The sequence below is a fragment of the Brienomyrus brachyistius genome, chromosome 25, assembly GCF_023856365.1.
Source record: "Brienomyrus brachyistius isolate T26 chromosome 25, BBRACH_0.4, whole genome shotgun sequence".
NCBI classification, from domain to species: domain Eukaryota; kingdom Metazoa; phylum Chordata; class Actinopteri; order Osteoglossiformes; family Mormyridae; genus Brienomyrus; species Brienomyrus brachyistius.
The window spans coordinates 12,600,209-12,714,196 of NC_064557.1; the positions used below are offsets into that span (position 1 = coordinate 12,600,209).

A 113,988-nucleotide genomic window follows, 5' to 3' on the forward strand; every position below is an offset into this window, starting at 1 on the left:
ACCAGAAACTTCAGGGCCAATAACAGAATTGAGTAATCCAACATCTGCAGTCACAATTGTTTCCACAGTAGTTCCACCTTCAGCAGGAACATCTTCAGTACTTTTGGCATCATCTCCATTCTCAGCTAAAAGTCTGACATTCGAAGCAAGTGCTGCTGCATCTATAATCTCAACTGAAGCACCAGTTTCAGCAGTAGGAACTGAAGTTCAAACCACACTACCCAGCAATCCAACCTCGATGGCTACAGGAGCTACTTCAGCAACTGCCACCTCAGTGACATTCTCTCCTGAACCTCTGTTTCCAACTTCGGAACTGCCACTAAATCCGTCAACACCATCCACTATGCCATACTCACCAGAAGAAAGTCCGTCTTCATCAGCAATACCAACTGTAGCATTAATCTCACCAGAAACTTCAGGGCCAATAACAGAATTAAGTAATCCAACATCTGCAGCCACAGTTGTTTCCAAAGTAATTCCACCTTCAGCAGGAACATCTGCAGTTCTCCTGGCATCATCTCCATTCTCAACTAAAAGTCTGTCATCCGAAGCAAGTGCTCCTGCATCTATAATCTCAACTGAAGCACCAGTTTCAGCAGTAGGAACTCAATATCAAACCACACTACCCAGCAATCCAACCTGGATAGACACAGAAGTAACTTCAAGAACTGCCTCTTCAGTGACATTCTCTCCTGAACCCCCGTTCCCAACTTCAGAACTGCCCCTAAGTCCGTCAACAGCACCTAATATGCCATACTCACCAGAAGAAAGTCCCTCGTCATCAGCAATAGCAACTGTAGCATTAAACTCACCAGAAACTTCAGGGTCAATAACAGAATTGAGTAATCCAACATCTGCAGTCACAGTTGTTTCCACAGTAGTTCCACCTTCAGCAGGAACATCTTCAGTACTTCTGGCATCATCTCCATTCTCAACAAAAAGTCTGTCATCTGAAGCAAGCGCTCCTGCATCTATAATCTCAACTGAAGCACCAGTTTCACCAGTAGGAACTCAACATCAAACCACACTACCCAGCAATCCAATCTCGATGGTCACAGAAGCTAATTCAGCAACTTCCACCTCAGTGACATTCTCTCCTGAACCCCTGTTTCCAACTTCGGAACTGCCACTAAGTCCGTCAACACCATCCACTATGCCATACTCACCAGAAGAAAGTCCGTCTTCATCAGCAATAGCAACTGTAGCATTAAACTCACCAGAAACTTCAGGGCCAATAACAGAATTGAGTAATCCAACATCTGCTGTCACAGTTGTTTCCACAGTAGTTCCACCTTCAGCAGGAACATCTGCAGTCCTTCTGGCATCATCTCCATTCTCAACTAAAAGTCTGTCATCCAAAGCAAGTGCTCCTGCATCTATAATCTCAACTGAAGCACCAGTTTCAGCAGTAGGAACTGAATTTCAAACCACACTACCCAACAAACCAACCTCGATGGTCACAGAAGCTAATTCAGCAACTGCCACTTCAGTGACATTCTCTCCTGAACCCCTGTTTCCAACTTCGGAACTGCCACTAAGTCCGTCAACACCATCCAATATGCCATACTCACCAGAAGAAAGTCCCTCGTCATCAGCAATAGCAACTGTAGCATTAAACTCACCAGAAACTTCAGGGCCAATAACAGAATTAAGTAATCCAACATCTGCAGCCACAGTTGTTTCCAAAGTAATTCCACCTTCAGCAGGAACATCTGCAGTTCTCCTGGCATCATCTCCATTCTCAACTAAAAGTCTGTCATCCGAAGCAAGTGCTCCTGCATCTATAATCTCAACTGAAGCACCAGTTTCAGCAGTAGGAACTCAATATCAAACCACACTACCCAGCAATCCAACCTGGATAGACACAGAAGTAACTTCAAGAACTGCCTCTTCAGTGACATTCTCTCCTGAACCCCCGTTCCCAACTTCAGAACTGCCCCTAAGTCCGTCAACAGCACCTAATATGCCATACTCACCAGAAGAAAGTCCCTCGTCATCAGCAATAGCAACTGTAGCATTAAACTCACCAGAAACTTCAGGGTCAATAACAGAATTGAGTAATCCAACATCTGCAGTCACAGTTGTTTCCACAGTAGTTCCACCTTCAGCAGGAACATCTTCAGTACTTCTGGCATCATCTCCATTCTCAACAAAAAGTCTGTCATCTGAAGCAAGCGCTCCTGCATCTATAATCTCAACTGAAGCACCAGTTTCACCAGTAGGAACTCAACATCAAACCACACTACCCAGCAATCCAATCTCGATGGTCACAGAAGCTAATTCAGCAACTTCCACCTCAGTGACATTCTCTCCTGAACCCCTGTTTCCAACTTCGGAACTGCCACTAAGTCCGTCAACACCATCCACTATGCCATACTCACCAGAAGAAAGTCCGTCTTCATCAGCAATAGCAACTGTAGCATTAAACTCACCAGAAACTTCAGGGCCAATAACAGAATTGAGTAATCCAACATCTGCTGTCACAGTTGTTTCCACAGTAGTTCCACCTTCAGCAGGAACATCTGCAGTCCTTCTGGCATCATCTCCATTCTCAACTAAAAGTCTGTCATCCAAAGCAAGTGCTCCTGCATCTATAATCTCAACTGAAGCACCAGTTTCAGCAGTAGGAACTGAATTTCAAACCACACTACCCAACAAACCAACCTCGATGGTCACAGAAGCTAATTCAGCAACTGCCACTTCAGTGACATTCTCTCCTGAACCCCTGTTTCCAACTTCGGAACTGCCACTAAGTCCGTCAACACCATCCAATATGCCATACTCACCAGAAGAAAGTCCCTCGTCATCAGCAATAGCAACTGTAGCATTAAACTCACCAGAAACTTCAGGGCCAATAACAGAATTAAGTAATCCAACATCTGCAGCCACAGTTGTTTCCAAAGTAATTCCACCTTCAGCAGGAACATCTGCAGTTCTCCTGGCATCATCTCCATTCTCAACTAAAAGTCTGTCATCCGAAGCAAGTGCTCCTGCATCTATAATCTCAACTGAAGCACCAGTTTCAGCAGTAGGAACTCAATATCAAACCACACTACCCAGCAATCCAACCTGGATAGACACAGAAGTAACTTCAAGAACTGCCTCTTCAGTGACATTCTCTCCTGAACCCCCGTTCCCAACTTCAGAACTGCCCCTAAGTCCGTCAACAGCACCTAATATGCCATACTCACCAGAAGAAAGTCCCTCGTCATCAGCAATAGCAACTGTAGCATTAAACTCACCAGAAACTTCAGGGTCAATAACAGAATTGAGTAATCCAACATCTGCAGTCACAGTTGTTTCCACAGTAGTTCCACCTTCAGCAGGAACATCTTCAGTACTTCTGGCATCATCTCCATTCTCAACAAAAAGTCTGTCATCTGAAGCAAGCGCTCCTGCATCTATAATCTCAACTGAAGCACCAGTTTCACCAGTAGGAACTCAACATCAAACCACACTACCCAGCAATCCAATCTCGATGGTCACAGAAGTTAATTCAGCAACTTCCACCTCAGTGACATTCTCTCCTGAACCCCTGTTTCCAACTTCGGAACTGCCACTAAGTCCGTCAACACCATCCACTATGCCATACTCACCAGAAGAAAGTCTGTCTTCATCAGCAATAGCAACTGTAGCATTAAACTCACCAGAAACTTCAGGGCCAATAATAGAATTGAGTAATCCAACATCTGCAGTGACAGTTGTTTCCACAGTAGTTCCACCTTCAGCAGGAACATCTACAGTTCTTCTGGCATCATCTCCATTCTTAACTAAAAGTCTTTCATCCGAAGCAAGTGCTCCTGCATCTATAATCTCAACTGAAGGACCAGTTTCACCAGTAGGAACTCAACATCAAACCACACTACCCAGCAATCCAACCAGGATAGACACAGAAGTAACTTCAAGAACTGCCTCTTCAGTGACATTCTCTCCTGAACCCCCGTTCCCAACTTCAGAACTGCCCCTAAGTCCGTCAACACCATCCAATATGCCATACTCACCAGAAGAAAGTCCGTCTTCATCACCAATAGCAACTGTAGCATTAAACTCACCAGAAACTTCAGGGCCAATAACAGAATTGAGTAATCCAACATCTGCAGTCACAATTGTTTCCACAGTAGTTCCACCTTCAGCAGGAACATCTTCAGTACTTCTGGCATCATCTCCATTCTCAGCTAAAAGTCTGACATTCGAAGCAAGTGCTGCTGCATCTATAATCTCAACTGAAGCACCAGTTTCAGCAGTAGGAACTGAAGTTCAAACCACACTACCCAGCAATCCAACCTCGATGGCTACAGGAGCTACTTCAGCAACTGCCACCTCAGTGACATTCTCTCCTGAACCTCTGTTTCCAACTTCGGAACTGCCACTAAGTCCGTCAACACCATCCACTATGCCATACTCACCAGAAGAAAGTCCGTCTTCATCAGCAATACCAACTGTAGCATTAAACTCACCAGAAACTTCAGGGCCAATAACAGAATTGAGTAATCCAACATCTGCTGTCACAGTTGTTTCCACAGTAGTTCCACCTTCAGCAGGAACATCTGCAGTCCTTCTGGCATCATCTCCATTCTCAACTAAAAGTCTGTCATCCGAAGCAAGTGCTCCTGCATCTATAATCTCAACTGAAGCACCAGTTTCAGCAGTAGGAACTGAATTTCAAACCACACTACCCAACAAACCAACCTCGATGGTCACAGAAGCTAATTCAGCAACTGCCACTTCAGTGACATTCTCTCCTGAACCCCTGTTTCCAACTTCGGAACTGCCACTAAGTCCGTCAACACCATCCAATATGCCATACTCACCAGAAGAAAGTCCCTCGTCATCAGCAATAGCAACTGTAGCATTAAACTCACCAGAAACTTCAGCGCCAATAACAGAATTAAGTAATCCAACATCTGCAGCCACAGTTGTTTCCAAAGTAGTTCCACCTTCAGCAGGAACATCTGCAGTTCTCCTGGCATCATCTCCATTCTCAACTAAAAGTCTGTCATCCGAAGCAAGTGCTCCTGCATCTATAATCTCAACTGAAGCACCAGTTTCAGCAGTAGGAACTCAATATCAAACCACACTACCCAGCAATCCAACCTGGATAGACACAGAAGTAACTTCAAGAACTGCCTCTTCAGTGACATTCTCTCCTGAACCCCCGTTCCCAACTTCAGAACTGCCCCTAAGTCCATCAACAACACCTAATATGCCATACTCACCAGAAGAAAGTCCCTCGTCATCAGCAATAGCAACTGTAGCATTAAACTCACCAGAAACTTCAGGGTCAATAACAGAATTGAGTAATCCAACATCTGCAGTCACAGTTGTTTCCACAGTAGTTCCACCTTCAGCAGGAACATCTACAGTTCTTCTGGCATCATCTCCATTCTCAACTAAAAGTCTTTCATCCGAAGCAAGTGCTCCTGCATCTATAATCTCAACTGAAGGACCAGTTTCACCAGTAGGAACTCAACATCAAACCACACTACCCAGCAATCCAACCTGGATAGACACAGAAGTAACTTCAAGAACTGCCTCTTCAGTGACATTCTCTCCTGAACCCCCGTTCCCAACTTCAGAACTGCCCCTAAGTCCGTCAACACCATCCAATATGCCATACTCACCAGAAGAAAGTCCGTCTTCATCAGCAATAGCAACTGTAGCATTAAACTCACCAGAAACTTCAGGGCCAATAACAGAATTGAGTAATCCAACATCTGCAGTCACAATTGTTTCCACAGTAGTTCCACCTTCAGCAGGAACATCTTCAGTACTTCTGGCATCATCTCCATTCTCAGCTAAAAGTCTGACATTCGAAGCAAGTGCTGCTGCATCTATAATCTCAACTGAAGCACCAGTTTCAGCAGTAGGAACTGAAGTTCAAACCGCACTACCCAGCAATCCAACCTCGATGGCTACAGGAGCTACTTCAGCAACTGCCACCTCAGTGACATTCTCTCCTGAACCTCTGTTTCCAACTTCGGAACTGCCACTAAGTCCGTCAACACCATCCCCTATGCCATACTCACCAGAAGAAAGTCCGTCTTCATCAGCAATAGCAACTGTAGCATTAAACTCACCAGAAACTTCAGGGCCAATAACAGAATTGAATAATCCAACATCTGCTGTCACAGTTGTTTCCACAGTAGTTCCACCTTCAGCAGGAACATCTGCAGTCCTTCTGGCATCATCTCCATTCTCAACTAAAAGTCTGTCATCCGAAGCAAGTGCTCCTGCATCTATAATCTCAACTGAAGCACCAGTTTCAGCAGTAGGAACTGAATTTCAAACCACACTACCCAACAAACCAACCTCGATGGTCACAGAAGCTAATTCAGCAACTGCCACTTCAGTGACATTCTCTCCTGAACCCCTGTTTCCAACTTCGGAACTGCCACTAAGTCCGTCAACACCATCCAATATGCCATACTCACCAGAAGAAAATCCCTCGTCATCAGCAATAGCAACTGTAGCATTAAACTCACCAGAAACTTCAGGGCCAATAACAGAATTAAGTAATCCAACATCTGCAGCCACAGTTGTTTCCAAAGTAGTTCCACCTTCAGCAGGAACATCTGCAGTTCTCCTGGCATCATCTCCATTCTCAACTAAAAGTCTGTCATCCGAAGCAAGTGCTCCTGCATCTATAATCTCAACTGAAGCACCAGTTTCAGCAGTAGGAACTCAATATCAAACCACACTACCCAGCAATCCAACCTGGATAGACACAGAAGAAACTTCAAGAACTGCCTCTTCAGTGACATTCTCTCCTGAACCCCCGTTCCCAGCTTCAGAACTGCCCCTAAGTCCGTCAACACCATCCAATATGCCATACTCACCAGAAGAAAGTCCGTCTTCATCAGCAATAGCAACTGTAGCATTAAACTCACCAGAAACTTCAGGGTCAATAACAGAATTGAGTAATCCAACATCTGCAGTCACAGTTGTTTCCACAGTAGTTCCACCTTCAGGAGGAACATCTTCAGTACTTCTGGCATCATCTCCATTCTCAACAAAAAGTCTGTCATCTGAAGCAAACGCTCATGCATCTATAATCTCAACTGAAGCACCAGTTTCACCAGTAGGAACTCAACATCAAACCACAATACCCAGCAATCCAATCTCGATGGTCACAGAAGCTAATTCAGCAACTGCCACTTCAGTGACATTCTCTCCGGAACCCCTGTTTTCACCTTCGGAACTGCCACTAAGTCTGTCAACACCATCCAATATGCCATACTCACCAGAAGAAAGTGCGTCTTCATCAGCAATAGCAACTGTAGCATTAAACTCACCAGGAATTTCAGTGCCAATAACAGAATTGAGTAATCCAACATCTGCAGCCACAGTTGTTTCCACTGTAGTTCCATCTTCAGGCGGAGCATCTGCAGTTCTTCTGGCATCATCTCCATTCTCAACTAAAGGTCTGTCATCTGAAGCAAGCGCTCCTGCATCTATAATCTCAACTGAAGCACCAGTTTCACCAGTAGGAACTCAACATCAAACCACACTACCCAGAAATCCAACCTGGATAGACACAAAAGTAACTTCAAGAACTGCCTCTTCAGTGACATTCTCTCCTGAACCCCCGTTCCCAACTTCAGAACTGCCCCTAAGTCCGTCAACACCATCCAATATGCCATACTCACCAGAAGAAAGTCCGTCTTCATCAGCAATAGCAACTGTAGCATTAAACTCACCAGAAACTTCAGGGCCAATAACAGAATTGAGTAATCCAACATCTGCAGCCACAGTTGTTTCCACAGTAGTTCCATCTTCAGGCGGAACATCTGCAGTTCTTCTGGCATCATCTCCATTCTCAACTAAAGGTCTGTCATCTGAAGCAAGCGCTCCTGCATCTATAATCTCAACTGAAGCACCAGTTTCACCAGTAGGAACTCAACATCAAACCACACTACCCAGCAATCCAATCTCGATGGTCACAGAAGCTAATTCAGCAACTGCCACTTCAGTGACATTCTCTCCGGAACCCCTGTTTTCACCTTCGGAACTGCCACTAAGTCCGTCAACACCATCCAATATGCCATACTCACCAGAAGAAAGTCCGTCTTCATCAGCAATAGCAACTGTAGCATTAAACTCACCAGGAATTTCAGTGCCAATAACAGAATTGAGTAATCCAACATCTGCAGCCACAGTTGTTTCCACAGTAGTTCCATCTTCAGGCGGAACATCTGCAGTTCTTCTGGCATCATCTCCATTCTCAACTAAAGGTCTGTCATCTGAAGCAAGCGCTCCTGCATCTATAATCTCAACTGAAGCACCAGTTTCACCAGTAGGAACTCAACATCAAACCACACTACCCAGCAATCCAACCTGGATAGACACAAAAGTAACTTCAAGAACTGCCTCTTCAGTGACATTCTCTCCTGAACCCCCGTTCCCAACTTCAGAACTGCCCCTAAGTCCGTCAACACCATCCAATATGCCATACTCACCAGAAGAAAGTCCGTCTTCATCAGCAATAGCAACTGTAGCATTAAACTCACCAGAAACTTCAGGGCCAATAACAGAATTGAGTAATCCAACATCTGCAGTCACAATTGTTTCCACAGTAGTTCCACCTTCAGCAGGAACATCTTCAGTACTTCTGGCATCATCTCCATTCTCAAGTAAAAGTCTGTCATCCGAAGCAAGTGCTCCTGCATCTATAATCTCAGCTGAAGCACCAGTTTCAGCAGTAGGAACTGAATTTCAAACCACACTACCCAGCAAACCAACCTCGATGGTCACAGAAGCTAATTCAGCAACTGCCACTTCAGTGACATTCTCTCCGGAACCCCTGTTTTCACCTTCGGAACTGCCACTAAGTCCGTCAACACCATCCACTATGCCATACTCACCAGAAGAAAGTCCGTCTTCATCAGCAATAGCAACTGTAGCATTAAACTCACCAGGAATTTCAGTGCCAATAACAGAATTGAGTAATCCAACATCTGCAGCCACAGTTGTTTCCACAGTAGTTCCACCTTCAGCAGAAACATCTGCAGTTCTTCTGGCATCAACTCTATTCTCTGCTAAAAGTCTGTCATCCGAAGCAAGTGCTCCTGCATCTATAATCTCAACTGAAGCACTAGTTTCAGCTGTTGGAACTCAACATCAAACCACACTACCCAGCAATCCAACCTGGATAGACACACAAGCAACTTCAAAAACTGCCTCTTCAGTAGCATTCTCTCCGGAACCCTTGTTCCCAACTTCAGAACTGCCTCTAAGTCCGTCAACACCATCTAATACGCCATACTCACCAGAAGAAAGTTCCTCTTCATCAGGAATAGCAACTGTAACATTAAATTCAACAGAAATATTTGTGCCAATAACAGAATTGAGTAATCCAACATCTACAGCCACTGTAATTTCCACAGTCGCTTCACATTCAGCAACAATAGCTCCAGTACTTCTGGCATCGTCTCCATTGTTAACTACAAGTCTGTTATCCAATGTAAATTCTGCTTCATTGTCAGTCACATCTGAATTATCACCCTTATTAAAAGCAACAGTAATTCCAACAAGAGCAATCCCCGACAATCCAATTTCGATCATTACAGGAGCTACCACAACTATAGCTTCAGTAGCAATGTCCCGCATTATCCTGATGACATCTGCATTATCGAGTGTAAGTCAAGCACCAAAAGTAAGTTCTGTTACCTCTACTATCTCAGCAAAAGTACCAACGGCCACAAGAATCATTTCATCAACATCCACTAATAATCCAACAAATATGATATCAGGACTTACCACAAAAACTCACTCTTCAATGCCATTTTCCCCCGTATCCCTTTCAACAACCTCCGAAGTTCCACTAACTACATCTACAGTTTCCACTGCAAGCTACTCAGCAGGAGCAAGTTCTGCTTCATTGAAAACCATAGCAGAAGGATCCGCCACAACAAAAGTTATTAACTATAATCCAGTATCTACAATGACACGACCAAGAACAATACCTCAAGCTTCAGGAGAAAAATTCCCATTACCCCTGACATCAACAATATCGACTACAAGTGAAATATCCAAACAAAATACTGCAGCATTTCTGATCTCAAGTAAAGAGCCCACCTCAACAAAAAGAACAGTAGCTCGCACAGCAATGACCAGGAATCCAACAAGAACAATTACAAGAGCTATCACATCAACTGTAGCTTCAGCAAAAATATTGCCATTAACACCAGCATCTACAATATTCACTATTACTGAAGCAGGTAGACAAATTGCTGCTTCATCTATGATTTCAGCAGAACCACCAAAACCAAGGACAACAACAACAACAACAACAACAGTATCTCCAATAAGAAGTCCACTTAGAACGACAATGGGATCATATTTCATGTAAGATGTATTTTTAATTTTCACTCAAGTACTTCAGCCTCTATTGTTTGGCATTGTCAATAACATGAACATATGGAAACAGTCATTTTCTTTATTGTAATGTTATTTCTTTATTTTTTTCAGTGTGGGATCAGTAGTTATCCAGATCAAGCTCATTTTCAAAGCACCACATTGCCCCAGTGAAAGTCAGGTACTTAAAGCAGTCAAGACTTTCCTAGTTCCACGAATAGTTTCAAGAGCTTTGAGCCAGCAACCACAGTTTCAGAATGTCACTTATGAAAGTAAGTCACATTTGAACCTCTAAACTTTTCTTCCTGAACAATTTACGTTTATTACGTATTATGAATCAATTAAATGCCATAGAAGAATTCATTTTCTCTGGCCCAACATTATATTCTTGCTTTAGTCAATGCTTTTGTATTTTTGAATGACCTACAGTATATTTAATTTGGATAGATACAGGTAAATTGCTCCAGTTGTTAATAACGACATATAATGAAAAACATTTTGATGACGCTCAAAAAAGAAAAAAATATATTATTTGATGCATTACTTGATGCAATATTTTAACATGTTAGTTTGGCATAATTTTGTTTCAGCATTGTCTAGCACATCCTTTGCCATCAACTTGGCTTATCAGATCAGCAATGTGATCATGTCAGAAATTTTTGATCTCCGGACTAACACAGTCCAATACATCCAGGACTCTATCAACAATCTGGTAAGAACACTAGTCATTTTCTAGAATTTTATTGAGCATTTTTTGTTTACTATACACTACATATGGCATGTCTGGTTTATTGATCTGTATTTTCTTATCTTTCTCTTCATGGATGTTCAAACCACAGTTGCATGAAATACTGCAGAAACCAGTTTCTAATCCTTTTGCCTTTCCGGCGGCAAATTACACGTACGTTTCCTTTAAAAAAATAAATATATATCTGCCATTAAATTTGCTACATAATTTTTCACACAAATTTTTCCGTTTCTGTTACAAATGTACACTAATTTCGTATATTTGTCTCCTTTTAGGAATCTTCGTGACATGATAGAGGCTAACGTGGAATATATCATTACAGACAAAGATTTCAATGGACCAAGTGACTTTCTTCTTGACATCTTCAAAGACAGCGGTACATTTCACACCTCCACTTTCTCATACATACCAGGATTTCTTAACCACTGGTCCATGGCCCAGTGGCAGGCCACAGGAACAGTGGCAGTGAAACGCCATTGCGCAAACAGGGAAAAAAAAAATTATAGCTGTATCTGTTATTTTGTCCTACCTTGGTAGAATATCCTACCAACACCTGCTTTCAGAATAAAATATTGCTGTATTAAAGGTAAAATCATACCATTCATATTTTTTCCTACTTCCTGTAGTTAAGTAACAGTATATTATAGATGAGTATAAATATGTACTCCCCACAGTTATTATAGTTAGAAACAACCCGTAAATATCTGAAATATCTGCTTTTAAAAGTATTTTCCTTCAGTTCATTAGATGCCAGCATATATTTATGGGTGTGTATGAAATAGCAAGTAGCTTGGGTAGGACATTTTCACAGACAGAATAACATTTCAAAACACCAGCATGAAAAATGAATTGCTGGTCCTTGAGGTTAGTAGGACTGACAAACCTCGACCTAGACTCTTTCACTTAATAAACATTACCAGTTTTTCCATACTACAATATTATTGTTATGATGGGGTGCAGTGAATTCTGCACACTGATAAATGTTATCCTGGGAGACTAACATGACTTAAAGCTTTCATAAATTAAGATTTGATTCTACAGTCTAGAATCCTTTTTGGAATTTAAGGATCATTAAAAGTCAGGTTTTAAACAACGCATCCATATTGCACCCCCAGGTCTGGTCAGCACTGCTCCCCCCCCAGTCACTATCACTCTACCGCTCACCACTCCTGGGGCAAACATCACGCATGTGGGAGGTGGCTTCCCTGGCTGGGCTTTGGCTATTATCATCCCATGTGGAATCCTCCTCCTTCTCATCCCCTGCTGGATTCTCCTTTGTGTAAGTATGAGAACATTTTTGTGGGGACAGTTTTATGAGCTCCTTTGCGTGTGACGGCTGTCATTGCTGACTGACATCCCTCTCCTCCAATCGCTCGCAGTGCCTGCTGTGTGGCTGCTGTGCAGCCATTAAGAGGCGTTGGCGCAGAAGGCAATCTTACAACATTCAGTACAGGATACACAACAACCTCTTGTAATGAGGTAAGAGTTATTATATAACAAACAATGAATGTTATGCTGAAATTCAGGTTTGTAATTTAAAGGTTATAAAAATGTGAGCAGCATTATATGATGGTATGTTGGCTCAGTGGGTAGCATTGTGAACTCATACCTGCAGGTTTAAGGATTTTAACCCATCCAGTCCCATTTTAGGAGCTTGTGTTGTTTCCATGTGCGGGTTCGCAGTGGTCAGCACTGCTGCCTCACACCTCTGGGACCAAGGTTTGAGTTTCTGTCACGGCTTCTTTTGTGTGGACTTTGAATGTTCTTCCCATGTCATCATGGGGTTTCCCCAGGGTACTCCGGTTTCCCCCCAAAGTCAAGTCCAAAAACACGCTGAGGCTAATTGTAGTTACTAGATTGCCTGTAGGTATGCTTGTGTGAGTGAATGGTGTGTGAGTGTGCTCATTGATGGGTTGGTGCCCCATCCTGGGTTGCTCCCTGCCTTGTGCCTATAGGAAAGAGATCTCCAACTCTGATCCTGGAAAGCTACTGCCCATTGGGTTCTCTTTTCTACCTGGCTTCTGATGAGCCACACCTGTTCCTGGCATTTACCTGAGAGCAGGTGTGGCTCATCAGAAGGAGCGAAGGATAGAAAACCTACTGGATAGTAGCTCTCAGGACCAGAGTTGGAGACCCCTGCTATAGGACAAGTGGGTACAGAAAATGGATGGATGGATTTAGTCTTTTCCCTGAGTTCCTTGGATTTCCTCCTCATACTGTGTTCAGTGAAATGGTCTCTGGAAGGATGCCATAGTATCTGTGCCCTGTGACGTGATAAGGGGCTGTGCACTAGAACCATGCTTAGCTGATGGATGGACTAACAATTCATTTTAACTTGGTGAAGGTTAATGTATTTAATTTCTTACTGTTTACGCCATTTGTGGTTTTAATCTTTCAGGCAGTACCAGCAAATGCAAATATAAGCCTGATGTTGTCCAGCCAACAACGGTAACCAGTCATGGAAACGGAGCCTGTGCAGCCTGTGCAGCTTCATCCTGCAGTCAAAGTGGATGTTCATCTAAACTGCTTCATTATATCTTATTGTTATACACCATCATTCTTGGAAGAGTGTGATTTCAGGAAACAAGAATGTTTAAGATTGAAAAAATAATGACTTTTATCTCTATTTTTTAAATTGAAGTTTTCCTACTATAATTTAAACAGCTTGTATTTTCTCAGAGCTCCTTTGAATATTTATAAACATATTTGTTAAATTGATAATCATTATGTATCTGAAAGTTTATTTATATTGAAAGCAGGCTTTCATTCAAATAAAAAATGCTATCTGGTCAATGGTAATTCATTTATGCATGCTAACTTTAATAGTACTGTTTTGTGCATATAAGTAAGTATCAATTTAAAAATAGCAACAAATTATATTATTTTCAATGTTTACATTGCTTCAGAAAATCATTGAATGTATTATCATTTGAATTCTTTATTAACGTAAATGTGTCCTTCGACTTTTTTTTCCTTTCAAAATAAACCTCAAGTAGCATGAACTCATTTTGGCTGTTTTTATATAAAAAGGGTGAAAGTAAAAGTTGGTGGCGCAGTAGCTGGCCTATATATCACGTCAGAAGGGAAAGCCTGGTATCTTGCCGGGGGTGGCACAGGGCGCCTGCACAAAAAAAAAATCGGAATGCTGATATTTGTATGGATGCCGAGAATGGCCGTGCTTGCTGTTATTTAAGTAACAGTTACAGTACATATACGAGTATTGCTGCATATGACAGGGTAGTCGGGTGGTGCCACATTATGTTTATCTTTGTAATTAGTCAGTGAACTCTCATTATCTTCAGATACATAATTTCAGGCATGGCCGTTCTCAGATTACATACATTTGGACCAATTAACCTTGTTGGAGTTTTGATTTCAGTCAGTGAACTAGGTAGGCTACCACTGAAAAGTATGAGATGTACATGTAATGTATTCTTACTCGAGTGCTAAACTAACAGATATGGGTAAGGAATGATCTAGGCCATCAGGTGCCCAATTCAGAAAACAGAAAAGCATATAGGCAAGCAGGTATTTCGTATTTTTATGAGTGCCTTAGTAAGGCCAGCGATAAAAGTTTATCATGGGCAGTTAACAAAGAATAATATTTACTTCCTTCAACACACTTATTTCTCTGGAAACTAATAGGTATTGTGGCGTGGCATGGTGCAGGTTGGAAAAGAATGTGACAATACACGAGGTGGCTCCAAGACAATGAGGGTTTATTAAAACAAAACAGATCACACAAAAAAAAACAAAAGGTAAAGAAAGGGGACAGCACACAACTTGGTAACTCACTAAAGAACTGAACACAGGCATGCACTTAAATACAGACGAACACCAGAGCAAACATACAATTACAATGAACCATCAAAGAACAGAACCAGAATTGGCCCTTAAATACACACAGAAATTCATGGCAGACAAAGGACAGGTGTAATACGCAATCAAAAAACCAATCACAAAAGGAGAAGGACAATGAGCAACAGGTGTAAACAATAAACAAGCACAGAACCAGGAACAGGAAAGAAGCAGGGCAAATCTATAACCAGTAAAACAGAACAGAAAACAAGAAACACTGGGGAACAAAACACAGAATAGAAAACACTGGGGAACAAAAATAATAAATACAAATAAACAGGTGAGACTAGTCCCTGACCAGCCTTGAACCTTGTTCAGAGGGTTACAGTCCAAATACCACACACTCAGCCCAGTGAGCTAAGCAGCAGGTAAGGAAACTGGAAAAACACACTAGGGATTACACACAATGGGGCTGAAAGTCAAGAGACGGAGGAGAACTGGATGGCCAGCAACACCTGCTGGCCAAAAAGGAAGGAGACACAAAGTGCAGGCTTGGATGGACAGGGGCTTCCCTCCCTCGTCCCTTTAGTACCTAGTGCCATCCCGATGGCCACTGCCCTACTTTACCCGGTGCCCACAGCCCAGAATCCCCCGGGACACATGCAAATAAAGCAGGGGGAACGACTGATGCGTTGCAATGTGATTGTAATGAAATAGGCTAGTATAAGACAAGTATGTTTTTTAACCATAGGGTAACAGTTTAGTAATTCATCCATCCATTTTCCAAACCACTTATCCTACTGGGTCGCGGGGGGTCCAGAGCCTATCCCAGAATCAATGGGCACGAGGCAGGGAACAACCCAGGATGGGGGGCCAGCCCATCGCAGGGCACACTCACACACCATTCACTCACACATGCACACCTACGGGCAATTTAGCAACTCCAATTAGCCTCAGCATGTTTTTGGACTGTGGGAGGAAACCGGAGTACCTGGAGGAAACCCCACGATGACATGGGGGGAACATGCAAACTCCACACACATGTGACCCAGGCGGAGACTCGAACCCGGGACCCAGAGGTGTGAGGCAACAGTGCTAACCACTGCACCACCATGCCGCCCCTCAGTTTAGTAATTCGATTTTTTTAAAATTATATGCTGCAACTTGTTTCTATATCTATTTGTTACTTCTCATTAATATTCATACATGTTATATATATATACAGCAACGGTCCTAGCCGATGACGCGCCCTAGGCGAGTGTCAGCGCCGGCGCCCCCCGTCCTAGGCATAGGGAAATTGGCAGGTAAGTCGACGTCCCCTAAGAAGTTGGCGCCCTAGGCGGCCGCCAATATATCTCCTGTAAGATCGACCGCCCCTGAGTTTAATTATAGTATAGTATAGTATAATTTAAACATAACTAAAATCGCAGCATTATTTGATTTAAATGAAAAATTTGGTAATTAACATAATTAAAAGCTTACGTTTGTAAGGATCTTTCTAGTATTTCTATAGCGGAACTAATCTTGCGTTTGGGTTGGGGTCTGGTCGCTTTTGTTGGTAACATTTTCGTTTTGCTCAGTTAAGTGGGCGTGGCTAATTTGCATACATTCTCAACATTTAGAGTCTACATTTAACATTTATATTTAACATTTAACATTTTAGATTTAACATTTAACATTTATATTTATATTTAAGTTTTATATTTAACATTTATATTTACATTTACATTTAACATTTATATTTAACATTTACATTTAATATTTATATATAGACAAACCATTTATATTTACATATGAGAAACAATTTTGAACATAATTTACACAGCAAAAAAACCTGATGATCCACAACACCATTGACTTCTAGCTAAGTGTCAGAAAATTGCACTAAATGTTGAATAAGTGGCAAGTACAAAAATGTTTGCTACCTTTACAAACGGCGCCCCATACACTTGTTATACGGCTGAGAATGTGTTTTAAGTTATAGTGTCAATATTTATGGAGATTGGAGTTATTGTATGAGCTGCAGTCATAAGTTTTCTTTCTTTAACTCCTCTTGAATTAACGCGGCCAATGAGGTACGAGATTTTATGTCCATTTCGTAATTTGCAAGTTAATGTGAGCGAGCTGTATTTATGTTTGTGTTTGGTTATTTTTAGGAAAATGCCTGTTTTTACTGATTCCCCATACACTTGGGGAAACGGCGCCCCATACACTTGTTATACGGCTGAGAATGTGTTTTAAGTTATAGTGTCAATATTTATGGAGATTGGAGTTATTGTATGAGCTGCAGTCATAAGTTTTCTTTCTTTAACTCCTCTTGAATTAACGCGGCCAATGAGGTACGAGATTTTATGTACATTTCGTAATTTGCAAGTTAATGTGAGCGAGCTGTATTTATGTTTGTGTTTGGTTATTTTTAGGAAAATGCCTGTTTTTACTGATTCATTTTATGATTTATGTGCTTTATTTTATCTAAATAAAATATACAAAAATAAGTTTATCTAAATCTAGTTCTCACGGCATGCTCGATCGGATGGATATGTGAATAAATGCCTGTGATCAGAGATCAACTTTTGTTCGTGTTCGTTATTTAAGGGGGGCGGCGGTGGCCTCATAGGAAAGTTACGTATTATTATTATTATTATTATTATTATTATTATTATTACTACTACTTAATAGGCTTTGCTAAGCAGGTAAATTCATGTGGGCTTGTTCTTTTCATATAAAGATGCATTAATATCCAACTAGTTTTAAGAATAGTAGAATTTCACACTTTTTTTATTTCCTCCGTTTGTGGCGCCCCCTGGGTGGATGACGCCCTTAGCACATTTGCCTATATTGCCTATGCCACGGGCCCCGGCCCTGTGTGTGTGTGTGTGTGTGTGTGTATATAAAATTTAATTTTATCATTACTTGTTGTAATCATTAGACGTCTTACTATACATATCCGTCACTACATTGTTTGTCCGTTTGTGCTTCCGTCACTGAAAGTTGTCCACCAGTGCGTTCTTGAATGTTTGTATATTTCAATTTGACACTGATAAGAGATATATTTAATAGATAATTGCGATTTGGAGCGCAATATACACGTCTGGGTCATATTTTTTCATTGTTTAAAATCGGTCTTGTTCCCACCGCAAGTTATTTTGAGGTTGTTGCTACATATTTGACGTCAGTTACGGACGTAATTGTCTACATACTTCGCTCAATGCGCACACAGGTGTGTTCGGTCTGAAGTAATATGCAAAGTGCCCTTTTTTAGCATTTCTCCCCGGCAGTGACGACAACCAAAGCAATGATGTTATTTGCAGTAAGTAAGATTAGATGGTTTTTATAGTCGTAATCCACAATTTTATTGGTTATGTTTATAATGCACTACCAATTAGTAAAAGGGAGCATTTGGAGCTCATGAAATGTTTCTTTCAAATTTTTACGTAAACGTGGGTTTGTGGAAGATTAACACCAGTAGAACATAAAAAGTCATGAGCAGCATTCTCCTGATTGCAGCAGACTTAGAAAATTTGTTTTACTTCGAAATTCTGGGTTATACTTGAAAAGATGGTAATGTGCACTGATTATTCTAAACCATGCGCGTCGTCAGGATCGGGGCTATAGCCCTTAGTATTTTAAATTCAACCCGGAGTATTTAACGAGTCCTCCTTGAAGCCCCAGTTACACTTAGCCCCTGTTTTTTTCTTTTCTCAGTAGCCGTTTTAAACCTAAATACGCGTATTTAATGAAGATTCTCTGTATCACTTAAAGCAGTGATATAATTGCATTATAAAGCATTTATGAAGTATTATAAACATGGATATAAATCTATCTATAAAAAGTCATAGCACATTATACCCATGTGTATTGTGCCTTATGAGTGTTCTGTTATAATGCACTATACATACCTTCATAATACGTAATACAGACCATTGTGTTATGAAGGTATTTATAATGCACAATAGCTGAGAGCATTCATAATGAATAATAGAAATGGCTTTAACGTTATGCATTTTTAAAAATAAATATTATAGTCATGTTTATAATGCTTCTTGAAAGTATCATACTGTATTATGAAGGTATATCTATAATGCATTTTTATGACTGCTTTAAGTAAACTGTTGCCAAATTCTTTTTTGGTATTAATCTTTCAGGCAGTTCCAGCCAATGCAAATGGTTTGTCCAACCACGCACCAGTAACCAGTCTGTCTGCAGCTTCATTCTGCAATCAGAGTGGATGTTCGTCTAAACCCCATTATCCTCTTTTCCTTCATGGTTCACTGGTATCAGAGCTCCATCCATCCATCCATCCATCCATCCATCCATTTTCTGAAATTACTTGTCCTTTTCGGGATCATGGGGGGTCCAGAGCCTACCCTAGAGGCTTACAGGCGCAAGGTGGGGAACAATCCAGGATGGAACACCAAGCCCAAACACTCACACACCATTTGCTGTCACATGCACACCTATGACCAATTTGGTAACTCCAGTTAACCTCAGCATGTTTTTGGACCGGAGGAACCCAGGGGAATTCCAGATACTGGTTTCAGTTCAAATGTGAACAGCACCCAATCCTAATGACAGGATGTTGCGCAGCCAAGACTCATTAATGTACGACGTGAGTGAAGGCTATAGCAGGCGAATATGTCGCGATACGTAGAGCATTGAACCCAGTTTTGTATGGGGCTACATAGCTCCAGGCCATTCATAGTGCCCAAGCCGACCCATCTACGATGGGCATGCAAGACTCACAACTGTACCTTAGAGCAACAGAAGGTCACCTGGTTTGATGAATCCCTTCTTCTGTTGTATTATGTGGACAGTCATATACATGTCGAGTAACTATAGGATGTGTTTGATCAACAAGTCTAATCCCTGGCTATGTAGTCCTTACGCAGCAGGGTTTCATGCATTGTGCGTTATGATCATTATCCAAACTACCTGCCATTTGTGCCATAGTTATCCTTGGTTTGTATCAGCTGTCCCTGGTGAGCTGAAAGCCTAACAGAAAATCCCGCAGACACAGTGGAGAGGGCGATGTGGTGCCAGGTCATCCCAGTGTATGACCACAGCATTTCACTGCTCAGGCAGCTGCAGGGAATAAACAATATAAGAGAGATGCTCAAGGATCTGTCTTGATCCCCTCCAGTGACTGTTCAGCATGAGCGACCACCCTTTCTTGCAGATGGGACAGTACATACAAAGTGGGTCCCCGGCACTACAGTCCTGCCCTTGACTCTGTACATCATAGGCATTCTTTTGTTGGGCAGTCAGTGTACCTTGCTGCTGCTGGGCCAGTTCATGCATGCTCCGTGAGGCACCACAAGTTTTCTATACCTGGCTCCTTCGGTGCTGCCTGTTTCAAGGGCGGCCAAAACACAAAGTCCACTGGCATTCACAGCTCCCATGCAAGCATTAGCTTGGCTGGCATGCACTGGGTGCTTTCCTACACTGCCACTTAATGTGCCCACAGGACCAGTGGCCGGTGGTAACCCCAGTCACACTGGTGGTGGGCAACAAGCTGCAGGTGAGCTGCAGGACAAGCGTGTGGTCAAACTGCTCCACCAGCCCAGTTTGAGGGTGAAGGAGGTGTTTGCAGGTCTTCACAACGTCCAGCTGTATGTGACGTCAGCTGATGCGCTTAGCCACAGGTTTCTTGCTCTCAACAGTGCGTTTGCCAAAGCGGAAAAGCTGCTCGACATTGGAGTCTTGACAGTTAAATGGTTTCTGTAAAATGCCTCACTGGGGCCAGAGTTTCTGACATTGAGGTGAAATTGGACTCCCTTAACGGTAATAAAATCTCCACCTTGGTTGTTCACACTAGAACTAATGTTATAGAGTCCAGACAATAGAAGGTATTAAAGAAAAACTTCATTTCTATGTGTGCAGAAGCTAAAACAAAATGCCAGAATCTAATTGTCTCTGGTCCCTTACCAATTCACTATAGAGGGAATATAACTCTCTCTAAACCACTGGTTAAGACTTGGTGTGCATCTAAACACATAGCCTTTATTGATATTTGGGATCTTTTTGGGAATGGCCTGGCATTTAAAAAGAAAACTGGATATAGTAACTATTATTAGACAAAGACTTACATCTAAATACTCCACTCGGGGCAGATAATCTAATATCAATTCCACTGATAAGATTAAATGAGCCACAACATAAACCCGCCATAAAAATTATCACTTACATGGTGCTTGATAATGGTGCAGACCCGTGTTTTTAACAGAAACTTGGCTCAGACCTACACACAATTGTTGGTCTCTTGTTGATGCCTCACCTTATGGATTTAGATTCTTGCAGAAAATATGTGGCTCTGGGTGTGGAGGCTGTCTGGCATCTATTTTTAACTCACTTAACAATTGAACCAGAAATCATAAAAGATTTAACAACCTTTGAAGCAATGCTACTTCAAATGGCATCTGACCTGCCCATCTACATTCTTATAGTATACAGACCACTTACACCAAACATTCATTTCTGTCTGAATTTGGCGAACCTCTGACTTAGTCATTAACTTCGAGAATATTACACTACTTGGAGATTTCACTATACATGTGGACATAGAGAGTAATGCCTTCAGCAAAAGTTTCCTGTCTCTCTTGGACTCTGTTTAATGTCACCAGCATATGTAATAGGACCAATCATACAACAGACTTGATTATCAACCACAGAATTTATGTTCATTATGTGTCTGTCCATTAAATAAATCCTTCTCTGATCATGTTCTAATCACTTTTGTGATTCAGCCACCCTCTTTGACTATGGAGCAGATTATATTGACATGTCACCTAAATGATAGAAATTCACTGCCATTTATTAATGCAGTAAATAATGTCACCTTCATCTCTAGTACAAATGTCAATGAAATCACACATTAATATAATGTCAAGTCGGGTTTTGAGGAAACGGTGCCTTTGAAAAGTACAGTTCTCAAAACCACCAGACAGGTGGTGTGTATGCCATTTTGATCTATTGTGCTTGTCCATTAATGTGGACAGACAAGACCAAACACACCTGTGTGTGCACTATGGAGCTGCCTCTTCCTACATACACATCAGGTATTGCGAGCCAGCAAGCGACAGAGAGAGAGAGAGAGAGAGAGAGAGAGAGAGAGAGAGAGAGAGAGAGAAAGCTTCAAGCCCACAGCAGTTAGGAGGACAGAAGAGAAAACAACGAAAGCATGAAGCTCTGTTTAGAAGATTTATCTAATTTCCATTAAGCTAGCTAACATTACATGTGTTTTCACTTACCGTTGCTACTAGTTCCTTATTTCATGGTACTATGAGTTTGACCGTATTTAAATAAACTATATTACAATCAACTGTACTTAGTGTTTCCCTTAAAAAACAGGGAATGGTATTATCCAAATAAATAAATCGATGACCAAAATGAGCTCTGTCCCTGTCCCTGTTTCACTTGTGTCATGTTTGTTGCAGGATGTGCAGGTGCAATTGTGCAAACCAGGTAGTTAGCGCTATTGTGAAAGAGAATTTGTTCTGCTTCTAATGTGACTCTGAGCATTATCGTCACAAATAGGAATGTTGGTATCTATGGCTCAAATCTATGTGTGTATTGACTTTTCTGTTGCACATGGCAGTGTATCGTGAGGCTAAGTAACACGCCCTGGAGAGGTATTCTGTTAATAAGAGGGAACATCCAGAGTATTGTACAATATCTCATGCCTCACGCATCACCCGAGGCAGTCATAGTAATGAATGTTGCATTGTTGATATTCTGAATATTCTAATTTGATTAATACTAAACACATAGAATTGTAATTCAGGCAGAACTATGTATACACAAAATAATGGCTAGCGTAGGGGCCATGAGATAATCATAGCTAATAAGAGAAATATCTGATATTTCATAAAAATATTTTTTTGTTTGACATTAAAAAGTTGTAAAGTTTGTGATGTGTACTTCTTCTTTGTTTATTATATATTGTTTGAATGAAAGTTTTCAGATAAATAATAAGGTAGTGGAATCAGGGAGAGGCATACCGAGCGGGTTTGGGGAGGTGGGGGAGAGAAGATAATCACACTTTGAGCTCCAGTTTGGCAAAGGGTGGCCCTGCATGGGCAGAAATTTAGTTAAATGTGGCAGTGATAAGACAATTTACACTCTGGATCCCATGAACGGCAAAATAATTGCATATAGTGTAACTCTTTTATCTTTGACTCCTATTGACATTATATCTAATTGCACTTATTTCATGTAATTTTAATGAAATGCATAATTTTTACTGTATAATTTATTTTCATTTAGTGAATAGTTCCTGTACCACCTATGTATTTATTTTCTGCAGCACTTACCAAGCAGAGGGTCACAATGGACCCAGAGCCCATACACAGACAGAGGGCCTCCCAGGAGGAGGCTCCAGCAAACTGCGGGGTGTGATGCCCGGCTCGTACGCTCCTCGTGTGTGCCACGCCCCCTGATTACCCACATGTACTTCCTGGATTTTGCACAAAACAGAAAAAAATGCAACAATGTGTCTGTGAAACTTTATAGGCTATTATGAAATAATTGTGGTTTATTTGATGTAACATTTCATAATGTGACTGATTTGACTAATTCTAATAGTACTGTATAAAACTACAGGTGTGCTGTTTGATGGGTTCTCCCACTTTCTCTACCTTCAGCTTCCAGTGGGGCGACCTGAGGTCAACCCAGCCCCGCCCCCCCTCCCCATCTCATACTCCTGGGTGGTAGTTTGCGTAACTCACAAAATAAAATCTAAATGCTCATCCAGCATGGGTAGTTGACGCACAAGGTGACACTGTTGACATGACGTGCAGATGAGCAACAGAAAACAGATTGCGCAAATCTCACACCTGGCAAGATACCCATGCTGGCTGCCTGTCGCCCGTACCTACAGTACTGTGCAAAAGTCTTAGGCAGTCCAAAGAAATGTCTAAAGCTGTTGATCTGGGTAGGAAGTGTACTTTGGTTTAGAACAAAAAACACAATATAACATTAGAACATGTGCAAATTAAGAGTAGCACAATAAAAACTAGTAATAATTTCTTCTGTCTTCTAAAAAGTTACTGATATCTAGTTGGATGGCTAGATGAACACCGCTTCAGTTCAACTTCTCCTCAGGGGCACCTCAGCCGTTCCATGATTTTGCTAAATTTCACCAACAGCTCAATTAAATAATAAAATATATCGGTTTAAAAAGTCAGTGACAGATTGACTAGCTGTATGAGGTGTGCTAGTGGCCAAGTCAAAAAATACATGGCTGCACTGGACGACCGCTGCAAATACTAGGATGATTTTAGCAGAGGTTCTGAAGTGGCTAAGCTGACACACTTTGACAGGCATAATATCATAGTTTTACACCAACACGAGGATAATCTGAACATCATTTTCATTGCCTGCCTAAGACTTTTGTACAGTACCGTAAATCCATAAGTAAGGTCAATTGCAAGTTTTTCATTTGCTGTCAGAATACATCAATTACAGAAAAAAACATAAGTAGCTGAAACTTGATTCCATGCATCTTTTCCTCCAATCAAGATTATTTCCTGCTATGTGGCCAATAGGAGACACAGGCACAGAAGCCTCTCCTGCAACATTCAGTAAAGGGTGGTCCTGTTTTTGGAATTCATTATTGTTCATTGACCTGTCTTCTGTAACACCAAACAAAGCTGGAAGGTGGATTTATGGATATAATTGTCTCTCATAATTCTTCTTGGGTACTGACTCATAGTAAAATAAATAAATAAAATAAAAAGCAATAATACTCTGCTATTGAATTATTATTTTATTGCAGTTTTTTTTATTATCTGATAGCTTATACATAACACAAAAGTATATTACATTGTCTAAAAGATGTAGGCTAAGAAAAAGAAATACTGAGTAAAATTATACAGGAGAGTGGATTGAATCCAGCCCTGTGAACTGACAATATAAAAGGGGGAGGAACATAGATGATGCATTTTTCTCAGCTTGGTTCAGCTTTTTCCCATTACCAGGCAAAATGCAGAAATGCTGTTTTAATTAAAAGAAGAAAAAGGGATGTAAACATTACAGGGAGGGATGGAGTCAGGTGAGGAGCAATCACCTTAACGTCACTACAGCGATGCTCACTTCCTCTACCAGAAGCCCTTTGCAATTTAGTGTACCTGCGGCTCTGCAACGTTTGTATCACAGTTTGGTTTCCGAACCACGCCTGTATCTGCAATTGAGGACAACGGAGTCAAGTCTACAGTATTTTTTCTGCAACTCCAACAAACACGATCTATTACGGAGCACACCTAGAAATGTTAACATTGTTACCTGAGTATTTTAAAAATCCTGCCTACGGCCCTCTTCAGAGCCATTACACACTTGAAATATACTCAGTGTTTCCCACAGAATTCCTGACGGTGGCTGACAGGGGTGCCAATGTGTGCGTGAGCACGTGAAAGGATCCGCACCAACACTTTCTTAGGTTAATTATCATTACGCTTGCGTCTGTCTAAAAGTAGGATGCAGTGGACGCGCAAACTCAAAGAATAAACTGTTCTTTTTTTTGCTTAAAAAAACCGAACCATCGGTTGTGACGCATATAATATGCAACGTCAAGTTCATCAGTATATTCTTACTTTTACACAGCAACAGTGGTAATTAAAAAACCCGCGTTTACCTGATATAAATTAATTGTGACCTTAAGAAAAAAGGTAGCTAGCCTGATTTATCGCTAATAAAGTCTTCAATATAAGACAAATATTAAGAAGGCTGTAAGCCTGTTGATAAAGGTTCTTAAAATGACAGAAAATAAAAAATAGGCCTATTTTATTATCTTAAATATTTTAAATACAAAAAATACACTCTCTCAAAGCATGTTATTATAAATCACGTCTTTTTTCCGTTCAGTAAAAAAACTAATTACAAACAAAGTAATTAAATACGTATTTTAAATACATTTAACTGAAATACTGCCCATCTCTGATGCTGACGACTTGTAAAACAGAAGACAAAACAGTCAAAAAACAAATACACTCAAGCCAATTTTTTGACGAAATGACAATGACATATTTAGCTATCAATGCTGATGAACATCAGCATTACGCAGTGAAAATGTCCATTCGACATAACCGGTAATGAAAACCTTATTGTTTCTTGATGCCGTGTAATTACTAGCATAGGCTACACTACAACGTCATTACGGTACAGTTTACCGATCGGCTGCACGGGGAAATCACCCAAAACGGGGGCGGATGGGTTGCTCCCCAACGATTAATTTTTAAACTGTCGCTAATTGTGAAATTTTTAGGAAGTAGAAATATTGGTATTATTAATACAATTAGAATAAATTATCATAATCTAGTGGGTTTCATCAAGTAATTTTCGCACACAATTATCGAGATGCATTGCTCCAGTCAGGAAAATCTAATGACATTCTGTATTTCAAATATTATACGTATGCCTCAGTCACTTTTTCCGGTAATTATGGAATTATAAGCATGTAGCCCATAAAAAGAAGCACAGGGCATATAACAAGAGACATCATCGATGGGATGAAGTCTATTGCAGGGAGACACACACTCGCGCGCGCACACACTACCAGACTTTCAAGACTAAGACCAAATGATTATCCACTTCAGCATAGGACAATTAGACATATATCGAAAGGAATATGATTGTTGTATATAACACAAATATATAGAATAGAATCTTCTGTCGAAAATATTTGGCAAGATATGAACACGACGTCAAGTTGTGGTTTGGTTGGGTACATCTTAATAATATGCGTTTTATTAATATGCTCTCTAATATTGAAACTGCCGTTACTGACGTTAATCTACATCTAGCCCTGCAAGGACGTCCTCCGATTTACAGGAAAAACTTGAGGGTTGGTGGCAGGATTGGCACTCCAGCCATCGGAAAAATCTCACACTGGTCCATTTGGATTAGTGTGGTGCTGAGGTATCACTCACTGCCCAGCAGCACTCAGGTTCTCATCCCTGAGGTGGTTCATTCTGTGGTGGGTGCAGCAACGCGCTGTATGTAATCAGCATGCGCATTTACCTCTTACTTGTGTTGTCTTATTCGTGCTGAAAGTTCATTTGATGTTGTAGGCACGTCTTTAGCGTCAGATACTGGCGTAACTCACATTCTTCACTCAGTGCGCATATAGGTGTGTTCGCTGGTATTTGATAGGCAAGATGGGTTTAAAAACCACCCGAGAAGTTAGAATACCAGTATGATGAGAGAGATTAAGACACTGCACAGCAAAACTAATGTGACATGATCAAAAAGGTACTTCAAGGGATTTTACAAACTGAATAAACAAACGGAGAGTGAGGTAGCTTTCAACTTTTCAAAGTGAGTGTGAAAATGAGGAAAACCACAGCAAGGATTTTATTTTTTTGCATGGGTAAGTTCATATTGTCGTTTTTAATCACAATATTTCTCATGTTATTATTATGTATGAAATTGTGCGCTATATATATATATATATATATATATATATATATATATATATATATATATATATATATATATATATATATATATATTGCATAGGTATGTTATAAACATGCACACACATAAATAGACAGTGTGTATGTGTATGTGTGGCGTGGGAGTCATATATATATATCACAAGGTGGGAAATGAAGACTCACAATGTGATGAAAACTAGTGATTTTAACACTGTGAAGACTTTTTGCTTCCCATAAGGGGAAAATAAATTTTATAAAAATCTGCAACTCCGATCAAAAATGCCAAAAGTCTGTTCTTTGGTTACTTCTAATTAAGGCTAGGGTTGGGTTAAGGTTAATGCTTCGGTTATTTAAAAAAAAAATAGCTTTTCTCTGAGCAGATTACCTTGAAAGTAAATAATTAGTTATTTATTAATTATTTTGTGAAGTGAATTTCAATTTCTCTTTAATATATATATATATATATATATATATATATATGAAACTGAATAATTTTCATTCCATCTCAAAAACAGCTTTCATTTGCTGGCAGAATGCTTCAGCAGCAATAACAGAAGCCCAGACATCTTCGACATCAGCTTCCACAGTGACAAGCAGCAGCGCAACCAGCACACCTGCAGCAACCACGAAAGAAATGTCGACAAGTACCACTTCAAATCCAACAACAGAAGCCCAGACATCTACGACATCAACCTCCACAGTGACAACCAGTAGCGCGACCACCACAGCTGCAGCCCCCACAACAGAAACTTCGACAAGTACCACTTCAAATCCAACAACAGAAGTCCAGACATCTTCGACATCAGCTTCCACAGTGACAAGCAGCAGCGCAACCAGCACACCTGCAGCCACCACAACAGAAACTTCAACAAGTACCACTTCAAATCCAACGACAGAAGCCCAGACATCTACGACATCAACCTCCACAGTGACAACCAGCAGCGCAACCACCACACCTGCAGCCCCCACAACAGAAACTTCAACAAGTACTACTTCAAATCCTACAACAGAAGCCCAGACGTCTTCGACATCAGCTTCAACAGTGACAAGCAGCAGCGCAACAAGCACACCTGCAGCAACCACGACAGAAATGTCGACAAGTACCACTTCAAATCCAACGACAGAAGCCCAGACATCTACGACATCAACCTCCACAGTGACAACCAGTAGCGCGACCACCACAGCTGCAGCCCCCACAACAGAAACTTCGACAAGTACCACTTCAAATCCAACAACAGAAGCCCAGACATCTACGACATCAACCTCCACAGTGACAACCAGCAGCGCAACCACCACACCTGCAGCCCCCACAACAGAAACTTCAACAAGTACTACTTCAAATCCTACAACAGAAGCCCAGACGTCTTCGACATCAGCTTCAACAGTGACAAGCAGCAGCGCAACAAGCACACCTGCAGCAACCACGACAGAAATGTCGACAAGTACCACTTCAAATCCAACGACAGAAGCCCAGACATCTACGACATCAACCTCCACAATGAGAACCAGTAGCGCGACCACCACAGCTGCAGCCCCCACAACAGAAACTTCGACAAGTACCACTTCAAATCCAACAACAGAAGTCCAGACATCTTCGACATCAGCTTCCACAGTGACAAGCAGCAGCGCAACCAGCACACCTGCAGCCACCACAACAGAAACTTCAACAAGTACCACTTCAAATCCAACAACAGAAGCCCAGACATCTACGACATCAACCTCCACAGTGACAACCAGCAGCGCAACCACCACACCTGCAGCCCCCACAACAGAAACTTCAACAAGTACTACTTCAAATCCTACAACAGAAGCCCAGACGTCTTCGACATCAGCTTCAACAGTGACAAGCAGCAGCGCAACAAGCACACCTTCAGCAACCACGACAGAAATGTCGACAAGTACCACTTCAAATCCAACGACAGAAGCCCAGACATCTACGACATCAACCTCCACAGTGACAACCAGTAGCGCGACCACGACAGCTGCAGCCCCCACAACAGAAACTTCGACAAGTACCACTTCAAATCCAACAACAGAAGCCCAGACATCTACGACATCAACCTCCACAGTGACAACCAGTAGCGCGACCACCACAGCTGCAGCCCCCACAACAGAAACTTCGACAAGTACCACTTCAAATCCAACAACAGAAGTCCAGACATCTTCGACATCAGCTTCCACAGTGACAAGCAGCAACGCAACCAGCACACCTGCAGCCACCACAACAGAAACTTCAACAAGTACCACTTCAAATCCAACGACAGAAGCCCAGACATCTACGACATCAACCTCCACAGTGACAACCAGCAGCGCAACCACCACACCTGCAGCCCCCACAACAGAAACTTCAACAAGTACTACTTCAAATCCTACAACAGAAGCCCAGACGTCTTCGACATCAGCTTCAACAGTGACAAGCAGCAGCGCAACAAGCACACCTGCAGCAACCACGACAGAAATGTCGACAACTACCACTTCAAATCCAACGACAGAAGCCCAGACATCTACGACATCAACCTCCACAGTGACAACCAGTAGCGCGACCACCACAGCTGCAGCCCCCACAACAGAAACTTCGACAAGTACCACTTCAAATCCAACAACAGAAGCCCAGACATCTACGACATCAACCTCCACAGTGACAACCAGCAGCGCAACCACCACACCTGCAGCCCCCACAACAGAAACTTCAACAAGTACTACTTCAAATCCTACAACAGAAGCCCAGACGTCTTCGACATCAGCTTCAACAGTGACAAGCAGCAGCGCAACAAGCACACCTGCAGCAACCACGACAGAAATGTCGACAAGTACCACTTCAAATCCAACGACAGAAGCCCAGACATCTACGACATCAACCTCCACAGTGACAACCAGTAGCGCGACCACCACACCTGCAGCCCCCACAACAGAAACTTCAACAAGTACTACTTCAAATCCTACAACAGAAGCCCAGACGTCTTCGACATCAGCTTCAACAGTGACAAGCAGCAGCGCAACAAGCACACCTTCAGCAACCACGACAGAAATGTCGACAAGTACCACTTCAAATCCAACGACAGAAGCCCAGACATCTACGACATCAACCTCCACAGTGACAACCAGTAGCGCGACCACGACAGCTGCAGCCCCCACAACAGAAACTTCGACAAGTACCACTTCAAATCCAACAACAGAAGCCCAGACATCTACGACATCAACCTCCACAGTGACAACCAGTAGCGCGACCACCACAGCTGCAGCCCCCACAACAGAAACTTCGACAAGTACCACTTCAAATCCAACAACAGAAGTCCAAACATCTTCGACATCAGCTTCCACAGTGACAAGCAGCAGCGCAACCAGCACACCTGCAGCCACCACAACAGAAACTTCAACAAGTACCACTTCAAATCCAACGACAGAAGCCCAGACATCTACGACATCAACCTCCACAGTGACAACCAGCAGCGCAACCACCACACCTGCAGCCCCCACAACAGAAACTTCAACAAGTACTACTTCAAATCCTACAACAGAAGCCCAGACGTCTTCGACATCAGTTTCAACAGTGACAAGCAGCAGCGCAACAAGCACACCTGCAGCAACCACGACAGAAATGTCGACAAGTACCACTTCAAATCCAACGACAGAAGCCCAGACATCTACGACATCAACCTCCACAGTGACAACCAGTAGCGCGACCACCACAGCTGCAGCCCCCACAACAGAAACTTCGACAAGTACCACTTCAAATCCAACAACAGAAGTCCAGACATCTTCGACATCAGCTTCCATAGTGACAAGCAGCAGCGCAACCAGCACACCTGCAGCCACCACAACAGAAACTTCAATAAGTACCACTTCAAATCCAACGACAGAAGCCCAGACATCTACGACATCAACCTCCACAGTGACAACCAGCAGCGCAACCACCACACCTGCAGCCCCCACAACAGAAACTTCAACAAGTACTACTTCAAATCCTACAACAGAAGCCCAGACGTCTTCGACATCAGCTTCAACAGTGACAACCAGCAGCGCAACCACCACACCTGCAGCCCCCACAACAGAAACTTCAACAAGTACTACTTCAAATCCTACAACAGAAGCACAGACGTCTTCGACATCAGCTTCAACAGTGACAAGCAGCAGCGCAACAAGCACACCTGCAGCAACCACGACAGAAATGTCGACAAGTACTACTTCAAATCCTACAACAGAAGCCCAGACGTCTTCGACATCAGCTTCAACAGTGACAAGCAGCAGCGCAACAAGCACACCTGCAGCAACCACGACAGAAATGTCGACAAGTACCACTTCAAATCCAACGACAGAAGCCCAGACATCTACGACATCAACCTCCACAGTGACAACCAGTAGCGCGACCACCACAGCTGCAGCCCCCACAACAGAAACTTCGACAAGTACCACTTCAAATCCAACAACAGAAGTCCAGACATCTTCGACATCAGCTTCCACAGTGACAAGCAGCAGCGCAACCAGCACACCTGCAGCCACCACAACAGAAACTTCAACAAGTACCACTTCAAATCCAACGACAGAAGCCCAGACATCTACGACATCAACCTCCACAGTGACAACCAGCAGCGCAACCACCACACCTGCAGCCCCCACAACAGAAACTTCAACAAGTACTACTTCAAATCCTACAACAGAAGCCCAGACGTCTTCGACATCAGCTTCAACAGTGACAAGCAGCAGCGCAACAAGCACACCTGCAGCAACCACGACAGAAATGTCGACAAGTACCACTTCAAATCCAACGACAGAAGCCCAGACATCTACGACATCAACCTCCACAGTGACAACCAGTAGCGCGACCACCACAGCTGCAGCCCCCACAACAGAAACTTCGACAAGTACCACTTCAAATCCAACAACAGAAGTCCAGACATCTTCGACATCAGCTTCCACAGTGACAAGCAGCAGCGCAACCAGCACACCTGCAGCCACCACAACAGAAACTTCAACAAGTACCACTTCAAATCCAACGACAGAAGCCCAGACATCTACGACATCAACCTCCACAGTGACAACCAGCAGCGCAACCACCACACCTGCAGTCCTTACAACAGAAACTTCAACAAGTACTACTTCAAATCCTACAACAGAAGCCCAGACGTCTTCGACATCAGCTTCAACAGTGACAACCAGCAGCGCAACCACCACACCTGCAGCCCCCACAACAGAAACTTCAACAAGTACTACTTCAAATCCTACAACAGAAGCACAGACGTCTTCGACATCAGCTTCAACAGTGACAAGCAGCAGCGCAACAAGCACACCTGCAGCAACCACGACAGAAATGTCGACAAGTACCACTTCAAATCCAACGACAGAAGCCCAGACATCTACGACATCAACCTCCACAGTGACAACCAGTAGCGCAACCACCACAGCTGCAGCCCCCACAACAGAAACTTCGACAAGTACCACTTCAAATCCAACAACAGAAGTCCAGACATCTTCGACATCAGCTTCCACAGTGACAAGCAGCAGCGCAACCAGCACACCTGCAGCAACCACGACAGAAATGTCGACAAGTACCACTTCAAATCCAACGACAGAAGCCCAGACATCTACGACATCAACCTCCACAGTGACAACCAGTAGCGCGACCACCACAGCTGCAGCCCCCACAACAGAAACTTCGACAAGTACCACTTCAAATCCAACAACAGAAGCCCAGACATCTACGACATCAACCTCCACAGTGACAACCAGTAGCGCGACCACCACAGCTGCAGCCCCCACAACAGAAACTTCGACAAGTACCACTTCAAATCCAACAACAGAAGTCCAGACATCTTCGACATCAGCTTCCACAGTGACAAGCAGCAGCGCAACCAGCACACCTGCAGCCACCACAACAGAAACTTCAACAAGTACCACTTCAAATCCAACGACAGAAGCCCAGACATCTACGACATCAACCTCCACAGTGACAACCAGCAGCGCAACCACCACACCTGCAGCCCCCACAACAGAAACTTCGACAAGTACCACTTCAAATCCAACAACAGAAGTCCAGACATCTTCGACATCAGCTTCAACAGTGACAACCAGCAGCGCAACCACCACACCTGCAGCCCCCACAACAGAAACTTCAACAAGTACTACTTCAAATCCTACAACAGAAGCACAGACGTCTTCGACATCAGCTTCAACAGTGACAAGCAGCAGCGCAACAAGCACACCTGCAGCAACCACGACAGAAATGTCGACAAGTACCACTTCAAATCCAACGACAGAAGCCCAGACATCTACGACATCAACCTCCACAGTGACAACCAGTAGCGCGACCACCACAGCTGCAGCCCCCACAACAGAAACTTCGACAAGTACCACTTCAAATCCAACAACAGAAGTCCAGACATCTTCGACATCAGCTTCCACAGTGACAAGCAGCAGCGCAACCAGCACACCTGCAGCCACCACAACAGAAACTTCAACAAGTACCACTTCAAATCCAACGACAGAAGCCCAGACATCTACGACATCAACCTCCACAGTGACAACCAGCAGCGCAACCACCACACCTGCAGCCCCCACAACAGAAACTTCAACAAGTACTACTTCAAATCCTACAACAGAAGCCCAGACGTCTTCGACATCAGCTTCAACAGTGACAACCAGCAGCGCAACCACCACACCTGCAGCCCCCACAACAGAAACTTCAACAAGTACTACTTCAAATCCTACAACAGAAGCACAGACGTCTTCGACATCAGCTTCAACAGTGACAAGCAGCAGCGCAACAAGCACACCTGCAGCAACCACGACAGAAATGTCGACAAGTACTACTTCAAATCCTACAACAGAAGCCCAGACGTCTTCGACATCAGCTTCAACAGTGACAAGCAGCAGCGCAACAAGCACACCTGCAGCAACCACGACAGAAATGTCGACAAGTACCACTTCAAATCCAACGACAGAAGCCCAGACATCTACGACATCAACCTCCACAGTGACAACCAGTAGCGCGACCACCACAGCTGCAGCCCCCACAACAGAAACTTCGACAAGTACCACTTCAAATCCAACAACAGAAGTCCAGACATCTTCGACATCAGCTTCCACAGTGACAAGCAGCAGCGCAACCAGCACACCTGCAGCCACCACAACAGAAACTTCAACAAGTACCACTTCAAATCCAACGACAGAAGCCCAGACATCTACGACATCAACCTCCACAGTGACAACCAGCAGCGCAACCACCACACCTGCAGCCCCCACAACAGAAACTTCAACAAGTACTACTTCAAATCCTACAACAGAAGCCCAGACGTCTTCGACATCAGCTTCAACAGTGACAAGCAGCAGCGCAACAAGCACACCTGCAGCAACCACGACAGAAATGTCGACAAGTACCACTTCAAATCCAACGACAGAAGCCCAGACATCTACGACATCAACCTCCACAGTGACAACCAGTAGCGCGACCACCACAGCTGCAGCCCCCACAACAGAAACTTCGACAAGTACCACTTCAAATCCAACAACAGAAGTCCAGACAGCTTCGACATCAGCTTCCACAGTGACAAGCAGCAGCACAACCAGCACACCTGCAGCCACCACAACAGAAACTTCAACAAGTACCACTTCAAATCCAACGACAGAAGCCCAGACATCTACGACATCAACCTCCACAGTGACAACCAGCAGCGCAACCACCACACCTGCAGTCCCCACAACAGAAACTTCAACAAGTACTACTTCAAATCCTACAACAGAAGCCCAGACGTCTTCGACATCAGCTTCAACAGTGACAACCAGCAGCGCAACCACCACACCTGCAGCCCCCACAACAGAAACTTCAACAAGTACTACTTCAAATCCTACAACAGAAGCACAGACGTCTTCGACATCAGCTTCAACAGTGACAAGCAGCAGCGCAACAAGCACACCTGCAGCAACTACGACAGAAATGTCGACAAGTACTACTTCAAATACTACAACAGAAGCCCAGACGTCTTCGACATCAGCTTCAACAGTGACAAGCAGCAGCGCAACAAGCACACCTGCAGCAACCACGACAGAAATGTCGACAAGTACCACTTCAAATCCAACGACAGAAGCCCAGACATCTACGACATCAACCTCCACAGTGACAACCAGTAGCGCGACCACCACAGCTGCAGCCCCCACAACAGAAACTTCGACAAGTACCACTTCAAATCCAACAACAGAAGTCCAGACATCTTCGACATCAGCTTCCACAGTGACAAGCAGCAGCGCAACCAGCACACCTGCAGCAACCACGACAGAAATGTCGACAAGTACCACTTCAAATCCAACGACAGAAGCCCAGACATCTACGACATCAACCTCCACAGTGACAACCAGTAGCGCGACCACCACAGCTGCAGCCCCCACAACAGAAACTTCGACAAGTACCACTTCAAATCCAACAACAGAAGCCCAGACATCTACGACATCAACCTCCACAGTGACAACCAGTAGCGCGACCACCACAGCTGCAGCCCCCACAACAGAAACTTCGACAAGTACCACTTCAAATCCAACAACAGAAGTCCAGACATCTTCGACATCAGCTTCAACAGTGACAACCAGCAGCGCAACCACCACACCTGCAGCCCCCACAACAGAAACTTCAACAAGTACTACTTCAAATCCTACAACAGAAGCCCAGACGTCTTCGACATCAGCTTCAACAGTGACAAGCAGCAGCGCAACAAGCACACCTGCAGCAACCACGACAGAAATGTCGACAAGTACCACTTCAAATCCAACGACAGAAGCCCAGACATCTACGACATCAACCTCCACAGTGACAACCAGTAGCGCGACCACCACAGCTGCAGCCCCCACAACAGAAACTTCGACAAGTACCACTTCAAATCCAACAACAGAAGTCCAGACATCTTCGACATCAGCTTCCACAGTGACAAGCAGCAGCGCAACCAGCACACCTGCAGCCACCACAACAGAAACTTCAACAAGTACCACTTCAAATCCAACGACAGAAGCCCAGACATCTACGACATCAACCTCCACAGTGACAACCAGCAGCGCAACCACCACACCTGCAGCCCCCACAACAGAAACTTCAACAAGTACTACTTCAAATCCTACAACAGAAGCACAGACGTCTTCGACATCAGCTTCAACAGTGACAAGCAGCAGCGCAACAAGCACACCTGCAGCAACCACGACAGAAATGTCGACAAGTACTACTTCAAATCCTACAACAGAAGCCCAGACGTCTTCGACATCAGCTTCAACAGTGACAAGCAGCAGCGCAACAAGCACACCTGCAGCAACCACGACAGAAATGTCGACAAGTACTACTTCAAATCCTACAACAGAAGCCCAGACGTCTTCGACATCAGCTTCAACAGTGACAAGCAGCAGCGCAACAAGCACACCTGCAGCAACCACGACAGAAATGTCGACAAGTACCACTTCAAATCCAACGACAGAAGCCCAGACATCTACGACATCAACCTCCACAGTGACAACCAGTAGCGCGACCACCACAGCTGCAGCCCCCACAACAGAAACTTCGACAAGTACCACTTCAAATCCAACAACAGAAGTCCAGACATCTTCGACATCAGCTTCCACAGTGACAAGCAGCAGCGCAACCAGCACACCTGCAGCCACCACAACAGAAACTTCAACAAGTACCACTTCAAATCCAACGACAGAAGCCCAGACATCTACAACATCAACCTCCACAGTGACAACCAGCAGCGCAACCACCACACCTGCAGCCCCCACAACAGAAACTTCAACAAGTACTACTTCAAATCCTACAACAGAAGCCCAGACGTCTTCGACATCAGCTTCAACAGTGACAACCAGCAGCGCAACCACCACACCTGCAGCCCCCACAACAGAAACTTCAACAAGTACTACTTCAAATCCTACAACAGAAGCCCAGACGTCTTCGACATCAGCTTCAACAGTGACAAGCAGCAGCGCAACAAGCACACCTGCAGCCACCACAACAGAAACTTCAACAAGTACCACTTCAAATCCAACGACAGAAGCCCAGACATCTACGACATCAACCTCCACAGTGACAACCAGCAGCGCAAGCACCACACCTGCAGTCCCCACAACAGAAACTTCAACAAGTACTACTTCAAATCCTACAACAGAAGCCCAGACGTCTTCGACATCAGCTTCAACAGTGACAACCAGCAGCGCAACCACCACAACTGCAGCCCCCACAACAGAAACTTCAACAAGTACTACTTCAAATCCTACAACAGAAGCACAGACGTCTTCGACATCAGCTTCAACAGTGACAAGCAGCAGCGCAACAAGCACACCTGCAGCAACTACGACAGAAATGTCGACAAGTACTACTTCAAATCCTACAACAGAAGCCCAGGCGTCTTCGACATCAGCTTCAACAGTGACAAGCAGCAGCGCAACAAGCACACCTGCAGCAACCACGACAGAAATGTCGACAAGTACCACTTCAAATCCAACGACAGAAGCCCAGACATCTACGACATCAACCTCCACAGTGACAACCAGTAGCGCGACCACCACAGCTGCAGCCCCCACAACAGAAACTTCGACAAGTACCACTTCAAATCCAACAACAGAAGCCCAGACATCTACGACATCAACCTCCACAGTGACAACCAGCAGCGCAACCACCACACCTGCAGCCCCCACAACAGAAACTTCGACAAGTACCACTTCAAATCCAACAACAGAAGTCCAGACATCTTCGACATCAGCTTCAACAGTGACAACCAGCAGCGCAACCACCACACCTGCAGCCCCCACAACAGAAACTTCAACAAGTACTACTTCAAATCCTACAACAGAAGCCCAGACGTCTTCAACATCAGCTTCAACAGTGACAAGCAGCAGCGCAACAAGCACACCTGCAGCAACCACGACAGAAATGTCGACAAGTACCACTTCAAATCCAATGACAGAAGCCCAGACATCTACGACATCAACCTCCACAGTGACAACCAGTAGCGCGACCACCACAGCTGCAGCCCCCACAACAGAAACTTCGACAAGTACCACTTCAAATCCAACAACAGAAGTCCAGACATCTTCGACATCAGCTTCCACAGTGACAAGCAGCAGCGCAACCAGCACACCTGCAGCCACCACAACAGAAACTTCAACAAGTACCACTTCAAATCCAACGACAGAAGCCCAGACATCTACGACATCAACCTCCACAGTGACAACCAGCAGCGCAACCACCACACCTGCAGCCCCCACAACAGAAACTTCAACAAGTACTACTTCAAATCCTACAACAGAAGCCCAGACGTCTTCGACATCAGCTTCAACAGTGACAAGCAGCAGCGCAACAAGCACACCTGCAGCCACCACAACAGAAACTTCAACAAGTACCACTTCAAATCCAACGACAGAAGCCCAGACATCTACGACATCAACCTCCACAGTGACAACCAGCAGCGCAAGCACCACACCTGCAGTCCCCACAACAGAAACTTCAACAAGTACTACTTCAAATCCTACAACAGAAGCCCAGACGTCTTCGACATCAGCTTCAACAGTGACAACCAGCAGCGCAACCACCACAACTGCAGCCCCCACAACAGAAACTTCAACAAGTACTACTTCAAATCCTACAACAGAAGCACAGACGTCTTCGACATCAGCTTCAACAGTGACAAGCAGCAGCGCAACAAGCACACCTGCAGCAACTACGACAGAAATGTCGACAAGTACTACTTCAAATCCTACAACAGAAGCCCAGGCGTCTTCGACATCAGCTTCAACAGTGACAAGCAGCAGCGCAACAAGCACACCTGCAGCAACCACGACAGAAATGTCGACAAGTACCACTTCAAATCCAACGACAGAAGCCCAGACATCTACGACATCAACCTCCACAGTGACAACCAGTAGCGCGACCACCACAGCTGCAGCCCCCACAACAGAAACTTCGACAAGTACCACTTCAAATCCAACAACAGAAGCCCAGACATCTACGACATCAACCTCCACAGTGACAACCAGCAGCGCAACCACCACACCTGCAGCCCCCACAACAGAAACTTCGACAAGTACCACTTCAAATCCAACAACAGAAGTCCAGACATCTTCGACATCAGCTTCAACAGTGACAACCAGCAGCGCAACCACCACACCTGCAGCCCCCACAACAGAAACTTCAACAAGTACTACTTCAAATCCTACAACAGAAGCCCAGACGTCTTCAACATCAGCTTCAACAGTGACAAGCAGCAGCGCAACAAGCACACCTGCAGCAACCACGACAGAAATGTCGACAAGTACCACTTCAAATCCAATGACAGAAGCCCAGACATCTACGACATCAACCTCCACAGTGACAACCAGTAGCGCGACCACCACAGCTGCAGCCCCCACAACAGAAACTTCGACAAGTACCACTTCAAATCCAACAACAGAAGTCCAGACATCTTCGACATCAGCTTCCACAGTGACAAGCAGCAGCGCAACCAGCACACCTGCAGCCACCACAACAGAAACTTCAACAAGTACCACTTCAAATCCAACGACAGAAGCCCAGACATCTACGACATCAACCTCCACAGTGACAACCAGCAGCGCAACCACCACACCTGCAGCCCCCACAACAGAAACTTCAACAAGTACTACTTCAAATCCTACAACAGAAGCCCAGACGTCTTCAACATCAGCTTCAACAGTGACAACCAGCAGCGCAACCACCACACCTGCAGCCCCCACAACAGAAACTTCAACAAGTACTACTTCAAATCCTACAACAGAAGCACAGACGTCTTCGACATCAGCTTCAACAGTGACAAGCAGCAGCGCAACAAGCACACCTGCAGCAACTACGACAGAAATGTCGACAAGTACTACTTCAAATCCTACAACAGAAGCCCAGACGTCTTCGACATCAGCTTCAACAGTGACAAGCAGCAGCGCAACAAGCACACCTGCAGCAACCACGACAGAAATGTCGACAAGTACCACTTCAAATCCAACGACAGAAGCCCAGACATCTACGACATCAACCTCCACAGTGACAACCAGTAGCGCGACCACCACAGCTGCAGCCCCCACAACAGAAACTTCGACAAGTACCACTTCAAATCCAACAACAGAAGTCCAGACATCTTCGACATCAGCTTCCACAGTGACAAGCAGCAGCGCAACCAGCACACCTGCAGCAACCACGACAGAAATGTCGACAAGTACCACTTCAAATCGAACGACAGAAGCCCAGACATCTACGACATCAACCTCCACAGTGACAACCAGTAGCGCGACCACCACAGCTGCAGCCCCCACAACAGAAACTTCGACAAGTACCACTTCAAATCCAACAACAGAAGCCCAGACATCTACGACATCAACCTCCACAGTGACAACCAGTGGCGCGACCACCACAGCTGCAGCCCCCACAACAGAAACTTCGACAAGTACCACTTCAAATCCAACAACAGAAGCCCAGACATCTACGACATCAACCTCCACAGTGACAACCAGTAGCGCGACCACCACAGCTGCAGCCCCCACAACAGAAACTTCGACAAGTACCACTTCAAATCCAACGACAGAAGCCCAGACATCTACGACATCAACCTCCACAGTGACAACCAGTAGCGCGACCACCACAGCTGCAGCCCCCACAACAGAAACTTCGACAAGTACCACTTCAAATCCAACAACAGAAGTCCAGACATCTTCGACATCAGCTTCCACAGTGACAAGCAGCAGCGCAACCAGCACACCTGCAGCAACCACGACAGAAATGTCGACAAGTACCACTTCAAATCCAACGACAGAAGCCCAGACATCTACGACATCAACCTCCACAGTGACAACCAGTAGCGCGACCACCACAGGTGCAGCCCCCACAACAGAAACTTCGACAAGTACCACTTCAAATCCAACAACAGAAGCCCAGACATCTACGACATCAACCTCCACAGTGACAACCAGCAGCGCAACCACCACACCTGCAGCCCCCACAACAGAAACTTCAACAAGTACTACTTCAAATCCTACAACAGAAGCCCAGACGTCTTCAACATCAGCTTCAACAGTGACAAGCAGCAGCGCAACAAGCACACCTGCAGCAACCACGACAGAAATGTCGACAAGTACCACTTCAAATCCAACGACAGAAGCCCAGACATCTACGACATCAACCTCCACAGTGACAACCAGTAGCGCGACCACCACAGCTGCAGCCCCCACAACAGAAACTTCGACAAGTACCACTTCAAATCCAACAACAGAAGTCCAGACATCTTCGACATCAGCTTCAACAGTGACAACCAGCAGCGCAACCACCACACCTGCAGCCCCCACAACAGAAACTTCAACAAGTACTACTTCAAATCCTACAACAGAAGCCCAGACGTCTTCAACATCAGCTTCAACAGTGACAAGCAGCAGCGCAACAAGCACACCTGCAGCAACCACGACAGAAATGTCGACAAGTACCACTTCAAATCCAACGACAGAAGCCCAGACATCTACGACATCAACCTCCACAGTGACAACCAGTAGCGCGACCACCACAGCTGCAGCCCCCACAACAGAAACTTCGACAAGTACCACTTCAAATCCAACAACAGAAGTCCAGACATCTTCGACATCAGCTTCCACAGTGACAAGCAGCAGCGCAACCAGCACACCTGCAGCCACCACAACAGAAACTTCAACAAGTACCACTTCAAATCCAACGACAGAAGCCCAGACATCTACGACATCAACCTCCACAGTGACAACCAGCAGCGCAACCACCACACCTGCAGCCCCCACAACAGAAACTTCAACAAGTACTACTTCAAATCCTACAACAGAAGCCCAGACGTCTTCGACATCAGCTTCAACAGTGACAACCAGCAGCGCAACCACCACACCTGCAGCCCCCACAACAGAAACTTCAACAAGTACTACTTCAAATCCTACAACAGAAGCACAGACGTCTTCGACATCAGCTTCAACAGTGACAAGCAGCAGCGCAACAAGCACACCTGCAGCAACTACGACAGAAATGTCGACAAGTACTACTTCAAATCCTACAACAGAAGCCCAGACGTCTTCGACATCAGCTTCAACAGTGACAAGCAGCAGCGCAACAAGCACACCTGCAGCAACCACGACAGAAATGTCGACAAGTACCACTTCAAATCCAACGACAGAAGCCCAGACATCTACGACATCAACCTCCACAGTGACAACCAGTAGCGCGACCACCACAGCTGCAGCCCCCACAACAGAAACTTCGACAAGTACCACTTCAAATCCAACAACAGAAGTCCAGACATCTTCGACATCAGCTTCCACAGTGACAAGCAGCAGCGCAACCAGCACACCTGCAGCAACCACGACAGAAATGTCGACAAGTACCACTTCAAATCGAACGACAGAAGCCCAGACATCTACGACATCAACCTCCACAGTGACAACCAGTAGCGCGACCACCACAGCTGCAGCCCCCACAACAGAAACTTCGACAAGTACCACTTCAAATCCAACAACAGAAGCCCAGACATCTACGACATCAACCTCCACAGTGACAACCAGTGGCGCGACCACCACAGCTGCAGCCCCCACAACAGAAACTTCGACAAGTACCACTTCAAATCCAACAACAGAAGCCCAGACATCTACGACATCAACCTCCACAGTGACAACCAGTAGCGCGACCACCACAGCTGCAGCCCCCACAACAGAAACTTCGACAAGTACCACTTCAAATCCAACGACAGAAGCCCAGACATCTACGACATCAACCTCCACAGTGACAACCAGTAGCGCGACCACCACAGCTGCAGCCCCCACAACAGAAACTTCGACAAGTACCACTTCAAATCCAACAACAGAAGTCCAGACATCTTCGACATCAGCTTCCACAGTGACAAGCAGCAGCGCAACCAGCACACCTGCAGCAACCACGACAGAAATGTCGACAAGTACCACTTCAAATCCAACGACAGAAGCCCAGACATCTACGACATCAACCTCCACAGTGACAACCAGTAGCGCGACCACCACAGGTGCAGCCCCCACAACAGAAACTTCGACAAGTACCACTTCAAATCCAACAACAGAAGCCCAGACATCTACGACATCAACCTCCACAGTGACAACCAGCAGCGCAACCACCACACCTGCAGCCCCCACAACAGAAACTTCGACAAGTACCACTTCAAATCCAACAACAGAAGTCCAGACATCTTCGACATCAGCTTCAACAGTGACAACCAGCAGCGCAACCACCACACCTGCAGCCCCCACAACAGAAACTTCAACAAGTACTACTTCAAATCCTACAACAGAAGCCCAGACGTCTTCGACATCAGCTTCAACAGTGACAAGCAGCAGCGCAACAAGCACACCTGCAGCAACCACGACAGAAATGTCGACAAGTACCACTTCAAATCCAACGACAGAAGCCCAGACATCTACGACATCAACCTCCACAGTGACAACCAGTAGCGCGACCACCACAGCTGCAGCCCCCACAACAGAAACTTCGACAAGTACCACTTCAAATCCAACAACAGAAGTCCAGACATCTTCGACATCAGCTTCCACAGTGACAAGCAGCAGCGCAACCAGCACACCTGCAGCCACCACAACAGAAACTTCAACAAGTACCACTTCAAATCCAACGACAGAAGCCCAGACATCTACGACATCAACCTCCACAGTGACAACCAGCAGCGCAACCACCACACCTGCAGCCCCCACAACAGAAACTTCAACAAGTACTACTTCAAATCCTACAACAGAAGCCCAGACGTCTTCGACATCAGCTTCAACAGTGACAACCAGCAGCGCAACCACCACACCTGCAGCCCCCACAACAGAAACTTCAACAAGTACTACTTCAAATCCAACAACAGAAGCACAGACGTCTTCGACATCAGCTTCAACAGTGACAAGCAGCAGCGCAACAAGCACACCTGCAGCAACTACGACAGAAATGTCGACAAGTACTACTTCAAATCCTACAACAGAAGCCCAGACGTCTTCGACATCAGCTTCAACAGTGACAAGCAGCAGCGCAACAAGCACACCTGCAGCAACCACGACAGAAATGTCGACAAGTACCACTTCAAATCCAACGACAGAAGCCCAGACATCTACGACATCAACCTCCACAGTGACAACCAGTAGCGCGACCACCACAGTTGCAGCCCCCACAACAGAAACTTCGACAAGTACCACTTCAAATCCAACAACAGAAGTCCAGACATCTTCGACATCAGCTTCCACAGTGACAAGCAGCAGCGCAACCAGCACACCTGCAGCAACCACGACAGAAATGTCGACAAGTACCACTTCAAATCGAACGACAGAAGCCCAGACATCTACGACATCAACCTCCACAGTGACAACCAGTAGCGCGACCACCACAGCTGCAGCCCCCACAACAGAAACTTCGACAAGTACCACTTCAAATCCAACAACAGAAGCCCAGACATCTACGACATCAACCTCCACAGTGACAACCAGTAGCGCGACCACCACAGCTGCAGCCCCCACAACAGAAACTTCGACAAGTACCACTTCAAATCCAACAACAGAAGTCCAGACATCTTCGACATCAGCTTCCACAGTGACAAGCAGCAGCGCAACCAGCACACCTGCAGCCACCACAACAGAAACTTCAACAAGTACCACTTCAAATCCAACGACAGAAGCCCAGACATCTACGACATCAACCTCCACAGTGACAACCAGCAGCGCAACCAGCACACCTGCAGCCCCCACAACAGAAACTTCGACAAGTACCACTTCAAATCCAACAACAGAAGTCCAGACATCTTCGACATCAGCTTCCACAGTGACAAGCAGCAGCGCAACCAGCACACCTGCAGCCACCACAACAGAAACTTCAACAAGTACCACTTCAAATCCAACGACAGAAGCCCAGACATCTACGACATTAACCTCCACAGTGACAACCAGCAGCGCAACCACCACACCTGCAGCCCCCACAACAGAAACTTCAACAAGTACTACTTCAAATCCTACAACAGAAGCCCAGACGTCTTCGACATCAGCTTCAACAGTGACAACCAGCAGCGCAACCACCACACCTGCAGCCCCCACAACAGAAACTTCAACAAGTACTACTTCAAATCCTACAACAGAAGCACAGACGTCTTCGACATCAGCTTCAACAGTGACAAGCAGCAGCGCAACAAGCACACCTGCAGCAACTACGACAGAAATGTCGACAAGTACTACTTCAAATCCTACAACAGAAGCCCAGACGTCTTCGACATCAGCTTCAACAGTGACAAGCAGCAGCGCAACAAGCACACCTGCAGCAACCACGACAGAAATGTCGACAAGTACCACTTCAAATCCAACGACAGAAGCCCAGACATCTACGACATCAACCTCCACAGTGACAACCAGTAGCGCGACCACCACAGCTGCAGCCCCCACAACAGAAACTTCGACAAGTACCACTTCAAATCCAACAACAGAAGTCCAGACATCTTCGACATCAGCTTCCACAGTGACAAGCAGCAGCGCAACCAGCACACCTGCAGCAACCACGACAGAAATGTCGACAAGTACCACTTCAAATCCAACGACAGAAGCCGAGACATCTACGACATCAACCTCCACAGTGACAACCAGTAGCGCGACCACCACAGCTGCAGCCCCCACAACAGAAACTTCGACAAGTACCACTTCAAATCCAACAACAGAAGCCCAGACATCTACGACATCAACCTCCACAGTGACAACCAGTAGCGCGACCACCACAGCTGCAGCCCCCACAACAGAAACTTCGACAAGTACCACTTCAAATCCAACAACAGAAGTCCAGACATCTTCGACATCAGCTTCCACAGTGACAAGCAGCAGCGCAACCAGCACACCTGCAGCCACCACAACAGAAACTTCAACAAGTACCACTTCAAATCCAACGACAGAAGCCCAGACATCTACGACATCAACCTCCACAGTGACAACCAGCAGCGCAACCACCACACCTGCAGCCCCCACAACAGAAACTTCAACAAGTACTACTTCAAATCCTACAACAGAAGCCCAGACGTCTTCGACATCAGCTTCAACAGTGACAAGCAGCAGCGCAACAAGCACACCTGCAGCAACCACGACAGAAATGTCGACAAGTACCACTTCAAATCCAACGACAGAAGCCCAGACATCTACGACATCAACCTCCACAGTGACAACCAGTAGCGCGACCACCACAGCTGCAGCCCCCACAACAGAAACTTCGACAAGTACCACTTCAAATCCAACAACAGAAGTCCAGACATCTTCGACATCAGCTTCCACAGTGACAAGCAGCAGCGCAACCAGCACACCTGCAGCCACCACAACAGAAACTTCAACAAGTACCACTTCAAATCCAAAGACAGAAGCCCAGACATCTACGACATCAACCTCCACAGTGACAACCAGCAGCGCAACCACCACACCTGCAGCCCCCACAACAGAAACTTCAACAAGTACTACTTCAAATCCTACAACAGAAGCCCAGACGTCTTCGACATCAGCTTCAACAGTGACAAGCAGCAGCGCAACAAGCACACCTGCAGCAACCACGACAGAAATGTCGACAAGTACCACTTCAAATCCAACGACAGAAGCCCAGACATCTACGACATCAACCTCCACAGTGACAACCAGTAGCGCGACCACCACAGCTGCAGCCCCCACAACAGAAACTTCGACAAGTACCACTTCAAATCCAACAACAGAAGTCCAGACATCTTCGACATCAGCTTCCACAGTGACAAGCAGCAGCGCAACCAGCACACCTGCAGCCACCACAACAGAAACTTCAACAAGTACCACTTCAAATCCAAAGACAGAAGCCCAGACATCTACGACATCAACCTCCACAGTGACAACCAGCAGCGCAACCACCACACCTGCAGCCCCCACAACAGAAACTTCAACAAGTACTACTTCAAATCCTACAACAGAAGCCCAGACGTCTTCGACATCAGCTTCAACAGTGACAACCAGCAGCGCAACCACCACACCTGCAGCCCCCACAACAGAAACTTCAACAAGTACTACTTCAAATCCTACAACAGAAGCACAGACGTCTTCGACATCAGCTTCAACAGTGACAAGCAGCAGCGCAACAAGCACACCTGCAGCAACCACGACAGAAATGTCGACAAGTACTACTTCAAATCCTACAACAGAAGCCCAGACGTCTTCGACATCAGCTTCAACAGTGACAAGCAGCAGCGCAACAAGCACACCTGCAGCAACCACGACAGAAATGTCGACAAGTACCACTTCAAATCCAACGACAGAAGCCCAGACATCTACGACATCAACCTCCACAGTGACAACCAGTAGCGCGACCACCACAGCTGCAGCCCCCACAACAGAAACTTTGACAAGTACCACTTCAAATCCAACAACAGAACTCCAGACATCTTCGACATCAGCTTCCACAGTTACAAGCAGCAGCGCAACCAGCACACCTGCAGCAACCACGACAGAAATGTCGACAAGTACCACTTCAAATCCAGCAACAGAAGCCCAGACATCTACGACATCAACTTCCACAGTGACAATCATCAGCGCAACAAGCACACCTGCAGCAACCACGACAGAAATGTCGACAAGTACCACTTCAAATCCAACAACAGAAGCCCAGACATCTACGACATCAGCTTCCACAGTGACAAGCAGCAGCGCAACCAGCACTCCTGCAGCAACCACGACAGAAATTTTGACAAGTACCACTTCAAATCCAACAACAGAAGTCCAGACATCTTCGATATCAGCTTCCACAGTGACAAGCAGCAGCGCAACAAGCACACCTACTGCCACCACAACAGAAACTTCAACAAGTACCACTTCAAATCCAACGACAGAAGTCCAGACATCTACGACATCAACCTCCACAGTGACATCCAGCAGCGCAACCACCACAGCTGCAGCCCCCACAACAGAAACTTCAACAAGTACCACTTCAAATCCAACAACAGAAGTCCAGACATCTTCGACATCAGCTTCAACAGTGACAAGCAGCAGCGCAACCAGCACACCTGCAGCAACCATGACAGAAATGTCGACAAGTACCACTTCAAATCCAGCAACAGAAGCCCAGACATCTACGACATCAACTTCCACAGTGACAAGCATCAGCGCAACCAGCACACCTGCAGAAACCACGACAGAAATGTCGACAAGTACTACTTCAAATCCTACAACAGAAGCCCAGACGTCTTCGACATCAGCTTCAACAGTGACAAGCAGCAGCGCAACAAGCACACCTGCAGCAACCACGACAGAAATGTCGACAAGTACCACTTCAAATCCAACGACAGAAGCCCAGACATCTACGACATCAACCTCCACAGTGACAACCAGTAGCGCGACCACCACAGCTGCAGCCCCCACAACAGAAACTTCGACAAGTACCACTTCAAATCCAACAACAGAACTCCAGACATCTTCGACATCAGCTTCCACAGTCACAAGCAGCAGCGCAACCAGCACACCTACAGCAACCACGACAGAAATGTCGACAAGTACCACTTCAAATCCAACAACAGAAGTCCAGACATCTTCGACAACAGCTTCCACAGTGACAAGCATGAGGGCAACCACAACAGCTGCAGCCCCCACAACAGGAACTTCAACAAGTACCACTTCAAATCCAACAACAGAAGTCCAGACATCTACGACATCAGCTTCCACAGTGACTAGCAGCAGTGCAACCAGCACTCCTGCAGCAACCACGACAGAAATTTTGACAAGTACCACTTCAAATCCAACAACAGAAGTCCAGACATCTTCGATATCAGCTTCCACAGTGACAAGCAGCAGCGCAACCACCACAGCTGCAGCCCCCACAACAGAAACTTCAACAAGTACCACTTCAAATCCAACAACAGAAGTCCAGACATCTTCGACATCAGCTTCCACAGTGACAAGCAGCAGCGCAACCAGCACACCTGCAGCAACCACGACAGAAATGTCGACAAGTACCACTTCAAATCCAACAACAGAAGTCCAGACATCTTCGACATCAGCTTCCACAGTGACAAGCAGCAGCGCAACCACCACACCTACTGCCACCACAACAGAAACTTCAACAAGTACCACTTCAAATCCAACAACAGAAGCCCAGACATCTACGACATCAGCTTCCACAGTGACAACCAGCAGCGCAACCAGCACTCCTGCAGCAACCACGACAGAAATTTTGACAAGTACCACTTCAAATCCAACGACAGAAGCCCAGACATCTACGACATCAACCTCCACAGTGACATCCAGCAGCGCAACCACCACAGCTGCAGCCCCCACAACAGAAACTTCAACAAGTACCACTTCAAATCCAACAACAGAAGTCCAGACATCTTCGACATCAGCTTCCACATTGACTACCAGCAGCGCAACCACCACAGCTGCAGCCCCCACGACAGAATTGTCGACAAGTACCACTTCAAATCCAACGACAGAAGCCCAGACATCTACGAAATCAACCTCCCCAGTGACATCCAGCAGCGCAACCACCTCAGCTGCAGCCCCCACAACAGAAAGTTCAACAAGTACCACTTCAAATCCAACAACAGAAACGCAGACATCTTCGACATCAGCTTCCAGAGTGACAAGCAGCGCTGTAAGCAGCACATCTAAAGCCACAACAGTAATGCCTGAAAGTACCACTTCATCAGCTCCAGCAATTTCAGAGTTGCAGACATCTTCAACAACAGCTTCCACAGTGAGAAGCAGCAGCGCAACCAGCAGACCTGCAGCAACCACAACAGATATTTTGACAAGTACCACTTCAAATCCAACAACAGAAGCCCAGACATCTTCAACATCAGCTTCCACAGTGACCAGCAGCAGTGCAACCAGCACACCTGCAGCCACAACAGTAACGTATGGAAGTACCACTTCATTAGCTCCAACTTCTTCCTTAACTAAAGAAACCACAAAATCCCTGACAACTTTGACATCAGCTTCTACAGCAATAAGCAGTAGCCCCACGAACACAAATGCAGCAGATACAACAGAATCTTCTGCAAGTATCACATCTTCAATTCTAAAACCCACTGAAGCCCAGAAATTGTCGACATCAGCTTCCAGTGGGCCAAGCAGTAGCCACACCAGCGTAATTGCAGCAGTCGTCACAAATATTTCTGCAAGTCCAAAAACCACCATATTTTTCACATCAGCTTCCACACAGAGAACTAATAGCTCAGTTGGTACTACTGTTGCAGCCATATCAGAAACTTCTACCACTTTTTCAACACCATTAAGCACAGGAATTCTGACATCTTCCACATCAGTTTCCACAGTGACAAGCCATAGTACAACTAGCACAACTGCAACAGCCACCTCAGAAATTTCTGCAAGTACTACGTTGTCAGTTCTAAAAACCACTGAAGCCCAGAAGTCTCCGATATCAGTTTCCACAATGACAAGCAGAAGGTCAACTAATTCAAGTCCTGCAGCCTCAACAACAAAACTGTCTGCAAGTACCACTTCATCTACAACAACTGCTAAAGTTATTACATCTTCAACATCACCTTCCACAGCAACAAGCAGTATCCCAACCAACACAAGTTCTAGAGCCCTAACAACGCGAACGTCTGCAATTACTATTTCTGCATTCGCAAAACCTATGGGCATCTCAAGAATCATAACAACTTCTTCAACCACGGTGTCAAAGACTATGTAAGATTTTTTTTTCCAGACTTTTTTTCAGTGTTTTAGCCTTCAGATTTAGGAATCTAATTGTTTTATTTTAATAAATTACATTGCCAATATTTATTTTTTACATATTTAAATTAACCTGTATGTTTTTTTCTTTTTTTAGCAAGGGAACGGTAGTAATAACTATCCGACTCATTTTCGAAATGCGCAGCATTAATGAATCCATGATAGTTAATGTGATCAGCCATTTCCTACACCCACAAACCAAAGATCTGAGTCAACCTAAGATCTTGCAGACTGCAACTTATGAAAGTAAGGGTCTCTCCATGAACAGACTTTGCTTTTTTGCAAATGTGAAATTCCCGTGAATGTTTACTTCACTTTATATTAAAAGCGTTTCCTCTTCTTATTTTACCTGTATAGTTTTATATCTAAGTATTTTTATTTAATGTAGCAAATATTTAAATATTTGGTGACAAATTGGCAGGACATGGTTGTAATTAAGATTCATTAGACTTTTCTTATTTCTTATTGTTTCAGAATTGCCAAATGGAGGCTTTGCCATTCTGTTGTCTTATCTGATGGACAATGTGACCATGTCTGATAATACTCAGAACAGGAATGACACTTATAAGTTGATCCAGGACTCCATCAACAAACTGGTGAGAACACTAATCATTTTGAAAGTAAATTGGTGTTTAAAATTCCATGTGGTTTTCCCTTGTTATTGAGCTTTTGATACTCCTATATACTACTTATTCTGCTTTGACGTAGGGTTGTTTAATCTAAATGTTTTTGCATTTTTCTTTTTGAATCTTCAAACCACAGTTGAACTCAATATTGCAGAAACAAGGTGCTATTTCATTTACATTTCCATGGGCTAACTACACGTAAGTGTGACAAAAAAAAAAAAAAAAACACATCATGTTAATATATTTGTTATTTCACTTTAAACTAAAAAATAAATTTGTTATTCCATTACAAGAGTAAAATACCACTGTTTGTTCTTTTAGGAGTCAGAACAATGAGATAAAGGCTGACGTAGCCTACATTTATAAAGAAGGAGATTTCAGTGGTCCAAGTGACTTCCTTAATGCAGTATTGAAAGCCGCTGGTATGTTTTACGCAACAACATTGTCATTTAGACTCAATCAATAACTGCCACCAGTACTAACATGGGTTTAAACTACATATTCATTAGACATGCTGGATGAGGTCCAAATGAAAAGTAACACAAATGTGACACTACATTCCAAAATACACTTGATAATTCATGGATCGTAAAAGTCATTCCATAAATAATGTGTCAGTATTGCACTTCCAGGTCTGCTGAGTACCACCACAACTGTACCGCTCACCACTCCTGGGGCAAACATCACGCATGTGGGAGGTGGCTTCCCTGGCTGGGCTTTGGCTATTATCATCCCATGTGGAATCCTCCTCCTTCTCATCCCCTGCTGGATTCTCCTTTGTGTAAGTATGAGAACATTTTTGTGGGGACAGTTTTGTGAGCTCCTTTGTGCGTGACGGCTGTCATTGCTGACTGACATCCCTCTCCTCCAATCGCTCGCAGTGCCTGCTGTGTGGCTGCTGTGCAGCCATTAAGAGGCGCTGGCGCAGAAGGCAATCCTACAACATTCAGTACAGGATACACAACAACCTCTTGTAATGAGGTAAGAGTTATTATATAACAAACAATGAGTGTTATGCTGAAATTCAGGTTTGTCATTTAAAGGTTATAAAAATGTGAGCAGCATTATATGATGGTATGTTGGCTCAGTGGGTAGCATTGTGGACTCATACCTGCCGGTTTGAGGATTTTAACCCATCCAGTCCCATTTTAGGAGCTTTTGTTGTTTTGGTGGCTCACTGCTGCCTCACACCTCTGGGACCCCCTGGCTCCATGTGTGTGGAGTTTGCATGTTCTCCCCATGTCGTCGTGGGGTTTCCTCCGGGTACTCCGGTTTCCCCCTACAGTCCAAAAACATGCTGAGGCTAATTGGACTTGCTAAATTGCCCGTAGGAATGCGTGTGAGAGTGAATGGTGTGTGAGTGTGCCCTGCGATGGGCTGGCCCCCCATCCTGGGTTGTTCCCAGCCTCGTGCCCATTGCTTCCGGGATAGGCTCCGGACCCCCCGCGACCCAATAGGATAAGCGGTTTGGAAAATGGATGGATGGATGGATGGATGTTGGCTCAGTGGGTAGCATTGTGGACTCATACCTGCCGGTTTGAGGATTTTAACCCATCCAGTCCCATTTTAGGAGCTTTTGTTGTTTTGGTGGCTCACTGCTGCCTCACACCTCTGGGACCCCCTGGCTCCATGTGTGTGGAGTTTGCATGTTCACCCTGTGTCATCATGGGATTTCCTCCGGCTACTCTAGTTTCCCCCCACAGTCCCAAATAATGCTGAAGTTAACTGAAGTCACCAGATTACCTGTAGGTGTGAGTGATTGGTGTTTGAGTGTGCCCTGCATTGTGTCCATAGAACAAGCGGGCACAGATAATGGATGGATGGATTGTGTCTTTTCCCTGAGCTCCCTGTATTTCCTCCAGATGCCCCGTTCAGTGAAATGGTTTCTGGAAGTATCCAGTTGTATCTGTGCCCTGTGACGTGATAAGGGGCTGTGCACTGGAACCATGCTTAGCTGATGGATGGACTAACAATTCATTTTAACTTGGTGAAGGTTAACGTATTTAATGTCTTACTGTTTACTCCATTTGTGATTTTAATCTTTCAGGCAGTACCAGCAAATGCAAATATAAGACTGATGTTCTCCAGCCAACAACGGTAACCAGTCATGGAAACGGAGCCTGTGCAGCTTCATCCTGCAGTCAGAGTGGATGTTCATCTAAACACCGTCTTCCTGCAGTCAGAGTGGATGTTCATCTAAACACCATCATCCTCTTTCCCTCATGGTTCAGTATTATAGAGACTTCTGGTAATAGGGGTCTGCAAGGAATAACAACATTCACTTTATATATTCTGAAATGGAATTACATAATTTGTGTCCAGGAAAAGTTTTCAGATTTGTCATTTAAACACAAAGTAATAATTTGTTCCTTTTACTCTTTATTTATGATGATCATCTGTTTTAAAAGTATACTGAAAAATTGTAACTGCATTGCATCCATTATTATTTATTATTATCGTAAAAATGATTGCTGCATTGAAAAAGTGCAACTGTAACAGTAACGTCTTATTTAATTTTATTGTTGTTGATGGTGTCATTTGCATTAGAATTTAAATTTTTCTATGATTTTTTATTTTATTTTTAATTATTTGTGTTTATAACACAAACTCGAATCATTTCAAACGCCGTATTAGTAATATTGTCGGAAAATATGTTAATCTGAGTTCATGAAATAAAAACAGAATAGTGAATTGAGATGATGAATTTTTGTTTCATTTAAATTAGACTTTTTGCGGACTCAGTGTCTGGGTTTGTAAGTAAAAACTGAGATCCAGGTCTTTAATGACCTCTTGTGCTCAATGTACTGTGGTACTATGTCTCTTCAGAGAATCCATGTCTCCTGCTGGTTTGTCTTACTGTCGAACGAGAAGTTGCTTAGGTAGAGCGTCAGTTGTAGCACTAAGGCCCTGTGGTGCATTTCCCTGAGGGTCATCTGGCTCGCAGGATCCCCATTGCTGTGAACTTGAGCAGCTGGATCAGACCAAGGAGACACTCACGAGACCCCTTGCTATGGCAGATAGATGGAAATTTCCAGAGGGTGGGACTGGGTCGCGTGTTGGCCTGGTTACCAATCGGGATCTCAATTTGTTTCTTGTGTTGGCCGTGGTAATACACTGTACCATTGCCTGATGCCCGACCGGACCTGATCTGCACCATATTGTGGCATGATTAGATGCATCATAAGTTTACCTACAGTCATTCACACTCGTAAGGAATTTATACTCTGCAGCTATAACAGCCTCCACTGTTCTGGGAAGTCAGTCCACAAGGTTTAGGAGTGTGTTTATGGGAATTTTTGACCATTCTACTGGCAGAGCATTTCTGAAGTTAGGCACTGATGCTGGATGAGAAGGCCTCGCTTGCAGTCAGCTATAATTCATCCCAAAGGTGTTGTCAGGTTGAGGTCAGGGCTCTGTGCAGGCCAGTCAAGTTCCTCCACACCAAACTCACTCATCCATGTCCTTATGGACCTTGCTTTGTGCACTATTGTACAGTCAGGCTGGAACAGGAAGGGGCCATCCCCAAACTCTTACCACAGAGTTAGGAGCATGAAGTTGTCCAAAATGACTTCAAATGCTGCAGCATTAAGAGTTCCTTTCACAGGAACTAAGGGGCCCATGCCCAACCCCTGAAAAACAACCCCACACCATAATCCCCCCTCCACCAAACTTTACACGATACAGTCTGGCAAGTACCATCCTTCTGGCAACCACTAAACTCAGACTCGTCCATCAGATTGTCAGACAGAGAAGTGTGATTCGTCACTTCTGAGAACATGTCTCCACTGCTCTAATGTCCAGTGGTGGCATGCTTTACACCACTGCTTCCAGTACTTAAGCGGTATTTAAGGCTTGGATACAGCTGCTCGTTCATGGAAACCCATTACATAAAGTTCTCTATGCACTGTTCTTCGGGTAATCTGAAGGCCACATGAAGTTTGGAGGTCTGTAGCTATTCACTCTGCAGACAGTTGGAGACTTCCTAACACTGTGTTTTACGTGGCCTATCACTAAGGACTTATTGCACAGGTGGCATCCTATTACGGTACCAACGTTGAATTCACTGAATTCCTGAGCGCAACCCATTCTTTCACAAATGTTTGTAGAAGCAGTCTGCATGTGTAGATGCTTGAAGAGGCAGAAGAGATCTCATAGTGCAGAGGGTCTGGGAGGCAGCAGAAGAAGAACGCCATGTGAAAACGGCAGGTCTTGCGCCCCAAGGACAGTGGATGCAGTGGGACAATGCATTGGAGCAATCGATGTCCTGGAAGGAAGTGTGGGGTACTGACCAGGGCAAGCTGTCTTTTCTCCTGCGAACGGTGGCTGACCTCTCACCAACTCCTAACAACCTTAGGATCTGGGGCAAAGAAGATGATCCATCCTGCAAGCAGTCTGGAGCATCATCGTGCACCTTGAACCACATCTTGACAAGATGTCCCAAAGCACTTGGAGAGGGCCAATATAGGTGGAGACACGATAAGGTCCCTATGGTGATTATCAAGTGGATGGAGTGGCAGAGGGTCAAGGCCAATAAACATCAGGCTTCACCACCCAAGGCTGTCAAGTTCTGCAGGGAAGGAGACAAGGTGCCAAAGGCAAGAATAGCTACCAGAAATGTGTTTTCCATCTTACTGCAGGCCTCTGACAGGGAGATGCACGTGGACCTGCAAAAGAAACTCATCTTCCCAGAAAAGGCAGCTATAACATCACTCAGGCCAGACATGATCCTGCTATCCAGGAGTAAGAAGACCATCCTGATGGCTGAACTTACTGTACCATGGGAGGATAGGCTCACTGTCTCTCACCAGCTGAAAAAAGCCAAGTAGCAAGACGTGGTTGACGAGGCTCTTGCCAAGGGTTGGTACGCAGTTCTATTTCCTATAGAAGTTGGTTTCCCAGCAATTTCAGTACGATACTTCCTACAGAAGATTGGCATGCAACCCAAACAATTAAAGAAGGCCATTGGGGAGCAGAGACCCCCTCAAGATGGCTATGGCTGATGAGAGACCACAAGTGGAGCCCTTCAAATAAGTAACATTAACTATTCCGCTCCACCTAACCAGGGTCCACAAGGTATGCTGCCAGGTTTAGTCTTGGGCTGCTTCATACAGCAAATACAGATAATTCTGGTTTCAAGTTCATTATCAAAGAATATTACCAAACTGCATTTTGCAGAATAATTTGGAACAATCAGTCACTGTCACTGTCAGTGGCTTCTAAAAACATTCATATTATAAGACAACTGTAATACAAATAAAGACACTTCAAACTGACTGTTTAGGAAAAACACAAGATAATGACATTTGCATAATAATTTGGAACACAATGTGTTTACTTGATGTTCGTGTCGCTGTCTGAAAGAAAAAAAACCCCCAAAGACAATGTTTGCTATTGCTCCCAATTCAAAAACATATATTCAACTTTGGTTCCGCGCAGAGCACGTCAGCAGAGCACGTCAGCAGAGCACGTCAGCAGAGCACGTCAGGTAAAGTCAGCAGAGCCGTGTGGTAGCAAGCATGGAAGGATTTTGGCCGGGGCAGGAGCATGAGCGGAGAGGCATATTATTTTAATAACTGGAGTGTCACGTTATCTGTTGCTCCGTCTTGCTCCACTTGTGCAGGGTTGCCAACTCTCACATATCTGGCATGACGCACAAGAAATCTTATGACAAATTTATATTATTCCATTACAAACCTAAAATTAGCTACATCAAAATCGTTGGGGTAGTTTGCCAATCTTACAGTCTATTCACATGGTAATAAAACTGTTAAGTTAAAAGCTAAAATTGCTAAGCTAAAATTAAAGCATAAATATACAAATTTATAAGATACAGTGCAGATTGTTTTCTATTTTGGAGCGAGATTTCATTGGAGCGGTTTGAAAATTGATGAGAAGAGCGGTCTGTAGTCGATGTGAGTGGGGGAACGGGGGGAGCGTTCCACTACACGTGTGATGGGTGGAAATTCTCATTGCTCTGCTCCGCTCACATGCTCTGGTTCTTCTGCACACTCTCAACCTGGGATTTGTTGAGCTCTGTACCCCCCCTGCAGTGTCATGGCACCTTATCTCCCCAATGCGGGGTCACCACACAAATTGCAAATCACTACTTTAGCCCAGTGTAGTATACTGTAGGTTAAATATAATATTTATCCATAGTATCCAGTATCCAGAAGTGGACAGTAATGAAGCACATTTACTTGAGTACAGTACATGTGCTGAGCAAAACTGCCACACTGTAACTGAAAGCAAACCGCAGACCATGTGCATGAGCTCACACTCATAGTTCAGCCTGAGTGTCGTTCTCGTAGCAGCAGCAGCATTGATGTCTCTCAGGCTTAGGGACACGTCCACACACTGCAGTCACAACACTCACTGCACGAAGCCACAACTCAGCTCATTATCGGACTTGTTAGTACAGTCTGAACACAAAGCCCCAGGATGACAACATCAAGGCCATGCTGCTGTCAGGGCCACATCAGGTACAGGAGGACTCAGCTCAGCTCCAGGCCCATGTTTAGAGCAGTGATGACTTGTTTCTGCAACCTGATTCTTCTGATTTGGTCTTGTCCTCTCTCCCTCCCCAACATCCCCAGACCTGGGTGTCCCAGAGAAGACTGAGAAAGTGGAACCAGATTATTTTTCTCATTCTTTGCCAGTCCCAAGATTTCCCCCAAAAAGCGCCGTGCCCCACCTCCCCAAAAACCTGGTCATCTTCCGTAACCCCTCCCCACAATGTACCAGGGCCCTAGTCTGCTGTGCTGATATGCACAATGAACTAATCATTACAGACAGCTACTGATATGATGTGGGTTCCTCCTCCCATTGTGCTACTCGGGACTCTTTCTCAGATCAGGCTGGAACCCAATAGCTCTGCCATTCCTGTTCTTTATATATTTTTTATTCAGTAGTGTTTATTTGTAGTACTTTCAATAGTTACCATGTAATTGATTGAATGTCTGTTTTTCATTGTATCTTAATGTTTATTCTTCATTGTATCTGAAGAGGTAGCTGCTCTGCAATTTCTTTATATGGGGTATAATGACAGGAAAAGTTTTCTAATTCTACTACTAATTACAATCTATAGACAGATACGAGGAATTAGCACATCAGGGCTGGGGACGATTAGGTGATTATGGGACGGCCAGCAACCTCTGCTGGCCAAATGGCGCCATGACGGCCTGATGACAGGTCCTTACAGATATTACTAAGTCTTCCTTTATCACCTTAGGAACATCTCTGAAATAAGAGGCCTAATGTCTAAGCATGAGCTTGAAATAGTTATTCATGCCTTCACCTCCAGCTGATTGAATGACTGCAGCACTGTCTTGTACACTGTCCTGTCCTTCCCAAAAAATCCCCTAGACGGCTCCAGCTCATCTAAAATGCTGCTACTAGAATATTATCTAGAACCAAGAAGAAGAAGCACATTATTCCAGTCCTTCACTTCTTACACTGGCTTCCAGTTGCCTTTAGAATCAAAGGTTATGCTGCTTATTCTCATGCTCACTAGCCACTTTATTAGGTGCACTTGGCTAGTACTGGGTTGGACCCCCTTTTGCCTTCAAAACTGCCTTTGTGGCTTAGATTGAATAAGGTCCTTGAAACATTTCTCAGAGATGTTGGTCCATGTTGATGTGATTATATGAGGCAGTTGCTGCAGATTTTTCAGCTGCACCATCGTGATGCAGATCCCCCGTTGCCCAACATCCCATAAGTGCTCTATTGCATTAAGATCTGGTGACTGTGGAGGCCATTTGAGAAGAGTGAGCTCATTGTCAAGTTCAAAAAACCAGTCTGACATTAAGTTAAACCAGCAGTACCCAAAGATTCTCTAAAGATACACAGCAACACAGTACAATGACCACAAGAGATCATTAATGACCTGGATATAAGGTTTTATCAAGGACCCAGACACTCAGATTCCTCCCACAGTCCAACTAAAGCCTTGATCATAGCCTCCATTGACTCCGCTGAAGATTTAACATTCCTGTGGTGTTCGGGTTGGCACCAACCCGTTTTTAAGTTTAAAATGCATAAAAGCACCACATAGATTTGTGTACTGCATCAAGGCTTTTTGACTTTGTCAGGAATTTCTATTTAAACAAAATAAATTAAAACTAAATCAAGGCAAGGCATTCCCATACATGTAAGGCAAGGTAAGACCAATTCAGTTTACTTATATAATTCTCTTGAGGTTTATTTTACCATTATTCTTTTATTGAAAACAAGAGGTATGCTGTCAAATGAAAGGTCCAGAAAGCCACACCAAAAATATTAAAACCAATATTTTCATGGATAAGGAAGCCTAACAAGGTAACCAAGAGATAAGAAACAAATTGGATAATAAATAATTGTTTTGACGGTATTTTATGGCTGATTTAACACATGGGTCGGCATCGACCCATCTGACATAAGATATAGGAACAGAAAGCTAACATTGGCCGAGGGTTAAATAAAACTGAAGATGAATCACCTCAATTCACTATTCTATTTTTATTACACAAACTCAGGCTAATGTTTTCCTACAATATTACTAAGTACATATAAACTATCAGATGATTGTGTTTAATGATTCAAGTTTGTTATAAACAAAAAATTATTACAAATAAACACAAAAATCATACAAATATAAAGATCCTAATTGAAATGGACAAGTTACAATTTTTTAGTTCATTTTAAAAACTGAAGATTTCATCATAAATAAAGAGTAAAAGGAACAAATTATTACTTTGTGTTTAAATGACAAATCTGAAAACTTTTCCTGGACTCAAGTTGTGTAATTCAATTTCAGACTAATATATAAAATGAATGTTATTCCTTGCAGACCCCTATTACCAGAATGCTGTAAGGATGACGCCGTTTTGTTTTTTTGTTAAAATTGACACTTACGTGTAGTTCACTGCTGGAAACACCATAGGTTTAGTACATGGTTTTTGCAGCATTAAGTTCATTTGTGGTTTGAAGACTCATGAAGAAAATCACAAAATGATTTAGATAAGACAACCCTACATGAAAGCCCAATAAGTAGTAAATAGGAGTATCCAAAGCTCAATAACAAAGAAAAACCACATGACAAATTGACACATGTCAAACCCCAAATTGCATATAAAACAATTGTTGTTTTCACTAGTGCGTTGATGGAGTCCTGGATCAATTCATAAGTGACATGTCTGCCCTGAAGATTTTCTAACATCTTCACATTACCGATCAGGTAAGACAACTGGATGGCAAAGGCTCCACTAGACAATTGTGAAACAAAGTAAAAAGCACCAAAAAAGTATAATGAATGTTGACTGCAACTTTAACTATGCCCTATTTTTTGCATTTGTTAAATGTCAGAATAAAGAGAGAGAGAATTTTTATGTATTTTTTTTTTACACGAATTGTGGTTTTACAGGGTAGTTAGGGAAAGCTCTATTCATGAGAGAAGTGCTACCTGACTGGTCATTAATATCTTGATTTCCAGACATTGCCTCCATCCATCACCATTTAACCCCAACAGGGTTGTGTGTGTGGGGGGGGCACAGCCTATCCCAGGAATGAGGGGTACAGGCAGGAACCAACACACCATAGAGTGCACGCATTCACAGGGCCAACTTAGATTTGCCAATTAACCTATGGCGCACACTTTTCAGACTGGGGGAGAAAACCGGAGCCCCTGGCAGAAATCCACACAAACAGGGGGGCAGGGCAAGGGAAGGCATGCAAACTTTACACAGAAAGGCCCTGCGCCCAACCCAGGGATTGAACCCAAGACCTTCTTGCTAGGAGGCAGTGGTACTAACCACTGCACCACTCTATGTTCTTTTTCGTCTCACCAAATATGGTAACCCTACTTATGCATAAATTGGCAGACAGTCTACATTTAGTTATATTTATTACAATGTCTATTTATTGCTATGTTACTCTGTGCATATACTATATCTTGCACTGTACATGGGTACCTGAGCAAATGACAAATAAGGTTTTGAATCCTTGAAGTTGAAATGCTAATATAACAACATTTTGTTTGTTTGCCAGTGTTTCGTTTTAGCATCTTCAGCATCTGGTACATGATACAGATTTTATGTACCCCCCACTGTGCCTGTGGGACAGTTTATTGCCAATATCAGCTCATGTGTGTACAGTTAAAAGCAATCTAGGCAGCAGTAACATTTGATCTCAGAAGAAAATCACAAATGACTTCTTACGTTACACCGTACGATACAGAAGATAATTAAAAATGTTCAAAAATTTTCAAAAATAAGTATGCCACAGTAGCAAATAGATATTACAATAAAAATTACATGAACACACCCTAAATAATAGACAAAGCAATGCTTTAATTGTTGAGGTAATAACACTGTGCCAAAATTATGCAAACACCTAGCTAACAATTGCAATATACTGACAATACACTGACATAGTGAAGTGCTCGCATCGGCCAGCCATGCAGACACTACTTTTAAAATGAAACCAAGACAGAAAGTAACCAACAATTATTAATAAGGTGCATTTATATAAAATGGACATTTATGGTGTTCCAGATTGATTGTCTTTTGTTTACATTCTGTGATACAGAAAGTCGTATATTTAGGTAATACATAAAGATTACTGCAGTTTCAAATTTTAGAAAAATAGTCCAATATTATGCAGCACACATCTTCCTTAATTATTAATACAAGTAACACATTTCATTAATTTACCACAATTAAATTTTATTCATCATAAATTATTTCCTATGATCTTTTCAAATCAATTGAAATCAAAAGATTTATGTTGTCCTGTGCAGAATCATTCTGATCAACAATTCATTTTTTACAAAATGAATAACATTGAAAAATATAGCAGGGCAAACTTATATACAATTATTTAAGGACAAAAAAGCACCAAAAAGATCATTCTCACTGTTACATGCATTGAATAATTTTTGCATAATGGACTTAATTAATTATATTATAATTCAGGGAGTGTCATAACTGTCAATTAAAAGCGATACGTGCGACAATCGATTAATGTACATGAATCGATTGCCACACGTATCACGTTTAAAGGCGAATGTGTACTTGCGTACCAGTTATATCAGTCCTTGGCTATAATACACGTTGTCTCTAGTTGTTGTGTAGTATGTACTGAAGAGTGGAAAAACGCCTTCTGCGCCAATATCTCTGAAGGGCCGCACAGCAGCCGCCAAGCAGGCACTGGAGGGATAGAAGGGTACCGATGTCAGTCATTTATTACACCCATCAAGTATAGAAAAGTATTCACAACATTGAACTCACAATGTTTAAATGCACATAAAAACTTACACAAAGGAGAATCATGGCGGGAATGATAAAGATTGCACATGGGATGATAATGGCCAAAGCCCACGCTGGGAAGCCACCTCCCACAGGAGTGATGTTAGCCCCAGGACTGGTGAGCAAAAGGCTTTCAGTTTGGTCGGGTGGATATATTGTTATCGCTGCATTGTTATCAGCCAAACCTGAAAGAAATACACTTACTATTAAATGATTTTGAGCAATTTAATCAGATTTTCAGAGAGCAATAAGTAACCACTCCATGTTTGAAACTATTTTTCCAAAAACAAATCAGCTTCACCTAAGTATGAAAATTTAAATTATGTTTAGAGATGATACATTTTTATGAGATGGAAAACATGTAAATTGTACTGGATTGAATTATAAGACATAATAAGACAAGCTGGAATACCCAGGAAATTGGCAATGTTGGCACCATATTCCAGCAGCCACATCACCTGCAGTTCAGACTAGGTAATCCATGTGAAGATAAGCACGTTTAGCTCTGATGCTCAGGCTAAAATTACCTACTGTGACCCTTTCAAATCTGGCCTCCTAATCGTCTAACTGATGAATTCTTTTCTGCCCCTTCACCACCTTAGCTACTGTGTGGTGGGTACTACACAATGGTGGTGGTTGAAATGCTCCCATTGGTTCTGTAAAATGCTTTGCGTGCTCTGTGTAAATGTAATGTTCATTTATTCATTCACTGTGGACTTCTGTGGTGATGCTGTGGTCTAAAACATACCAGAGGCTTTCAGGATCTCCGCAAGGAAAGAGCTGGGATTGTTAATATCACCCTCTCGGAACACATACTTAAAGTCAACAAGTATCAGACTCTCATTCTGCAAGCTCCTGTGAAACACAAACAAGAAAAGTAATAATACAAATTATACAAATAATTGGATTGGGAATTTTGTTTTTCATTTTTAATTATCAGATAGTTATGGTTTACCAACTTACGTGTATAACGCTCTAGGAAAATTCACGTGGCTTGCTGTTGGGTTTTTTAGTATTGCGTTCAACTGGGATTTGAGCATCCAAGAGAGAATGAAGAAAAGACACAGATGAACCAAACTTGACTAAAATGACCTACATATGATTTATTGGCATCTGATTAGTGACTGGTCCCCAAGCTGAGTGGAGATGTACAGCAGATGTATCTGCATTTGGCTGCTGTAATTGCATCTATAGCATCCAGCTGTATTTAGCAAAGTCATACACTCATTATAAAGGAGAAAGCCAAGCATCCATATCCCATAAACAAGAAAACACTGGAATACCCATAATCCCCTAAATAATGATCAGGATTCTCACCAGGTTATCAAGAGACGTCTGGATCTCATCATAAGTGTCATTCCTGAGTGTGTAATTTTCTGACATGTTCACCTGAGGTATCTTGAATTCGAAATTAATGCCAAAGGAATTGCTGGATATAGCTGAAAATATTTAATTAACAGAATAAGTATCTAATTAAGGCAACTTGTATTCTCATTTGAACAGAAAATTTAGGAATAAAATATCCATCCATCCACCCAATTTTTAACTCGCTTCACAAATTTAGGGTCGCGAGGGGACCATAGCATATCCCATAAACTGTGGGCGCAAGACAGAGAACAACCTAACACAGAGCATCAACCAATCACAGGGCACACTCACGCATTATTCAGGATATAATATCTTATGTTACATATTTTATAAATTGTTTCTATGCGTGGCAGTAAAAACAGTTTAACTGTTATAATATTGATACATGTGAAATTTCAGTCCAGGAAAAGAACTGCTCATATCTAGCATTTATTAGTGAAGTAACTCAGAAATATATAGAATAAAAAGACAAAAACTATAAATCTATTAAACTATATTCAAATGATCTGTAATAGGGCAAAAAGAGAGAGAAAAAGAGCATGGAGCTCACGTTCAAACACTGCATTCTGGATGCTGACGGGATCACGTGGACTTTTAGAAGCAAATTTCAGTCGTGGTGACAGAAATTTATCAACTATAGTGAGAATGGCGCTCTGACTGGGGGCTAAAGATTGCGTTATGAAAACCAGCCGAATGAAGATCAGTGCAGATCCCAAACTGGAAGAAAGAGAGGAGGAGAAACCATGACATCCAACGTGCTACTGACTTGTCTAATAGCAACCACAACGAGAGGAAGCCCTGAGGCTAAAATTTTTAAATTTTGAAAATACTGAACATGAATTCTGAACATACGTAGTCGTAGCTGTTGTAAAATTGGTCATAGGTCTCGAAACAATGGTCATAGTGGTGGTTGGGTTGGGTAAAGTTGTTGTCAACGTGCTGTTGGTCATCGAAGGACCTATTGGTTCGGAGGTGCAACAATGATTCGTTAATGAAAAAATGAACTTCAGTCAGTTTTCAACACAAACATGTTCTGATACCTAGAGGTATTAAATGTTACCTGTGACAGCTGCAAAAGAGGTAAGCTGAATTGAAAGCTATGTTACGTTACTATCATGAATAAGCCTACATGCCTAGTAAATAGGTATTAGTAGCACAGTAAACTAGGCAGGTTTTGAGTTTTGCGATGACGATGCTATGTGATGCATACCACAGAGTTTCAGTATGTCAGAAAGGAAAGAGCTTGGGCTATCAGGATTTCCCTTCTGCACTTTGTAGTCAACACGAGCAATTGTCTCATTGGTTGTATCCCTGTGGAGGTCAAGAAATCAGCAGAATCCATAAGCAACTTGCATTTTAATGACACATGGCTGAAATAATTGGATACAAAATATTCCAAAGGAAACTGTCATACGCTAATTTCATGATTTACCTTAAGAAGCTTTTCTCACTTTGGTGTAAATAGCAATAATAGGGTCATGACTCACGTGAAGTTTGTTGGAGGGAAGACCGCAGGCGGTGCTGATGGATCTGTTAGTATCGCGTTCAGCTGGAGTGTGAATGACAGAGGGGAGACAAGTAAAAGTCACAGATCAACTCGATGTGGCCCAACCATTTTCTCAGTAGATCACTGACTGTCTCCAAAGTTGAGTGCAGTTACAGCTACATTCTTCTACTGACTGGTACAAACAACAACACAATCATGTTTCCATGGTTCCTTCAGCCAACTGGTTTGCTAACAAGTAACCACTTTCCTTAACAGAAGAACTACTGGCCACCATAAACCAGATGAGAGCCACAAGAAAGCCCTGCATTCAGTGATAATTCTAATAATAATAATGGGTACTCTTACCAATTTATTGACACACTCCTGAATCAGGTCATGAGTTTCATTCCTGAGGTCGACATCCTTTGACATGGTCATGTTGTATATCTGGAATCCGAAGTTGATGACAAAGGAATTGTTGGACGTATCTGCATGTGATGAGAGAGATAAAGTAAGAGAAATGGAATGTACGTCTGCTAAAGATACCTCTGACCACTTTTCTAATATCAATCCAGGCATATGATATTTTGATTTGCTATGCATGTCTCACCCTGGTCAGTTTGTCTGTGTTTTAAGAAAGTAAAAAAATATAAAGCTAATGTCTTTTCCTGTGAATCGATATGTTGAGTATCATGAATCTATCGCAAACTACTTGGGACAAGCCATTCAACTGCTTAGTGCATCAGAAGTGAAGAAATGCTAAAAACTGTTTCCAAATCATTACATGAACTGTACTATTGGCAAAGAAGAAAGTGGACTGAGTGAGTTCACTTCAGAATCAGATAAGGCCTGTGGGAAACTCACTTGCCACAGTGATTTCCTGGATTTTCTGAGGCTGAGTCAAATTGTTCATGTTGGATAAAACCAGTGGATTTGGGAGAGATTTGGCTGTGCTTAGAATGTCTTGATCATTGGGGACTGGTCCTGTAGTATTAATTTCCAACTGAATGTAGATCAGTGCAGATCCCATACTGGAAGAAAGAGAGTAAGAGAATCCATGACATCCAAGGTGGTCAATTTGTTTTGTCAAATAACAACAACCACAAAGTGAAGATTTGAAGCTAAAATTTCTCAAAGTTTTGAAAGTCAAAACATACGTGGTGGCAGCTGTGGTGACAGTGGTTGCATTGATGATCGGGCTTGTTAGAGTTGCTGCCATCGTGCTGTTGGTTGTTGAGGGAGCTACCAGACCAGGGGTTGCAACAATGATTCATTAATGAAAAAATGAACTTCAGTCAGTTTTCAACACAAACATGTTCTGATACCTAGAGGTATTAAATGTTACCTGTGACAGCTGCAAAAGAGGTAAGCTGAATTGAAAGCTATGTTACGTTACTATCATGAATAAGCCTACATGCCTAGTAAATAGGTATTAGTAGCACAGTAAACTAGGCAGGTTATGAGTTTTGCGATGACGATGCTATGTGATGCATACCACAGAGTTTCAGGATGTTAGAAAGGAAAGAGCTTGGGCTATCAGGATTTCCCTTCTGCACTTTGTAGTCAACACGAGCAATTGTATCATTAGTTGTATCCCTGTGGAGGTCAAGAAATCAGCAGAATCCATAAGCAACTTGCATTTTAATGACACATGGCTGAAATAATTGGATACAAAATATTCCAAAGGAAACTGTCATACACTAGTTTCATGATTTACCTTAAGAAGCTTTTCTCACTTTGGTGTAAATAGCAATAATAGGGTCATGACTCACGTGAAGTTTGCTGGAGGGAAGACCGCAGGCGGTGCTGATGGATCTGTTAGTATCGCGTTCAGCTGGAGTGTGAATGACAGAGGGGAGACAAGTAAAAGTCACAGATCAACTCGATGTGGCCCAACCATTTTCTCAGTAGATCACTGACTGTCTCCAAAGTTGAGTGCAGTTACAGTTACATTCTTCTACTGACTGGTACAAACAACAACACAATCATGTTTCCATGGTTCCTCCAGCCAACTGGTTTGCTAACAAGTAACCACTTTCCTTAACAGAAGAACTACTGGCCACCATAAACCAGATGAGAGCCACAAGAAAGCCCTGCATTCAGTGATAATTCTAACAATAATAATCAGTACTCTTACCAATTTATTGACACACTCCTGAATCAGGTCATGAGTTTCATTCCTGAGGTCGACATCCTTTGACATGGTCATGTTGTATATTTGGAATCCGAAGTTGATGACAAAGGAATTGTTGGACGTATCTGCATGTGATGAGAGAGATAAAGTAAGAGAAATGGAATGTACGTCTGCTAAAGATACCTCTGACCACTTTTCTAATATCAATCCAGGCATATGATATTTTGATTTGCTATGCATGTCTCACCCTGGTCAGTTTGTCTGTGTTTTAAGAAAGTAAAAAAATATAAAGCTAATGTCTTTTCCTGTGAATCGATATGTTCAGTATCAAGAATCTATCGCAAACTACTTGGGACAAGCCATTCAACTGCTTAGTGCATCAGAAGTGAAGAAATGCTAAAAACTGTTTCCAAATCATTACATGAACTGTACTATTGGCAAAGAAGAAAGTGGACTGAGTGAGTTCACTTCAGAATCAGATAAGGCCTGTGGGAAACTCACTTGCCACAGTGATTTCCTGGATTTTCTGAGGCTGAGTCAAATTGTTCATGTTGGATAAAACCAGTGGATTTGGGAGAGATTTGGCTATGCTTAGAATGTCTTGATCATTGGGGACTGGTCCTGTAGTATTAATTTCCAACTGAATGTAGATCAGTGCAGATCCCATACTGGAAGAAAGAGAGTAAGAGAATCCATGACATCCAAGGTGGTCAATTTGTTTTGTCAAATAACAACAATCACAAAGTGAAGATTTGAAGCTAAAATTTCTCAAAGTTTTGAAAGTCAAAACATACGTGGTGGCAGCTGTGGTGACACTGGTTGCATTGATGATCGGGCTTGTTAGAGTTGCTGCCATCGTGCTGTTGGTTGTTGAGGGTTCTACCAGACCAGGGGTTGCAACAATGATTCGTTAATGAAAAAATGAACTTCAGTCAGTTTTCAACACAAACATGTTCTGATACCTAGAGGTATTAAATGTTACCTGTGACAGCTGCAAAAGAGGTAAGCTGAATTGAAAGCTATGTTACGTTACTATCATGAATAAGCCTACATGCCTAGTAAATAGGTATTAGTAGCACAGTAAACTAGGCAGGTTTTGAGTTTTGCGATGACGATGCTATGTGATGCATACCACAGAGTTTCAGTATGTCAGAAAGGAAAGAGCTTGGGCTATCAGGATTTCCCTTCTGCACTTTGTAGTCAACACGAGCAATTGTCTCATTGGTTGTATCCCTGTGGAGGTCAAGAAATCAGCAGAATCCATAAGCAACTTGCATTTTAATGACACATGGCTGAAATAATTGGATACAAAATATTCCAAAGGAAACTGTCATACGCTAATTTCATGATTTACCTTAAGAAGCTTTTCTCACTTTGGTGTAAATAGCAATAATAGGGTCATGACTCACGTGAAGTTTGCTGGAGGGAAGACCGCAGGCGGTGCTGATGGATCTGTTAGTATCGCGTTCAGCTGGAGTGTGAATGACAGAGGGGAGACAAGTAAAAGTCACAGATCAACTCGATGTGGCCCAACCATTTTCTCAGTAGATCACTGACTGTCTCCAAAGTTGAGTGCAGTTACAGCTACATTCTTCTACTGACTGGTACAAACAACAACACAATCATGTTTCCATGGTTCCTCCAGCCAACTGGTTTGCTAACAAGTAACCACTTTCCTTAACAGAAGAACTACTGGCTACCATAAACCAGATGAGAGCCACAAGAAAGACCTGCATTCAGTGATAATTCTAACAATAATAATCAGTACTCTTACCAATTTATTGACACACTCCTGAATCAGGTCATGAGTTTCATTCCTGAGGTCGACATCCTTTGACATGGTCATGTTGTATATCTGGAATCCAAAGTTGATGACAAAGGAATTGTTGGACGTATCTGCATGTGATGAGAGAGATAAAGTAAGAGAAATGGAATGTACGTCTGCTTAAGATACCTCTGACCACTTTTCTAATATCAATCCAGGCATATGATATTTTGATTTGCTATGCATGTCTCACCCTGGTCAGTTTGTCTGTGTTTTAAGAAAGTAAAAAAATATAAAGCTAATGTCTTTTCCTGTGAATCGATATGTTGAGTATCATGAATCTATCGCAAACTACTTGGGACAAGCCATTCAACTGCTTAGTGCATCAGAAGTGAAGAAATGCTAAAAACTGTTTCCAAATCATTACATGAACTGTACTATTGGCAAAGAAGAAAGTGGACTGAGTGAGTTCACTTCAGAATCAGATAAGGCCTGTGGGAAACTCACTTGCCACAGTGATTTCCTGGATTTTCTGAGGCTGAGTCAAATTGTTCATGTTGGATAAAACCAGTGGATTTGGGAGAGATTTGGCTGTGCTTAGAATGTCTTGATCATTGGGGACTGGTCCTGTAGTATTAATTTCCAACTGAATGTAGATCAGTGCAGATCCCATACTGGAAGAAAGAGAGTAAGAGAATCCATGACATCCAAGGTGGTCAATTTGTTTTGTCAAATAACAACAACCACAAAGTGAAGATTTGAAGCTAAAATTTCTCAAAGTTTTGAAAGTCAAAACATACGTGGTGGCAGCTGTGGTGACAGTGGTTGCATTGATGATCGGGCTTGTTAGAGTTGCTGCCATCGTGCTGTTGGTTGTTGAGGGAGCTACCAGACCAGGGGTTGCAACAATGATTCGTTAATGAAAAAATGAACTTCAGTCAGTTTTCAACACAAACATGTTCTGATACCTAGAGGTATTAAATGTTACCTGTGACAGCTGCAAAAGAGGTAAGCTGAATTGAAAGCTATGTTACGTTACTATCATGAATAAGCCTACATGCCTAGTAAATAGGTATTAGTAGCACAGTAAACTAGGCAGGTTTTGAGTTTTGCGATGACGATGCTATGTGATGCATACCACAGAGTTTCAGTATGTCAGAAAGGAAAGAGCTTGGGCTATCAGGATTTCCCTTCTGCACTTTGTAGTCAACACGAGCAATTGCGTCATTGGTTGTATCCCTGTGGAGGTCAAGAAATCAGCAGAATCCATAAGCAACTTGCATTTTAATGACACATGGCTGAAATAATTGGATACAAAATATTCCAAAGGAAACTGTCATACGCTAGTTTCATGATTTACCTTAAGAAGCTTTTCTCACTTTGGTGTAAATAGCAATAATAGGGTCATGACTCACGTGAAGTTTGTTGGAGGGAAGACCACAGGTGGTACTGATGGATCTGTTAGTATCGCGTTCAGCTGGAGTGTGAATGACAGAGGGGAGACAAGTAAAAGTCACAGATCAACTCGATGTGGCCCAACCATTTTCTCAGTAGATCACTGACTGTCTCCAAAGTTGAGTGCAGTTACAGCTACATTCTTCTACTGACTGGTACAAACAACAACACAATCATGTTTCCATGGTTCCTCCAGCCAACTGGTTTGCTAACAAGTAACCACTTTCCTTAACAGAAGAACTACTGGCCACCATAAACCAGATGAGAGCCACAAGAAAGCCCTGCATTCAGTGATAATTCTAATAATAATAATGGGTACTCTTACCAATTTATTGACACACTCCTGAATCAGGTCATGAGTTTCATTCCTGAGGTCGACATCCTTTGACATGGTCATGTTGTATATCTGGAATCCGAAGTTGATGACAAAGGAATTGTTGGACATATCTGCATGTGATGAGAGAGAGAAAGTAAGAGAAATGGAATGTACTTCTGCTTAAGATACCTCTGACCACTTTTCTAATATCAATCCAGGCATATGATATTTTGATTTGCTATGCATATCTCACCCTGGTCAGTTTGTCTGTGTTTTGAAAAAGTAAAAAAATATAAAGCTAATGTCTTTTCCTGTGAATCGATATTAGTATCATGAATCTATCGCAAATACTCGGGACAAGCCATTCAACTGCTTAGTGCATCACAAGTGAAGAAATGCTAAAAATTGTTTCCAAATCATTACATGAACTGTACTATTGGCAAAGAAGAAAGTGGACTGAGTGAGTTCACTTCAGAATCAGATAAGGCCTGTGGGAAACTCACTTGCCACAGTGATTTCCTGGATTTTCTGAGGCTGAGTCAAATTGTTCATGTTGGATAAAACCAGTGGATTTGGGAGAGATTTGGCTATGCTTAGAATGTCTTGATCATTGGGGACTGGTCCTGTAGTATTAATTTCCAACTGAATGTAGATCAGTGCAGATCCCATACTGGAAGAAAGAGAGTAAGAGAATCCATGACATCCAAGGTGGTCAATTTGTTTTGTCAAATAACAACAACCACAAAGTGAAGATTTGAAGCTAAAATTTCTCAAAGTTTTGAAAGTCAAAACATACGTGGTGGCAGCTGTGGTGACACTGGTTGCATTGATGATCGGGCTTGTTAGAGTTGCTGCCATCGTGCTGTTGGTTGTTGAGGGAGCTACCAGACCAGGGGTTGCAACAATGATTCGTTAATGAAAAAATGAACTTCAGTCAGTTTTCAACACAAACATGTTCTGATACCTAGAGGTATTAAATGTTACCTGTGACAGCTGCAAAAGAGGTAAGCTGAATTGAAAGCTATGTTACGTTACTATCATGAATAAGCCTACATGCCTAGTAAATAGGTATTAGTAGCACAGTAAACTAGGCAGGTTATGAGTTTTGCGATGACGATGCTATGTGATGCATACCACAGAGTTTCAGGATGTTAGAAAGGAAAGAGCTTGGGCTATCAGGATTTCCCTTCTGCACTTTGTAGTCAACACGAGCAATTGTATCATTAGTTGTATCCCTGTGGAGGTCAAGAAATCAGCAGAATCCATAAGCAACTTGCATTTTAATGACACATGGCTGAAATAATTGGATACAAAATATTCCAAAGGAAACTGTCATACACTAGTTTCATGATTTACCTTAAGAAGCTTTTCTCACTTTGGTGTAAATAGCAATAATAGGGTCATGACTCACGTGAAGTTTGTTGGAGGGAAGACCGCAGGCGGTGCTGATGGATCTGTTAGTATCGCGTTCAGCTGGAGTGTGAATGACAGAGGGGAGACAAGTAAAAGTCACAGATCAACTCGATGTGGCCCAACCATTTTCTCAGTAGATCACTGACTGTCTCCAAAGTTGAGTGCAGTTACAGTTACATTCTTCTACTGACTGGTACGAACAACAACACAATCATGTTTCCATGGTTCCTCCAGCCAACTGGTTTGCTAACAAGTAACCACTTTCCTTAACAGAAGAACTACTGGCCACCATAAACCAGATGAGAGCCACAAGAAAGCCCTGCATTCAGTGATAATTCTAACAATAATAATCAGTACTCTTACCAATTTATTGACACACTCCTGAATCAGGTCATGAGTTTCATTCCTGAGGTCGACATCCTTTGACATGGTCATGTTGTATATTTGGAATCCGAAGTTGATGACAAAGGAATTGTTGGACGTATCTGCATGTGATGAGAGAGATAAAGTAAGAGAAATGGAATGTACGTCTGCTAAAGATACCTCTGACCACTTTTCTAATATCAATCCAGGCATATGATATTTTGATTTGCTATGCATGTCTCACCCTGGTCAGTTTGTCTGTGTTTTAAGAAAGTAAAAAAATATAAAGCTAATGTCTTTTCCTGTGAATCGATATGTTGAGTATCATGAATCTATCGCAAACTACTTGGGACAAGCCATTCAACTGCTTAGTGCATCAGAAGTGAAGAAATGCTAAAAACTGTTTCCAAATCATTACATGAACTGTACTATTGGCAAAGAAGAAAGTGGACTGAGTGAGTTCACTTCAGAATCAGATAAGGCCTGTGGGAAACTCACTTGCCACAGTGATTTCCTGGATTTTCTGAGGCTGAGTCAAATTGTTCATGTTGGATAAAACCAGTGGATTTGGGAGAGATTTGGCTGTGCTTAGAATGTCTTGATCATTGGGGACTGGTCCTGTAGTATTAATTTCCAACTGAATGTAGATCAGTGCAGATCCCATACTGGAAGAAAGAGAGTAAGAGAATCCATGACATCCAAGGTGGTCAATTTGTTTTGTCAAATAACAACAACCACAAAGTGAAGATTTGAAGCTAAAATTTCTCAAAGTTTTGAAAGTCAAAACATACGTGGTGGCAGCTGTGGTGACACTGGTTGCATTGATGATCGGGCTTGTTAGAGTTGCTGCCATCGTGCTGTTGGTTGTTGAGGGAGCTACCAGACCAGGGGTTGCAACAATGATTCGTTAATGAAAAAATGAACTTCAGTCAGTTTTCAACACAAACATGTTCTGATACCTAGAGGTATTAAATGTTACCTGTGACAGCTGCAAAAGAGGTAAGCTGAATTGAAAGCTATGTTACGTTACTATCATGAATAAGCCTACATGCCTAGTAAATAGGTATTAGTAGCACAGTAAACTAGGCAGGTTTTGAGTTTTGCGATGACGATGCTATGTGATGCATACCACAGAGTTTCAGTATGTCAGAAAGGAAAGAGCTTGGGCTATCAGGATTTCCCTTCTGCACTTTGTAGTCAACACGAGCAATTGTCTCATTGGTTGTATCCCTGTGGAGGTCAAGAAATCAGCAGAATCCATAAGCAACTTGCATTTTAATGACACATGGCTGAAATAATTGGATACAAAATATTCCAAAGGAAACTGTCATACGCTAGTTTCATGATTTACCTTAAGAAGCTTTTCTCACTTTGGTGTAAATAGCAATAATAGGGTCATGACTCACGTGAAGTTTGTTGGAGGGAAGACCGCAGGCGGTGCTGATGGATCTGTTAGTATCACGTTCAGCTGGAGTGTGAATGACAGAGGGGAGACAAGTAAAAGTCACAGATCAACTCGATGTGGCCCAACCATTTTCTCAGTAGATCACTGACTGTCTCCAAAGTTGAGTGCAGTTACAGCTACATTCTTCTACTGACTGGTACAAACAACAACACAATCATGTTTCCATGGTTCCTCCAGCCAACTGGTTTGCTAACAAGTAACCACTTTCCTTAACAGAAGAACTACTAGCCACCATAAACCAGATGAGAGCCACAAGAAAGCCCTGCATTCAGTGATAATTCTAATAATAATAATGGGTACTCTTACCAATTTATTGACACACTCCTGAATCAGGTCATGAGTTTCATTCCTGAGGTCGACATCCTTTGACATGGTCATGTTGTATATCTGGAATCCGAAGTTGATGACAAAGGAATTGTTGGACATATCTGCATGTGATGAGAGAGATAAAGTAAGAGAAATGGAATGTACTTCTGCTAAAGATACCTCTGACCACTTTTCTAATATCAATCCAGGCATATGATATTTTGATTTGCTATGCATATCTCACCCTGGTCAGTTTGTCTGTGTTTTGAAAAAGTAAAAAAATATAAAGCTAATGTCTTTTCCTGTGAATCGATATGAGTATCATGAATCTATCGCAAATACTCGGGACAAGCCATTCAACTGCTTAGTGCATCACAAGTGAAGAAATGCTAAAAATTGTTTCCAAATCATTACATGAACTGTACTACTGGCAAAGAAGAAAGTGGACTGAGTGAGTTCACTTCAGAATCAGATAAGGCCTGTGGGAAACTCACTTGCCACAGTGATTTCCTGGATTTTCTGAGGCTGAGTCAAATTGTTCATGTTGGATAAAACCAGTGGATTTGGGAGAGATTTGGCTGCGCTTAGAATGTCTTGATCATTGGGGACTGGTCCTGTAGTATTAATTTCCAACTGAATGTAGATCAGTGCAGATCCCATACTGGAAGAAAGAGAGTAAGAGAATCCATGACATCCAAGGTGGTCAATTTGTTTTGTCAAATAACAACAACCACAAAGTGAAGATTTGAAGCTAAAATTTCTCAAAGTTTTGAAAATCAAAACATACATGGTGGCAGCTGTGGTGACAGTAGTTGCATTGATGATCGGGCTTGTTAGAGTTGCTGCCATCGTGCTGTTGGTTGTTGAGGGAGCTACCAGACCAGGGGTTGCAACAATGACTTATTAATTACAAACTGAACTTCAGTCAGTCTTCAACACAAACATATTTCAGAAATACTTATACATATAAAATGCTACTTATGACATCTGCAAAAAGCGAATCTGAATTGAAAGGTGTGACATTTTATTACTGGGTCATCTTGAATAGACCTACATGCCTAGTAAAGAGGTATAGATAGAACAGTAAACTAGGCAAGTTATGAGTTTTGCGATGACGATGCTATGTGATGCATACCACAGAGTTTCAGTATGTCAGAAAGGAAAGAGCTTGGGCTATCAGGATTTCCCTTCTGCACTTTGTAGTCAACACGAGCAATTGTCTCATTGGTTGTATCCCTGTGGAGGTCAAGAAATTAGCAGAATCCATAAGCAACTTGCATTTTAATGACACATGGCTGAAATAATTGGATACAAAATATTCCAAAGGAAACTGTCATACACTAGTTTCATGATTTACCTTAAGAAGCTTTTCTCACTTTGGTGTAAATAGCAATAATAGGGTCATGACTCACGTGAAGTTTGCTGAAGGGAAGACCGCAGGCAGTGCTGATGGATCTGTTAGTATCGCGTTCAGCTGGAGTGTGAATGACAGAGGGGAGACAAGTAAAAGTCACAGATCAACTCGATGTGGCCCAACCATTTTCTCAGTAGATCACTGACTGTCTCCAAAGTTGAGTGCAGTTACAGCTACATTCTTCTACTGACTGGTACAAACAACAACACAATCATGTTTCCATGGTTCCTCCAGCCAACTGGTTTGCTAACAAGTAACCACTTTCCTTAACAGAAGAACTACTGGCCACCATAAACCAGATGAGAGCCACAAGAAAGCCCTGCATTCAGTGATAATTCTAATAATAATAATGGGTACTCTTACCAATTTATTGACACACTCCTGAATCAGGTCATGAGTTTCATTCCTGAGGTCGACATCCTTTGACATGGTCATGTTGTATATCTGGAATCCGAAGTTGATGACAAAGGAATTGTTGGACATATCTGCATGTGATGAGAGAGAGAAAGTAAGAGAAATGGAATGTACTTCTGCTAAAGATACCTCTGACCACTTTTCTAATATCAATCCAGGCATATGATATTTTGATTTGCTATGCATATCTCACCCTGGTCAGTTTGTCTGTGTTTTGAAAAAGTAAAAAAATATAAAGCTAATGTCTTTTCCTGTGAATCGATATTAGTATCATGAATCTATCGCAAATACTCGGGACAAGCCATTCAACTGCTTAGTGCATCACAAGTGAAGAAATGCTAAAAATTGTTTCCAAATCATTACATGAACTGTACTATTGGCAAAGAAGAAAGTGGACTGAGTGAGTTCACTTCAGAATCAGATAAGGCCTGTGGGAAACTCACTTGCCACAGTGATTTCCTGGATTTTCTGAGGCTGAGTCAAATTGTTCATGTTGGATAAAACCAGTGGATTTGGGAGAGATTTGGCTATGCTTAGAATGTCTTGATCATTGGGGACTGGTCCTGTAGTATTAATTTCCAACTGAATGTAGATCAGTGCAGATCCCATACTGGAAGAAAGAGAGTAAGAGAATCCATGACATCCAAGGTGGTCAATTTGTTTTGTCAAATAACAACAACCACAAAGTGAAGATTTGAAGCTAAAATTTCTCAAAGTTTTGAAAGTCAAAACATACGTGGTGGCAGCTGTGGTGACACTGGTTGCATTGATGATCGGGCTTGTTAGAGTTGCTGCCATCGTGCTGTTGGTTGTTGAGGGAGCTACCAGACCAGGGGTTGCAACAATGATTCGTTAATGAAAAAATGAACTTCAGTCAGTTTTCAACACAAACATGTTCTGATACCTAGAGGTATTAAATGTTACCTGTGACAGCTGCAAAAGAGGTAAGCTGAATTGAAAGCTATGTTACGTTACTATCATGAATAAGCCTACATGCCTAGTAAATAGGTATTAGTAGCACAGTAAACTAGGCAGGTTTTGAGTTTTGCGATGACGATGCTATGTGATGCATACCACAGAGTTTCAGTATGTCAGAAAGGAAAGAGCTTGGGCTATCAGGATTTCCCTTCTGCACTTTGTAGTCAACACGAGCAATTGTCTCATTGGTTGTATCCCTGTGGAGGTCAAGAAATCAGCAGAATCCATAAGCAACTTGCATTTTAATGACACATGGCTGAAATAATTGGATACAAAATATTCCAAAGGAAACTGTCATACGCTAGTTTCATGATTTACCTTAAGAAGCTTTTCTCACTTTGGTGTAAATAGCAATAATAGGGTCATGACTCACGTGAAGTTTGTTGGAGGGAAGACCGCAGGCGGTGCTGATGGATCTGTTAGTATCGCGTTCAGCTGGAGTGTGAATGACAGAGGGGAGACAAGTAAAAGTCACAGATCAACTCGATGTGGCCCAACCATTTTCTCAGTAGATCACTGACTGTCTCCAAAGTTGAGTGCAGTTACAGCTACATTCTTCTACTGACTGGTACAAACAACAACACAATCATGTTTCCATGGTTCCTCCAGCCAACTGGTTTGCTAACAAGTAACCACTTTCCTTAACAGAAGAACTACTGGCCACCATAAACCAGATGAGAGCCACAAGAAAGCCCTGCATTCAGTGATAATTCTAATAATAATAATGGGTACTCTTACCAATTTATTGACACACTCCTGAATCAGGTCATGAGTTTCATTCCTGAGGTCGACATCCTTTGACATGGTCATGTTGTATATCTGGAATCCGAAGTTGATGACAAAGGAATTGTTGGACATATCTGCATGTGATGAGAGAGATAAAGTAAGAGAAATGGAATGTACTTCTGCTAAAGATACCTCTGACCACTTTTCTAATATCAATCCAGGCATATGATATTTTGATTTGCTATGCATATCTCACCCTGGTCAGTTTGTCTGTGTTTTGAAAAAGTAAAAAAATATAAAGCTAATGTCTTTTCCTGTGAATCGATATGAGTATCATGAATCTATCGCAAATACTCGGGACAAGCCATTCAACTGCTTAGTGCATCACAAGTGAAGAAATGCTAAAAATTGTTTCCAAATCATTACATGAACTGTACTACTGGCAAAGAAGAAAGTGGACTGAGTGAGTTCACTTCAGAATCAGATAAGGCCTGTGGGAAACTCACTTGCCACAGTGATTTCCTGGATTTTCTGAGGCTGAGTCAAATTGTTCATGTTGGATAAAACCAGTGGATTTGGGAGAGATTTGGCTGCGCTTAGAATGTCTTGATCATTGGGGACTGGTCCTGTAGTATTAATTTCCAACTGAATGTAGATCAGTGCAGATCCCATACTGGAAGAAAGAGAGTAAGAGAATCCATGACATCCAAGGTGGTCAATTTGTTTTGTCAAATAACAACAACCACAAAGTGAAGATTTGAAGCTAAAATTTCTCAAAGTTTTGAAAATCAAAACATACATGGTGGCAGCTGTGGTGACAGTAGTTGCATTGATGATCGGGCTTGTTAGAGTTGCTGCCATCGTGCTGTTGGTTGTTGAGGGAGCTACCAGACCAGGGGTTGCAACAATGACTTATTAATTACAAACTGAACTTCAGTCAGTCTTCAACACAAACATATTTCAGAAATACTTATACATATAAAATGCTACTTATGACATCTGCAAAAAGCGAATCTGAATTGAAAGGTGTGACATTTTATTACTGGGTCATCTTGAATAGACCTACATGCCTAGTAAAGAGGTATAGATAGAACAGTAAACTAGGCAAGTTATGAGTTTTGCGATGACGATGCTATGTGATGCATACCACAGAGTTTCAGTATGTCAGAAAGGAAAGAGCTTGGGCTATCAGGATTTCCCTTCTGCACTTTGTAGTCAACACGAGCAATTGTCTCATTGGTTGTATCCCTGTGGAGGTCAAGAAATTAGCAGAATCCATAAGCAACTTGCATTTTAATGACACATGGCTGAAATAATTGGATACAAAATATTCCAAAGGAAACTGTCATACACTAGTTTCATGATTTACCTTAAGAAGCTTTTCTCACTTTGGTGTAAATAGCAATAATAGGGTCATGACTCACGTGAAGTTTGCTGGAGGGAAGACCGCAGGCGGTGCTGATGGATCTGTTAGTATCGCGTTCAGCTGGAGTGTGAATGACAGAGGGGAGACAAGTAAAAGTCACAGATCAACTCGATGTGGCCAAACCATTTTCTCAGTAGATCACTGACTGTCTCCAAAGTTGAGTGCAGTTACAGCTACATTCTTCTACTGACTGGTACAAACAACAACACAATCATGTTTCCATGGTTCCTCCAGCCAACTGGTTTGCTAACAAGTAACCACTTTTCTTAACAGAAGAACTACTGGCCACCATAAACCAGATGAGAGCCACAAGAAAGCCCTGCATTCAGTGATAATTCTAACAATAATAATCGGTACTCTTACCAATTTATTGACACACTCCTGAATCAGGTCATGAGTTTCATTCCTGAGGTCGACATCATTTGACATGGTCATGTTGTATATTTGGAATCCGAAGTTGATGACAAAGGAATTGTTGGACATATCTGCATGTGATGAGAGAGATAAAGTAAGAGAAATGGAATGTACTTCTGCTAAAGATACGTCTGACCACTTTTCTAATATCAATCCAGGCATATGATATTTTGATTTGCTATGCATGCCTCACCCTGGTCAGTTTGTGTGCATTTTAAGAAAGTAAAAAAATATAAAGCTAATGTCATGTCCTGTGAATCGATTTGTTGAGTATCATGAATCTATCGCAAACTACTTGGGACAAGCCATTCAACTGCTTAGTGCATCAGAAGTGAAGAAATGCTAAAAACTGTTTCCAAATCATTACATGAACTGTACTATTGGCAAAGAAGAGAGTGGACTGAGTGAGTTCACTTCAGAATCAGATAAGGTCTGTGGGAAACTCACTTGCCACAGTGATTTCCTGGATTTTCTGAGGTTGAGTCAAATTGTTCATGTTGGATAAAACCAGTGGATTTGGGAGAGATTTGGCTATGCTTAGAATGTCTTGATCATTGGGGACTGGTCCTGTAGTATTAATTTCCAACTGAATGTAGATCAGTGCAGATCCCATACTGGAAGAAAGAGAGTAAGAGAATCCATGACATCCAAGGTGGTCAATTTGTTTTGTCAAATAACAACAACCACAAAGTGAAGATTTGAAGCTAAAATTTAAAAAGTTTTGAAAGTAAAAACATACGTGGTGGCAGCTGTGGTGGCACTGGTCGCGGTGATGATTAGTCTGGGTGGAGTTGTTGCCATCAAGTTGCTGGTTCCTGAGGGAGCTACTGGACCAGAGGGTGTAGTGTCAAATTTATGTTAGTTTTCATTTCTCATCCAGTATGTCTACTAAACATTTAGTTTAATCCCATCCTAGTACTCATGACAGTTATTGATTGAATGCGTCTAAATGACAATGTTGTTATGCAAAACACACCAATTGTTTCTGTTGTTTTTGGAGATGCAGTGGTACTTGCAGTAGTTCTCATTGAGACTACAGAAGTTGAACTGGTTGGGGTACTGTTTGTCACTGTGGAAGCTGGTGCTGAAGATGTCAAGGCTAATGTGGTTTTTGGAGATGAAGTAGTGGTACTTGCAGAAGTTCCTGTTGAGGCTACAGAAGTTGAACTGGTTGGGCTACTGTTTGTCACTGTGGAAGCTGGTGTTGAAGATGCCATTGCTAATGTGGGTTTTGGAGATGAAGTAGTGGTACTTGCAGAAGTTCCTGTTGAGGCTACAGAAGTTGAACTGGTTGGGCTACTGTTTGTCACTGTGGAAGCTGGTCTTGAAGATGTCAAGGCTAATGCGGCTTTTGGAGATGAAGTAGTGGTACTTGCAGAAGTTCCTGTTGAGGCTACAGAAGTTGAACTGGTTGGGCTACCATTTGTCACTGTGGAAGCTGGTGTTGAAGATGTCAAGACTATTGTGGTTTTTGGAGATGAAGTAGTGGTACTTGCAGAAGTTCCTGTTGAGGCTACAGAAGTTGAACTGGTTGGGCTACTGTTTGTCACTGTGGAAGCTGGTGTTGAAGATGTCATTGCTAATGTGGGTTTTGGAGATGAAGTAGTGGTACTTGCAGAAGTTCCTGTTGAGGCTACAGAAGTTGAACTGGTTGGGCTACTGTTTGTCACTGTGGAAGCTGGTCTTGAAGATGTCAAGGCTAATGCGGCTTTTGGAGATGAAGTAGTGGTACTTGCAGAAGTTCCTGTTGAGGCTACAGAAGTTGAACTGGTTGGGCTACCATTTGTCACTGTGGAAGCTGGTGTTGAAGATGTCAAGACTATTGTGGTTTTTGGAGATGAAGTAGTGGTACTTGCAGAAGTTCCTGTTGAGGCTACAGAAGTTGAACTGGTTGGGCTACTGTTTGTCACTGTGGAAGCTGGTGTTGAAGATGTCATTGCTAATGTGGGTTTTGGAGATGAAGTAGTGGTACTTGCAGAAGTTCCTGTTGAGGCTACAGAAGTTGAACTGGTTGGGCTACTGTTTGTCACTGTGGAAGCTGGTCTTGAAGATGTCAAGGCTAATGCGGCTTTTGGAGATGAAGTAGTGGTACTTGCAGAAGTTCCTGTTGAGGCTACAGAAGTTGAACTGGTTGGGCTACCATTTGTCACTGTGGAAGCTGGTGTTGAAGATGTCAAGACTATTGTGGTTTTTGGAGATGAAGTAGTGGTACTTGCAGAAGTTCCTGTTGAGGCTACAGAAGTTGAACTGGTTGAGCTACTGCTTGTCACTGTGGATGATGGTGTTGAAAATGTCATTGCTAATGTGGGTTTTGGAGGTGAAGTAGTGGTACTTGCAGAGGTTCCTGTTGAGGCTAAAGAAGTTGAACTGGTTGGGCTACTGTTTGTCACTGTGGAAGATGGTGTTGAAGATGTCATTGCTAATGTGGGTTTTGGAGGTGAAGTAGTGGTATTTGCAGAAGTTCCTGTTGAGGCTACAGAAGTTGAACTGGTTGGGCTACTGTTTGTCACTGTGGAAGCTGGTGTTGAAGATGGCAAGGCTAATGAGGTTTTTGGAGATGAGCTAGTGGTACTTGCAGAAGTTCCTGTTGAGGCTACAGAAGTTGAGCTGGTTGGGCTACTGTTTGTCACTGTGGAAGCTGGTGTTGAAGATGTCAAGTCTAATGTGGTTTTTGGAGATGAAGTAGTAGTACTTGCAGAAGTTCCTGTTGAGACTACAGAAGTTGAACTGGTCGGACTACTGGTTGTCACTGTGGAAGCTGGTGTTGAAGATGTAACGGCTAATGTGGTTTTTGGAGATGAAGTAGTGGTACTTGTAGAAGCCTCTGTTGTGGCTGCTACAGTTGTGCTGGTTGGGCTACTGCTTCTTGCTGTAGACATTGATGTCGAAGAAGTCTGGACCTCTGATCTTATTGGTGATGAAGTAGTACTCGCAGGTCTTTCTGTTGTTGAGGCTACTGAAGTGGAACTGCTTGAACTACTGCTTCTTGCTGTGAAAGCTGATGTTGAGGATGTCAGAACTTCTGTGATTTTTGATGTTGACAAAGTAATACTTGCAGAAGATTCCATTGAGGCAGCTGAAGTTGTTGAGCTACTGGTAGACACTGTGGAAACTGATGTTGAAGATGTCAGAACGTCTGTGGTTTTTGGAGATGAAGTAGTGGTACTTGAGGAAGCTTCACTTATTGGGGCTGCTGCAGGGGTGGTTGTTGGACTGTTGTTTGTCAATGTGAAAGCTGATGACAAAGATGTTTGAACTTCTATGGTTTTTGGAATGGACAAGGTGGTACTTGCAGAAGATTCCGTTACGGCAGCTGAAGTTGAAGTCGTTGAGCTACTGGTTGTCACTGTGGAAGCTGAAGTCAATGATATCAAAGCTTCTGTGGTCTTTGGAGATGAAGTAGCAATTGCAGATGTTTCTTTTGTTGAGGCTGCTGCAGTTCTGCTGGTCGGGCTTTCTGTTGTTGGTGTGGAAGCTGATGTTGATGATGTGCGATCTGTGGATTTTGTAGATGAAGCAGTGGTACTTGCAGAAGTTTCTGTTGATAAGCCCGCTGCATGTGTGCTGGTCGGGCTTTCAGTTGTTGGTGTGGAAGCTGATGTTGATGATGTGCGATCTGTGGATTTTGTAGATGAAGCAGTAGTACTTGCAGAAGTTTCTGTTGATAAGCCTGCTGCATGTGTGCTGGTCAGGCTTTCTGTTGTTGGTGTGGAAGCTGATGTTGATGATGTGCGATCTGTGGATTTTGTAGATGAAGCAGTAGTACTTGCAGAAGTTTCTGTTGATAAGCCTGCTGCATGTGTGCTGGTCGGACTTTCAGTTGTTGGTGTGGAAGCTGATGTTGATGATGTGCGATCTGTGGATTTTGTAGATGAAGCAGTAGTACTTGCAGAAGTTTCTGTTGATAAGCCTGCTGCATGTGTGCTGGTCGGACTTTCAGTTGTTGGTGTGGAAGCTGATGTTGATGATGTGCGATCTGTGGATTTTGTAGATGAAGCAGTGGTACTTGCAGAAGTTTCTGTTGATAAGCCTGCTGCATGTGTGCTGGTCGGGCTTTCAGTTGTTGGTGTGGAAGCTGATGTTGATGATGTGCGATCTGTGGATTTTGTAGATGAAGCAGTAGTACTTGCAGAAGTTTCTGTTGATAAGCCTGCTGCATGTGTGCTGGTCAGGCTTTCTGTTGTTGGTGTGGAAGCTGATGTTGATGATGTGCGATCTGTGGATTTTGTAGATGAAGCAGTAGTACTTGCAGAAGTTTCTGTTAATAAGCCTGCTGCAGGTGTGTTGGTCAGGCTTTCTGTTGTTGGTGTGGAAGCTGATGTTGATGATGTGCGATCTGTGGATTTTGTAGATGAAGCAGTGGTAGTTGCAGCTGTTATTTTGCTACTCCTAAAAGAAAAAAATAAAAAATAAATAAAAAAAAATTACACTTATATTGGAAAAACGTTATATATATATATTTTTTTTTAATTTTATGTAATACTTCTATATTTTTAAAATATTTCTATATTTTTAAAATATTTAGAAATATTTTTACATTTTAATATTATAAAAGTTTTAAATTGAGAGTGAACAACCATATATCTAATATACTGGCACAGTGAGGGTTCCTTTCCTTAAAAATGACACTCACGTTTGGCTTGCAGAAGGATTACCACATGGTTTCTGTTGCATTGAGTTTATCTGTGGTTTGAAGATTCATGAAGAAAAACACAAAAAGATTTAACTAAAAAAAGAAAACCATACATCAAACCACAATAAATAGTATATATGAATATCTAAGGCTCAGTAACAAGGGAAAACCACATGACATGTCAAACTCCAAATTACATATAAAATGATTAGTGTTCTCACCAGTGCGTTGATGGAGTCCTGGATCAATTCATAAGTGACATGTCTGCCCTGAAGATTTTCTAACATCTTCACATTGCTGATCGGGTAAAACAAATTGATGGCAAAGTCTCCACTAGACAATTCTGAAACAAAGCAAAGAACACCAAAAAAATATAATGAATGTTGACTGCAACTTTAACTACGCCCTACACAATTGTTACCAAAGCTTCGATACTTAAAAAAACAAAACATATTTACATCCATCCAACTTCTGAAACTACTTGTCTTATTCGGGGTATGAAGATGTTAAAATAGAACGAAGTAAACATTCCCAGAAATTTCATAAATAAGGAAATTCTGTTCAAGACGTGCTAGAGACCCAAGGGAAACTTACTTTGATGAGTTACACTTTGCAACCTCTCTTGTTGACTTTGATCTCTGATGTTTGAAGATAGGAATTGGTTGACCAGATTGTGTACGTCTCTTTCACTAGTGGCAGTAGTATTATCAAGAATGAGCTGGATTTTGATTTCTACTGATCCCACCCTAAAAACAAATGAACGACAAATTAATTTAGAAATATTAAAATAAATATTATCAATGTAATGTTCAAATAAAATTATTGAACTCCTAAAACTGACAATAGATGCACTAAAAAATCTTACATAGTCTTTGACATCACGGATGATGAAGTGGTTGTGGATACTATATTCTGCCAGCAGATGAATGCTGTTTTGGAGACAGAATGAATTTTTGAAAACTGATTAACTGTAGTTTTCTAAGGTAAAAAAAAACATTATAAAGATAAAATGAAAATCATACACTAATTTATTTTCAAGCTAAACTGTTCTGAGATAAACCACTTTTGAAAATCACTGTGCTTTATCGCATTTAAAAGTTTTTTTAGATTTGCTTACACAAGAACATTGGTACTCAACCTGTTCAACATTAAGGCATACCGCATGTTGTCAAGGCCCACTGAGCCACATTAGGTGATATTTAATAACCAATTACCAATATTCATATTTCAAAACATGTAATTTCTTTGCCACAGAAACAAAATTCACATTCAAACACAGAAACTAATATATGTGGTACTGTTCAGATAATTCACATAAAAAATAAAAGATCTGTTTTTATCTATGACTCCAACAGCCCTCAGTGTTCATCTCCTTTCCTATGTGGGGAACAGCCTTACAAATACATATTTAAAAATAAAGTAAAAAAAAGTATTTTATGTTTATTTCTTTTCCAGAAAAGTGCCTGGTTGCTAGTAAACATAGCATGATAAAGTAATTGTATTTTTAATTTTAAGTTATGTGTTTGCAAACAGCGCTGGAACGCTTTGTACCCTAGGTAGAGTAGTAGTGATCCTGAAAGTCACACGTGTAAAAGACTTACATTAATAGAGAACAAATGAACATAAAACACTTAATACAAAAGTTGTCACTGTGTTGAGTTAAATAATGTCATAGTAATACAAATACAACAATACCAATCAGGGCCAGAGTGGAACCAGTTTTCAGCCAGTGAGTTTCATGCCCATGACCAGCCCACTTTTTTTCCAGGAAGGTGAAACTTGATAAATGAAGCAATGCTTCAATCCTTATTATTCAGTAGTTTTATATACTTTTTTCAAATATGAACGAAACACAAGTCAAATGAATAAATAAAATAATATCAAAATTAATCTCACACTTCTTCTACACAAATTTTTGTAACGGTAACAGCCTCCTGAGTAGTATACTGGTCTCTGCAACTTTACTGCAGCTTTATTTTTATCTATCAACATAAGGATTAACTTCTCTCTGCACATTAGCACAAAGGTCTCCAAGTGCTCCCGAGTCAGTGAGCTTCGTAACCTGTTTAATGGTAGAGAAGTGCCCAGAATCTAAATTTAATGGTAGAGAAGATTTTCCTGTACAACAAAATACGTTTGTGCCTGAAATATGCTGTACAAAAACATATGATTTATTAGTCTTTTAATTTCACTAGTACAGCTCTGTGTAGTTCACCTCTGAATCTTAAATATAAATCTCATCAACTTCTGAGTATCTGTATTTCATATGGAATCCATCTATCACTTCTGTGTGTGTATATATGAGTATATTATCCAGCATGTCTTGGGACTGTGAGGGGAAACTGGAGTACCTGGAAGAAACCCCACAACGACATGGGGAGAATATGCAAACTCCACACACGTGACCCAGGCGGAGACTCGAACCTGGGACCCAGAGGTGTGAGGCAACAGTGCTAACCACTGCACCACCATGCCGCCCCCTGGAGATATTCAAAAGAATCATAATCTCAAGGTGATATTTGCTTACAGAAGAAAATGTCCTGAAATAAGGCCACTGTACTGCCACCTCTCCGGTTAACTCTGGATACATTCTGAAAATCTGTTTAGGGTTACTGATTCAATGAGGGTTGTTATGCTGCAGTTCTGATCTAACTATGTTTCAGTTAAATATATAAATCTTAAATGTGCTTATGAAATCATTAATCAAAAACGCTTTGTTAGTCAGTGACCGGATGGTCTCTGGTGGTACATATAAGATGCTCTGTAAGAGCATGATGAAGGGGTCTGCAAGGAATAACAACATTATAATAAAGTAATAAAGGGTTCCTTTCACTCTTTATCATAAAATCATCAGTTTTAAATCTGAACGATAATGAGTATATTAAGTAACTGTAATTCATGTATAATACCTGAACCCTCAGCCGTCCTGGCATCTTCACTTCTAATCAGTCCCTCATTCTTGGCAGAATACTGACTGACAAGGGACTGCTGGTCAGAAACTACAAAATGGTTAAATGGTCATTTTACTGCAAACTCCGATGGTGCTTTTTTTCTTAAAATTACATTTGCGAAAATATTGATTCGTCATGATAAGCTATAGAATGTATATAGAATGTATAATTTTTGAATTGGTTTAATACTTTGCAACAGGTTGACGACATTTACCTGTTGTCAGTCCTTTTGAAAAAATCTCTCTCATTTTGGCACATTTGGCCGCATCCTACTCCAACGCTCTTTTTTTCTTAGCCTGGCGTTTTCAGCCCCCCCCCCCCCCCCCCAGTCTCTTCTTTTCCATACTGTTACGTTAAACGCTGTTGTACCAAGTTATACAATCTGTAAGCGCAAAGTCGAAATGTTGGACGTAACCAACTTGAACGACTGGGAAGGGGAGCACTCCCTCAGGTGGAGGCACCCATGTAATCTATCGTTATAGAAAAGCTGCGATGTCAGCTGTAAATGTGGATCTTACGTACTACTGTTTCAGATTCACCAATGCGAGGACTGTCAAATCGAACTGTCTTATTCCCGACCGGCCCAAAAGTCAAGCGGCCCACCGGGAATCGCCCGAATCTCCCGATTAGCCACTCCGGGACTTATTTCAGTAAGAGAAAACAATAGGGATCCTGCAGCTAAGGTTGCTTAGATATTTAATTATAGGTACATTATTCACTTATAGCTCAGCAGCAGAATCGATATTTCTTTGCACCGCGAATGTGATGTTTTCACTTGTGTTTGGTGTTTGTGCCTATAAACGCAGTCGCCGTGGGCCACTTCTGTTTGGTGACGAAAATAGAAAAAAAACTTCTTTCTATTGAGCATGACTGTCATACAAGGAGGACGGTATGAATTTGTAAAAAATATTTTGACGATAGTTTTAAACCCTGGGTGACACGTGGTGTATAATGCATATCCTAAACCACAACCTTTGCGATTTGCTAATGGCGTTATTTCAAATTGTGGGTTTCCATTTAAAATCGGCAAATCGTTTAGCCCTTATATAATTACTGCCCATATTACGCATGGTACTGGCGGGCCCTTTACGGACCAATGGTTTCTGCCAATTACATGCTGCGATCCATTCGCGGCCCACACGATGGCGCTCTCGGCCCATCAATGGGCCGCGACAAAGTGGTTGAGAAACCCAGCCTTAAGCAACGTAAAGAGTTATGAGATAGAAATGGGAACACCTTTAGTAATACATACATTTAGAGTATTCGTAATACGCCACGAGTAACCGTTATCGGGAAACGCACCGTTGTTCCTTTTCTAAATCAATCTTTTGTTTAGTAGATTTCATATATATATATATATATACACACACACACACACACAGAGTTTTAGAATTTGCAATATTTATTGCATGTATGCGTGTAGTATAATATTTACATATAGTATTGTAGATAAAAACGCCAGACATATTGTAATTAACAACTTTCTAAACTTACCCATGGAAAATAAAATACTTGCTGTGGTTGCGCTCATTTCCAGAGAACTGAATTAATGCATAAAAATATATCTGTAGAAAACAGTTTTTATCTCCTTTGAAAACAGTTGAAAGCCACCTCTGTCTGTTTCTTCATTCGAATTATAAAATCCCTTTAAGTACCTTGTTGATTCTGTCAGATTAGGTTTGTTGTGAAATGACTCCTCACATCATACTGGTATTCTAACTTCTCGGGCGGTTTTTAAACCCATCTTGCTTGTCATTTACGAGCGAACACACCTGTATGCGCCCTGAGTGAAGAATGTGAGTTACGTTCGTGTCTGGCGCTAAACATGTAACTAGAACATCAAATAAACCTCCAGCATGAATATAACAACGCAAACGAGGCAGTTTCAAAATTACTGAACATATTAATAAGACGTATATTATTAAGACGTATCCTACAACAAAGCACAACTTGACGTAGTCTATACGTCTAGCAAAACATTTAGAAAGATTCTATTTTATTTACTTGCATACTACACAGAAATTGGATTTGTTTCGAAATTTGGTTAAAACAATGTCAGTTGTCGTTTCAGCGTTGAAACAGCATTGAAACAACGTCGTTATGGTTGAACGAAGGTTAAAATACTTATAAATCAACGTTGACATTTTAAGATCTGTACGTTGAATCAACATACAACATACAAAACAAATTTCTGCCTTTTAAATTATGTTTAGTATTTTATTAGCATTTTATAAGACTACTTCAAAAATCAAAATATATATTAATATAATTATCATTAATAATAACAAAATATGGAAAAGAACACTGCACTGTAAAAAATAACATTAAAAAAGTTAACTGAACTAAGTTGCTTAGGTTATTTAGACTAATGACTAAACAAAATGCTGATCCAGTTTTTCTTAATGGTACATGAAAAGGAGTGTGTGCCAAAGTTGAGGGAAATCATCGATTACGTTTTAACGAGGATAAACAATTTGTCGTGATGTGGTTTCTTTGTATTGCGTTAAAAAATGAATAGTTCGTGTGTACGAAAAGATTCATATTCATACGTAAGATTCATATATATTTTTTTTAGATTTACCATATTGGCTCGAATATAAGCCAACCCAATGGTAAGGCGACCCCCTCCCACTTTTTAGAAAAATTCTTTTTGAATACCAAATCTGACATTTATACAGATAAATAACTTTATTTGACAAAAACATATAGTACGTTACCAAGCAATCACATCATAAAAGCAACAACAGGCAGTCGCATTACAATAAGTGTATCAAACATTCCAAAAACTTTATTATTGGGGGGGGGGACATATTTAATGTTACAAACTCGCAACTTTTGAAGGCGCAGAATGTTTTCGATGCAGCACACCCACATGAAAAGGGTAAAAAAAAAACCTATTGCGGATAAAGCTTTACCCATAATAAATTATATGACAGCTCTTTTAAAATCAATGTTACTTTTGTTAACAGTGACTATCGGTTTAATATCAGCAGCAGCACTGCCAAGGATGGTAACAATTAACACGACACTCAGGAACAGACGCTAAACAAACACACGCTTTGCCAGGGCTGTCAGCTCTCACGCATCTGGCGTGACACTCACGTACGGCAAATCTATATCACAAGTTAAAACACGTCTAACAAAATACAATATTTGGCGCCATTTGTTACCCCTTTTTTGGCTATATCCCAAATATAAGACGACACCACTTCTTCAGACGTATTTTCAGATAAACCCGTTTTACATTCGGGGCAACGAGGTATATTGGTTTTTTTGTTTCATTCTAAAATCCGCAGTTTATAAATGGTACAGGCTAAACAATTCAGCGATTAATTTTATTATAAAAGCCAAAATAGTAATCAGTATGTGAAACGCACTTTATTGTTGGTTAAATTATCTGTCATGGATCGTTTATTTGTGTATTTCTTTACCGTTTCCCGGTGTCATACTTAGACTTTTTATTTTTAGCGCCAGTCAAGATATTTATATTGCTTAACGTTTGTTTTTAGGATTCTAGTGTGGATTAGATAGGTATGTCTATGTCGTTTTATCATTTGTGCATTTTCGCAATATAATGTAATAGACTATGAGGTCGATTGTCCCATCGAGCACTTAAGTCAGAATAGTGCTTATAACGTTACCCGCGTTTCAGACAGAGTTGGACAGTGAGTTCGTTATTCGCTAGACGTTCACTTACCTTCTTTGCATTTACTCAAACAAGGACACCCCACGTTCACAGATTCGTGTATGTTTGTGAAATCACATACACACTTTGCACTTTGGTAATTCAATTACTACATCCAATAAATTGTGAAAATGCAAAGTAGTCTGCTACTATATATATATATATATATATATATATATATATATATATGCCAAAGTACTGATTGACAACTGCTCCCATTTTTCAAACATCGTGTATGAAAAACCAGAAAAATGTTCAAGATAAAGTTATATGTCTCCCATCTAAAATGGTATAATTACTTACCTTAAATATTTACCCGATAAGCTAAGTGGTTCGCCAAAAGGGTAATATAAACACTGAAGTGCTAATCGCGCTAGCGCGCCAATGGCATTTACAATGTTATATTAGCATCCCGCTAGTCGTTAGTTAATTTAACCGCTTGTAAGTGCAAAGTATTTATTGTGTATTGTTTGAGTTGTAATGCATGTATTATCTGTTCAGTTTCACGGTGTCTCTTTTAGTAAACATCTCAAACTGCAAGCTTTGAGATTGTTTATTGGAGGAGCCTGTTAGCCATCTGTCAAGCTAAACACTGGGCACTCACATTATCAAGGACAGAATAGTGCGAGTATACCATAAATATATATGATATATAAGGCCAAAATTCATATTTCATTTGCACATACATGTATACTAAGCACTTGCACATGCATGCATACTGTCATGCATAAACATACATACATGCATGCACATGCATACATATAAAGTATATATGTATGTGTGAGCAAAAGTATTTATACATGTGTAAGCAAAAGTATGTATGCATGTGTAAGCAAAAGTATGTATGCATGTGTGAGCAGAAGTATGTATGCATGTGTGAGCAAAAGTATGTATGTATGTGTAAGCAAAATAATGTTTGCATGTGTGAGCAAAAGTATGTATGCATGTGTGAGCAAAAGTATGCATACTGGAAGGCACCAATGCGTCTGGTGGCACCGCCTACAGGATTCCATCATCTGCCATGTTAGTACATTTCTATACTATCTGGTGAAGTCTGTGTATATATACTCTGCTCTGATTTTTGTCACGTGTCATGCTCACGTGTTCTGTTTTTGGCTGCAGCAACAAGAGTGTCCGTGACAAGTGTTATTCTCTCCATTGACAAAGTGATCTCTGCAATCTCTGCTGCTTCTAAGGTTCCTCTTTGTATAATCCGCTCTTGAGATTCTGTGTAACCCTGTTGAATGGTGATCAAACTTTCTCTCTCCTCTCTGGACCACAGTTTTTTTTACTTAAAAAAAAAAACTAAAGAATCCTTTACTTTTGTCACCGACACTTGTTGCAGGCAAAAACAGAACACTGACCATGACAAACATGACAAAAGAGCACAGACGATACATGCAGACTCAACCAGATGAGAAATGTACCAACATGGCGGATGACGGTCTTTGCATCCTGTGGGCGGTACGGCATGACGTAAATTGCAACCCTCCACTCCTGCCCCTCAGCTCTTTCACCTTTTGTGTTTATTGGCGGTTGGTGTGCCACCGGAAGCGTCGACGCCTTCTGGTATGCATACTTTTGCTCACACATACATATAAACGTTTGCTCTCCCATGCATTCATGTGTATGTATGTGAAAGTGAAGTATTCAAGTATATGCATGACAATATGCATGTATGTGCAAGCATCAAATATATGTGTATGTACAAGTGAAATATGCAATTTTGGCCTAAACAGCTTCTCATACTATTGTGTGTTCATGAACTAAATGAGCTTTTGACAGTCCGCAATGTTTGAAGATAAACGTCCCAGATGAAATTCAAGGAATTTCTTAATGACAGTTTATTACTGAAGACATGCAACACTTTGAAGCTCCAATCCAATGTGTGATATACTTAGACGAAATCATAAGCACATACAAGGCTCATTAACATTGGTGATGCTATAAATAAAAATATTAAGCCAATGTGTTCCTTATTTTCTATATATGTGGAACACAGAGCATCAAAATCCTCCAAAACCAAAAAACCCAGCGATTAAATTTCAGGTGGTAGTCAAAGGACATGAGTAAATCTAGGCATAACATGTAACTTGTGAATTCCGCAGGCAATTTGTGAATTTAAATTATGTTCCTTATGTCCATTATTGTCTATTTTGGCACTTGTGAAACCTGTAGGCAATATGTGAAATTAATTCATATGCCTCATGTTCATTGTTTTCAGTGCAGGTAGCATATAGGCGCTGAGGGGGTTGCAGGGCCGGGACCGGAGCGTACCAAGGGGGCTGAAGGGCTGGGACCAGAACAGGAGCAGGAGAGTGCTATGGGAACTGCAGGGCAGGAGTCAGATGGAGCTGAGGGATATGTAAGACAGGAATAAGGACATGAGCCAGAGGGCGTCATGGGAACTGCAGGGCAGGAGTCAGATGGAACTGAGGGATCTGTAAGACGGGAATAAGGACATGAGCCAGAGGGCGTCATGGGAACTGCAGGGCAGGAGTCAGGTGGAGCTGAGGGATCTGTAAGATGGGAATAAGGACATGAGCCAGAGGGCATCATGGGACCTGCAGGGCAGGAGCAAATGCATCGTCATTTAATACTGGAACTGTACTGAAACTGTACTGTTCAGGAAAATACCTTATACCGCAGTGTAATATATGTACAGTATTAAGTTTTTTAGCTCAGATTTATTTAGCAAGAATAAGAAACTTAAACTGACAATATATTTTGAAGACCTTGAAGACAGAGGCACACAATATAGTGTTTGGAGTATTTTTTCTCTTGCCTCTGAAAGTAATTAATTTTGAATAATATATATATATATAGTTAAAGTATCTTTAATAAATAAACATTTAAGTGCATGGGAGAATCAACCCCGTATATGTTATGAATCTCGGAAATAAACTAAGTCTGGTGATATTGGTGATATTAGACCTTAAATTACCCACGTTGAAAAGTAAGTCGTCTGAATGATATTGTAATATCAATGCTGTTTTGATTTTCCAAATGGAAACAATTCAGCAGTGATTCAGCCTTTCTCCATAAAGTTGATTCATCCGTACACTGTAAGAAACTTAATGTGATATGCACAGTAACTAACTGGAAGCAAGTAACCAATAACTTACTGCTATAAAATACACTGTAGTTTTCTTGTATTTGTAATTACAATATTGCTTTTTTAACTGCAAAATAAAATTTCTGTACTGTATTCGTAATTACAGTAGTATTATTAATTGTAACACAAAATACTGCAGTGTTTTGATAAAGTTAACAGCACAAAGACCAAATGCATCACCAAGATTTCTAAATTTCTAGAATTGAATTTCTATAGATTTCTAGAATTGAATTGAAAAATAATGTTCTACATGAAAATACCTTATACCATGGTATAATGTATGTACAGTATGAAGGTATGCAAAAGCCTAATCTCAATCCAGCTGCAATGTGAGAATTGCATGTGCATAGCTTGCAATATCAATATTAATATTGCACATTACAAGTCTCCTTCAAATGCAGTGTAGAATTGTGTCCTTTTTCTGCACCTTCCCAGCCCAACCTATCCCAAGATTCATAGCATGGAGGTAAAGTGGGAGTGTCTCAGGCCAGGCGATAGGAGTGGTGCTGCGTGACACAAGGGCATGGGCGGGAACAGCTAGTGACGCAAATAGGAAATTATCCTTAGGCCAGACCATCCCATTTCCCAACGATTTCCATTCAGTCATTGAAGAACACAGCATACAAAGGCAATGCCTCCCTAGACCACATCCTTTGAAGGATTCAGACACAGCCAATGACTACAGAAATACATCAAAGCAGGATTCAGGTATTTATTCATAGCTGCACAAGAACATAAGTGAAAAACACTGGAGACATTCCAAGTGAAAAACTTGACACATTATAATCTAACATGACATTTTCAGGCTTAAAACTCAGCAACTCAGCAATTGCAAGTTAAAACAGAATGCCCCAATGTTTATATTTTTTTGTAATGACTCAGGATGTAATCATCACATTCGTCTCACCTTATTAAATACAATACACAGAAAAATTACAGAAAAGACTACAACAATTGTAAATAATAAATTCTTCTTCACTAACAGTGTAACACTGAACAGTTCTTTGTTTTCAGTGCTGTTAATGTCTTCACGAAACTGCTTGCATCTCAGCAATTTCCTCAGTTACATCCACCATGCCCCTCTGTGTCTCTGAACAATAAAATAAGATGTTGAACATTTACATGGACTCTTTTGGGATGTTTTACCACTGTCAGTTTAAAGACCAAGGCATAAAACTCGCCCTTGTGTAGTCATTTTGGCAGTCAAACTCAGTGAAGTTCCTAATGAAGGAACTGACATATGAGTCCATATGTAATATCTTACGTATTCTCAGGATCCTGGCACTGCACTTGCTGGAATCAGGATTAATCCTGACTAGAAACCTAAAAGGAAGTGAAAACCAGCGAAAACATTCAACTTCGGTAACTGTAGGGCTAATGTATGTTTTAAGGTTAAGATCAACTGAAGAGGATATAAATATTGAGAGCTGCATGTATTGCCTTCCAACTATAACATACCGTAATTTTATGTAAGAACATGGGATATGTGGAACTAAGTTTTTGTCAGGCTTAGCAAGGAAGCAGAACCCAGATGTAAGCTATAATGCAGGTAATCCCCCACCGGGTGCTTTATTAAGGGGCTGAACAGGGTACAAGAGCAGATACAGGCCACAGTGTAAAAATTGGGGAAACTTCGGACTGGGGAGCACTTTTATACAAGATCGACAAAGGCGTAAACAGGAAGCAGCTGTGTTTGATTAACAAGAGGACAGGAACAAGAGGAAAAACTAAATGGGCACCAGGTGTGGCTTATGCCATGCCAGGAAGAAAGAACTGGAGAGGTGTGGCAACAGGAAAGGTAAGACATCACAGGACACCCCCAATGCATGTCTGGCCATCTGGAGAGGGGATTCAGGAACTGGACGGAAGGACAAATACCAGGGCCCAGGACACTGAGCAGGCCAGGGTAAAACAGGACAAGCAAACACCAGACACACAACACTGCAGAGCAGCAACCCAGACACCATTAAGGGCACAAGATCGGGGGGAGACGGACACCGACAGGATTCATGGTGTTCATGTGTTTATTTTAATGACAGCAGTCAACATAACAACTGAACTAAACATCAGAACATTTCTTTTTATGACAATTATACACAAAGCGTGCAGCGATTGTCACTGCAGTGTATCTTTCTGGCTTCTGGAACATTTCTACAGCCTCTTGATATGGGAAGTCAGAGGCGTCTGGCTCATTTATTGAGATCCGCATGCAGGCTGCAAGATGGTCTTCTTGCAGCCTATTGCAGATGTTTGTCTTGACCTGCACATACATTAACTATTAGGCTTTAAAAGTGAAAGCCAATAGCTTAACATAGTGATAGTTTAAAGCAGAAAACCCCATTGTAAACTTTATTTATTATCATGTTCATTTTTGTCTGCTTTTCAGGTGGTTGATGCGACATATTTTCCGACGTGCGCTCTCTGTCCGCTGGTGGGTGTGTGCTCACCTGTGTGTGTGCACACGTGTCTGTGAGCGCATCGGGGCGGAGCTCCGCCATGCGCGATACAGAGAACAGAGGAGAACTGTAAACGCGCGACCATGTACAGACAAAAATGACAAGCTGTTGTGTAAATAAGATAAATAACATAAGGCTATTTGGTTTGTTTAATAAAAGGACAATGTAGCGCTATATAGAAAATAAAATGAAATAAAATTAACTTGACCTTCGGGAGTGGGGGGGGGGGGGGGGTTGGCAGGTCTGACATCCCATTCTAGATCCTCTAATTGAGTATCCTCCAGGGACCCTTCCTCGGGGCTAGTGGCAGCCTGGAGGATGGGTGCAGTGCTGACAGTGCTTGAGCCAGTGGGTACAGGGTCAGTGGTGGCCGGAGAGTCAGGTGCAGGGCTGGTGGCGACCATCTGGCAGCAAGAACAAGGTGTGCAATCCGGCCGAGGCAAGGCATACATCAGTGAGACACCCACAGGCAAGTAAGGAAAAGCCAGCAAGATGGCTGAAGGCAAGCAGGCAAAAGTCGTCTGGGCGATGACGGCCTCAGGAAAGCAGCCAGGAACAAGAAGTAACACTAAACAGACAAAATCTGACCTAGCATGATTAGCCTTGGGCTGATGGGGAGAGACAACTGGTTCTCTGCATCAGCAGGAATAATAGTCACCAGTGAATAAAGAAAGAAAAGAAGAAAAGAAGAAAGAAAGAAAGAAAGAAAGAAAGAAAGAAAGAAAGAAAGAAAGAGAGAGAAAGAAATAGCGATTAAAATACAGAAGAGATGACTCGAAGTAACCAGTTTATAACATTTGCCTTTATGCTTAAATTATTAATACCAATAATAGTAGTAATCTAATATTTTCCCATTGGGTTTTCTTTTCTCCCAATATGATCCTGTCATTTGGAAATGAACTGAATACCTAAAGATACAACAGAGGCTTTTGGGCACTTACATCAGCAAGGAGGAAAAGGCCTCTTTTAAGTATCACACCCTTATAAACACCATTGGTTCCTTCTCTGTCCTCTTTGAAATCTTCCTTCACAATAACTCTCACTTCCTTCCTCCACCTTCTCAATTAAACTCTAAATAATTCTAGGATCCTCTTCCCCCTTTTGTTCAAGTCTTCAATTTGTCTGTTGTAGTGAAAGTAAAAATCTCCAAGAAAGGAGAAATGGCCACTGCTTACTGTACGTATGTCCAGAATGCTGGGGGTGAGTTTGCATTTATGCCTTCTCACTGTTTCACATACGTAACTGTCATTAGCTCTGTCACGGCCTGAGCGGTGATGGAGTACCAGTAGTGTGGATTCAGTGGAAGCCGGCATATGCCATTGCTGAAAGAACATTTAATCACCAGTCAGAAAAGGCCTACTGGCATCTACAATAGTCTGATTTAATATGAACTCCATCCATTTCTACGGAAATATGACAACGCATCCATTTGGCTGTTCACAATACAGACGCTCCTCTACTTACGAGTTTTCAATTTACAAACTTCCAGACATACGAACGAAGAGGACTGTAAGTTCAAATTGTGTTCCTTGGGCTCACATTTCCCGTCCGGAACATCAATTTTTTTTTCTATGTGCTAATTCCACCTAGTACGAGTTCTGGCCGTGTATTCCAGCTGCGAACTCCCAGCATCCTAGTTCTTTGTACTTCTGTATACCCTTAAAATGATGTTGAATAACGACTTACGAACATTTCAAGTTACAAACGGCTGTTCGGAACGTAACTCATTCGTAAGTAGAGGAGCGTCTGTATATGCATTTGAAGGTGAAGTTTTACAAATACATCTCTGTAATCTGTTGTGTACTCTCCATTCAGGTTCATCTCCATTCTGTGTTTGACTCTGATCACGAAACCGGGGGGGTTGAACAAATGGGTATATTGCAAAAGGGGTATGTGCAGAAACTTTTAGGAAAAACCTGCTGTTCATAAACAATAGGTTTAGGAACAAAACCTACAGCTTATTGGGTACTAAAAACAAAATGGTATGCTGTGTTTTAGCTTTGGGTTAATGATTATAGTAACTATTTCTGTAGGAAGTGTATTTTTTGTTTTGAGTTTGTTTGTGGGTGGTGATTGGTGTGAGCCGAGGGGTGGCGCTATAGCTCCCAGAAGGCTGTATTAGGCCACTGGCCTTAGTTTAGAGAGGGGGAGGGGGGCAAGGAGCAAGGCTGGAGATGCTGGTGTAGAGGTCGGGGTCTAAGCATTGTTGCACACACACCCATTAAAAAATTTCTTTAATTGTATTTGGTAGAAATTATGTTTGGATTGAATTAGCAGTTTTGTATAGTTTAGTTAAAATACAATTATAACGCAAAGGAAGAAATAAAAGTTGCAGATTACTTCTGATCTCCTCGTCTGCTTCTTGTCACATCGAGGGCAAGGACAGAGGCGAAGGCAGGCATGGGGAACATCAAAAGGGGCTTTATTAAGGAAACAGTACTACATACAGGGCAAAGGAAATGAACCACGACGGGTCAAAACCAGGTAGGGAGCATCATTCCAGTAGCAGCATTTTAGATGAGCTGGAGCCGTCTAGGGGATTTTTTGGGAGGGCTGTACAGGACAGCGCTGCAGTCATTCAATCATCTGGAGGTGAAGGCATGAATAACTATTTCAAGCTTATGCTTAGACATTAGGCCTTTTATTTCAAAGATGTTCCTAAGGTGATAAAGGAAGACTTAATAACAACTGTCGTCTGCCCGTCATAGCGCCATTTGGCCAGCAGAGGTTGCTGGCCGTCCCATAATCACCTAATCGTCCCCAGCCCTGATGTGCCAATCCCTTGTATCTGTCTATATTTTGTAATTAGAAGCCTTTTATTATCATTATATCACATATAACGAAACTGCAGAGCAGCTACCCCTTCAGATACAATGAAGATACAATAAAAAACAGATATTCAATCATTTACACGGTTATTATAGAAATAAAAACTACTGAATAAAAAGTATATAAATATGTGTACATAATATGTATATTGCACAGAGAGCAAATATTTTACTCTTTAAAGAGGAGTAATTATTGCAAATTCATAGAAGAGGGGGTGGGGAAAGAGACAGAGGCTCGGAGAGAGATGGTCAGTGCATAATAATAACTGATACTTTATTGATCCCCGTGGGGAAGTTGTCATTACATCTCCCTTGACTTGGTATTTTGTACAGTGAGCTGTCTATGAAGGGCAGCCAGCTGGGAGCTGGGGGTTAAGGGTCTTGCTCAAGGAGTCACAGGCATTCTGAGGCAGAGTTTGAACCGGTGACCTTCCGATTTCAGGCACACAGGCTTAGCCCACTGAGCCACACACTAAGACTGAGTCTCATGCTTTACCGACTGAGCTAGCTGGGCTGTTATGGCTCATGGAAAGAAGCTGTCCTGAGTCTGTTTGTCTTTGGTTTGATGGACATGTAGCACCTACCAGAGGGTAACAGGTCAAACAGGTGAAATCCAGGATATGTGGGGTCCTTCAAAATGTTTGTGGCCCTGTCAAGGCAGCAGAAGGTGTATAAATCTTTTAGGCAGGGAGGAGAGCAGCCATTGATCTTTGGAACTGCATTGATGACACACTGAAGCCTCCACCTCTCTGCTTCAGTGCAGCTCCTGTACCACATTGTGACACAGTATATGAGCACGCTCTCTATGGAGGAGCGGTGAATGGTCTCCAGCAGCTTTTGATATGCTGAAGCCCCCACCTCTCTGCTTCAGTGCAGCTCCTGTACCAAACTGCCATACAGTATGTCAGCCTAATGGTGAACTGGTGCTGAGTAAGTGAGTGGAGGAGAAATAGAGCCTTTATCCTGGTAGAGGGGAGTGGGGGGAGGCCTAAGTCAGGCAGTTTCCGACTAGGGTGTCCAGGATGATTGTATTGAAGGCTGAGCTATAGTCAATAAAAAGCATCCTGACAGAGCTTCCTTGGTGTTCCAGGTGGCTTTCCAGACTTTGATGTGGTGTGAAAGCAGCCTCTCAAAGCACTTCATGACAAGGTATGTAAGTGCTATTGGGCGGCAGTCATTGAGGCTGTCAGTGGCTGTTTTTTTTGGGTGCGGGAATGATGGTGGCTGACTTCAGACAGGATGGGATGAAGTTATTACTTATTAACGTATATATAAGAACATGATAAATGTACAAACAAGAGGAGGCCATTCGGCCCATCAAGCTCGTTTTGGGAGAACTTAACTAATAGCTCAGAGTTGTTAAAATCTTATCTAGCTCTGATTTAAAGGACCCCAGGGTTTCAGCTTGCACTACACTAATGGTGCGTTTGATTATGTCCCGTCTGACAGTCTCCCTTTTGAGCTACCTCATCTCGGAACAAACAAGGCTGCCTCCATGAACACGCTGTTGTGTGTTGTTGTTTTATATCTTACCAGATTTGGTGTGAGATTCTTTTTTCCGAGAAACATAAAAACAAGAAACACGAACTAGTCAAACCACATTAAAAGCTTTTAAAAATATTTTTATACATTCATAGCGATATTCTTTTTTTCGAGAGGCAAACAAACTTCAAACAAACGGAACACACTAACAAGTCTGGTAAAAATCTGATATTACGTGCTAGGATACTGTTTACGATCATGATATGGTATTCTCTAAATCGAACATGTGCAATTACATTTATAACTATTAATGCATTTAACAAAATAAATATTTTTAAAGATTTATAAAATAGAATTACTGTTGAGTGTGTGAGCTGCCATATTGAAATTATGTCACAGGGGCAACTCGGACAAGAAAATTCTGTCTGACATCAACGTCATAAAAGGGGCGTGTTTCCGACGGGAAGTGACGTTTTTCATGACGTTTTCATCCGAGTTCCGTTTGAGAGAGAAATAATCGAATGCAGGATAACAGGAAGACTATTCCATACTCTAACTACATGCTGTGTAAAGAATTGCTTTCTCAAATTCATTTTAAAATGTTCCCCTGAAGTCATCCATAGAAGTGGCAGAGTACTTAGGGAGCCTGTAAGCAATTACAAGTGCTATTTGCGCTGTAGCATTCATCACAGTGTGGAGATATTCATCCATCCATTTTCCAAACCGCTTATCCTACTAGGTTGTGGGGGGGTCCGGAGCCTATCCCGGACGCAATGGGCACAAGACAGGGAACAACCCAGGATGGGGGGTCAGCCCATCGCAAGGCACACTCACACATGCACACCTACGGGCAATTTAGCAACTCCAATTAGCCTCATTATGTTTTTGGACTGTGGGGGGAAACCGGAGTACCCGGAGGAAACCCCACGACGACATGGGGAGAACATGCAAACTCCACACACGTGTGACCCAGGCGGAGACTCGAACCTGGGACCCAGAGGTGTGAGGCAACAGTGCTAACCACTGCACCACCATGCCGCCCCCTGGAGATATTCAAAAGAATCATAATCTCTCAAGGTGATATTTGCTTACAGAAGAAAATGTCCTGAAATAAGGCCACTGTACTGCCACCTCTCCGGTTAACTCTGGATACATTCTGAAAATCTCAGTTTAGGGTTACTGATTTAATGAGGGTTGTTATGCTGCAGTTCTGATCTAACTATGTTTCAGTTAAATATATAAATCTTAAATGTGCTTATGAAATCATTAATCAAAAACACTTTGTTAGTCAGTGACCGGATGGTCTCTGGTGGTACATATAAGATGCTCTGTAAGAGAAGAGATGGGTCTCAGGGTCGAGCTGTTCACTGTGCCGGCTGCACTTGCACTGTGCATAGACAAGAATGGCAGAGCTATTGGGTCCCAGCCTGATCTGAGAAAGAGTCCCGAGTAGCACAATGGGAGGAGGAACCCACATCATATCAGTAGCTGTCTGTAACGATTAGTTCATTGTGCATATCAGCACAGCAGACTAGGGCCCTGGTACATTGTGGGGAGGGGTTACGGAAGATGACCAGGTTTTTGGGGAGGTGGGGCACGGCGCTTTTTGGGGGAAATCTTGGGACTGGCAAAGAATGAGAAAAATAATCTGGTTCCACTTTCTCAGTCTTCTCTGGGACACCCAGGTCTGGGGATGTTGGGGAGGGAGAGAGGACAGGAGCAAATCAGAAGAATCAGGTTGCAGAAACAAGTCATCACTGCTCTAAACACTGGGTCTGGAGCTGAGCTGAGTCCTCCTGTACCTGATGTGGCCCTGACAGCAGCATGGCCTTGATGTTGTCATCCTGGGGCTTTGTGTTCAGACTGCACTAACAAGTCCGATAATAAGCTGAGTTGTGTCTTCGTGCAGTGAGTGTTGTGACTGCAGTGTGTGGACGTGTCCCTAAGCCTGAGAGACATCAATGCTGCTGCTGCTACGAGAACGACACTCAGGCTGAACTATGAGTGTGAGCTCATGCACATAGTCTGCGGTTTGCTGTCAGTTACAGTGTGGCAGTTTGGCTCAACACATGGGACAGAGTACTGTACTCAAGTACATGTGCTTCGTTACTGTCCATGTCTGGATTCTTCCGGAATTTCTAGTCTTTGGCTAAAAATCAATTGAGGATTTTATATTTTAAAAGGAAGCAGTTATAAAGTGCAGGAAAAACTAAAACTAAAAATTAAACTGCGAGAGATATGAAAATGCGACTAGTCAGAAGCAGGATTACCAGAAAATAGCTGCAATTTGTTTTCAGTAATTTTCACATAATGAGAGAAAACAAAATTTAAATTTTGTTTAAATTTAATTTTAATTTAATTTACAATATAGTGCATATCAGGTCAGGTTGGGCATCAAGCACTGTTACAGTGCATTACCACGTGCTTCACATGAGGAAACAAACTTAATATTCCAGTATGCAAGCCCCCAAGCCAACACGCTGTACTCAAAGAGACACAGTACTACAGTACAATTTACTGACCAGAAGACCTGGAACTTAGTTATTATCCAGGACACTCAGAAACCCCCACACACTCAGACTCCTCCCACAGTCTAACTGGAACCCTGATCAGAGCCTCCATTGACTCCACTGATTTAAATCAAACAAAATTTTCATAATCTCAATTCACTATTCTGTTTTTATTACACACTGAGGCGAACATGTTTTCCTACAAAATCACTAAGAACATATTAAAAACTATCAGATGATTGTGTCTAATGATTTGAGTTTGTTATAAACAAAAAGTGATTAAAAATAAATACAAAAATCATTAAAAAAATATAAATTCTAATTCAAATGACATTAACAATAATACCACCACCACCAACATTAATAATAATAATAAATATTACTTAGTTATTTTTCAATACAGCAATTTTTAATACCAATAATAATAATAATAATAAATAATAATAATAATTAATGCAATGCAGTTACAATTTTTCAGTTCAGATTTAAAACTGATGATTTTATGATAAAGAGTGAAAGGAACCCTTTATTACTTTGTTATTATAATGTTGTTATTCCTTGCAGACCCCTATTACCAGAATGCTCCATAATACTGAACCATGAGGGAAAGAGGATGACGGCGTTTAGATGAACATCCACTCTGACTGCAGGATGAAGCTGCACTGGCTCCGTTTCCATGACTGGTTACTGGTGTGGGCTGGAGAACATCAGACTTATATTTGCATTTGCTGCTACTTCCTGAAAGATTAATACCAAAACTGGTGTAAACAGTAAGAATTTAAATAGATGAACCTTCACCAAATTGAAATTGTTCGATAATTGTTAATTGATCCATCAGCTAAGCATGTTGCCAGTGCACTGCCCCTTATCACGTCACAGGGCATAGAAAACCTTAGGATACTTCCAGAAACTGAACAGGGCATGTGGAGGAAATACAGGGAGCTCAGGGAGAAGACAGTCCATCCATCCATTTTCTGTACCCGCTTGTTCTATAGGCGAAAGGCAGGGAACAACCCAGGATGGGGCACCAACACATTGCAGGGCAGACTCACGAACCATTCACTCACACAAGCACACCTACAGGTGATCTGGTAACTTCAGTTAACCTCAGCATGTTTTGGGACTGTGGGGGGAAACCGGAGTACACGGAGGAAACCCCATGATGACATGGGGAGAACATGCAAACTCCACACACACATGGAGCCATGGCAGAAACTCCTACCCTGGTCCCAAAGATGTAAGGCAGCAGTGCTGACCACTGCGCCACTGCACATGGAAACAACAAAAACTCCTAAAACGGGACTGGACAGGTTCAAACCCTCAAACCTGCAAGTTTGTGTCCATAACGCTATGCACTGAACTAACATACCATTATATAATACTATTCATATTGTATAACCCTTAAATTACGAACCAGAATTTCAGCATAACATTCAGATTTTGTTGTATAAAAACTCTTACCTCATTACAAGAGGTTGTTGTGTATCCTGTACTGAATGTCGGGGGACGGCCCTCTGTGCCAGCGCGTCTTAATGGCTGCACAGTAGCCGGACAACAGGCACTGCGACGATTGGAGGAGAGGGATGTCAGTCAGCAATGACAGCCGTCACACACAAAGGAGCTCAGAAAACTGTCCCCACAAAAATGTTCTCATACTTACACAAAGGAGAATGCTGAAGGGGATGAGAAGGAGGAGGATTCCACATGGGATGATAATAGCCAAAGCCCAGCCAGGGAAGCCACCTCCCACATGCGTGATGTTTGCCCCAGGAGTGGTGAGCGGTACAGTTGTGGTGGTACTCAGCAGACCTGGAGGTGCAATGTTGATGCAATGTTTATGGAATGACTTTTACGATCCATAAATTATCAAGTGTATTTTGGAATGTAGTGTAACATGTTAGTTTTGATTTGGGCCTCATCCATGCCTCGGAAATACAGCTCCCTCCACAATTATTGGCACGCCTTGTAAAAATTTGTAAAAAGGATTAGAAAAAATCAACCTTTCAGTGATGTAGCTTCATCTCACACCGAAAATAGAGATACATCCAACCTTTCTTTGAAATAAATTTATTCAAATAAAAACAAATTGTTCATCAAGAAATAATTATTTTTAACAAAAATTCATGTGCTACAATTATTGGCACCCCTGGGAATTATAGTGAACACAATGTAGCTGAAGCATGTTTCCCCTGTAAATTGTACATCTTTGACTTGATTGGAGTGAAAAGGAACCTTCAAGCTGTCATCCATGACTCCCTGATTAACTGGGGTACAAATATGAGGTGACATAGATCCCAAATTCCCTTAATCATCCTTCAACATGGCAAAGAAAAGAGAACATACGAAACTAATGAGGGGGAAGTGTGTTGACCTTCATAAGTCAGGGAATGGGTATGAAAAATAGCTACTGGCCTGAAAATGCCCATTTCTACTGTTAGGGAAATAAAAACATGGACAACAACTGGAACTATTACAAACCTCCCTGGAAGAGGACCCAAGTTTATTTTTCCTCAACATACAGTAAGGAAGATTGTAAGAGAGGCAAAAAATCCCCAAGGATCACTGGTGCTGAAGTACAAGTAAAATATTGGGGTTACCACGTCTCCGAAAAAACCATCAGACACCACATTCATTCTAACGTATTATTTGGATGGTATGGCAGAAAAAAAAGCTTTTTTGTCAGTTAACCACAAAGGGAAAACACCTGGAGTTTGTGAAAGACTATTACAACTTTGACTATAACCAAAATTCAATGGCCTGATGAAACAAAAAGAGCTTTTTGGTAATAAACATTCAAGGTGGGTATGGTGTAAAAGGAAGGATGGCTGTAGTAAAAAGAACCTTATCCCTACTAAAATATGGTGGAGGTTCTGTGATGTTGTGAGGCTGTTTTTCCTCCAAAAACCCTGGAAACTTTGTTATGGTACATGACATTATGGGCTCCATGAAATGCCAGGATATTTGAAATCAAAATTTTGCTGCCTGCACCACGAAATTAAAACTGGGCCATCACTGGATCTTCCAGCAGGACAATTATTCTAAGCATATGTCCAAGTTAAAATAAAATGGTTATGTGATCACAGAATCAAGCTTGTGCCATGGCCATCTCAGTCCCCTGACATGAACCACACTGAAAACCTGTGGGCGGAGCTAAAGAGAAGAGTGCACAAGAGAGAGCCGAGGACCCTGGATGATCTGGAGAGATTCTGTAAAGAGGAATGTTCTCCGATGCCCTGCTTGGTATTCTCCAACCTTATAAAATGTTATAGTAGAAGCCTCAGTGCTCTAATGCTGGCAAAGGGATGTTGTACCGAGTTTTAAATGCACAGATGCCAATAATTGTGGCACGTGTTTTTATTGAAAATAATTATTAATTGACAAAGGATTTGTTTTCTTTGAATAAATTTATTTCAAAGAAAGGTGGAATTTTTCAAATTTTTTTCAGTGTCAGATGAAGCTACTTCACTGAAAAATAGATTTTTTTTTAAAGCCTTTTTTTTTTTTTACAAGTCTTTACAAGGGGTGCCAATAATTGTGGAGAGTGCTGTATGTAGTTTCAACCCATGTTAGTATTTATTGAAAGAGTCTAAATGAAAATGTTGTTGCGTAAAACATACCAATGGCTTCCAAGATTCTATTAAGGAAATCACTTGGATGACTGATATCGTCTTCATTAAAGACATACGTCTCGTCAGCCATTATCTGGGTTCTTTGACTCCTAAGTGAAAAAGAAAAAAAAAACACAATGGTAATTTACACTTGTAATGCAAAATCATATTTTATTATTACATTTATACTGAAAGAACATATGTAATATATTGCCTCAATGTGTTTTTTTTTTAATTTAAGAAAAGAAAAAAAAAATCACACTTACATGTAGGTTGCCAATGGAAAAGAATGAGGTTTAGCACCTGGTTGCTGCAATATTGAGTTCATCTGTGGTTCGAAGATTCATGAGGAAAAACACAAAATGCTTTAGATAAAACAACCCTACATCAACGCACAATAAGTAGTATATAGGAGTATCCAAAGCTCAATCACAAGGGAAAACCACATGGTATTTTAAACACCAATTTGCATTTAAAATGATTAGTGTTCTCACCAGTGCATTGATGGAGCCCTGAGTTGAGTTATAAGTGTCAATCCTGTCCTGAACATTTTCTGACATGGTCATATTGCTCATGAGATAACACAAGTGGATGGAAAAGGCTCCATTGGACAATTCTGAAACAAAGTACAAAGAAAAATAGTATAATGAAAATTGATTACAACCATGACTATGTCCTGGCAATTTGTCACCAAAGCTTTAAATATTTGACATATTAAAAAAAAACATTTACATATTACGGTAAAATGAGAAGACATAAGGATGTTAAAATAGAGTGAAGTAAACATTCCCAGGAATTTCACAAATGTGAATAAGCAAAGTCTGCTCAAGGAGAGACCTAAAAGAAACTTACGTTGATAAGTTACATTCTGCAACACAGCAGGTTGACTTATACCTCTGGATTGCAGAGGTACAGCATAGTTCACCATATTAGATATTATGCTGGCAGGAGGGTTGTGGGTTACATTGAAAAGGACCCCAATCTTGATTACTACTGTTCCCATACTAAAAAACATGAAGGAACAAACAAACAAACAAACAAACAAATTAATTAATTAATTAATTAATTAATTAATTAATTAAACAAAAAAAACAATGCAATGTTAAAATTAAATTATTGTATTCCTAAAAATGAAGGCAAAACACTAAAGTAAAGCCTGAAAAAAAATCTTACACAGATGGTACAGTAGTTGAAGAGGAAGCTATGGTTTTTATAAGGCTTGGTGATGCAGAACTGGTAATTTCAGAAATTTTTGTTGTCAGGGCTCCTGAACTTGCGCTTGGTACTATGGAAGGTGATATTGAAGTTCCTGTGAGTTTCGGAGTTGAAGAAGTCGTACTTGAAAAGTATTCTGTTGTGGTTGCTGAAGTTGACCTCGCTGGGCGACTACTTGTCACTGTGGAAGCTGATGCTGATATTGTCTGAATGTCTGTGTTTTTCGGTGATGAAGCAGTACTTGCAGAAGTTCCTGTTATCGCTGCTCCAGCTCTGCTGGTTAGGCTACTGACTGTGCCTACTGGGCTACTGTGTGTGACTGTGGAAGCTGATGTTGAAGATATCAGAATGACTAGTGTGCTTAGAGTTGAAGAAGCCATACTTTTTGTTGAGGCTGCTGAAGATAAAATAGTTGGAGTACTGCTTGTTGCATTGGCAGCTGATGTCAAAGATGTCAGGGTATTTGGACCTGAAGAAATGCTACTTGCAGAAGTTTCTGTTGTGCCTGCTGCAGTAGGGCTGGTTGGGATACTGTGTGTGACTGTGGAAGATGATGTGGAAGATGTCACAAAATTTGACGTATGTGGAGTTAAAGAAATACTTGCATATGTTTCTGTTGTTTTGGCTGCTGAAGATGAAGTGGTTGGGGTACTACTTTTTACATTGGTAGCTGATGTCAAAGATGTCAGGGTATTTGGACCTGAAGAAGTGGTACTTGAAGAAGTTTCTGTTATCGCTGCTGCAGCCATTCTGGTTGGGCTACTGTGTGTGACTGTGGAAGATGATGTGGAAGATGTCAGAATATTTGAGGTATGTGGAGTTGAAGAAATACTTGCAGATGTTTCTGTTGTTTTGGCTGCTGAAGATGAAGTGGTTGGGATACTGCTTGTTGCATTCGTAGCTGATGTGGAAGATGTCAGCGTTTTTATAGTACTTGGACCTGAAGAAGTGCTACTTGCAGAAGTTTCTGTTGTGCCTGCTGCAGTAGGGCTGGTTGGGCTACTGTGTGTGACTGTGGAAGATGATGTGGAAGATGTCACAAAATTTGACGTATGTGGAGTTGAAGAAATACTTGCAGATGTTTCTGTTGTTTTGGCTGCTGAAGATGAAGTGGTTGGGGTACTACTTTTTGAATTGGCAGCTGATGTCAAAGATGTCAGGGTATTTGGACCTGAAGAAGTGGTATTTACAGAAGTTTCTGTTATCGCTGCTGCAACCATTCTGGTTGGGCTACTGTGTGTGACTGTGGAAGATGACGTGGAAGATGTCACAATATTTGACGTATGTGGAGTTGAAGAAATACTTGCAGATGCTTCTGTTGTTTTGGCTGCTGAAGATGAAGTGGTTGGGGTACTACTTTTTGCATTGGCAGCTGATGTCAAAGATGTCAGGGTACTTGGACCTGAAGAAGTGGTACTTACAGAAGTTTCTGTTGTGCCTGTTGCAGATGTCTTGGTTGGGCTACTAACTGTGCCTATGGAAGCTGGTGTTGAAGATATCAGAACATTTGAGGTTTTTGGAGATGAAGGAATACTTGCAGATGTTACTGTTGTTTTCGCTACTGAAGATGAAGGGGTTGGGGTATTGCTTGTTGCATTCGTAGCTGATGTGGAAGATGTCAGCGTTTTTGTGGTATTTGGACCTGATGAAGTGGTACTTGAAGAAGTTTCTGTTATCGCTGCTGCAGCCATTCTGGTTGGGATACTGTGTGTGACTGTGGAAGATGATGTGGAAGATGTCAGAATATTTGACGTATGTGGAGTTGAAGAAATACTTGCAGATGGTTCTGTTGTTTTGGCTGCTGAAGATGAAGGGGTTGGGGTACTACTTTTTGAATTGGCAGCTGATGTCAAAGATGTCAGGGTATTTGGACCTGAAGAAGTGGTACTTACAGAAGTTTCTGTTGTGCCTGCTGCAGTAGGGCTGGTTGGGCTACTGTGTGTGACTGTGGAAGATGATGTGGAAGATGTCACAATATGTGACGCATGTGGAGTTAAAGAAATACTTGCATATGTTTCTGTTGTTTTGGCTGCTGAAGATGAAGTGGTTGGGGTACTACTTTTTGCATTGGTAGCTGATGTCAAAGATGTCAGGGTATTTGGACCTGAAGAAGTGGTAGTTGAAGAAGTTTCTGTTATCGCTGCTGCAGCCATTCTGGTTGGGCTACTGTGTGTGACTGTGGAAGATGATGTGGAAGATGTCACAATATTTGACGTATGTGGAGTTGAAGAAATACTTGCAGATGTTTCTGTTGTTTTGGCTGCTGAAGATGAAGTGGTTGGGGTACTGCTTGTTGCATTCGTAGGTGATGTGGAAGATATCAGCGTTTTTATAGTACTTGGACCTGAAGAAGTGCTACTTGCAGAAGTTTCTGTTGTGCCTGCTGCAGTAGGGCTGGTTGGGCTACTGTGTGTGACTGTGGAAGATGATGTGGAAGATGTCACAAAATTTGACGGATGTGGAGTTGAAGAAATACTTGCAGATGTTTCTGTTGTTTTGGCTGCTGAAGATGAAGTGGTTGGGGTACTACTTTTTGAATTGGCAGCTGATGTCAAAGATGTCAGGGTATTTGGACCTGAAGAAGTGGTATTTACAGAAGTTTCTGTTATCGCTGCTGCAGCCATTCTGGTTGGGCTACTGTGTGTGACTGTGGAAGATGATGTGGAAGATGTCACAATATTTGACGTATGTGGAGTTGAAGAAATACTTGCAGATGCTTCTGTTGTTTTGGCTGCTGAAGATGAAGTGGTTGGGGTACTACTTTTTGCATTGGCAGCTGATGTCAAAGATGTCAGGGTATTTGGACCTGAAGAAGTGGTACTTACAGAAGTTTCTGTTGTGCCTGTTGCAGATGTCTTGGTTGGGCTACTAACTGTGCCTACGGAAGCTAGTGTTGAAGATATCAGAACATTTGAGGTTTTTGGAGATGAAGGAATACTTGCAGATGTTTCTGTTGTTTTCGCTGCTGAAGATGAAGGGGTTGGGGTATTGCTTGTTGCATTCGTAGCTGATGTGGAAGATGTCAGCGTTTTTGTGGTATTTGGACCTGATGAAGTGGTACTTGAAGAAGTTTCTGTTATCGCTGCTGCAGCCATTCTGGTTGGGATACTGTGTGTGACTGTGGAAGATGATGTGGAAGATGTCAGAATATTTGACGTATGTGGAGTTGAAGAAATACTTGCAGATGTTTCTGTTGTTTTGGCTGCTGAAGATGAAGTGGTTGGGGTACTGCTTGTTGCATTCGTAGCTGATGTGGAAGATGTCAGGGTATTTGGACCTGAAGAAGTGGTACTTACAGAAGTTTCTGTTGTGCCTGCTGCAGTAGGGCTGGTTGGGCTACTGTGTGTGACTGTGGAAGATGATGTGGAAGATGTCACAATATTTGACGTATGTGGAGTTGAAGAAATACTTGCAGATGTTTCTGTTGTTTTGGCTGCTGAAGATGAAGTGGTTGGGGTACTACTACTTGCATTGGCAGCTGATGTCAAAGATGTCAGGGTATTTGGACCTGAAGAAGTGGTACTTACAGAAGTTTCTGTTGTGCCTGCCGCAGTAGGGCTGGTTGGGCTACTGTGTGTGACTGTGGAAGATGATGTGGAAGATGTCACAATATTTGACGCATGTGGAGTTAAAGAAATACTTGCATATGTTTCTGTTGTTTTGGCTGCTGAAGATGAAGTGGTTGGGGTACTGCTTGTTGCATTCGTAGCTGATGTGGAAGATGTCAGGGTATTTGGACCTGAAGAAGTGGTACTTGAAGAAGTTTCTGTTATCGCTGCTGCAGCCATTCTGGTTGGGCTACTGTGTGTGACTGTGGAAGATGATGTGGAAGATATCACAAAATTTGACGTATGTGGAGTTGAAGAAATACTTGCAGATGTTTCTGTTGTTTTGGCTGCTGAAGATGAAGTGGTTGGGGTACTACTATTTGCATTGGCAGCTGATGTCAAAGATGTCAGAGTATTTGGACCTGAAGAAGTGGTATTTACAGAAGTTTCTGTTATCGCTGCTGCAGCCATTCTGGTTGGGCTACTGTGTGTGACTGTGGAAGATGATGTGGAAGATGTCAGAATATTTGAGGTATGTGGAGTTGAAGAAATACTTGCAGATGTTTCTGTTATTTTGGCTGCTGAAGATGAAGTGGTTGGGGTACTGCTTGTTGCATTCGTAGCTGATGTGGAAGATGTCAGCGTTTTTATAGTACTTGGACCTGAAGAAGTGCTACTTGCAGAAGTTTCTGTTGTGCCTGCTGCAGTAGTGCTGGTTGGGCTACTGTGTGTGACTGTGGAAGATGATGTGGAAGATGTCACAAAATTTGACGTATGTGGAGTTGAAGAAATACTTGCAGATGTTTCTGTTGTTTTGGCTGCTGAAGATGAAGTGGTTGGGGTACTACTACTTGCATTGGCAGCTGATGTCAAAGATATCAGGGTATTTGGACCTGAAGAAGTGGTACTTACAGAAGTTTCTGTTGTGCCTGCTGCAGTAGGGCTGGTTGGGCTACTGTGTGTGACTGTGGAAGATGATGTGGAAGATGTCACAATATTTGACGCATGTGGAGTTAAAGAAATACTTGCATATGTTTCTGTTGTTTTGGCTGCTGAAGATGAAGTGGTTGGGGTACTGCTTGTTGCATTCGTAGCTGATGTGGAAGATGTCAGGGTATTTGGACCTGAAGAAGTGGTACTTGAAGAAGTTTCTGTTATCGCTGCTGCAGCCATTCTGGTTGGGCTACTGTGTGTGACTGTGGAAGATGATGTGGAAGATATCACAAAATTTGACGTATGTGGAGTTGAAGAAATACTTGCAGATGTTTCTGTTGTTTTGGCTGCTGAAGATGAAGTGGTTGGGGTACTACTATTTGCATTGGCAGCTGATGTCAAAGATGTCAGAGTATTTGGACCTGAAGAAGTGGTATTTACAGAAGTTTCTGTTATCGCTGCTGCAGCCATTCTGGTTGGGCTACTGTGTGTGACTGTGGAAGATGATGTGGAAGATGTCAGAATATTTGTGGTATGTGGAGTTGAAGAAATACTTGCAGATGTTTCTGTTGTTTTGGCTGCTGAAGATGAAGTGGTTGGGGTACTGCTTGTTGAATTCGTAGCTGATGTGGAAGATGTC

General features: G+C 42.2%; 4 protein-coding genes across 4 annotated transcripts; 2 read left to right on the forward strand and 2 right to left on the reverse strand.

Annotated features, from left to right (window-relative positions):
* Positions 1-489: 489 nt before the first annotated feature.
* LOC125720287 (uncharacterized) lies at positions 490-1,693 on the forward strand (the record flags this gene model as incomplete). The annotated part of the gene is made up of 1 exon (XM_048995494.1): positions 490-1,693. A coding segment is annotated over exon 1 (945 nt), but the record flags the coding sequence as incomplete, so codon positions are not given.
* Positions 1,694-1,704: 11 nt separating this feature from the next.
* LOC125720475 (pneumococcal serine-rich repeat protein-like) lies at positions 1,705-54,330 on the forward strand. The gene is made up of 8 exons (XM_048995944.1): positions 1,705-10,344; positions 10,468-10,625; positions 10,944-11,065; positions 11,193-11,254; positions 11,377-11,477; positions 12,217-12,380; positions 12,481-12,580; positions 53,710-54,330. Exons 1-7 carry the CDS (start codon positions 2,369-2,371, stop codon positions 12,574-12,576), a joined length of 8,679 nt encoding a protein of 2,892 aa, XP_048851901.1. The 5' UTR covers positions 1,705-2,368; the 3' UTR covers positions 12,577-12,580; positions 53,710-54,330.
* A 6,726-nt stretch (positions 54,331-61,056) lies between these two features.
* Positions 61,057-79,808, reverse strand: LOC125720605 (uncharacterized). The gene is made up of 38 exons (XM_048996184.1): positions 79,692-79,808; positions 79,344-79,428; positions 79,051-79,217; positions 78,557-78,678; positions 78,192-78,253; positions 77,915-78,015; positions 77,577-77,661; positions 77,284-77,450; positions 76,790-76,911; positions 76,425-76,486; positions 76,148-76,248; positions 75,800-75,884; positions 75,507-75,673; positions 75,013-75,134; positions 72,877-72,938; positions 72,600-72,700; positions 72,262-72,346; positions 71,969-72,135; positions 71,475-71,596; positions 71,110-71,171; positions 70,833-70,933; positions 70,495-70,579; positions 68,431-68,597; positions 67,933-68,054; positions 67,568-67,629; positions 67,291-67,391; positions 66,953-67,037; positions 66,660-66,826; positions 66,162-66,283; positions 65,797-65,858; positions 65,520-65,620; positions 65,162-65,267; positions 64,860-65,026; positions 64,259-64,380; positions 63,905-63,966; positions 63,690-63,796; positions 62,951-63,126; positions 61,057-62,842 (listed from the first exon to the last, which is right to left on the reverse strand). Exons 2-38 carry the CDS (start codon positions 79,403-79,405, stop codon positions 62,753-62,755), a joined length of 4,029 nt encoding a protein of 1,342 aa, XP_048852141.1. The 5' UTR covers positions 79,406-79,428; positions 79,692-79,808; the 3' UTR covers positions 61,057-62,752.
* A 67-nt stretch (positions 79,809-79,875) lies between these two features.
* On the reverse strand, positions 79,876-89,682 carry LOC125720603 (serine-rich adhesin for platelets-like). Its single transcript, XM_048996183.1, has 10 exons — positions 89,463-89,682; positions 85,883-85,946; positions 85,612-85,763; positions 85,239-85,360; positions 85,018-85,067; positions 81,361-84,773; positions 81,124-81,211; positions 80,832-80,998; positions 80,334-80,455; positions 79,876-80,030 (listed from the first exon to the last, which is right to left on the reverse strand). The coding sequence occupies exons 1-10, from the start codon at positions 89,497-89,499 to the stop codon at positions 79,965-79,967; spliced, it is 4,281 nt and encodes a 1,426-aa protein (XP_048852140.1). The 5' UTR covers positions 89,500-89,682; the 3' UTR covers positions 79,876-79,964.
* Between the last annotated feature and the right edge of the window lie 24,306 nt (positions 89,683-113,988).

What these genes read in the sequence shown, in the direction of transcription:
- LOC125720605 (XM_048996184.1), bottom strand. Translation starts at nt 79,405, where the DNA reads ATGGCAGCAACTCTAACAAGCCCGATCATCAATGCAACTACTGTCACC. An exon ending in TTCCCTCCAACAAACTTCAC is followed by an intron (nt 72,701 to 72,876) that starts GTGAGTCATGAC and finishes TGACCTCCACAG; the next exon opens with GGATACAACTAATGATACAA. An exon ending in GGAGATCCTGAAAGCCTCTG is followed by an intron (nt 63,127 to 63,689) that starts GTATGTTTTAGA and finishes TATTTCTTTCAG; the next exon opens with GTTTGGCTGATAACAATGCA.
- LOC125720603 (XM_048996183.1), bottom strand. Translation starts at nt 89,499, where the DNA reads ATGAGCGCAACCACAGCAAGTATTTTATTTTCCATGG. An exon ending in AATCCTTCTGCAAGCCAAAC is followed by an intron (nt 84,774 to 85,017) that starts GTGAGTGTCATT and finishes TTTTTCTTTTAG; the next exon opens with GAGTAGCAAAATAACAGCTG. An exon ending in GCCACCACAGCTGCCACCAC is followed by an intron (nt 80,999 to 81,123) that starts GTATGTTTTTAC and finishes TCTTTCTTCCAG; the next exon opens with TATGGGATCTGCACTGATCT.
- LOC125720475 (XM_048995944.1), top strand. Translation starts at nt 2,369, where the DNA reads ATGCCATACTCACCAGAAGAAAGTCCGTCTTCATCAGCAATAGCAACT. An exon ending in TTTCCGGCGGCAAATTACAC is followed by an intron (nt 11,255 to 11,376) that starts GTACGTTTCCTT and finishes GTCTCCTTTTAG; the next exon opens with GAATCTTCGTGACATGATAG. An exon ending in TGACATCTTCAAAGACAGCG is followed by an intron (nt 11,478 to 12,216) that starts GTACATTTCACA and finishes TTGCACCCCCAG; the next exon opens with GTCTGGTCAGCACTGCTCCC.